We start from the raw sequence: 144,179 nt of genomic DNA, 5'->3' as shown, positions 1-144,179 counted from the left end.
GAGCAAATTTGTTTGCCAAAAATGCTTGCTAACAATCCTGAATTCAGTTTCAATTTTTTTAAAATCAATATCTTAGCCAAAAACAGAAAATTAAGTTGTTGACAATTATATGTGACAAGTTTGGTATGAGGAAGGGAGTGGGCCAGTTTTCATCAGAGAAACAAAAAATGTTGACTGACTTTCTTATAGCCCTGTTACTGCTAAATAGAGCGCTCCAACAACTGTAATATGCTCATCTCCTTACTAGTGTACAGAGCAGGGGTCGGCAACCTACGGCACATGTGCCAAAGGTTGCACACGAGCTGATTTTTGATGGCATGTAGCGGTGGGCTGAGCGGCTCAGCCCGCCACTGCTCTGGGGTTCTGGCTGCTGCCCCATTGCCACCCAGGGTCCCGGCTGCCGGCCCCACTCAGCTCCTGCTGCTTGGCTGGGGACCCCCAAGGAACCCCAGGCTGGCAGCAGGCTGAGCAGGCCGATGGCTGAGACCCCAGCTGAGCCACTCAACCCGCTGTCAGCCTGGGGGTCCATTCACTCAGCTGGCAGCGGGCTGAGCGGGACTAAATTCAATGAAATAGGAAAACCAGAGCAATTAATGACAAAGTGCAAGAACCTACAGCAGTGGTCCCCAACATTTTTTGTCTGGCAGGTGCCAGATGAAGGACCATGGTGGCGGACAAGCATCCGCCAAAATGCCGCCAAAATTTGGCGGCATTTCGGCGGCGACGCCTCTGGATGACTCTGCTTGTCAGCGGCAAGCAGTGTCATCCGGAGGCGTCGGTGTCAAAATGCTGCCAAATTTCAGCAACATTTCGGCAGATGCTCATCCTCTGGCCAGTATGCAGGTGCATTGACAGGCTTCTGTGGGCCCCATGGCGCCCACAGGCACCACATTGGGGACCCCGACCTAGAGAGCCTCGTGAAGCGCGGTGATCATTTTGATTTAAATGGACTTGAACTGTACGAAGAATTGAGTTGTTGCCACATGCAAAATCGATGGACATTGTACAGTTTATTCATACCAGCAAACTTGTTGACATATATCCTAATGTGTACATTGCCACTCGTATTCTACTGACAATTCCTGTAACAGTAGCATCAGGAGAACGGAGTTTCTCAAAACTAAAGCTCATTAAAAACTATCTCCGCTCTACAATGAGTCAGGAACGCTTAACTGGTCTTGCTATTCTTGCAATCGAACAAGACACGAATTTGTCTGTGTCATACGATGACATTATTACTGATTTTGCAGCCAAAAAAGCCAGAAAGATTGCTTTTAATTAAAAACAAATCTTTGTTTCAATACCTCTTCATATAAATTTCCAATAAAATTTTGATAAATTAAAAAAATATATTATTTGCATCATTCTGTCATATCAGAATTTTTTCTATAGTGCTGCTTCTTTAGTGCTAGTCCATCAGCATTACAGTGTGCTTAATTAAGTTAAACTGGTTTTAATAACGTGAATGTGGCAGGTTTTCCAATACTGTAAGCTTATGTTTGTGTTGCTAAGAGCAAGACAGGCACAGGGGCACCAGTTTAATAATCCTGCCTAGGGCACCATAAATCCTAAGGACGGCCCTGTATCGATGGGCAGAAGTCTGAAGTCAGAACCAGGTTACATGGTGTGAGACAAGGCAGGGGCCAAGGCAGGAGCAGACTGGAACAAGGCTAGGAACAAGGGGGTGCAGGAGTTATCAGACACACAGGCAAATGCTTTGACCAGTTGCTGAACTGCTGCTGCTACTGGCCTTAAGAACTGGTCTGCTGACTCTTCCAACCAATCAGGTGGTGTAGCCAATTAGTACAAGCCAGCTGCACTTGGTAGGTTGGCCAGAGACTTGCTCTGCTGCAGGCCCTGATTGCTGATGCTCTCTGTGTAAGTAATCTTTGAATACCCAAGTGTTCTTTATTCCTGTGCTGACAGGCCTAAAGCAGCCCTGTCTTTGAAAGAAAAAATGCAGGTGTTCTGTGCACAGTGCCGGAGCCTGCAGCATTGTCAGCTTCAGCAAGGTAACAGTTCCTTTGATCTTCCTGCTGGCAGTATGCACCTACCACTTCTCCTTCTGTGGAGACTGGCTTCAGATTAATGCACCCCTGAGAAAGGTTCGCTGGACAGCTTTCTTGTAGTGTTTTTGAGGCACTCTGACAGCCAACCATTCTTCATGGCAGTCAGCCATTTCCCTCATCCATTCCTGGTTTAGTCAGACTCAGTTTTCACTGACTAAATTGGAAAGCCCCTCCTTTTCCCAGTGCTATAAACTGGACTTTGCATCCTCCTGATCCCCAAAAACAGGTTGTTATTTTAGTGCCAAGTCAGAAACCTCATAATTGTGTCAAGTTTAAACAAATCTACTAGTCCAGGCTGATGCCATTTACCCACTGGAGACTCTCCCTCAGTCTCCTACAGCCTCACTACTTGTGCAATCCCTGGCAGACTATGGGTTGTCTGAAGCCTGAAGAGATATAACCCTCTTTTCCAAGAGGCTCTCTTTGTAATTCAGCTAATGAAATATACAAAATATACTCAAGTTCAGGCCCCCTGCTATTTTCAGCTGCTATGAAAGGGGCTGTTTGTTTGACAGGTTCAGTTCCAAACAAAAATGCCAGATTCACACATACAGTCTGTACCAATGTGAGATAATATTCTAGAGTCACAGAGTCTGAATGGGGAAGGCCTAGCCTCCTGATAGTATGATGTGGGGTGGCCAGTAATCCTGCAGTCTTCATAACCAAGACCCCAAGCAGCCACTTTTGTTTTTATCCTAGAGGACTACAACTTGCTTGTTCTTCACATTATTAATTCCAACAGTTTTTATTAACCCATGCTCTCTATGGCTACCAAGGAGTTCCACACAACATGCCAGGTTGGCATCTGTGTTTGAGCCCATAGTTTTTTTAAAAAAGTCTCTCCATTTGTGCGTGTTTGCACACAATACCTACGAACACTAACAGAAGCTACTGACGGTGCTTACGTCAGACAGATAATATAGTGTAGAGTATATGACCTTTTTGCTGGGGAGGATGGGAAAGACTCTGATAACCTAGGAGGAGGCAAAGCCGTTTAGATACAGGTGTCATTACAAGTAATGGAAAAAAAACAACCAAAAAAACAACAGAGCAGCTGATATTCCTAAATGATTACTTTTATGTTACAATGAAAGATAATTCAAGGTTATAAACTATCATCTTAAGCGAAAACTATGTTATAAGCAGTATGATGGTGCCCTCAAGTGGATGCAGAATGTTAAGATACTTGATGTACTCCATTGTTAAAGTGCTGGATGGCTTTTAACTTCAATATTAAAATGAGTGTAAGTGTAATTCATACCCACTTTAAGGCCTGTTTACACTGCCATAGTAGTAATTGGGCTTTAGTGTGAATGAGAATCAGGCCCAAAGAGTGTATAATTAAAAAAAAAATTAATTAGGGAAGGAGTGAAAAGTAGAAATTGAGAGCCACTTTCATCCGTTTACCAATATAATTCTTTCTTTCCCACCCCTAGATGTTCCTTTTCTTCTCTAGCCAACTTGCTTACATTAAAGCATTTCCCCCTGCAGCTATAACAGGCTTTTTTTATAGAATTATAACTAGATTTAGAAAAGCTGATTGTGGTGTTGCACTCCTGCTGATCCAACCAGGCAAGAAGGAATCAGGTGGCTGCAGAGCCCAGCTGCAACTCAAAAGCCTTAGACATTGTTTTCCTTTCTAGAACTGGCACCTTTTCTCCTGTCTTTAAAACACCCACTTGACACCTAAGTGACTGGGCCCTATCCCTTGGTGATATGCCACCCAATCACTTCCTTGTGTCATTAGCTGTGAAATTCCCAGTCTTACTTCCATAAATTTGCAGGCATGAACTGAAACACCCTGCCTTTCAAACAGAGTGTTGTGATGGGCAAGTGTTCCTCTTCTCCAAAAGCCTCCACATGTGTTCCACAACATTCAGCCTGGTCACCTATCCTACTCAAGTATATGAAGCCACTTGGGGAGCTGCTAAGACAACGCAGGCCAAAATCTCAGCAAAATCACACGATATCCATCTCTCTCTCTTTTTAATGACTGATGTCAACACTGCCATCTTCTAGCTCCCTGGCAGAGAACAGCACCTAAAGCTGAATGCAGACAAGAAAGAGGGGATACTTATGAGAAGAGAGAAGTACAGTAAAAGCTGTGTTATCTGGAACTTTACTAACTGGAAAGCTCTATAAACCAGCATTTCTGATCTTCATGGAAAGTCCGGTTTATAGTCTGGTTGGTGCAGGGCCAGCAGGCTCCCTACCTGGCTCCGCATGGCTCCCCAGAAGAGGCGACATGTCCCTGCTGCATCTAGGCATAGGAATGGCCACAGGGACTCCATGTGCTGCTCCCACCCCACCCGAAGTGCTGGCTCCGCAGCTTCCATTGGCCAGGAACTGTGGCCAACGGGATCTGCGGGGATGGCGCCTGCAGGCGGAGGCAGCATGCAGAGCCACTTAGCCATGCCTCTGCCTAGGAGCAGCAGAGACATGTTGCCACTTGCGGAGAGCTGCCCGAGGTGAGCACTGCCTGGATCTGGCAACCTGAAACCCCTCCCGTGTCCCAACTTCTGGCCCTGAGCCCTCTCCCACACCCAAACTCCCTCCCAGAGCCCGCGCTCCGCACCCCTTCCTGCAGCCCAAGCCCCAGCCCTGAGCCCCTCCCACACCCAAACTCCCTCCCGTCTTAGTGAACCAGAATTTTTGACTTACCGACACGCACATTTCCCCAACATGCTGGATAACAAAACTTCTACTGTACTTTGAAAAACGTGCCCTTTTTTATAACATCCCCTCTACAGAGGGCTCCAGCCAACTGTTCATAAAAATTGATTCACACATTCAGGGTTTGGTTTGGTTGTTGACTCCTCAATACTTCTGGACATTCAAATAGTCACAGTTGCAACAAACACCCAGTTCTGCCTGCAGTTGGTCAGAAGCCTGTGCCCCAACCTATAGGACACAGATGTGGTCGCAGCAATCCATTCATCTCTGATTGCCAGACCTCACTACTGCAACTTATTGCATCTAGGAATGAAACCTCTCCCCCAAAGCTCCAGTTCATACACAATACATCAAAGTGTCCCCTTAGCAACACATCGCCATGACCACATCGTTCCAGTCCTCTGCTGTCTGCACTAGATCCCCACTGAAAGCAGAGTCCTGTTCAAGCCCTAGCTACCTGAGAGGTTTCCTCTCTTTCAATGACCACAACCTCCCAAAACAGCTACATTCCACTGCAAACAATGAAAATGTCTCTAGAGGGAGACTCATGAGCCCAGGAGACAGAACTTACATGGGAGCCAGACAGAACTCGCTCCTGCAAGAGGCAAGAGTGATGTCAGGCCCCAGGTGTTCAAAAATAAATATAAACATTATTTCTCTGACTTAGCTTCTCAATAGCTCTTCACACGCATAGACATTTTTTTTTAAATCCCTTAAAAATAATGTCTGCTGTGTCTTTTTTCAACCTGGTTTAATACACATGTGGAGAGAGCTTAATTGAACTATTTGTTTCTTTACTTACTTAAGAGGAACTCAAGTAGAGTTTATGGCTCTCAGCACAGAGCACTCACTATCCAGAATTACTTAGTAGTTATGTAGCATTATTCTTCAAAGCACTTTAGAGCTTTAACAAACCTCAGTAAATTAACTTCAGCTTAGTTTTATTTCTTGCCTTTGGCTCCAGAGAAAACAGGCGAAGAGGAAATTCTCATTGTTATTGTATGCAGTTCCAAAAGACCTCAAGGGTGAAACTAAAATCAATATTAACCTGTGCGAGAAAGTACCGCAATGTAAAAGTCACTCTGCTGACTGTTAAAATTATAAAAGCCTCAACTTCAGAAGAACCAAATTACACCACTTTCAAGGAGAAAAGTGTGAACATATTTTGGGCAAACAAAATGCATAAGACCCCATCTGAGTGCACCCATGTTTTTTGTAACCAGATTGTGACATGCTCCTCTGGTCTGATAAACACAGTTGATTTGTATTCACACATAGTAACTATGTTCACAGCTCACTTATATATCAACCATGTCTGTGCATCAACATCCAACCTCTGTGTATATCAGTGCTTTCTAGGAAAATATGGTTTATCCCACTGGGCATCATTATGAAGTGAACATGTGCACACATGGCAAAATGTGAGGCAATGAACTCTGGGATGTCCAGCTGTACAGAGAACTCTGAAGAGGGAAGAATAGTCAAACCATTTACACTGGCATGGTTAGGGGGCTTCTTTATACAGCAAAATTGGTTACTGAATACAGCCATGGGCCAACAGAGGTGGTGCAGGAGTAAATCAGTGTTATCCGTCATTATTACTAGTAGAGTATTAGCTCAGTGTTATACATATTTTCCAGCCAAGCTTAATACCAGCTAAATCACTGCCTGGTTACAAACTCAGTTAAAAGTTATAGTGAAGATGAGGCCTGAACGTGAACTTTTATACACTAAAGCAAATTTGAAAAAGGAATGAGTCATGCCACAGGCTTGGAGATTGAAATTCTCTAACAGCTCTAACACAGGCAGCACCAATGCATTCATTCCTGTACAAAAATGCACTTTGACCCTGTTCTGGAGATCACTTCCCGAGCAAAAAGTTAGTAAACTCTCTATATCTGTTCGGTGCTGTACCTCTGCTGAGACTACTAGTTAACGGTAATGGTTTTGCAGTGGATATCATGCGAGCCAAATGCCCAGTCCCTGTACCACACCCCTGTTTCCCACAAACTTTCATAAGAGTTTCCCTCTACCTCCTCCTTTCTTCCTCCCTACCCTCCAGGTGTGGGATGGTGGTAGCAGAACCCAGACTGTGACCAAGCTTCTCGAAATTCAAAGGCTACACCTGTTTTGCATAGTAATTCACATTGTACACCTGGGTAAATTAGAAACAAGCAAATGTTCTCCTTTCATCTCCCCTTTTCTGCCAAAGAACCACAGTAGGCAGGGACATGAATACATAAAGTCCTGTGAAGCAGTTCAACTCTAATGTCTGCACCATTCTGTTTGGGCAGTATTGTTATGAAGGGGGCGGTAGGTATGAGTACCACTGCCTTCTGCTGGATAGAATAAGCACTGCTCAGCTGTAGACTAGAGGTCCTCCACAGATAACATCCAATAGACATTTCTGTTTAGCTGAAAGTATATGACAAGGGGTGTAATTTTGGAACAGGATGAGATTTTTTCCTGCCACTGTGAAGTTGAAAGTACTTCTGGCATGTAGCACAGTGACAACAAAGAGAAGAGATATGAAGTCCCAGCTCTCATCTCTCAGCTGTTCCTAGGCCAGCATGTATTTTTTCTAGTATTGTCTCCTATACTGCCTGAACATTTTGATCATCACCTGGTTGGCATGCTAACCCAGTACAAGTTGTCTGCCATGTATTTCAACATTGCTGGATGTACCCTCTTGAAGCTTCTGCGTTTATCCATTTTTTAATTCATTTCTCTCTTCTCTTCCATTTTCTCCCTTTCTTATGTTCTCTCAAATCTTCTCTCCTCTCTGCCTCTCCTGCATCCTTTTCCTCCTTCTCTCTTCTGCTTAGGGTCCCTAACCCAGGTCCTCTCATCTATCTTTCCCTTTGTCCCACACAAATCACTCTCCTTGTACTCTTCTCATCACATCTCATTTCTCATTCCCAGGTATGTCACGTCACCCTTTCACAACTGGTTTGTTTCCTGATCAGAAGAATGGTGTCTGACCCATTCTCGCTACCCCATCTTCCTCCAAGATACACATCAGTACAGCACATTACTTGGGCAATAGATACTTTATTATTTTAAAGAATAAAACAGCATCAAAACCACCCTCTTGGACATGAGGAAGCAAGGAGGGATGACATGTTTTTGAAAAATTTGAGACAGCAAATTTGAATGGCTAAGATGACTGTTTACACTGCTCTACAGCCAAAATGCTTCTGAAATAAATGTAGTCCAACTTTAGTAATTCTGGGTCACTGAGAACAAAAATGATGCTTAAAATTGCTGATTGGCTCTAGTTTTCAAGATATGCTATTGGGTCAGTATATACGACCCTTGACTTGAGAATGGCGGAGGATAAGGGAAGGGATCTCAGTTGAAACCAGAAATGACTAAAATACATCTTTGACTGGATCTATGAATAAATCTGTAAAAGCAGCAAAGAATCCTGTGGCACCTTATAGACTAACAGACGTTTTAGAGCATGAGCTTTCGTGGGTGAATACCCACTTCCTCAGATGCATGCATCTGAGGAAGTGGGTATTCACCCACGAAAGCTCATGCTCTAAAACGTCTGTTAGTCTATAAGGTGCCACAGGATTCTTTGCTGCTTTTACAGATCCAGACTAACACGGCTACCCTCTGATACATGAATAAATCTATGACTGGGTTTGGACAGTACTTGCTTTTGAGGCAAAACAATGAATGATGCAATCTGAAGCTGGTCTTGCGTCATACATGAGGTGAATTGCATCATGTTATTCCTAGAAGTCATGGATGATGCAATCATAACAAAGCTTACATCACTCTGCTGAACAACTTGCCCTATATCAGCTCTAGAAATCATACAGTGTTGTGCTCTCTTATTTGTCAATGTTTGATTTTGCAAAGGGACACATTTCTGTTTAGCCAAAGTGAGCAGAGATGCCTCGTACTTGTGTGAACAGTGCAGATAACTTCTGCTATGTTTGTGGTGAAGTGACTTTTGCATCACAAAAGCGTAGTATAACCACTATGGTTAAGAAAGCCTATCACCTTTATTTTGGCTGCAAAATTGGAGATCAGGACAAGAGGTGGGTCCCACACATATGCTGCAAGACTTGTGCAACAAATCTTGGCCAGTGGTTGAACAGGAAAAGGAAATCTATGCCTTTTGCAGTGCCAATGATTTGGAGAGAGCCAACAGATCATACCAGCAATTGTTACTTCTGCATGGTGCCTCCAGCTGGGAAAGGTGTGTCCAAGAAGAAAAAGTGGACTGTGCATTATCCAAACATTCCATCAGCTATACGCCCAGTACCCCACGGAGAAGGACTGCCGGTTCCTGATGCACCAGAATCATTCTCACTTGAGTCAGACGAGGAAGAGGATGAAACTTCTGGTCCTGAACCATCAATGTCACAGGACCCACATTTTCTCCCATCCTCCTCCTCTGAACCACACCTCATAACACAAGGTGAACTGAATGACCTTGTCAGGGATTTGGAAGTACTCAAGAGTAAGGCAGAGCTGTTGGGCTCCAGACTACAGCAGTGGAATCTCCTGGCAGGCTATCAGGGCAAATGGAGCCCATCAAAGCTTGCAGACTATTGCTGGACAGTGACAAGAGATGCTCCATTTAATGAATACAAGAGACAAGCCAAGAAGCGCCGAGTAGACACTGAATAGGACTAAACTATGTACATAATAATTTTTTGCCTTTTGTTTCATAATAAATTTTATTTATATAACCCTTTTGCTGATTTTTAAAGTGTTACAAACAGGACAGGTGAAATCTTATCATGTAAAGCAACCATAAACACATGAAAACACCTAGGTTTACAATTTATGATTAAAACGCTGCTATCTACACAATATACATAGACATAAAATGTAAAAACTTAAATATCTTAGAAACAGTAGCCAATCAGTTGTTTTAATTGTCATATTTGAATTCAGCACATCAAAATACATAATAAATATCACATTTTATCTCTGAAGCAGACAACTTCTCAAAAATTGTAGACTAGTGTTATTTAATATTTACATTACAGCAACAACCAAAGACCCCCACCTGAGATCAAGGCCTCACTACATTAGGCACTGTACAAATACTGTAGACGCTGTGGTGGGAAACAGTTCTTTCTCCAAAAAGCTTACACTCTGAGTAGACAAGACAAAGGAGGTGAGGAGTAACAGAAATGCAAGAGGGGAGGTAAATTATCCAAGGTCACAAAGCAGGTGAGTAACAGTGCCACAAACACAACTCAGGTTTCCTTACTCTTATGTGGTCACTTGTTTCGCTGCAATTATTTTTTATCATAGTTTTCAACAAATACAAGAGCGTATGATAGGTAAGTACAACTAGGCGAATCAGGATATATGAAATTTACGTAGGTACCTTCGTTTTCAGGAAGGAGAGGGTTATTTAATTTTTCCCAGGAATTTATCAGTGTTTATTATTACCACAACAAAACAACTGGTGAAAAATCAGTGCAAAAAACTATTAATAATTTGTCTGGGTAAATATCAGGGTTTATTTTGATGGACGGAAAGACAGAGGGAAAAGTGTTCAGTATAGATTAATGCTTTGAATTGCGTTCATCAATGTGGTTTGCTGCAGAACTATAACAGCACTCAAAACACAATGCCACCTCTGAATTTAAGAAAACAATACATCTCTAGTCTCCAAATAAAACTTTTCATTTGAATTAACAGTTTACTACTGTCAGCTTAGAACTATTAGCCTACAGATATTTACATTTAATAATTGGGTCACACCATTTCCAATGCGTACACTCAACTTCATCCTTTTCTTCTGTTTTCGTTTTTTTAAAAACTTTCGAATACTTCCTTGTGTTCTGAAACATATTCTGATACAGATTTTCATTTTCTTCCCATTTTAGTGGGTCAGATCTTTAAACTGTTATCTGCTAAGAGCTTGAAACGTGCATGTGATGGGCATGAGATTCATCAGTACGTTCAGATACGCGTTCACTTCAGAGCTTGTGTTCATGCTTATTTGTTTATTGTATCTTCTAGACTAATACATAGCCTTACGTCAACAGGCAGCTTTGTATATACACACAGACTAATGTATCATCATAATACATATATCTCATGCAATGTGTTGTATGTTCTTAATAAAACAAGTTCTTTTTTTATATATTTGAATGACACAGAAGTAGGGTGAAAATTGGAAAAAATGAATAATACTTTTTGTAAAACCTGGGAATTTTTTGGTAAAAATTGGTTCAAACTGAAAATGAAGGGGCTTAAGTTTAAGTAAGTAACAAGCAACCATGAAAAGTCTTTGTGCTTTTACTCAGCCACATCATTCACGCATCTCAAAACAAGCATGGAGAGGCACAAGAGCTCTTTTTGTTAATGCGAGAGGTGAGCCAAGTGAGCTGATTAATATTTAAACATTGACCTTTTCAATGTATTTATCAACTATTCAGACTTTTGGCACAGCAATCCCTCTTTCAATTGCAAGAACCGCCCAGATTTTTAGCAATCCATCTGATTCAAGCTGGCGTGTACTGATTGCACCATTCTGTGGCTATGACCGTGGAATGAGGAATTGAGGTGAAGTGTCAGATTTTATCTTAGTTCTTATTTCAAAAATTCTCAGGCAAACATACAGGGGAAATAGGATAAAGTGTCTCCTGCTTTATTGTTTATATTTGTGTTACTGTTCTATATTCTTGGTACATTTTCACTACATGTGAGAAGAGCTGCTCACGGCCCTATTGCATCTTCTCCAACATTTATCTAATGCCCAGCTTCCAACTTTATTCAGTTCAGATGGAGTAAGATAAGAAGAAGTATATGCAATCTGGAATTATCAATTGAGTGAGCTGTGCATAGATATTTCGCAAATATGCCTAAAAATAGCCAGGTTTTGTGCAGAACAAGATGCACTCTTGTCAGGACCTCATGATTATTTAATTGAGGGTGGATTGGAAGGGATGCAAGTATTCATTTGCAATGAATTTCCTCATTATTAGTCACTTGCATTCAAGCAAAACAAGAGAAGCTATTTATCAGCAGTGAAAGAGGTCTAAACTGCAAGTGTTAATAAAAAGAAGTGCCTGTTTTAGCCTTATCTTTAGGTTAGTTCACATGTCTGAGGCCCCAGTTTTGCGACACCTAGGCACATCTGTGAACCATACACGTTGAGTTCACTGGGACAACTCACCTGGGTTGAGATATACACGTGTGGGTTTGTAGTCTTGGCAAGTAAGTGCCTGAGAGATGGCACAAATTTCTTCATTGATCTGATTTTGAGTTTATCAGGCTGCACAGTTGGCATCATTATTACCCATCTTAGTCTCCATTGACCTGGTGTATGAGGAAGCTATGCTTAGAAAATGGGAATATAGTTTAGATTTTCTTCCAGCATCATTAGTTCCATAGTTAGCAGATGTTGCCAAAGATTTTTTTAACAAAGAAAAGCATAGAGCTGCAGGAGGTAAAGATAGAAGTATGGTAAGGAAAGGCCTCCTCTCACCATCTTCTGGACTATTTTTATGGACTCCAGACTTTTCTTATTTTTGATCCTGAGAGACATTCTGACCAGACCAGCCCAGAGGAGGGCCCCGCTGACATCACCACCCTGGCTCCAGCTGAATCTCAACCACCACATCAGATGAAACAGGATTGGACTTTAACAGCAGCCACAACAGCAGAAGCTCCAGCCCTTTTCCACTAACTCCTCTTGTCCCCCAAAGAACAGTTAACCATTGGCTAACTTAGGTAAGGAGCATCCTAGCTTCTGTGAATCCCATTCTGAGGCACCTGTCTCTCCCCATTCATTGTATAGGGAACCTAGGTGCCTAACCCAGGCTTTGTGCATTCCAGTGATTTTCTAGGCTCCTAAAAAGGTAGCTGTGGAAATACTCAGCATCACCACGCTTAATTTCCTTTGTGAATCTAGCCCTTAACTTTTGCCTCCAGTTCCATAAGTTCAAAATGGGAACATCAGTTCTTAACCTACCTCCTCCAGTTTTTGTGAAGCTTAATAAAATCTCAGTTAAAGGTAACAAGATCCTTGCATGAAAAACTCTATGGAAGTACCCAATATCCAATATGTAACATTAGACATTTACCACTATATACATGGTGTATTCAATGACAAAAGTAAGCCATTACCTGTTTGAAAGAGTATGGAAGGACTGGTTTTTACAACCGTGGTTTAATTTATCTGACCATTTGGGTAATTCTATGTGCCAGCTAGGTAACTGCACTTGTAAAGAGGCCAATTTTGCCTCTAACTGGCCAACTGTATGCACAAAGTTCCCATTTTTAGACACAATCAAAAACAACCCAGGCCCTCAGTTGCCCAGGATAAAAGTAAATCAGTTTTACTGGAGAAGTGGATAATAGCCAGTAGGAAAAATGTCAGACAAATTACATGAAGGGTTTTGTTTTTATAAATTCATCTGAGTCTTTTGATTGAATAAGGAAAGACGTTTTCTAATATAGAATTTTTGTAGAGATTTTAATGTCTGAATGTATGAGGATTAAGAGACAGAAAACTGAGACGATTCTTCTAAACTGTATGGAGGGCCAGGTAGGGAAGGCTGTGCCTCTCCAAACAGCCTGGCCCCTGCCCCCTATCCGTCTCCTCCCACTTCCCGCCCCCTGACTGCGCCCCTCATAACCCCCAACCTATCCAACTGCCCCTGCTCCTTGTCCTCTAACCAACCCCTCCCGGGACCCCCCGCACCATTTACATGTCGATTTGGGTAATTCTGTGTGCCAGCTAGGTAACTGCACTTGTAAAGTGACCAGTTTTGCCACCCCTTTTCGAACCCTCCTGTTCCCCATCTCCTGACCCCTATCCACACCTCCGCCCCCTGATGGGCCCCCTGGCACCCCACGCCTATCCAATCACCCCTGTTCCCCATCCCCTGACCCCTATCCACACCCCCTCCCCCTAACAGGCCTCCTGGGACCCCACACCTATCCAATCACCCCTGTTCCCCATCTCCTGACCCCTATCCACACCCCTGCCCCCTGAAACTCCCACGCTTATCAAATAAAGTTATGCTCTTTGGTGTGAAAGGTAGGCAACATTTGACTTAGACTCAGATTTTAAAGCCAACAGGGGCCACCATGATCATCTAGTCCAGGCCTGCACAACATGCAGCCCGCGGAGGCTCACTGTGCGGCCCACGGCGTGGAATCAAAGAGCTCTGGGCTGCCCGCAGCCGCAGGGAGCCCAGAACCCTTTAAATCCCAGCCATGGCCAGGATTCAAAAGGCTCTGAGCTGCCAGCAGTGGCAGGGAGCCCAGAGCCCTTTAAATCTCAGCCATGGCCGGGATTCAAAAGGCTCTGAGCTGCCAGCAGCAGCGGGGAGCCCCGAGCTCTTTAAATCTCAGCCGTGGCCGGGATTCAAAAGGCTCTGAGCTGCCCGCAGTGGCGGGGAGCCCAGAGCCCTTTAAATCTCAGCCGCGGCCAGGATTCATAGGGTTCTGGGCTGCCCACAGAGATTCCCGGTGTTGGCTGAGATTTAAAGGGCTCAGGGCTCCCTGTCGCCATGGACAGCCCAGATCCCTTTGAATCCTGGCCGCGGTTCCAGCGGATGGGCTGGGGCTGGTATTTAAAGGGCTCGGGCTCCCCTCAGCAGCAGGAGCTCTGGGCCCTTTAAATCCCTGCCCTAGCCCCGCAAAGATCCAGGTTCCCCCAGCTGCCAGAGCCCCGGACCCTTTAATTTGCCCCTGACAGCTCCCAGCCACCTCTTCAGCTAGGAGCCCCTGGTTGATTTAAAATCAAGTATCACCCCCCCACCCACAACCGTCATTTTTGGCCCACAGCTGTTTTGGTGGGGCGGCGCTGGGGAAGGAGGGTTTGTTTCTGCAGGGCTAGGCAGTGCTGGGGCGGAGTGTTTCTGCAGGCTGGGAGGTCCTGGGGGGAGGTGTTTCCGCAGGGCCGGGGGGTTTCGGCCCTCAGCTGTTTTCTTTGGAGTAATGTGGCCCTCGCCGCTTTACGAGTTGTGCAGGCCTGATCTAGTCTGACCTCCTGCACATCACAGTGCCACAGACCCTAACTCACCCACTCCTGTAATAGACCCAAAACCTCTGGCTGAGTTACTGAAGTTTTCAAATCATGATTTAAAGACTTCAAATTACAGAGCATCCACCACTTACACTAGTTTAAACCTACAAGTGACCCATGCTGCAGAGGAAGGCAACCCTTCTCCCCACCCCCAAGTCTCTGTCAGTTTGATCTGGGAGAAAATTCCTTCCTGACTCCAAATATTATGATCAGTTGGACCCTGAGCATGTTGGTGAGACCCACCAGCCAGACACCTGGGAAAGAATTCTCTGTAGTAACTCAGAGTCTCTGCATCTAGTGCCCCCATCACTGGCCACTGGGGATATCTGCTTCTAGCAGTCGCAGATCAGCTACATGCCATTGTAGACAGTCCCGTCATACCAACTCGTCCATAAACTTATCAAGCTCAGTCTTGAAGCCAGTTAAGTTTTTTCCCCCCACTATCTCCCTTGGAAGGCTGTTCCAAAACTTCTTTCCTCTGATGGTTAGAGACTTCTGTCTAATTTCAAGCCTAAACTTGTTGATGGACATTTATATTCTTTGCTCATGTGTCAACACTGGTGCTTTACCTAAATAACTCCTCTCCCTCCCTGGTATTTATCTCTGATATATTTATAGAGAGCAATCATCTCTCCTCAGCTTTCTTTTGGTTAGGCTAAACAAGCCAAGCTCCTTGAGTCTCCTGTCATAAGGTAGGTTTTCCGTTCCTCAGATCTTCCTAATAACCCTATTTTGTGCCTGTTCCAGTTTGAATTAATCTTTCTTAAAATGGGAAACCAGAATTTCACACAGTATTCCAGATGAGGTCTTACCAGCGCCTTGTATAATAGTACTAACAACACTTCCCTATCTCTACTGGGAATTCCTCACCTGGTGAATCCTAGGACTGCATTAGCCTTTTTCATGGCCACATCACATTGGTGGCTATGTCATCCTGTAATCAACCAATACACCCAGGTCTTTCTCCTTCTCTGTCACTTCCAACTGATATGTACCCAGTTTATAGCAAAAATGATTAATTCTCCATTGATAGCATGCAAGTCAAAACCATGATTTTTGATACTCCACTGCATTGTGTTAGTTATTATAAGGGACTTTAGCAGAATGTGACCCTGAATCTCTTATTTGTGTTGAGTAGTACCTTCCTGCACAAGTATTGCAACTGATTGCAGTGGGGGCAGGCAGGCAGAGTCTAGTCCTGAATTAAAAATAACTAGTAAACCAGATATTATTGAGCTTTGCCTTCCATTTACTTAGTTTATTGTAAACGTAGATCTTCACTACCCTGATATTAACTGAAGTAGCATTAAGCCATCTGTCATTAGATCCAGCGTGGGAATTAATAGACACGGTGACATCAAAAACAAGTTATATTCTTGCCTAGCCATTCCCAGTTATTTTCTTTCCCAGGCTTACAGAGAGTTACAGTCTTGGATGAAATTTATTGTAGCCTTGAAGGCTGAGAACGGGGGAGGTTGTGGTGCTTTATGGGTAGTTTGCAACCTTAAGAAAGGGCTGTTACCTGGTAGTTATGCTTCCCCACATTAACAGATTGAGATTTTTCCGACTTTTATAATAATGCAAATTTAGATTATCTAAGGATATTGGGCACTGTGCGTCTTTCACACTAGCAAAAACTGGTTAAAATTCAGACCTCCATTATACTGTCCTTTTTTTTTTTTTTTAACGCTTTCAGTCTGAAGTGTCCTATGCTTAGTCACAGGCCAGCAGTTTATGCCTGTTCCTATTGAAAGCTAATTGGTATATTTATTTTTTAATTATGGGAGGCCATTTTTGCTTACCGTTAATTCAAAAGTGGCAGAACAGAAGAACACCAAAAAATGGAAGCTGGTTAGGACTCTGAGACAAAATGAGCTGGTTAAGCATGAGAGATAAAAAGAACTATTTCAGGTAAAAACTTATTAAAAGAAGCTGCTTCCAAAGAAGGTCAGTGGGCATCTGTTACAATCTTAGCACTGTCTAGTGAAACTTTTCCTTCTCTATAACACTGGAAAGATCATAGGGATAATTACATGGTCTACATCAGTGGTCTCCAAACTTTTTTGATCGCGCATTCCTATCAGTAAAAAAATTCTGAGCATGCACCCCCTGCCGCGCTGGTACTACCATTTTTGCCAAAGCAAAAAAAAAAAAGAGTACTCTTTCTGCTGCGCACCCCCAAGGATCCTCTTGCGCACCCCCTTTGGAGATGTCTGGCTTAAAAGGGGTAGCCTGCTGCTGAGACAACTTGCACAAGGGAGATTTTCAATGAGACATTTTTAATAAGTACTACCAAATAAAACCAAAACCCTCATTCGTCGTCAATAGAAAACTGTTTCTTGTGTTGATCCCACAAAGAAAGATAATGTGTGTAATGGGGGGCACTTACCTCTTGGATGCTTCCTAGCAGCTGGGAGTGGTAATGCAGTGCTTTTCTTGCTCCTGGCGCCCCCTGTAGATTGTTGATCTTGTTTGGTGGATGTTCAGGTAATTGATAGCAACCTTCCAAAGAGGATGGAGGTAGGTTGTTCTCAGTGGTGGCAGATGACAGAACAAGAAGCAACGGTCTCAAGTTGCAGTGGGGGAGGTCTAGGTTGGATATTAGGAAATATTATTTCACTAGGAGAGTGATGAAGCACTGGAATGGGTGTTGGTGGAATCTCCATCCTTAGATGTTTTTAAGGCCCGGCTTGACAAAGCCCTGGTTGGGATGATTTAGTTAGTTTTGGTCCTGCTTTGAGCAGGGGGTTGGACTAGATGACCTCCTGAGGTCTCTTCCAACCCTAATATTCTTTGATTCTATGATTCAGTGGCTTAGCTTTCTGGCTGAGTCTCATAGTTAAAAATGAACTCCCTTCCTGGGTAGTGAAGAGTTCAGCAAACTTGTCTGCCTGCCCTCACCAGGGCCTTCAGCCCAGGCTCTGGGCCCTTTAAATGCAGCCCTTCACTTGGGCTTCTAAACAAGCCTTGTCCCCTTCTTGGGGTTTAGGACACTTTGCCAGTGGTTGGTGGGGGAACCCATTACTTTACGTTCCAAGCCAGCAACCCTATCCACAGCACCCACATACTGCTTACTCATCTCCATCGCTACTATTTCCCTGGGCCTCGTCCTACCATATCCTTTTATCCTCAAGGCCAGTGTTCTCAGGTTCTTCTCTCTTGGCAATCCCAACTAGGTAAACTAAGCCAGGAATGATCTCTGGCTGATTGTCGAGCTCCTTTTCCTTCCTCTGGTCCCAGCCAGGAACTGACCTGCTAAGAACCTGCAGCTACTTTCATCTGAGCCTGCTGGCTCTGACTGGCTGCTTCCACACAGCCTCTCTAGGCAGACCTGGAGGCCCCACCTTTGCTGCTGCTTTACTGGGATGAGGTGTAGTAGGACCATAGGGCTTCCATCCTATCACATTGTGCCAATATTAAAAAAGGGAAAATGGGATGGCCTGGATAATTATAGACCTGTTAGTCTGACATCAATCTCAGACAAAATAATGGAGCAGCTGATATACAACCCCATTAATAAAGAATTAAAGGAGGGTAATATTGTGACACTACACCCTATATTCTTCACAGTAACATTATTATGAGCATGGCATAATTATGAGGTATTTTATGCAAGATAAGGCATGTGAGATATCATTGAAAAGGTTTCAGAGTAGCAGCCATCTTAGTCTGTATCCACAAAAAGAATAGGAGTACTTGTGGCACCTTAGAGACTAACAAATTTAATTGAGCATAAGCTTTCATGGGCTACAGCTCACTTCTTCAGATGCATAGACTGGAACATATAGTAAAGATATATATATATATATATATATATATACACACACACATACAGAACATGAAAAGGTTGAAGTAGCCATATCAACTTTAATGTAGATATTCCTGGGCAAAGCCCACTAGGCAAAAGGCTCTCAGTCTAAATGATTGATTCCCCGCCCAAAGAAGACTCCTGAAAAAAACTAGGAGTGAACTGAGGGAAAGTGCTGGACCTAGGCTGAAGGAATGTTTAGCCTGTGAAAGGAACATCTGGGGGTTTTAAACTATAAGCAAATGCAGTTGGCTCCTTAAGAATCTCTGCAGCCTGCTGGAATGATCATTTAGGGTGAGAATTTGCTACTTATATCCAACCTCTTTAGTATATTAAGCTTTGATTGTGCTTTTGTTTATTTGCTAGGTAACCTGCTTTGATCTGTTTGCTGTCCCTTATAATCACTTAAAATCTATCTTTTGTAGTTAATAAACTTGTTTTTGCTTTGTCAAAACAAGTGTGTGGGAGTCGTAACTTGGGGCAGAAAGCTTTTGTATATCCTTCTCCACATTGAGGGAGGGTGCAAATTTTATGAACTTACGCTGTACAGTTCTCTGTGCAGTGCAAGATGGTATAATTTGGGGTTTATACCCCGGGGGTGGGGGGAAGGGTGCTTTAGGGACTGGGAGGTGCCCTAGCTGTGCCTTCCCATGCAGCGGCTGGTTAAAGAACCCATGTGTACGTAACTGCAGCTGGGTGTGTCCCTACCTGTGTGTGTGCTGGAGCCTGGAAGAGGGCTTCAGAGGCTGGTCACAGCAGTACAGTGTAAAGGGGGCCCAGGGTGGTGGGTCAGGGGAATTCTATGATACCCCAGTTTCAGGTGGCACACCAGGGGGAACTGGTCACAAGTATAATTAATGTCAATTAACATGGGTTTATGGAAAATAGATCCTGCCAAACTAACTTTTTTGGTGATATTACAAATTTAGTTGATAAAAAGTAATAATGTTGCTGTAATATACTTTGATTTGGTACAGTACGACATTTTAAATAAAAACTTCAATGGTATAAAAACTAACATGGCACACACAAAATTAAATAGATTAAAAACCTGGCTAAACAATAGGTTCTCAAATGTAATTGTAATGGGGAATGTTCACCAAACAGGTATGTTTCTAGTGGTGTCTAACAAGCATAGGTTCTTGGCTCTATATTATTGAACATTTTTATCCAGGACTTGGAAGAAAATAGAAAATAATCATGGATAGAGTTTGCAGACGACACTAAAATTGGGGGAACGAAGAGGTCAGGTCATTGATACTGAGTGATCTGGATCGCATGGGAAACTGCGCACAATCAAAAAGAGTAGTTTTAATATGACTAAATGTAAATGTAGACATTTAGGAACACAGAACATGAGCCATACTTACATAGGATGGGGGACTCTATCCTGGGAAGCAGTGACTCTTAAAAAGATTTGAGGGATAATCAGCATGAGCTCCCAGTGCGACACTGGGGATAAAAGAACTAATGCAATCATTGGATGCATAAACAAAGGAATCTGAAGTAGAAGCAGAGAAGTTATTTTACCTCGGTATTTGTCGATGGTGTGACTGCAGCTGGAATACTGTGTCCAATTAGAAAACATATCTTAATTTGATAGACTCAATCTCTTTAGTTTAACAAAGAGAAGGTCAAGGGGTGACTAGATTACAGCCTGTAAATACCTACAAATATTGATAATGGATTCATTAATCTAGCAGTCAAAGGTATATAACACGATCCAGTGGCTGAAAGTTGAAGCTAGATAAATTCAGTCTGGAAATAAGGTGTAAAGTTTTAATAGTAAGGGTAATTAACCATTGGAGCAATTTGCCAAGAGTCTCCACCACTGGCAATTTTTATACTAAGATTGGATGCTTTTCTTTAAAAAATGCTCTAGAAATTATTTTGGGGAAGTTCTTGTCCCCTGTTGTACAGGAGGTTAGATTAGATCAGATCACAATGGCCCTTGCAGCCTTGGAATCTACGAATTTTATGCTGACTAATTTATGCTTCTTTTTGCAATTTCTTTGATGTTAAACAATAAAAAAGCCTACTTATGTTCCATCACCCAGGTACAGTCACCACAGTGTAAGACATATGCTTCTTTCCTGTTAAACCAGTATTACAGAATAACCATTTCCAGCCAGCCAGAAGCAAAGAGGTGTGAACAGAACTCCATCTAAATAAAGACAAGCTTTAAAGTTCATACGTTGTTTATTCAAGTAATAATATTGAAGTCAAGGCAGATTTTTCCCTTTAACAATAAAAGCAGAAAAAGAAAATGAAGGGGGAAAAACCCCCACAATCAATGCAACCATAAGATTTTGAACTTAAAACAAAGGATTAGGAAGAGCTTTGATGCCTCATCACTAGATCACTCATATTTCATACACACTAGGTATACGTTCAGTAGATACACAAACTCACCACAGAATGGGCTTCACTGAAGACTACTGACAATGCTAAGCATCTCTGGTGCAAACAATTCAAGACAAGCCCTGTCTCATCTTAAGATGAGTTTGTACAAAATTCAAGTACATAGATAAAAATCAGATGTGCTGTCTCTCTCGTTGTTTCTTTCCTATGAATCAAGATTAAGAATAGCCCTGTGACATAGAACTGCAGGGTGAATGTTCCACCAGGCACTTACTAGGAGATATCCAACTGAGAAATCACAAAGGTTTCTTATAGTCTATTCAATAACTAGAGCAGTGGTTCTCAAACTTTAATAGCGTGTGAACCCCTTTCACTAACACATAAGGTCTTGTGAACCCCCTCCTAAAAATGAATATTTCCAGGGTTTTTCTCCTTTACCTAAGTATAAATTATAAAAGCAGTGATCTTGGAAATATAAAATTTGTTATTATGATATACTTATTACACACTGTTTAGTATTAATAATTATTTATCATTACAGTATTTTTATTACATTATGAAAACGGCAACACTCTTCCAAGATCTCACTTTCATAGCTTGTATCACTTTGAATAAGCCTGTTCTAAGACAAGGCTCCTATGTTTCATCAAGGAGTATCAGATGTGAAACAGCAGGAAGGGATTTAAGAAGCCAACTCAAAGAGTTCCTCTACACAAGCATTCAGGTCTTGAGCAGTCCAGGCAAACACTGCACGTTACAACAAAGCTTAAACTTGTTCTTCATAATAATTTTAAAAACAATACTAGCTGCCTATTTAATTTTAAAAACAGCAAAAAATATTCACCTCCCTTTCCATTTCTTATAAGGAGTCTTGAAGTTTAAATCTCCTCAGTGTGACAGATATGCTTGCTTTGATCTGCTTAGCTCTTGGAAGTCCAGGGGCTCCAGGCTGCTGGCCCTGTGCTGCCCAGGGTACCTAGGGACAGCTCTGTCCGCCATTAGGAAATTTTTTCCCAAGAAACCCCAGTAATATTTCGCGAACCCCAGTTTGGGAACCATTGAACTAGAGGACTAGATAAAGTCTAGACAGAGGACAGATTCTGTCTGTCACTGTGCAGGTAACACAATCTCAACATAATAAGGGGATGGGAATCAACTGATGTTTAGATAGGAAATGCTATTCTAGGCAAAAACTAAAAACTGCTCTTATAATAGTAATAATTAATTAAAAAGTAAACATCCTGGGATCTCAGATCAAGTGAACCATCTATATTATGATTCCAGTCAGGAAATCACAAATAGAATGCTTCTACATTAGGCTATCATCCTAACTTGGTTGGTGTGTTATCACACAGTCTTGCAGGGAGTGCTTACGGTGCATGGCTCACTGAACACTTACGACAATAACTCAAATGCAGAGGGAAAGAGTATTTTGGTCTCTTTAAGAGTCAAAAATGAATTATTTACAGATTTCCCCCAGCTGCATGGAATCAGTCAACACTCCTTTGGTGGTATGCAAGCCTGTTCCCCCTTATGTTCACTGACACCAAATACAGTAGGACCAACCTAGGACCACCTGGGGCTTTACTCAGCAAATCAGAATAATTTTGAACATGGGCAGGGATTTCTCACTTACTCCTCCTACGAAAGTGTAGCTTCATTGGGAGTGAAATCCTCATGTGCCTCTGTTCTGGTCACAGACTGCCTGGAGTGCTCCAAAGGCTTTGATGTGGAGCCAGCCTGTAGAGAAGGGGAGGGGTGGAAAGACTCCTTCCTGCTTTTCAGACTTAGCCCCTTTTCCTGGAAGAGTGAGGGTCTGTGACCAATGATTCTCTGAGGCACAAATCTCATTCCACTGCTGTGTGAAGTCAGAGGTCCTTTGCCTGGCAGAGGGAGAGATTATGAGCTGAAAGCCAGACAGGCAATTCTCATTACACTACAACCCAAGGCAGGGCTGTGCAGAAGTAATAGGCTTCTCTGCAGGCCCAGACGTGCTGAAGGGTGGGATGAGTGAACCTGCTACAGAGCACTGTGAGCTCCTCTGTGCAAGAAAAAAGCCCCAGCAAACACTCCCTGGGAGAGAGGGGAGGCAAAACAGAGAGTTTAGCTCCTATTTGCTCATCACTTCTCCCTTCATATTAACTGCTACCTTGCAAAGGGGACACTTGCTCTTGCCACTTTAGGGACCCAGAGGCTCTAGAGTTTGAGGCGCAGTACTTACCTCATATGCATCGTGAGAATCTCTCCATTCGTCATGGAAGAAGGGGGAGCTCTGTAGGCACCCTGCTTCTCTTCCTAGGGAGCGGAGGATTATGGCAGGGAGGGGAGAATGGAAGACACCTTTGAGTCTTTTCAGGGATTTTGTCTCCAGTGCAGGTATGTTGTGGGATTTACCTATGAGGTGGCCAGTTAGTGCCCTCCCCAACCTTCAGTTCCCTTCCTGAAACACTCAGAAGCTCCAGAGTGGCTTTTCTGTATTGGAGTTGCAACTGCTTGGGAAGGGAAAAGACCTGACTATGCCAGTCAGACTCTGAGTCCCATGACCTGGCAGCATGAGGGTCAGCTAGCTGTGAAGAGGTCAGGCAGAAGAGTCCCGGAAGGGAGACTCTGTAGGTGGTTGACACTACCATGCTCCCAAACACACGATCCATGGGAGGAGGAAGAGGAAGAAAGACTGTAAGTCATTAATGCACAACAACAAAATACAAATTAAAGTTATAAAACAAAAATGGTCAGGAGAAAGTGAATCATCAAGTTGTTCCACTGCTGGAGATTAAAAAAAAAAAAGTGGTGGCCTGTGCTGAAGCCAACAATAACAGTAGGCAACAACACTGGCCCACATCCAATGAAAGAGAAGAGAAACTGTGCAACTTGAAGTGCTGCTGTGACTAGCAACTTCTCCTTTCTATTTAAGTTTCAGTTTGTCCTGGGACGTTTTCTGATATGCAGCTCTGGTATTTCCACACAACACCAATAAATCAGTTGAGAGGGCCACAATGAAACATCTCAAATTAGTGCTCCTTCTCAATATAGATATGGTTAGGGGATTGCCTGTCAGTGCCTGGCTCTAGTGCACAGAGGGCTGGCTAGCACCAGTGCCTGAAAGCATAGTGAGCATGTTGAGCTTTTCAACCTGTCTCCTAAACCTTGAAAAGACAGGGGAGTGAACTTTATAAGTCTCCATCTCAGGAGATTTAAAGCTTCCAGAATCTGATGGCAGTGAACTTGAATACAGGGGTTTACCAATCACCAAGGCCCAGCTAAATCCTTTGTGGCAAGACAGTTGGAATAAACATTTTAGGGAAAACAGATTAAAGTTTCCAGTTTTTCTTTTCATAAGACAAAAACGGTCATAGTGGGTCAGACCAAAGGTCCATCCAGCCCAGTATCCTGTCTTCTGACAGTGGCCAGGGCCAGGTGCTTCAGAAGGAATGAACAGAACAAATACTCATCAAGCGATCCATCCCATTGCCCATTACAAGCTTCTGGCAAACACAGGCTAGGCAGGAACAACATCCCTGCCCATCCTAGTTAATAACCATTGATAGACCTATCCTCCATGAACTTATGTCATAAACACACAGTAAAGTGTTAAGAAGTTCACCTAGCCTAGCTGATACCTGACCAGAGGAACCAATAGGGGGACAAAATGTTTCACCCAGGAAGGAGGGAAGAGTCTTTTGTTCAGTTAGTCCATTAAGTTCTGTGCTGGAGTGAAAAGATCAAGGAATCACCCAGGGTAGTGAGTATTAGAAAAGGAATGAATTAGCTTGTTTATTTCCTTTTGTGACTTTGTCTTTTTGCATTAGAGGGATAATCAAATTGGGTTTTCTTTTGTGTAACTAAAGTTTTGCCCAGGGGAACATCCTTTGTGTTTTGAATCTGTTGTCTGTGAGAGTAGCTTGTATGCTAATCTCTCAGAGGTATTTCTTTTACACTTTTTCCTTAACTAAAAGTCTTCTTTTTAAGAACCTGATTGATTTTTAACTTGTTTTAAGATCCAAGGGGTTTGGATCAGTGTTCACCAGGAAATTGGCGAAGTCTCTCAAGGTTACCCAGGGAAGGGTTACAGTACTTGGGAGGGAGAGATTTTAGGGGGGGAAGACAGTTTCCCAAATGACTCATAAACAGCTGTTTTAAACAATTTGGGCGGTGGCAGCAAACAGATCTAAGCTGGTAATTAAGCTTATGGGTTCTCATGAAGGTCCCCACACATCCGTACCCTAAAGTTTAGAGTGGGAGTGAAACCTATGACAACTTATCTAGTTTTTTTTTGAACCCTGTTATAGTCTTGGCCTTCACAACATCCTTTGGCAAGGAGTTTCACAGATTGACTGTGTGTTGGGTGAAGAAATACTTCCTTTTGTTTTAAACTTGCTGCCTATTAATTTCATTTGGTGACTCCTAGTTCTTGTGTTATGAGAAGGAGTAAATAACCCTTCCTTCCTTCCTCCACACCGGTCATGATTTTACAGACCTCTATCATATCCCCCCCTTAGTATTCTCTTTTCCAAGCTGAAAAGTCCCAGTCTTATAAATTTCTCCACATATGGAAGCTGTTCCAAATCCCTAATCATTTTTGTTGCCCTTTTCTGTATCTTTTCCAATATATCTTTTTTGAGATGGGACAACCAGATCTGCATGCAGTATTCAAGATGCGGGTCTACCACGCATAAATAAGACAGAATATATCATATTGCCTCTGTATTATCTCTCCCTTTCTTAATGATTCCCAACACTGTTAGCTTTTTTGATTGCCGCTGCATATTAAGTAGATGTTTTTGGAGAACTGTCCACTATGACTCCAAGATCTCTTTCTTGAGTGGTAACAGCTAATTTAGACCCCATCATTTTGTATGTATATTTGGGAATATGTTTTCTCATGTTCATTATTTTGCATATATCAGCATTGAATTTCATCTGCCATTTTGTTGCCCAGTCACCCAGTTTTGTGAGATCCCTTTGTAACTCTTCGCGGTCTGCTTTGGATTTAACTATCTTGAGTAGTTTTGTATCATATACAATTTTTGCCACCTCACTATTTACCTTATTTCCAGATCATTTATGAATATGTTGAACAGGACTGGTCTCAGTACAGACCCCTGGGAGATACCACTATTTACCTTTCTCCATTCTGAAAATGGCCATTTATTCCTACTTTTTGTTTCCTATCTTTTAACCACTTACTGATTGATGAGATGACCTTCCCTCTTATCCCAAGACAGCTTACTTTGCTTAAGAGCCTTTGGTGAAGGATCTTGTCAAAGGCTTTCTGAAAATCTAAGTACACTATATCCACTGGATCACCATTGTCCACATGCTTGTTTACCCGCCTCAAAGAATTCTAATAGATTGGTGAGGCATGATTTCCCTTTACAAAAATCATGTTGACTCTTTCCCCAACAAATCATGTTCATCTATGTGTTTGACAATTCTGTTCTTTACTATAGTTTCGATCAAATTGCCCAGTACTGAAGTTAGGCTTACCAGCCTGAAATTGCTGGGATGGCCTCTGGGGCCTTTTTTAAAAATTGGCATCACATTAGCTGTTCTCCAGTCATCTGGTACAGAAGCTGATTTAAATGATAGGTTACATGCCACAGTTAGTACTTTTGCAATTTCACATTTCATGGTATTCACCTTCAGAACTCTAGGGTGAATATCATCTGGTCCTGGTGACTTATTACGGTTTAACTTATCAATTTGTTCCCAAACCTCCTCTAATGACACCTCAATCTGGGACAGTTCCTCAGATTCATCACCTAAATAGAAAGGCTCAGGTTAGGGAATCTCCCTCACATCCTCAACCGTGAAGACTGATGCAAAGAATTAATTTAGTTTCTCCACAATAATCTTATCCTCCTTGAGTGCTCCTTTAGCATCTTGATTGTCCCATGGCCCACTGGCTGTTTAGTAGGCTTCCTGCTTCTGATGTACTTAAAATGTTTTTTGCAGTTACTTTTTGTCTTTGGCTAGCTATTCCTCAAATTCTTTTTGGCCTTATATTTTACACTTCATTTGCCAGATCTTATGCTTCTTTCTATTTTCCTTAATAGGATTTAACTTCCACTTCTTAAAGGATGCCTTTTTGCCTCCTACTGCTTCTTTTACTTTGTTGTTTAGCAAAGGTGGCACTTTTTTGGTCCTCTATGTATTTTTTTAATTTGGGGTATACATTTAATTTGAGCCTCTATTATGATGTCTTTTAAAAGTTTCCATGCAGCTCGCATGGATTTCACTTTTGGCACTGTACCTTTTAATTTCTGTTTAGCTAACTTAACTCATTTTTTATAGTTCCCCTTTCTGAAATTAAATATTACCTTGGTGATTAAATGCTACCATGAAATTTCAAATCTATGCCTATACTAAAATGAAATATAAATGAAAAGGAGGAATAACCTTGGGCTTTGTGAGGCATCTTATTTGGTTTCCACAGCACAGTCACCCAGTCTGTAATTAAAAATTAAATTTAAGTGGATAAACAGAATGAATGATACTACTTGTTTTCCTGAGACTTCTCTGAGAAATGTAACTAATTTTAGCTACTGATGCAGAAGCAGTCAGGGAAAGTGCCTCCGAACATTCTCTTTCACTGACTAGGGGATAGTACAGCCCGCAGTAGGGGAGGTAATCACTATAGGACTTCCAGTCATTTGTACACTGGGAAACCTGACTCAAGAGTGGGATTGGTACCTTTGGAGAAAAGGACACTAAAAGAGGACATGATGAATCACGTACATTGTTTTAACAAAAATGATTGTGCAAGAAGTTAAACTTCCAGTTTGCCAACTAGCTTTTAACAACACAATTTTAAGGTTGCCAAAACAACCTTCAAAATGATTTACCTTTAAAGCAAAAGGTAAATGGCTACTTGCTAATCTGATTACTCTTGCTAATTTATTTAAGCATAACTAAAATTCAATAAGTATTTAAAACTGAAACACGCTTCTAAATTAATGTTTAGAACAGTACTTCTTAAAATCAGTGTAACAGAATAAAAGTATAAAAAAATCTTGGCATAAGCTTCCTCTTTATACACTATACTGCAGCTTCTTGTAATAGGTCTACCAACTTTAAAGCATCTTACATGAAGTTCAGAACAGTACTTTAACTGAAAAGGTTTTTAAAACTAGTATTAAATTTTAGCTCTTTTCTGAACACCACAAAAACTAGTTACTGTATATACTTGTTCATAAGCTGAATTTTTTTAGTAAAAAGAAGCACCAGAGAAGGGGGTCAGCTTATGAATGGGTATAGAGAGGGAGAGGTGGGACACAGCCCCTCTCTCCAACAGAAGGAACAAAGAGAGGCAGCACAGCCAGAAGGGAAGAGGTGGGGCCAGAGACTCTCTGCTTCTGGCCACGCTGCTCTCCCCTCAGCCTCTGAAGCAGCTACAGCTCCCGGGCTGGCAGCCTGCAGCTGTGCCGCTCAGCCCTGCCCCCCAGAGCACGCTGTGGCCATGCTGCCCAGCCCAGCCTGCTGGAACATGCTGCAGCCACGCTGCCCGGTCTGGCCTGCCGGAGCAGGCTGTGGCCGCGCTGGCAAGCCTGCTGGAACAGCTCCAGCCAGGCCAGAGACATCCTCCCTGGCCCTCTCCAGATAAGGTGGGAAGGGATGGGATGTGGAGACTGTGGGGGTCCTGGGCTAGGGGTGGGGTCATGTGGGGGGTGGTCACAGGGGTTACTCCCTTGACCCCCAGCTTCTCCCCCCCAAAAAAAATTTCCCCACCAGTTGCTGTCCCAGCCCATCAGGGTAAGCAGCTGGCGTGCCAAGACACATTGTTTACTGATTTACCTCCGTGCCTGTGGACGTTCGAGGTAAACAAACCATCTTGGCCCGCCAGCGGCTTATCCTTGCTGACCCCTGAATTATGGGATCGGCTTATGAATGGGTCATAAAAATTTTCCATTTTTATTTATCCTTCTTGAGGGGGTCAGCTTATAAATGAACTGGCTTATGATCTAGTATATATGGTAAGTATTTTTCTAAGAATATTTTGCACCTTGAAAAAAACTTGCAAATAGAAAACTGAATTTACAAGGAACAATTTTTTATACAGTGTTAACCACTTTATTACATTGTTCTTCAGAGTTTTATCAATACTTCCAGTGCATCATTCATCATCCAATGACAACTGAAAAACTCAAAGGCAGGATGTTAGATTTACATTTATCAACAAACAATGCTGTGTTTTAGCACTTTAACATTAACAATATTACAGAAGTGTTTCTTTTCCAAAAGTTTAAGACAATCCACTGGACGTAATGAAAGTCACAGATATTGACTATGTTTGACGGTAAAGAACGAAACTGTAGAATATATTTTCCAAGTGGTACTTGCAAGGACTCTGTCAGGTACTTTAGATCCACAGTTTGGGTTTTATAGAAATCTAAAAATCCCTTCCATCTTTTTTTTTTGAAGTTTCCTCAAAGTTGTTTTTTATTTAGACATTCCCACACAAGTATTTGCAATCCAAATACTATAGTCTTGTGCCAGTACCAGGACCATAAAGTGTGATGGACTAGCTCATTTTCACTATTTAACTAGTGACATTCAAATTATAAACAGACAGCAGATGGTAAAGAGTATATTTGATTTTTTAAATTCTGTATTAATAATCTATGGCATTACTTGCAAAAGAGATAATGACCTTTACTTTAAAAATAGGATCTTTATGCTGTCAGTGTCCTTTTTTTAAAAGAGCAGATCAATATATATTTTTATCAAAATTATTTTACACATTTCTAGTAAATCATGCATTACTGCACATCATTTCTTTGTCCGTGCTTGATTGCCAGGTTTTGTAAATGCAGATACATCAAGACTTTCACCACTGTTGCACTGTTCGTATAAAGTCTGAAATTTAAAAAGATAAAGGAAAAGAAATAGTCATTCCAAGAATTACTTATTCAAATGATGTCTGTTTGTAAAATAATGGTATAATTTACAAAAAATTGTTTCGACAGACAGTAATGAGTACCATCTAAACCCAGAACTAAAATTTCAGATATATGCAAATATGAGGCAATTAAGAAGACAGGGTAAAGCAGTACTAGCATTAAATGCAGTTTAGCATCCAGATGGTGAAAAACATATAAAGCAAGACCACTAAGAAAAAAATATGAACATGCAAGTAGGTAGAGTTCCATAGAGGAAATGGAAAAAAATTATTTGGCCCTTGAGACATCTCAGGTGGGTGTCCATATTGACATAGCCACATCACAGAATACAATTAGTGCAGTAAGAGAAATTTGTTTGTCAAATGGCTGCCATCCATATGGACAAAATAGGTCTGACTACTAGAGATCATATCCAGGCAAGGAAGACCTATGGAGAAGCTAAGATATGTAATGACTCTGTTCTGGTCTAGCTGCCACAGAAGTGCATGAGGAATAGAATGAAACTGTTACTTGCACAGTAACTCTGGTTCTTTGAGATATGTTGTCCATATTTTATTTTTATACTTTACGCCCATACCGTTCATGCATGTTTGCCCAGTGTACTCAAGTGTACCTGTTGGGCTGTACCCGCTGAAGCAACATATCCTCACAGACCTCTAACTGATGGCATTAAGGGCAGCGCTGCCCTAATTACCATTTAGTTGTTCTGCCATATGGAATCCTGATATTAACAGACTCCAAATAATTAGGATAGAAAGCATGGCATGGAACATACATACAAACACTACATCTTAATCACAATTATTATACAGGTACGTAACTTTGAGTGATTGTTCATCTATATATTCCACTGATGGTAACTTCCAAGCAGTGACCCTCGCTGGCGGTGCGTACCAGGAATCTAGTGAACACAGAACTGTCCTGCCAAGTTTGTGTCATCTCTGGATCCTCTTACTATGGCATAATGTTGTGTCAACAAGTAGCTGGAAAAAGTCATTTTACACAGCTTCATAATTGGTAGATTTCTGAAAGAGGCTATAGAAATAGACTGAGTCGTTGTGGAATGTCCAGTTACTCTTGAAGGTGGGTGTTTGTTAGGAGTTGGCTGATTGGATCTCCTCTTGTACTGGACTGTATTAGCAATTCTTTGTGATGAAACAGCCTCATCTTTAACTCCCTCTGCTTATGTTCTCTGCATGGTTGGTATATTGAAGCAAGCCAGGTTTGAAAGGGACGGAGGCGTAGCCTCGCGTGCTTGGTCACAAAGGTGCAGGAGGCCATGTGACCTACTAGGCTGAGGCAGGTGTGCACTGACGTTGTCAGGAAGGTTTGAAGACCTCGAATAATTGAAGCCATTGCTTGAAAACGTGACTGCGGGAGGCAGGGTCTGGCCAGACTCGAGTCCAGAACTGCTCCGATGAAGTCTATTCTCTGCGTGGGTGTTGAGTCGACTCCTCTGTGTTGATCATCAGGCGTAGGCTCCCGAAGAGGTCTTTGATGATGCGCATGTGTTGTGACACTTGTAACTGGGAAGTCCCTCGAATGAGCCAATCGTCGAGATACGGGTAGACATGTATCAGACGACACCGGAGGGAGGCAGCGACTACAGCCATGCATTTTGTGAACACACGCGGAGCCATAGAAAGGCCAAATAGAAGTACAATGAACTGAAAGTGTTGATGGTTGACCACAAAACGGAAGTACCATCTGTGCGGTGGGTAAACTGCGATGTGGAAATATGCGTCCTTCATATCGAGGGCGGCATACCAGTCTCCCGGATCCAGGGACAGGATAATGGTCCCCAGGGTTACCATGCGGAACTTCAGCTTTATCATGAATTTGTTGAGTTCTCACAGGTCTAGGATCAGTTGTAGACCTCCCTTTGCCTTGGGGACTAGGAAGTAGCAGGAATAAAACCCCTTGCCCCTCATGTCTTTTGGCACCTCCTCTATGACTCCCATGGCTAGAAGTGACTGGACGTCTTGTAAGAGGAATTGCTCGTAAGAGGGGTCCCTGAAGAGGGACAGGGAGGGAGGGTGGGAAGTCGGGGTTGAAACAAACTAGAGGTGGTAATCCCACTTCCACCGTGCGCAGGACCCAATGATCTGAAGTTAGCTGGGAACGGACAGGGAGGAATTGGGAGAGGCAGTTGAAAAAGGGAGAAAGATCCAGTAGAGCAACTGGTGGGCCGCCCTCGGGCGTCCCATCAAAAGTTCTGCTTGGGCCCCGCTGGTGGTTTAGGGGGCACCTGATTTTGACCTCCTTGAGAGCCAGACTGCCTCCAACGATTCCCTCTCCCACACCTTCTGCTAAAGTCCTGATGCGGCCTAGGCGGGGCGTAAGGGCAGTGTGGCTGGGGCCGGAAGGTCCTGCGTTGGGTCACTGGCATGGGCATACCCAGCGAATGTATTATAACGCGATTGTCCTTCAGACTTTGCAGTCTGGAGTCAGTCTTATCTGAGAACAGGCTCTGGCCTTCGAAGGGAAAATCCTGAATAGTTTGTTGTAATTCAGGGGGAAGGCCTGACACCTGGAGCCAGGAGATATGCCTCTTCGTCACTCCTGACGCCAGAGTTCTGGCTGCAGAGTCCGCTGCATCCAGAGAGGCTTGGAGGAAGGTTCTTACTACCTTTTTACCCTCCTCAAGTAGGGCAGTAAATTCTTGATGGGACTCCTGGGGAAGGAGCTCCATAAACTTCCCCAAGGACACTCCCATGTTAAAAGTTATATCTACTTAGGAGGGCTTGTTGGTTTGCCACCCTAAGTTGGAGGCTCCCAGCCGAGTATATTTTGCGGCCTAGGAAGTCCTTGCGCCTAGCCTCCTTTGACTTAGGAGCTGGACTTGCTAGCCATGATGCTCTCTTTCATTCACCAGTTGCACCATTAAAGAGCAAGGAGGTGGGGTGAATGTAGAGATATTCATACCCCTTTGAGGGGACCATATATTTTCTCTCTACTCCCCTTGCTGTAGGTGGAATCGAGGCTGGGGATTGCCAAATGGTGTCCGCATTAGCCTGTATCGTGTGGATAAAAGGAAGAGCCACTCTAGTAGGTGCATCAGCCGATAGCATGTCCACGACAGGATCCTCTATTTCAGGGACCTCCTCCACCTGTAAGTTCATATTCTGAGCCACTCGTCTCAAAAGGTCTTGATGGGCCCTGAGAACAATTGGTGGAGGATGTTCCCTCTACCGCCTCATCAGCGAGGAGGAGGAGAGGCCCGGGACCAGGAGGTTCTGTGGGGGCTCCTGTACTTAAGGAGCACCATCTGCGTCTGGTGGAACCTGGGTTTCTGCAGACGGTATCGGAGCCTCATCCGTGCCTGTGGGGAGGGCGGCTTACTGTCGCCTCTGGTACCCGGTGTTCTGAGGGGGCCGACTGTGGAGCCACTGATGGAGCACCTTGGGCTTGGTGGTATGCCCACAATGTCCAGAAGGACCAGTGATGAGGCCCTTGCTCGTGGCTCTGGCTCTCTGGAAATATATGGCTGGGGACGTCAGAGTCATGCTCCTGAGGACAGGATGCTATACCAGCCTGCGATGACACCAATGTGTGTCCTGATGGCCACGGCGGACCCGATAGACCCTGGAAGGGAGCCACTGTTCTGGAAGCTCAATCCCGGAGCAGTACCAGGAGCTATAATGGTACCGCGAGCGAGACCGGGACTTTCTACCGTAGCGGTGCCGGGAGGTCAACCAGGATCTCGAGTCCCTTCCTCTGGAGTGACTGTGGGATACATGGTGCCGAGAGCGGTGCCGTGAGTCAGATCGGTACCGGGAGTATCTGGCCGCCGAACGAGATGTCTAACAGTGCTGCGAGTGCGACCGGTACCACAATGGAGAGCGGTGCCGGGACTGCGAGTGGTGCCAGGAGCGGGAACGACGTGATCGAGAGCGTCTGTGAGACTGTGATCTTGAACGACGTCTCTCTGTTGGACCAGCAGAAGGTGACCTTACTAGGGCCGGTTTCCCGATGGATTGTATGACCCTTAGCAGCGGTGCCAGGGGTTGAGACCGTGTCGACTCCGTTATGGTGATAAGCTCCCTTGCCGTGGAGAAGGTCTCCGGTGTAGAAGGGAGGGCAAGCTCAACCACAGGATGAGCCAGGGAGCTGTCAGGCACTGGACTCAATGGCCCTTGTGGGACCGGAATCGATGGTGCCGTGCTCGGTGGAGCCGCAATTGGTGGTGCCACAGTCGACGGTGCCACAGCAGATGACGGTGCCGGACGAACCATCTTCAAAGAGCGCTCCTCTGCGAAACTGAAGCAGCTGGAGCGCTATGTCGCTTCCTGGGTCTCGTGGACAGGGAGCGATGCCGAGCAGATGTTGGTGCCGCAGCTCCTTCTCGGTACTGGAGTGGTCCAGGGCCAAAGGGGTGCTCCTTACAGAAGCAGTCTGTTGGGCGCTCGGTACTGACGCTGCAGGACTAAGTGCCGACTCCATGAGGAACTGTTTCAATCGAAAGTCCCGCTCCTTCTTCGTCCTTGGTTTAAACGACTTGCAGATGTGGCACTTATCGGTAAGGTGAGACTCCCCAAGGCACTTGAGGCAGGAGTCGTGGGGATCCCCTATTGGCATTGGATTTTTGGCACGCCAAGCACGGTTTGAATCCCGGTGCCTTGGGCATGGGCCCGTACCGGGATGGAGGCAAGGGGCTAATCTCCAATTCCCCCTTAAACTATATACACTAACTATAAATACACTATATACACTAACTATAAATACAACAACTAATACTAACTATTACGACAAGAACTCGAACTATACACACAATAAATAGTAAAGAACTATGAGTAGCTAGGGATGTGGAGATCAGCAAAGCCACGCTCCACAGTTCCAATGACCGTCACGGGCGGTAAGAAGGAACTGAAGGGCTGTTGGGTCGACAGGGGTATATATCCGGAGCCATAACAGCGCCACTCCAGGGGGCGACCCAGCCAACCCACCGAGTGTTGCTAGGGTAAAAATCTTCCAATGAACGTGCACGCGGCACACGCACACCTAATTGGAATCGATATGAGCAAGCACTCGAAGAACTCTGAGATTTCCTAAGTGCTCAGTCCTTTCTTAATAAAAACAAACTGCTCCATGTACAACTAAGAAATGCAATTTTTCTTCACCTCTGAGGTGCATTATTTGGGTCAAATGAAATTTAAAACTGTTTTAGGTAAGAACCTGAGGTGTGGTTTCAGGATATCTAATCATTAGGGAAAATCATGTATGGTGGGTCTGCCATTAGAGCCTGTAAATCTCTCATTCTTCTGGTCGACATTACTACCACCAAAGAAGGATGTTTTTGATAGAGAGATGAAACAGAGTATGGAACGAGGGGCTGAAAGGGTAAAACCAGAGGACATAGTAGAATCAAATTTTAATGGCACATATTCCTTTTCTCAAGTGAAGACTTATCAGACATTTTAGAAACCTTGATACCTTTGGGTGAGAAAAAGTAGAAAACCGCTTTATGATGGACAAAAAGCTGTCTCAAAGAGCTCAAAGACAGGTGAGAGTTCTTGAGCTGTAGAAGGAAATCTAGGACTGAGATGTGAGACTGATGGAGACAAATAATGTTGATGGCACCTATATTAAGAATCTCTTCCATTTGGAGAGGTAAGTGGATCCTGTGTAGTCTTTCTGATAAAATCAGCTATTCAGCATCTTTGCTGTCTGATGGAGTGTCGTGGGATCTGGATACAGGATCTGTCCTTAACTCAGATATTACCTCCAAGAGCAGATGTAAGGTTATTTGGTGGCTGAACTAAACCTTTGGAGATTTGCATACTAAATTGCATTGTCCATCCAAGTGGGGGGATATCATAATTAAACGTGGCTGTATTCTGCTTGATTTTCCTTAGAATTCTTGGTATCATGGCAATTGGGAGATACACACATAATAGTATCCAAGGGCCATGGGATTAGAACTGGATTTTGGGCCATTCCTCCGGAGCAGAATCAATGACATCTCATGTTTTCCCTAGTGCAGTGGTTCCCAAACTGGGGTTCATGAACCCCTAGGGGTTCGTGAAATGTTTCAAAGGGTTATGGGGAAAAAATTCCCTAATGGCCGACAGAACTGTCCCTAGGGACCCTGGGCAGCACAGGGCCAGCAGCTTGGAGCCCCTGGACTTCCAAGAATTAACCAGATCAAAGCAAGCATATCTATCACACTGAGGGGATTTAAACTTCAAGACTCCTTATAAGAAATGGAAAGAGAGGTATTTTTTGCTGTTTTTAAAATTAAATAGGCAGCTATTACTGTTTTTAAAATTATTATGAAAAGCAAGTTTAAGCTTTGCTGTAACGTGTTGTTTGCCTGGACTGCTCAAGACCTGAATGCTTGTGTAAGAGGAACTTTGAGTTGGCTTCTTAGATACCTTCATGCTGTTTCACATCTGATACTTCTTGATGAAACATAGGAGCCTTGTCTTAGAACAGGCTTACTCAAAGTGATACAAGCTATGAAAGTGAGATCTTGGAAGAGCGTTGCTGTTTTCATAATGTAATAAAAATAGTGTAATGATAAATAATAATTTATAATAGTGTGTAATAAGCATGTCATAAAAACAAATTTTATATTTCCAGGATCACTGCTTTCATAATTTATACTCAGGTAAAAGAGAAAATCCCTGGAAATATTCATTTTTAGGAGGGGGTTCGCAAGACTTGACATTCTGGTGAAAGGGGTGTACAAGTTGTTTAAGTTTGGGAACCATTGCCCTAATGGAACAGATCTACAGAGGGAAAACCCCATCTTGAGAAAATGAAGTGAATCATCTTTTATCTGAACTCCCTGCTGAGGTTATCCACTAGTAAATTGTGAATCTCTGGAAGGAGACTGGCTGCTAAAAATATTTAAAAAAAATATAGAGATATACCTATCTCATAGAACTGGAAGGGACCCTGAAAGGTTATAGAGTTCAGCTCCCTGCCTTCACTAGCAGGACCAAGTACTGATTTTGCCCCAGATCCCTAAGTGGCCCCCTCAAGGACTGAACTCACAACCTTGGGTTTAGCAGGCCAATGCTCAAACCACTGAGCTATCCCTCCCCCTCACGATGTGGAGGAATGCAGCAAGTCCAAAAGTTATACTGCCTTCCAACACAGTAGGGCGGATCTGGCTCATCCCTGCTTGTTTAGGTAAAATGTAACAGTTGTGTTGGTCATTACTTAAAACAGAGAGGCCTTTGATCTTTGCCAGAAAGACTTCACAAATTTGATGGATAGCTCTCAACTCCAGTATGTTTATGTGAAATGATGTTTCTTGAGGTGACCAAATGCCCTGAGTTCACAAATTGTCTATATGGCCTATTCATTCTAGGGAAGATGTACCCATCACACGGAGCTTAGAAGGAAGGGGACTCCTTTTTGCAGGCTCTCTTTGGATCTATCTACTATTTCAGAGATAGTAAAACTATCAGTGGAACATGCCCCCAAAATTCCTGCACCCACACAGTGCAAAGGAAGGTAAAAACTCCCCAGGTTCACTGCCAATCTGACCTGGCAGAAGATTCCTTCTCAACCCCATGTATGGCAATCAGTTAGATCCTGAGCATGTGAGCAAAACCAAGCCACTAAAGCACAAGAGAGAAAGAGAATACTCAGTGCCATCTCAGAGCTCTGGTCTTCCACATCCAATGTCCCATCTCCACCTGTGGCCATCCCTGATGCTTCAGGAAAAGGAAATGAAAAAAACACCTCTAAATACACTGGGGGGAAAAATCCCTCTGTGACACTTGCAGGTGACCCGCTGAAACCCTGAAGCATAGGCTTTTAGGGAACATAAGAGATAATGAAGTGAATCCCATAGCTGTTGAGGTGCCGGGGCTGCCCGCGGCCTCATAGGTGCTCTCTCTGGATGAGCTTGATGGGGAACTCCTGTTTCTCTGAGTGTCCTGTTTCGGGGGTGATCATGTCCCACTTCCTTGAAGCTTTGGAAGGCTGAGCATTGCCATTGTTAGAAGCTTTACTGCTCTGTGACTGTTGATGTTTTCTCCTGAAGAGGCTAATGTGACTTTTCCATTAAAATCATTTTAAGGCGGAAATCCCTCGCCTTTAATTTGCTACAGTGAGCACATTTCTGGGGGATATGAGTTTCCCCCAGGCAACAGACACAAGATGCGTGGCTGTCAGAGACCGGTATCGCCTTGTGGCAAGAGTCGCATCTCTTAAAACCAGGTGAGCCTGACATTACGTCCATTAATTTTTCCCAATTGGGAAGGGAAATGAAAAAAAATATCTAGAAACTGGTTAATGGAAATGCTTTCTCTACTACTAAGCTAAGGAACCAAAAGGATGTAATTTTTTTTTTTTTAAATAACTGGCTAAGTAAAGTCTAATTAAAACTACCTAAGAGATATAACACTAAAAACAGTATTTTTGTAACAAGTTACACTCTTGGCACTGAATGAGTCGAGGCTGATGTTGGTATTGAGGTTGATGGCAATCAAAGGATCTGTACCGTATGATAGGATATTGCCAAAGACTGTAGCGGGGCCATAGGCATAGTTGTAATCTGCACAGATGTTATTGATACCAGTGAGTTCAGTGCATAAACTTCTGAAAAGAAACATCTTAAGGTGAAATTCTCCTGCTCAATATATCTTCAGATTTACAAACAGCATGTCAGTAATGTACCCTTCACCCAGACAAGTTAAGCATCTTGTATGACCATTTATTAGCATTACTGCCTCACATGATGTACAATTCTTAAATCCTGGGGACTTGTGCTCAGTCATGATGAGACTGCAGCAGGATAAAGAACATTACAGGAAAGAAAAGGAAAGTTTCCAAACCAAGAAATGGAAATGCTATAAAACATTTCTATACTAAATCCAATTTAGGTACTAATCAACTAATTATTTACAAGACTTTACACATAAAAAGAGACTATATGATGTACAAAGAACCCTTCTGTGAAACCTCTGACTAGAAGCTATGGGTTGTGAGAAGGAACTATGGGGTGGTTGGGGCATCCCACTTTTAGAGCCATGAGGACATTCAGAGAGCATGTGCTGCCCCAACATACATTGCTGATCAAAAGACTCCAGCCTGAGTGTACTGGGCATGTGCTCCAGCAGTGGTATTTACACAGACAATTACATGAAGAAATGATAGTGGTCACAGTGCTGCTCAGTTTGAACTATACTAAACAGCTTCCTGTCCAAAAGGGGGGTGGAGGATGTTGTCAGAAAGGGCCGTGTTAGCTTCAAAGGCAGGCCAAAGGATGTAGAATTGAAAGCCATTGCCAAATCTGTCTTCTAGTGGATCCTGGAAGTCAGACTTTCAGTTTATAGAGCCTAAGGTGGCTCTTGGACAGGGTGAATGAAAATTTGGGAGTAGCACATCAGATTTCTACTGTCTTCCCAATAGGAGGATGGATAGTCTGTATCAGCTCTGTGGGGCTGCCTTGGCAGACAACAGGGAGCTCTGTCTCATGAACATTTCTGTTCAGTGGATATTTTAAAGGTTTGTAAGAAACAAGTAAAACTCACCCACCCTTTAGAGGGTTTTTGCAATATGGGAAAGTGCAGTACAGCTGGCTAGTTTGGATCTACTTCCAGCCCACCTTCTCAGGCTGACTAACTGAATTGGGGAGTGGGTGGGACTGAGAGAAGGATTAGGCTCCCCCTGGCCCATAGGGCACTGGAAAAAGTCCCTCAAGACAAAGGAATCGATGGCCTGCTGAGAAATAGAAGATTTCTTTAGTAGATTTTATATTTTTGGCAGGCAGATGAGAAGATACTTTGTGGAAAAAGAGAAGTGTAGGAAGGCCAGGGCTCATAATTGAAGTGATTCTCTATTGGGAGCGAAGGAGGTTCCCCCAGCCAACCTCCCAGAGATAGAGTGTATCCTCTACCTCTACCGTTGTCTGGCAAGCCACAGACTGGATCTAAGCCCTCCTGGAGATCCTCTCGGATCCTTCTCGGGAAGTTGGGAGCAGTTAGCTATCTCACTGGGATGGAGTGCTAATAAAGGATAGAACAGTTGCCCAGTTCAAAGGCACTCCCAACCCTGTTCAAGACTGGCTGTAGAGTGGGGCAGACTGGCAGAAAGGACCTTCTGTCTAACACTGCAGGGAGAGGCAAATGAGGTACATTTTAAGCTGCTCTTCCCTATCTTTTTCTAGAATGTCATCTGGGGCTCTTCTGAGACCTGGAAGAAAGATGACACCTTGGCAGAGGGGTACTAGCTGCTTCCATAGATAGAGAGGAATAATTGGGAAAGCATGCCTCAACACCAAGAGAAGGAAAAACAGCAGAAATAAAACCCTGCATCTGAACTGGCTGCCTGATGGACATGAAAATCTGTTCATTCATCCATATTGATTGCAGGAAAGTGCTGCAGTACTAGCCCACTTCACAGCAGCTTGTTACTTTTGGTCAGGGCAGAAGAAGATGACATGGGCTGTGTCACAGAGGAGAGAGAGAGAAAGGAAAACAGTAGTCAGCACAGGAAAACTAGGGAGAAACATCTATTGTGCAAGGCAAGGAGACGAGAAAAAATCCTGTTACAACCACCACTCTAACTCCCACTCCACTCAAGGATCATGAGAAATGGTAATTTACTAATCTGCAAATTTCATGACAATATTGCACAGGTCCTTTATATCGGGTGATAAAGTTTTGAAATACTTACTCCTATTAGCTTTGTGATGCACACACTTATTTTAACTAAACTGATTATATTTTAAAGAAATGTGAACATTATATTGGTATAAAAACTGTACTCACTTTAGCAGCTCTAGAAATAGAGTTAGGAGAGTTCAGACCAATAAGTTGGCCAAGGATGCGCTTCATTTCTTCTGTTGTTCCTTTTGTATTCAGACCACCTACGGCGATTCAAATATAGCTATGTTGAAACCTGCATGCTAAGTGTAATTTACAAAATGTATACAATCAGTCTTTTATTTTGAATATATAAGAATTTCAGAATTAAGATACTGGAGCCCTTGCCAACACATACACAAGTGTACCAGAAACACTTATGAACAACATCAATAACTGGAGAACGCACACAATAAAAGGCATTCCTCTTTAAAATCAAAATAAATTTAGAAAAATCTAGAAAATGTACACTAATTTATTGTGATATAACTTTAATATAAAATGTAAAAATTACCTGTCTGTGGATAGGTTTGAATGTGCACATATGGATGAGTCAACAATTCAGAAATTGATATTCTTTGTTTAGGGTTCCTTATTAAACAGCGCTACAAAACAAAAAGATTGAAAAAGTAGGTTGAGTGGTGAATAGTTGAAGTTTTGTTTTCTACAATTAAATATACATGCTTAATTTCCTGATTCACTACAGTTATGCTGGCATCCATGCAAAAATCTGTAACTTATAAAACTTGTTTTGGTAGGATATCATCAAACATGCTGTATCTGTTGAACTGGAAGGAAGCTGTAACACATGTATGGATCCTCAGTTCTTAAAACCAAGATGCCTAGAAATTCCCTCTTCACAGAAGAGAAACTGAAATACTCCTGTAATATCACTCCTTTGTTGGCATGAGGAGTAAGAGGCTCTCTGGTTGTAAATGCCAAAGTAGTGTGACACAGTTTAGTTAGGGATAGAACTGGGAAAAAATAGTTTGAGCAAATATTTTCTTTTATTTATTTATTTTATTTATTTATGGGGAATGCAGATTCTGATCAACTAAACATTTCACAAATTTATGTAGAAAAAAATTCTACCTGAAATGATGTTTCATAATTTCCTTCAATTTTATTAAAAAATAACAAAATCAAAACAAAACATTTAATTCAACTAGAAATATTTTCCTAACTATCAGAAATCCCAGCTACATCTAGATCAGAGTTGTAACTTTCATGGCACAGGGTTAACAAACATACACCCCCCACATCCCATATTATCAATACTTAATCCTAAACTACATGGGCGGCGACTCCCTTGGCACTAGTGAATCAGGATACAGCTATCCTCTAGTTATGTTTCAAATGAAGACACAACTTACCTGAGAAGTTACAATTTACAGAAGAGGTATACTAACAATGGAGCCTTTGACTTGGTTCTGTTTGGACAGATCATGTTGGAATACACCTTTTTTACTTTTAAATTCAGAATTGGAAGTTTTTAAAAAACCTATCTTCGAATAGGAATTCTAATTATGCAGTCACATTAATTTGTATTTAATGAATGTAATTTGAATGTGCAGATTTAGTCACATTTGTGCAGAAATTAGATGCCAAGAAATTTAATTAACAGAGTTAAGGTTGCCCAGTAGGCTCCCAAAACGTGGAGAGTGACTAAATTTAAACCTCTGAAAACCAGAATATACTGTGTACACTACCCCCACAATGTAACCTTAATTCTGTCCCCAGGAATTGGCAAAAGTCGCAGAGAATAATTCAATAGCACGGTGTACCATAATAGGTAGACATGAGAAAGTTCTAACAACATGCCACCGTGTGTTGTGCTCCATAGCCTTGAATTCCAGCATTTATCTGGATGTGCTCCAACTGCCTTCACTGTGTTAGGTGTAGCTATATTGAATGGTGGAGAAATTGGTTGGAGCAGCTTGGCAGAGCTGTTATTACAATGTGATAAGAGGCACATGTGTGTTTTTAAAAGTTCAAGTATGCCTCATTTTAATGCTGAGTTTTGTAGACTATGTCCACAGAGGAGCACAATGGTGTCTTCTTGCCTTGGGGAATCCCAGCACTCAGGTGGCATATATGACAGGAGCCTTCAAGGAGTGAGGGATAAGTGAAAACAATGTCTCAGAAGAAATCCTCAGGGCAAGTGTGGTAACATTTAGCAAGATTGGGATGGTTTGGGTGTAGGCCAAGTATAGTTAGCTCCTGTTCGCTATGCCTGACCTAACCATGAGCACTGCTTTTCCAAGAAGACTTAGACTTTGTCCTACAGTGCTCAGGTACTCTGTTCCCAAAGTGTTCTGTAACATCTGTAAGGGTCGAGTGATAGTATGTGTTATTGGCATAATGGAGCATCATTCAGAGGAAAAAGTTAAGGTTGGGTTGGGTGGCTAGTGTGTACTTTACTTATATTTCCTTGTTTTCAGATGTTTAAATTTAGACAGATACTCTCCATATTCTGGAAGGACACTAGGCACCTTAACCCCATGTTAATGACTTTTCTGGGCATTTTTTTTTTCCCAGTGAAGGAAACTAAAATCTCAGCTCCCTGATTTACCACAGCCCAGCTCTGCCCTTCCACTGCCTTTGGCTCATAGGCAATGATTATCCCAGACAAAGAATGACTGCATGTTAGTCCCTTCATAACTTATGCATCATCTCCTCTCCCTTCTCTCTGCCTGTCCAGCACAGCCTGGCTCTCCCTGTCCAGCCATCTTTCCCACAGAGAGGCAGGTGTCAGTATGGAACACACAGGTTGAGGATCTGGAGAGAGGCTGCAGGAACAAGCATGGAATCAGTTGTGCAGACAAGGGGGGGAGGAGCATGAGAGAAAGCATGGTCCAGTGCATAGGACCTGGGACTCCAGGGTTCCATTCCCTGCTCTGTGATAGACTTGCTTAAGGTCACATAGGAAGTCTAAGTCTCTGTACCATAATTTCCCCATCTGTGGAAATGAGGATAATGGTATGTAAGAACATGAGAACAGCCATACTTGGTCAGACCAAAGATCCATCTAGCCCAGTACCCTGTCTTCCCACAGTGGCCAATGCCAAGTGCCCCAGAGGGAATGAATAGAACAGGTAATCATCAAGTGATCCATCCCGTCACCCATTCCCAGCTTCTGGCAGACAGAGGCTAGGGATACCATCCCTGCCCATGCTCAGTAATAGCCATTTATGGACCTATCCTCCATGAAAGTATCTAGTTATTTTTTTAACCCTGTGATAGTCTTAGCCTTGACAACATCCTCTGGCAAGGAGTTCCACAGGCTGACTGTGCATTGTGTGTGGGGGGAAAAACAGTTACTTACCTTTTGTAACTGTTGTTCTTAGAGATGTGTTGCTCATTTCCATTCCTAGTAGGTGTGCGCATGCCATGTACTCAGTCGTCGGAAGGTTTTTCCCCTAGCGGTACCCATTTGGTCGGCAGTGGAGCCCCCTGGAGTTGCGCCTTCATGGCGGTGCTTATAGGTCCCCACCGACCCACCACCTCTTCAGTTCTTTTTTGCAAGGAAACTCTGATAGAGAGGAAGGCAGGTGGGTCTTGGAACAGACTGAGCAACACACCTCAAAGAACAACAGTTACGAAATGTAGGTAACTTTTTTCTTCATGTGCTTGCTCGTGTTGATTCCAAATAGGCGACTCCCAAGCCTTGCTAGGAAGCGGGGTTGGAGTTCATGGAATCACTGGCTGAAGCACTGCTCAGCCAAATGCTGCATTGTCCCTGGCATGCTGGGTAATGGCATAATCAGAGGTGAACATGTGGATAGACAACCACGTTGCCAGCCTGCAGATCTCCTGGATTGGGACCTGGGCCAGGAATGCTGCTGAGGAGGCCCACGCACTTATAGAATGTGCCGTTAGTGCAGGGGCAGGTATCTTTCCCAAACCGTAACATGCCTGAATACAGGACGTGATCCACAATTAAATTCTTTGAGAAGACACCAGGAGGCTCCTCATCTTGCCTGCTACTTTGAACAACTGATTTGACTTATGAAATGCATGCTCTATATAAAAGGCCAACACTCGAACATCCAAGGAGTGGAGTCTTTCTTCCCGACTGTTAGCGTGTGGCTTAGCGTAAAAGGCTGGCAGAAAAATGTCCCGATTGGCATGAAATTGAGAGATGACCTTTGGGGGAAAGGCTGGGTGAGGTCTAAGCTGCACCTTGTCGTTACAAAAAATAGTGTAAGGAGGGTCAAAGGTTAAGGCCTTAAGTTAGGACATTTTCCTAGCTGATGTTATTGTGACCAGGAATGACACTTTCCATGACAGGTAGAGTAGAGAGCAAGTTGCTAGGGGCTCAAAATGGGACCCCTTAGTCTTGAAAGAACTATATTAAGGTGGGTATATTCTGTCAAGACCTTTAAGAAACCGGCTGACCATCAGGTTGGAGAAGATTGAACGGCCAGCTACACCTGGGTGGAACGCTGAAATGGTGACTAGGTGAACCCTTATAAACGAGACCGACAGGCCCTGCTTTTTTAAGTGCAGCAGATAGTCTAAAATGAGAGGTAAAATGAGAGGCCTGTGTCAGAGGACTGTGACCTTGCAACCACCAGACTGAGAATCTCTTCCACTTGGCCATGGAGAACCTCCCTAACAGACTCGGAGCACATTAGTTCTACTAGGTTTAGCCATGAAGCTTCACAGCTGTAAGATGGAAAGACTCTAGGCTGGGATGCTGGAGACTGCCATGGTCTTGAGTGATCAGGTCCGGAAGCAAAGGCAATGTGATTGGGTTGTCCCACCAATAGCTCCAGGAGCATGGCATACCAGTGCTGGTGAGGCCAGGCTGCTGCTATCAGTATGACTGCAGCCCGCTCCCTGTGGATCTTGAGCAGAACCTTGTGGATGAGCAGGAAAGCGAGAACACATATAACAGGTGGCCCGTCCAAAGGAACATGTCTGCGAGGGAGCCTGGGCTGTGGTTCTGGAAGGAACAGAACTCTAGACACTTTCTGTTGCTTTTTGTGGTGAACAGGTTGATCTGGGAAACTCCCCACCTTTGGAAAATGCTGTTCATCATGTACAGACGAATGGACCACACGTGGTTGCAGAAGGATCTGCTGAGATAGTCGGCCAAGTCGTTCTGAGAAGCCAGAAGGTAGGATGCTTCCAGGTGAATTGAGTGGGCTATGCACAAGTGCCACAGCTTGAGAGCTTCCAGACACAGGGGAGAGGAACAAGCTATGACTTGCTTATTTATATAAAACATTGTGGTCGTGTTGTCCATCATCACCACCGCGCGCATTTCCCTTGCAAGTAGGCCTGGAAGGGCTGGCATGCAGGCGGACCGCTCTCAGCTTCTTGATGTTGATGTGAAGCGGGAGCTCATCTTGTGCCTGAAAACCTTGGGTCCTGAATTCTCCAGATGAGCTCCCCATCCCAACGCTGTCACATCTGTAACCGGGGACAGCAAGGGCTGCAGTTTGGAGAAGGGGACCCCCGCGCATACTGCCTGTGGGTCGAGCCACCACTGGAGAGACCCGAGAACTGGCGGTGGGAGTGTAATCACTTTGTCCAGACTGTCACGTCCAGGCCTGGAGAGGTCTGAGCCTCAGCCTTGCATGCTGTACCACATATGTACAAGTTGCCACAGAGTTTCAAGCAATTCCTCGCTGTGGTGACAGGGTTTTGCTTGAAGCCCTGTATGATGTCTTGCATTGTCTGAAAAAGAGACGGTCAAATATAAAGGGAAGGGTAACAACCTTCCTGTATACAGTACTATAAAATCTCTCCTGGCCAGAGGCACCAAATCCTCTTACCTGTAAACGGTTAAGAAGCTCAAGTACCTGGCTGGCACCTGACCCAAAGGACCAATAAGGGAACAAAATACTTTCAAATCTGGGGGCGGGGGAGAGGAGGCTTTTGTTCCGTCTGTTCCGTGCGGCATTGGACGGAGCAAGATCAAAGAAGCAAGCAATCCAACTCCTATAGAGTTAGTAAGTATTTAGCAAAGAAATGCATTAGATTTACTTTTATTTTGGCTTGTGAATTTTCTCTGCTCTGAGAGGGAAGGTATTTCTGGTTTTCTTTTTGTAACTTTGAAGTTTTGCCCAGAGGGAAACACTGCGTTTTCAATCTGATTGCCTATGAGATTATCTTCCATTCTAATCTTACACAGGTACTCCTTTCACCTTTTTTCTTTAGTTAAAATTCTTCTTCTAAGAACCTGATTGATTTTTCACTGTTTTAAGTTCCAAGGCTTTGGGTCTGTGTTCACCTGTACCAATTGGTGAGGATATATTCTCAAGCCTCCCCAGGAAACGGAGACTGTTCTCAAGCCTGCCCAGGTAAAGGGGTGTAGGGTCTTGGGAGGATATTTGGTGAAGGTAGGGTGCCAGCTGGCCCTCCCTAAATGTTTGTTTAAATCACTTGGTGGTGGCAGCATTACTTAATCCAAGGTACAAGGAAGGATTTGTGCCTTGGGGAGTTTTTAACTTAAGCTGGTAGAAATAAGCTTAGGGGGTCTTTCATGCAGGTCCCCACGTCTGTACCCTAGAGTTCAGAGTGGGGAGAGAACCCTGACAGAGACTCTGTCAGGAAGGCTCTGGCCTGACCAAAGACCAATAAACCCTATTCTCTGAATAGGGGAAAAGAGTTGATTTGTGTACATTCAGAAGGAGACCCAGCCTGTCAAAGGTGGATCTCATCAGGTTGATGTGTTGCTCCACTTGTGCCCTGGAGTGGCCCCTGACCAGCCAGTCATTGAGGAAGACCTGCACCTGCCTTCTTCTCAGGAAGGCAGCTATGACTGCCATACACTTGGTAAAAACTCAAGGGGCTGCTGATAGTCCGAAGGGGAGGACCGTAAACTGGTAATAGTTGTGGTTCACTACGAACCTGAGAAAATGTCTTTGGGCTGGAATTATTGATATGTGGAAGTACATTTCCTTGAGGTTGAGGGTGACATACCAGTCTCCTGGATCCAGAGATGGGATGATGGCATCCAGAGATGGGATGATGGCAGTGGAACCTCAACTTCTTCATGATCTGTTGAGGCCTCGCAGGTCAAGGATGGGTCTGAGATCCTTTGGCTTTGGGGATTAGGAAATATCAGGAGCAGAATCCCTTGCCCCTTAGCTCCTGAGGATCTTCCTCCACTGCTCCCACAGCGAGACACGTCTGATCCTCCTGCAAGAGGAGATACTCGTGAGAAAGGTCCCTGAAGAGGGACAGGGAAGAGGTGGTGGGAAGGAGAGGAGGAGCAGAATTGGAGAGAATATACCACTTCCACAGTGCGAAGGACCCAGCGATCTAAAGTGGAACCATGCATGATAGAAATGGGACAGAAGATTCAGAAAACATGCTGAAGGATCCATGAGTGGACTGGGGTTTTGCCGCCAGGCGCCCCTTCAAAAGACTTGGTTAGAGCCTGATGACTGACTCACCAAGCCTGGCCTTTACTGGGTGGTGGATGGGGAGGTATATGTTTGCCATTCTTGCGCTGCTTCTTGGAAAAGTCTTTCCTAGGCTGGGGAGGGTAGAAGCGCTGAGAGGGCTGGGGCTTAAAATGGTTTTGCTGGGTGGTGGGGGTATGAAGACCCACTTATTTTAATGTTGCCCGTGAATCCTTGGAGTCTGTCTGCTCCACGAATAGTCTCATGCCATCAAAGGGCAAGTCCTGAATTGTTTGCTGGTCCTCTGGTGGAAGGCCTGGCGCCTGGAGTTGTGAACTCCTCTTCATGGCTATGGCAGAGGACACTGTTCGTGTGGTCGAATCTGCCGCGTCCACTGAGGCCTGTAAAGAGGTCTGTGCCACTGCCTTGCCATCCTCTACTCTGGCAGCAAACTCCACTCTAGAGTCTGATGGGACCAATTCCTTAAATTTCATTATGGAGTTCAATTAATTGAAATTATATCTACGAAGGATTGCTTGCTGGTTAACAATCGGAAGCTGGAGCCCCCCAGTGGAGTACACCTTCTGGCCAAAAAGGTCCAGTTTCTTCGAGTCCTTGGATTTTGGGGTTGGGCCCTGCTGCCCCTGCCCTTCTCTCTCTCATTCACCACTGCCACGACAAGTTAATCTGGCTGCGGATGAGTAAATAAGTATTCGTATCCCTTAGAGGGGACAAAATACTTCCTCTCCACCCACTTAGCTGTAGGGGAAATGGAGGCAGGAGTCTGCCACAAGGTTTTTGTAGTGGCTTGAGAAGCAATGCCACCTTGAATGGCCACTCAGAGGTTAACATGTCTACCATGGGGTCCTCAGACTCAACCACCTCCTTGGCCTGTAGCCCCATGTTATTGGCCACCCTGGCTAACAACTCCTGGTGTGCTCTGTTATCAACGGGGGCAGCCCAAAGACCACGCCACTGCCTCATCTGGCGAGTATGACGACAAAGCCCTAGGCAGCACTGGGCTCTCCTGTCCCTGCCGCTCCCTAGACAGGCCCTGTTCGGTGCTGTGCTGTTCAGCGCTGACCGCAGCCTTGGTGGTGGAGCTGGGACCTGGATGGGGCTCTGTGCCATGGACCAAAGCCGTCTCGGTGCCCCGAGGTGTGGGATAATCCCAGGATGTTAGGGGGACATGTACCTCTGGAGAGCGTGTACTGGGCTTGGTGGTTTGCCCACAGGGTCTAGAATGGCCATTGCATAAGCCCCTGCCATGGCATCATCCCACCTCCTGCCTGTAGTAGTGCCGCTACAATCGGTACTGGCTGTACCAGGAATAGTAAGACTCCGCCTGTGAGTCCAATGACAGGGACCTTGAGTGCGGACACCACGGAGGTGCCGACTGGAATGGTGCCAGAGCGCGGTGCTGCGGAGAAGGTGAATGGTGCCACATCATTGCGGGCTTGCCTCTGGGCAGTGCTGGAGGTCTGTCTGGGCTGACGGGGGGACTGCGGAGCCATCATGGCAATCAATTCCCTGGCCGCATCAACTATGTCCAGGGTGGAAGGGAGCTCCACCTGGTACACTGTAGCAGGAGAAACCACCGGCACCAACTCGACTGACTCCTTTGTGAGTGCGCTCCTTCTGTCTTCTTGTGCCACTTATGTAATACCTCCATGGGCTTTGGAGCCAAGGAGTGTCGATGTCGAGGGTCTCTATGCCTAGAGTCCTTCCTCAGTGCCATTTCTTGAACAGAGGCTGAAGCACTTTGCATGGAGGTGCTCGATGCCCAGTCCTGTCAGCCTGGAGCTGGCTGGGGATGGAGGGTTGCCTTCATAAGGAGTTGTTTAAACCTGAAGTCCCTTTCTTTCTTCGTTCTCGGGTGGAACCCTTTACAGATGTTGTAGCGATCTGTTTGATGTGCCTACTCCACACAAAATATCAGGGTTGGAAGAGACCTCAAAAGGTCATCTAGTCCAACTCCCTGTTCAAAGCAGGACCAATCCCCAGACCAATTTTTGCCCCAGGTCCCTAAATGGCCCCCTCAAGGATTGAACTCACAACCCTGGGTTTAGCAGGCCAATGTTCAAACCACTGAGCTATTCCTCCCTCCACTGAGCTAATCCTCCCCACTCTTTCAACTACTTTCCACATCCATTTGCAACACAGGAAACAGAGGGGTGAAATAGCCCATTTTTTTCAATGGGATGTTCTCACCTGAATGAAACACCCCATGGAGATGAATACAGTCGGAAACAATACCTCTGAGATGTGATAATTGCTCCTTTCTTCTCTGTGGGTATTCTCACTCACATCCCCACTAACACTACTACCCTGTACCCTCATGAAACATAGCAAGGTTCAAGACAATCCAAATAAGCATGTGGATTTTAGAGCCTTTAGAAAAGCTGACCATTAAACAGAAAGTGCTGCCAACCCCAACTTTTGGAGAACTGGTGTTATGCTATAATATACATTTTGAAGATCAAACACAACATACTTATTATTAAAAAGAGATCATGTAATACAACTGATTGTGATCCAGCTTTACCTTATGCAACATAAATTGTTAGTATTTCCATTAAGTTTCTCAGTTCATGCTTCACAAACATGCCCCATCAACCCATCAAAGGGTAAACTGCCTTCGCTAGGTCAAGAGCAGTATCTGGATTCTGAATCTATATTCCCTGCTAGGTAGCACTGTCAGCAACTCAACTGGACTTTGTTTTAGCTTTCTAGAGACATTAAATTTTGGCTTGGTTCCAATTTTTGGGGAGTAGGGGGAAAGGCATTTTTTCTGGGCAGAGCATATGTTACACTTGTATTGTGACTCAGCCAAATCAACCAGGTCATACTGCCTAATCTATATAGTTACTTATCACATTTGCAAATTGAGCTGAAAAATCATGCTTGAGCTAGAGGAAGCCATACAGTTAGCCTTCGCACTAACTAATCTTCATTTTGGTGGTCATATCCATCAGAATTTATGCCCATCTGGGAACCAAATTAGAAAATGTTTCAGAAGAAGTCAAGTCACATCTACTCAGATTACAACAGTCTAGTAAAGGAACAACCGTCACTTGAAGGTAAATTCAACTTTTAAAAAAAAACTAAAAATATTAAAGAAAGTTACCTTTAACACATCCTGGAGATCTTTTTCTGCAATATCAGGGAACTCTATTTCATAACTAGGATCAATTATAGCATGAAGTTTGGTGATCTGATTTGTTATGTGCTGAAACGGAGTTCTCCCATAAGTCATACAATATAAAATGCATCCCAATGACCAAACATCACTTTTGGGACTTATCTAAAAACAAAGTAATTATCTGAATAATAATAATAATAATAATAATAATAATAATAATCATAATCATAATCATAATAATAATCATTACTTTAGTTTAAAAGGGAATGATCTCTTTTCTCATAGTTACCAAACATCATTAACTTTGTGTAATATAATTTCACTTAAGCAAGAAGATACAATGGGGTGTGTGTTACACAGTCTGATGATTCGCCTTAGTGATTATGCACAAACGCCAAAGGCTGAGTGCCATTAACTGCCAACATATGTCATTATTAGACCATAAACACATATCTTGGAGTGTCATGTTACAATATTAACTTCAAAATAAATATATTCTAAAGAATTATTTTTATGAGGACTAGATTGTCTTTCCTAAGTGTAACCCAACTTAAAAATCTAAATAGTGATAAAATTAAAACAAAATATTTGATTTTAAAGTTGAACTTGATATTGCTTTTGACAGTTTCTTAAAACAGTTATTTTCTCTTGGCATCTCTTCATGAAGATGGTGGTGAAGAAAAAAAAGCAAAGAAAACTCCCTCTCTTGCACAATAACCAACTGCATTATCTGGGATGATGATGATGTAGGGTTTTGGGGGTTGTTTGTTTGTTTGAGGTTTTGTTTTTGGTGGTACATGATTCCAGAACTGACTCCATATCAATTAGTCTTTGGGGAGTAGGGGGAGGAGACACAGTTCAGCCTCAATTGAGATATATTACCCTGACAACAATACAGAAGTTCTTTCCTTCAGTGTTTTCCTCACTAACCCCATCACCCGTGTATGATCAAATCATAAATGGGAAAAGACTACTGATTCCAAAGCCAGAGGATCTGATAACCACCAACATGGATCTCTTAGAAGGAAAGGTAAGTTAGTGGCTGTTTAATAAAAGTTACAACCCAGTGAGTAGAGCTGTCTTTATTTTTTAAAATGAAGACATTTCACTAGGCATCTGTGTTTTCTACAGAACTTACTTTTTGTCTACAGAAGTCAGAGGACGACACTGGCACAACCACCATGCCATATTACTTACCCGACAAGCATTGGGCTTTGGTCAAAAATTAGAAATATTAGATTACTAAGCCAGGACCCTTCATGCAGGATCTTATGAATGAAGCCTTTGATTAATATATGGGGTGAAAGCTTCACCCTCTGTCAGGCAAGATGAGAGGGCCAGAGCAGCACAAAAACATCCTTAAAGAACAGTATTTGGTTGGGGGCGGATTCCTTCGGCACCGGCACTGCAGAACACAGCCTGTAAGCCTGTCTTTGAGGACCCCACACAAGCCCTGGTATAAGAGGCAAATGGGAGGGAGGAAGGGATGTACATGTCAGGGCAGGGACCACAGCCTGCAGCACTCTGGCCTGTAGGGCAGCCCCGGAAGGCTGTCATACTTTAGACAGGTTACCAGGATAGTTTAACTTGTGCTAGGGGACTGCTCCATTGCCTAGAACTGGGAAGGTGCAAAAATGGCTTAAACCCATCTTTATCTGCTTTTCCCATTGGGCTGAGAGTTCTTTGCTGCACCTCTCAGAGGTGCAGCCCAGAATCTCACCCAGTAAGTTTAATGCTAACCTAGATGTGGTGGGCAATGTACTTTGGTATATGGCTCAGATGGTCATGCAAGATGCTCATTTCAGTAACCTCTTTGTGCAAAGATGTTACAGACCATTACTGAGCTAAGTTACATTAGCTATTTTTAAAATGCTAACAAGAACGGTAGATGAAAAAATCCCACATCTTCATTTCACCATTCTGCCAAAATTGTTAAGATCAGAAGTGAAACCTTAGCACAACCTTTTACCCATATTATAATATCAACATACAAAAATGTCATATGTAGATAATGAGGGAAAGTGAATCCTCCTGTAGATCTGAAACATCCTAACTTAACACTATTTGAAAGGGTTATTTAAATTTGTGCACTAAATATTACTATAGCTATAATTGAGCAGCCTCAAATCAAATACAACCAAATCAAATTTATCCTAAAATTGAGATTAAGTATTAAAAGTTTCAACCTGAAAAGGTATAATTTTGGCAAAATTGTAATTTTTTGGAAGTAAAGACTGTGTAAAACATTTTCTTCACTAGAAGCAGTATGCTGATGACATCCAGTTATATATCTCATTCTCAACTGATGCCACCACCATTAACATGTCAGAATGCCTACAAGAAATTAGCTCTAGGATAAAGAGCAGCTGGCTCAAACTGAACTGAGGTAAGACCAAAGTGATGCTGGTTGAAGAGAGAACACTTTGAAGAAATGGCCCAGTTTATTGTCCCCACCTTCCACAAGAGGCATACAGCCCCATTCATCACAGCTGTGCAATGACTTGGCATTGTGCCTGACTTCTCACTATACTTGAATAACCAAGTAATAGTTTCCAAAAATACCTTTCACCTCCAGCTTGCTAGGAAACTTCACCCCTCCCTCACAGATGATGACATGGCCATGATAATACATGCATCTGTCACCTCCAAAATGGATTACTGCAACTCATTGTATCTGAAGATGACTCACAGGTCCAGATGGCACAGAATGAGGTTGCCTACTTTCTCCATAGCTCTAGACACTGAACACATTAGACCTATGCTAACGTCCCTCCAAGTCAGCTCAAGCTCCAGTCAGCTCCAGATGCTGGTTTGAAGCTTGGGTCCTAATTTTCAAAGTAATTAGTGGATCAAGCCCCAGCTACATGAAAGACTAAATTTTGATTTATGAACCACTGTAATAGCTATGATCCTTTAAAACAACAGAGATCACAAAGCATGTGAGAGCTGGGGACAGCTCATTCTTGGTCAAGTGGATCCAGCTAGGAAACAAATTGCTGGAGGACCATCTTTAGGAAACATTGCAAAACTCTCTCTGAGAAAGCCTTTCACCATAAGTGACTCTCACAACATGAAAACAAAAAAGCCTTCCTCAAGCAGGGGTAGAAGTGCTAGAGACTCCATGATGTCCGCAAGGGACTTTGAGCCCCTTTCATGTAAAATCAATATGAACAGCAGATACTACAGTGATAGGCAGTAGTATAAAGCCATAAGATAAAAGTTTGCAAAAAAAAGATTTTCTTTCTGTCTGGGCTTGAAGAATTTTACTTCATCCTTAACGGCCAGAACATAAAATTACTAGTCAGAGTGAAAATCTCCCATGAAGCTCCATTTACATTTTTAAAGGAATGCCCAATTTCTCGTGCACAGTATTTAACTAGAACATTGACAGCCAGCTTTCTTTTAAAAAAGGATTAATATAGCTTATTCTACAAGAGTCTCCTAATATCCTAATTTCCTTTCCTTCTAGCTTCAATCTACTTTTTCCGGTCTTTCCTTTTGATCAGAGATCATAATTTCTCAATTCCCCATCTCTTTCCTTATTTAGCACCTCAATCATACTCTCCCATTTCTTGCCACTCGAGACTGCCCTACTCCCCTTCACCTCCAAGGTCAAAGCAAGCATATACCTGGCCTGTGATTCTACCCAGTTGCTTTGATGAAATAGTTTTCCTCCATGTTCTGGTTATAATGGAAGTTTTTATATTGTAAGCTTTTGTTTCCTCAAAATGTCTGGAATATTTCCCCCTTTATAACTGATATATATAGAGAGAGAAAATAAGTTACCTTTGATCTTGATTTCCCATTTTCTCCATAGGAAGACATATCTTTGATTGCCTCTGGTGGCATGTAATTAATTGTGCCAACCTAGTAATAAAACATACATATTTTTAAATTAACCAAGTGTTTAATGGAATCTAATTAACTTGCAACATTTCTTTTGATAGTTTGTGATCTAATAAAAGCCTTGAGAAGCAATATTCTAGACTGAGAATCTGGGTGAGTATTTCTGCCATGCTCCGTCTTTCGTGGTCTATACTTTAAAGTTAACAATATGCATGCAATAAGCACAGAAATTCACTATAAATAATAATGAGTAGCTTAAGCTTTATTAGCTCATGCCTTATCTACAGAAACATAAAAAGTACTCTAGCACAAAAATCTAATGTTTGTTGTTTTCTTTAGGTTGGTAAATCACTTAACGTAACAGACGCAGAAATTACATTTTATAAAACACAGTACTCCATCTACTAAAAATTTCACCTGTGAATCTTTAACAATGCTTGTCACATCTGGCTGCATTTGGTTCGCAATGCCAAAATCAATTAGTTTTAGCATTCCATCAACTATCAGAAAGTTTGCTGGTTTCAGATCACTGTGCACAATGCCTGCAAGGTAAGAAAACTCCAAGATTAATGCAACTAAGACATGAATTTTAAACTACCAAGTATGTATGATTTTTTGGCCCTCCCCACAATTATATCAATTAAACTTTTGAGCAGGAACCAACGTATTCTTTGGATACAAAATTCACCCCTTGCTGCTGAATTGTGCTTTAGAATCTCAGATTTAATTTAAAAAAATAAAATTAGATGTTTTCAGTCCTTAACAATTACAGTAAAATCATGAAAATGTGAACTACCTGAGTCTGCAGATAGTCTGATTTGCACCATTACTCTCAATCAGGGCCCCACAGGCATTATGATTTCAAGGTCACAGAACTGGGCATTTTCCAAAATGCTGCAGAATTCAATACTTTGGCTGCAGCCAAGTGACTGACATTTTGTTTAGCATTTCTTTGCCTTGGTGGGACCTGCTTGCAGCTGCCCCTTTAACTCCAGTTTTACTAATAAGGAAAATCTGAGACAACTGGGGTGCATACACCCTGAACTGTTCCATGGAGATAGAACTAGAGTCTAGTTTACAGCCAGAAGGTGGTAAATCTAGAAATCCTAAGTGTAGTCTGATGAGCTGGGCTGCCTCAAAAATAGAAAAGCAGAAAAGGTCCAGGATACCAGAAACAAGCTAGGGACAAGTTCTCCCCTTTCTCGATACACATGGAGGAAGGGGGACAAGAGATTTGCTGTGTGCCACTTGGACATCATCATCCAAGGCTAATGGAGACAGGCCATTTGGACAAAACAGCAAACCAAACCAAAACCCCAACCCTTTGTTGAATAGGGCATCAACTAGTTTTATGTTCTAGGAGTCAGTTATGTGTTTTGTTTTCTTTTTTTTTTTTTTTTGGGGTGGGGGGGGCTGTTGATGATGAGATAGATGCCAGGTCCAGGCACCTGGGGAGGGAGAAAACACTGCAGCAGGTTGCCCCAAAGATTTTTTTGACCTAGTATACACCAAGAAGTGTGGGACTACTGCACCTCTTGCCCGAGTATCAGAAGGCCGGCCAGAGGGGGGTACCAAGGGCCCCCCGTGTGCCTTTCCCCGGGGTCAGGATCCCCTTTAAGCGTATTGGCCTAGAGTTGGTGGGACTCCTGGAGAAGAGCAACACAGGCCACAAGTATATCCTCGTTGTGGTTGACTATGTGATGTGATACCCAGAGGCTGTCTCTCGTTGGTCTACCACCCCCAAATGGATGGATTAGTGGAGCGATTTAACAGGACCCTGAAGTCGATGCTGAGAACGTTCGTGGAGGACAAGCACTGGGACAAGTTGTTCCCCACTCTCCTCTTCACCGTGCAAGAGGTTCCACAGGCCTCCACCAGGATTTCCCCATTTAAATTCCTCTATGTTAGGCAGCCTAAGGGAATCCTAGAGCTCCTGAGAGAGATGTGGGAAGGTCTGTCCAGTAAATTCCCAGGTTGCGGGAACGGGTCCAAGAGCTGGGTACCTTGGCACAGGAGAACCTGATACGGGCCCAACACAATCAAGAGAACCAGTACAACAGGGGAATGAAGATGAGAATCTTTGAGTTCGGAGACTGGGTCCTGTTGTTGTTATCCTCCTTGGAGTCTAAGCTGCTGGCCGAGTAGCAGGGCCCCTTTGAGGTGACCAGATGGTAGGGCCCATCCTGGATGCCAGGGTGTTAGAGAGGTGCACGGGTCTACCACATGAACCTCCTCGAGGCCTGGAAGGAACATAAGGACCCGACGATTGCCCCATACCCACCAAAGCCTGAGTTGGGGCCACTGGCATACAAACTCGTGGAGCCAGGACCAGTGGAAGTTGGCCAGGGGCTCACTACCCATCACCAGGAACAGCCGTTAGTATCTGCCTTCCCCACCATCTTGTCAGCCTGCCCAAGGAAAAAAACCATGTGATCAGCGATCACAATGCTACCATCCCCGGACGGAAGGTGAGAGATAACTACTGCCCACTCCCCAAGAAGATGTGGGGGGTTATGCAGAAGGAACTAGAGATGATTCTAGCCCTGGAAATGATTGAAGAGTCCTGGCGGAGCCCCAAAGTACTGGTCCCCAAGCCTGATGAAGCCATCAGGTTCTGCATTGACTTCAGAAAGGTGAATGCCATCTCCTGGTGTGATGCATACCCCACGCCCCAGGTGCATAAACTGCTCGAGCGGCTAGGTGACATGGAATTTATCTCCATCTTAGACTTAACCAAGGGATAATGGCAGATCCCCTTGACATCAGCTTCCCGGGAGAATATGGCCTTTCCTACACCCTTTGGCCTCTACCAATTTATCATGATGCCTTTTGCTTTGCATGAGGCTGCAGCAACCTTCCAGGGGCTCATGAACCAAATACTGAGTCCCCATAATTCATACACCATTGCATACATCAACAATATCATCATCTATAGCGTCAGCTGGAAGCAACATCTCCAACACCTCGACAGCATGCTGCAAGCCCTGGGAGACATGGGCCTCGCCGCAAACCCGGACAAGTGTCACTTGGGCCAGCGAGAGGTGACTTACCTGGGCTACACCGTGGGTAGGGAAAAACTACGCCCCTTAGTGGACAAGGTGCAGGCCTTACGGGGCTACCCTACCCCCATGACAAAGAGGCAAGTATGGGAATTCTTAGGGTTGGCAGGGTATTACTGCCGGTTTGTGCCCAACTTTGCCATTCTCGCCGCCCCTCTGATGGACATGACAAAGAGCTCCCAGCCACGAAAAGTCCAGCAGTCAAAAGACTTTGAGGCCGTCTTCCAGACCCTACGAGAGTGGCTGACTCAGGAGCCGCTACTGGACCAGCCTGACTTCACAAAACCCTTCACCTTCCAGACGGACACTTCAGAGGTAGGGCTGAGAGCAGTGCTGTTGCAAGAGCTGGGGGGGCGGGGCGGAGGAACACCCCATCCTGTACCCCTGGGAGACTTGCTACTCCACAACAGAATGGGAGGCGCTGGCCATTAAATGGGCGGTCAATGCATTAAGGTATTACCTCTTGGGGAACCCCTTTTCTTTGGTAACTGATCACGCACCCCTCCGATGGATTAATAGTATGAAGGAAACGAACGTATAAATCGTGTGCTGGTACCTATCACTCCAGCCCTACTGCTTCCATGTGCTGCACTGGCCAGGGAAGGCCCGTGACACAGACTTCTTCTCCTGGGTGGGAGAAGGAGAAGGGGAAGAGGCACCATCCCTGGACGCCATCTTAAGGGGGAGAGTGTATCAGCCCCACACTGCTACAGCAGGGGTTAACCCTTCTCTCTTAGCTGAGGATGACACATGCTCCAGCTGGAATCAGGATATAAAAGCTAGCAGAGCATCCCAGTCTGGGATGACCGACAGTGGGGAAGGTGGTGTGTCACCAGTTCCTGAGGAAGGACCACCTGCACTCCAAGATGCAGAGGTCAGCCAGTAGGAGACAGACCTTGACACACCGGCACAGGACATTGTGGAGAGGGGAGAGACCAGAGAATCCCAGAGATGGAGGACTCCAGAGACTCGGGTAGGAAGTGACCCAGGGAGGCTTTGCGGGAAATGGTGACAGACCAAAGCTCAGTGTGTTTCGGGGTCATACCCCTACCGAGCTAGTGGTGGGCAAACCCATCACCAACAGCGCCCTAGGTCGGGACCTGGTGGAGAGGGTAGGCCTGGTCCCCTTACCCTGGCCACTACCCACCCCGGGATGATGGCCCAGCTTGCCAGTAATACTGACTCTGGCCATTGGGCCACACTACCCTGACAACAGGGGCTATAGTATTGACCCTGGCCATTGGGCCACGCTGCCTTGACAGCAGAGGCTACAGTATTGCCTCTGGCTGCACTGCCCTGACAGCAATAGCTGTGGTATTGATTTTGGCCAACAGGCTGCATTGCCCTGCTATCAAGGGTCACATTAAGGACCGAGGTCCCCGAGACCCGGGGCACCCCTTCAAACTTGATTGCAGGGCTGTGACACACCCATCCCATGCCCCTATGGGGTGACAGGGTGTATCAGCCCCATGACACCATCTCACACAGTAGTCAGTATCAGATTTCTTAGAAGGTGCAAGAATACTGACGTGGGATAATCCACCTCTCCCAGCTTAATCCTTAATAATTAGAGATTGGTTTAAACCTCGAAGCATGAGACTCTCTGTTCAATGCTCTTCTTTTAACGTTAACTCTAGATATTCTTGTTATTCGTGTAGTCATCCAATTTCCCTTTGAATCTTGCCAAGTTCTTGGTCTCAATGACATCCTGTGGCCTCCAGTTTAGTTACATGTGAATGAAATAAGCATTTTACTTCATTAGTTTTGAATTTGCCATCTTCCATTTTTGTTGAATGTTCCCTTATTTTGTAGTATGAAAAATGACAGATGCTCCTGATCTGTCTTATTCACCTCATTTACAATATAAATAATTCCTATCTCGTCCTTTCAGTCTGGTGCACATAGACAGAGGGCATATCAGGCATATGGGTCAGCAAGAAAAAAGGCATAAAGAGAAAAGGAAACTGAAGCAATGTTAGTTATCAGATTTAAGGAGGCAGGATGAGAATGTGAGAGGAAAACAAACAGAAGAATAAAGGGCAGAGTTATATAAAGCTTTAAAAGGTGAGGACAAGCAGCTTGAATCTGATATAAAATATCAGCATAAGATACAGGGAAGAATGATGTGATCCAGTCAGTGGATGAGAAATTTTTTTTTCCTGTTGCAAGGGAATGAAAGGGCGTTACTTCGGAAATAAGGGAAGATGTCACAGCAGTCAAATTGAGAGTTAACTAAAAGGCATGAACACCACATAAACAAAGAAAAAAGGCTAAGTCTGCTTCTACTCCAAGCCTTATATCTGTGTCCTGGTTACCACTGAACAGAGTGTTGACACTATTTTGCAAGTGTTTTAGTCAAGACAATATGGATCAAATTTGGTAAGTTGTGGAGGAAAGTATTATTGTGGTACTTCATTTCTGGAGGGAAATATGGCCTCTGGACTATATCAAAATTGCTCTGAAATACACAAAATGAACAAAAACTCAAGGACTCTGCTATAAAGCCGCCCATCCAAAAAGGCTCCCAGTTTCTACCAGCACAAAGAGCGGCTAGCCCTTCAAACTCTGTAAAATCCATTTGATCTCTAACACATGTACTACATTAATATCTAGAAATATTTAGCAATACCATGTTCGTGGATTGTGTGAACGGCTTCCAACATATTTTTCCAGTAGCTCTTTCGTTCCCATGGATTAATACTCTTTTTCTTTTTAAGCCAGCTATTGAGATCAATATTTCCACATTCCATTACCATGTAGATATGCTGTTCAGTGATTTCACTAAAATAAATAATAAGTGCTATCATCATACTGAAATTAAATTTTAGAGAGTAACTGCTTTGAGGAATATTTTGAAAACTTATTTTAAAATGTTTACTTACTAATCATAAAGTCGGATGATCTTATCACTATGTTGCTGTAGCTTATTCAAATGAGCAATTTCATTCTTATAACTCTCAACAGTCAGTTGATCTGCTTCTTCAAGATTCACATATTTGACAGCATACAGCTGCTTCTTTTCATTCAATACCTGAAACACCTGCAAAACAGCAGAGAAACCAAAGTGCCCTTTTTATGCATTCCCAATGTTTCTTCACTTTGTGGTATGTTTCATCACCACATCTAGAAATGGGCAAACAGCATTTTTTTGGGAAGAAAACAACATTTCATTTTAGTTTACAGAGGAAATACTATAAGGTTCCCTATTTGACCCCAGAATACTTCATTTAGGCCTGGGCTACACTAGCAGGGGGTTCAAACTAAGATAGCTGAAGTCAAGGTATCTTAGTTTGACTTACCTGGCTATCCTCACGGCAGCGAGTCGACTGCCACGGCTCCCCCGTCGACTCGCCTTACTCCTCCTGCCGAGGTGGAGTACGGGCGTCGATTAGCAGATCAATGTCTCGCATCCAGACAAGATGCAATAAATCGATCCCTGATACATCGAACACTACCCGCCAATCCGGCAGGTAGTATAGATGTACCCTTAGAAGAACAACCTCAAGGGATTCAGAAGGTAGTTCAGATTCTACACCCAGGCAGTTCTTGGGCTCTCAACTGAACCCACTTGCACAATGAAAACTGAAAGTTAAGATGTGGACTTAGTTGGGGTTGGTCCTGCTTTGAGCAGGGGGTTGTACTAGATGGCCTCCTGAGGTCTCTTCCAACCCATATCCTCCATGATTCTATGAAAGCCTATCAAGAGCTGGGCTAGGATCACTGAAGAGACATCAGATAGTCAGACACTCTCAGTAAATAAATTCAAATGACCAATGGACAGAACTGTGCCTTAAAGTTACTGCCTAATTATTTTGTATGACGTTTAACACCTTCCAGAGAGAACAGCAGTTTCTGACTTTTTGCTGCGTTTTCCATTTCATGTCTACCATAACCACCTCTGTTGCTTTCTCCCCATATATTTCTCCCAACTTATCCAAGTTTCCAGGTCCCAGCCTGTCATAAACGGATAGTTAAGAGTTAATAGAACAGAAGTACTTCATATCTCTTTTGCCTGTAAAGGGTTAACAAGATCAGTGAGCCTGGCTGTCACCTGACCAGAGGACCAATCAGGGGACAGGATACTTTCAAATCTTGAGAGAGGGAAGCCTTTGTGCATGCTGTTAGTTTTTGGTTGCTGTTCTCTCTGGGTTCTAAGAGTAACCAGACGTGCAACCAGGTTTCTCTCCAATCTCCCTGATACAGATACTTATAGATTCAAGATAGTAAGTACTAGGTGATAAGGCAAGTTAGGCTTATGTTTGTTTTCTTTATTTGCAAATGTGTATTTGGCTGGGAGGAGTTCAAATTTGTATTTTGCTGAAAGGATTTTAATTTGTACTTGTATACTTAGGCTGGGAGAGTATTCCCAGTGTCTATAGCTGAAAGACCCTGTAACATATTCCATATTAAATTTACAAAGATAATTTTTACTGTTTTTTTTCTTTCTTTAATTAAAAGCTTCTCTTGTTTAAGAACCTGATTGTTTTTTTATTCTAGTGAGATCCCAGGGGACTGGGCCTGGATTCACCAGGGAATTGGTGGGGAGAAAGGAGGGAAGGGGGAGGGGAAGGTTAATTTTCTCTCTGTGTTAGGATTACTTTCTCTCTCAGGGAGAGTCTGGGAGGGGGAGAGAGAAGGAGGGGGGAAAGGTGAATTTTCCTCTCTGTTTTAAGATTCAAGGAGTTTGAATCACAGTAATCTTCCAGGGTAACCCAGGGAGGGGAAGCCTGGGAGAGGCAACGGTGAGGGAAAGGGTTTACTTTCCTTGTGTTAAGATCCAGAGGGACTGGGTCTTGGGGGTCCCCGGGCAAGGTTTTGGGGGGACCAGAGTGTACCAGGCACTGGAATTCCTGGTTGGTGGCAGCGCTACAAGTACTAAGCTGGTAATTGAGCTTAGAGGAATTCATGCTGGTACCTCATCTTTTGGACGCTAAGGTTCAGAGTGGGGAATTATACCATGACAGACCCTGGAATAAAACTGTAGCCTATGCAAGTTCAAAACCAAATTTCCATCTCCACCAACACTTCAAGTCCCAGTTTTCACTCTGTGACCCCTTGTCAACCGCCAATATCAACACTGCAGCCTCCTCTCCAGTTTGGCTCCTGTCTCTTGAGAATGAACCTATGGATATCCAAACACAAAACTAAAACTGCCTGCCAATTAAAAAAAAGTATAGAAAAAATTCTGTTAAAAAAAAAGTAGTTGACAAGAAGGGCTATAAACATAAATCAAATCCAAAACTGCTTTGAAATCACAATTGTTAAGATTATATGCAATCTGGATACTGTATATGATTTTGTGTGCAGAAATTGTTTCTTTACTGGCATCCAAATACATCAGCAAGGTTTTTTGTGTGTTTATTTTTAAGACAGCATCCCTGCATTTCCCCTGTAGCACTTTTATAAGGAAGAAACCTACTGAGAACACTTAGGTGTGGTAATTACAACATGAGTGTGCATTCATGTTCAAATTCCAAGGTTAAATGCAAATTCTGGGGTGGGAGGGATGCCAACTTCTTAGGTCCACCAGACAACTGATTTGTTTAAATTCATGCAGAGGTTTCAGCTTTAAAAAAGTTGATTCACATTCCTGTTGAGGAGTAACTGTCTGCCAATGATGAAACATTATGAATAGGGCTGGTGCAAGGATCAGCAACCTTTGGCACGCGGCCTACCAGGGTAAGCTCCATGGTAGGCCAAGCCGGTTTGTTTACCTGCCACATCTGCAGGTTCAGCCAAATTGTGGCTCCCACTGACCATGGTTCGCCGCTCCAGGCCAATGGGGGCTGCAGGAAGCGGCACAGGGGTGGTGGGCTGTGTGCCAAAGGTTGCCAATCCCTGATTTGGTGGATTGAGTTCAGGGCCCTTTGACCTGCCTGCAACTGAAACAGTCTATTGGATTTACAAAATGGTTTAGCTCTATTCAGATAGACGGATAATATCCTCCTGACATCTAGGAGTATGGAGAACAGGTTAGAAGTATGCGATTTTGGAATGAAAACTTGCAGGTATATGATCTGATTCAGTTGAAATTCGGAAGTCGCTTTAGAAAAAAACCTGGGTTGTAAGGACACCTTATTCTTGTAGAACATTGTGAAAGGAAGGGGGATCTGCCATTACAATGCCACTAGAAACACTGTTTTCCTAGATAAATTAAGGAAGGAACAGGTGGCCATTGATTCAAGGGGGGGGGGTGAGGGGTTGTGAGGCTTTTGAGACCCAAGTTCAGATCCCAGATGGGAGCAGAAACTTATCTCTGGGAAGAGATTCTCGAGGCCTTTCATGAACCTTGTGGTTATGGAGTGAGCAAACAAAGAAAGCCTCTTGATAGTAGTATGAAAGGCTGTTAGGGCTGCCAGATAAACCTTGATGGAATTACGGGACGGTCCTGATTTCATAAGCTGTAGCAGGTACTCCAGAACAAGCAGAAGCTGGGCAGTTTCTGGATCAGCATTGTGGAGTTCACACCGGTGGCCAAATCTTGTCCACTTTTTGAAGGTAAATAGTTCCAGTGGAAAATTTTCTACTATTTAATAGAATGTGTTGTAACTCAGCAGAGCAAGATGACTCTAGCTCCACAAACCATTGAGGTACCAGATCTTGGAGGTCAAGAATGCCAAAGTTGGGATGTGTAAGACTACAGGCATCCTGGGAGAGGAGCTAAGGAACGACTGGGAGATTTGTTGGAGGAAAAAAAGCTAGATGCAACATATAAGGGAATCATACTTTCCTTAACCATATCGGGGTAATTAGAATGATACTGGAGTTGTCCTACTTAATCTTTTTTATCTTCATCCAAGGTTGGAGGAAGGCATCCCCCAGGGAATTGCAAACTAATGCCCCTCTCTCCCTTGAGTAAAATGGCATTTTTTTGTTTGCAGGTCTACTTCTGGAAACTCTGAACTCCAAAAGATTCCGACCAGAACCTGGGGATCGAAATCCCAATCAGTCTTAGGAGAAGCACACACAGTTTGTTGGTTGTGACATTCTGTATTCCAGGTAGATACACTGAGATTCTTATGTGATACTTTATGAATCAATTCCACAATTTTATTGCCCCAGCACTGAGAAAATGGATCTTGCCCTTCCTTGGCAACTGATACAAAACATGAAAGCCATGCTGTCTGTCATGACTTTGATGGATCTGGGTTTGACAAAAAGGAAACGAAGACCTGCATTTCTGACCGCTCTGAGCTCTAGAAAGCTGATATCGAGGGTAGTCTCTTGGGGTGAGCACCTGCTCTGTGCTGTCAGAGCACCGAGATGCAACCCCCATCCTAACAAAAAAGGCATCTGTGGTCATGGTTACTGTTGGTACTTGTTGGAAGAAGGGGACCTCTGTCCCCACATTATGCTTAATCTTCCACCAGTCTTGGGAATGTTTTACTGTTGGGGAACAGACACTTGCTTATCTACACTGTATCTGTTTAGAGATTAAACTATTCTGAGCCACCCCTGGAAACAGTGGAGGTGTAACCTGGCTTGCTCTGTTACAACAGTGCAAGCTGCTATGTGATCCAGAAGCTGAAGGTAGTTTTTGACTGAGGTCTGAGAGCTGTCCTGAATCATTTTTAACAAGTCTTGATAATGTCCAGAACCAGTCCATGGGGAAAGATACCCTTGATGTCAGGGAATCCAAGAAGGCCTCTATGAATTGTACATTCTGAACAGGAGTTAGTATGGATTTTTTTATGTTCAGCTGAAGGTTCAGATCCAAAGACAGAGAAAGTGTAGATCTTGTGGCAGATAACACCTTTTGGTATGATTGATCCGAGCTGCCAACCGTCAAGGTAGGGGAATACCACAAAAGCCGAACAATGCAGGTAAACAGCCACTACCGACAAGACCTTCTAGAACAGTGTTTCTCAATGACTGATCCGTGGACAGGCATGGTTCATGGCAGCCTCCTTGCCACTTCCTGAGATTTTCCCAACACAGAATATTAATATTTAAAATGTAAAGGGATTTTTGTGCTTGCATTTCACATCACTATATTCAATTATTTCTGAACATTAACAAATAAACAAACTGACTACGTTGCCATCGGTTGCCATTGTGCTGATATGCAAAGCACATTTGCATGCATTTGTTGAAAAGAAGTAGTTAGCAGTGAGTGAAAGTTAAGCTCTAGTAAAAAACTTTTATGTAGCTAAACCAATGTCATTGTCAAAGCAGTTACCTCTGGATTGATTTTTTGGGACTAACAAAAGTTCAGAAAGACAGAGATGTGAGTGACTCCAAACACGATAAGGAAGAAAGGTAAGAAAAGAATAGGAAATGTTCAGCCTTCAATCAAAAATATGATTAGACTTACATTAGTATGGATTTGTTGCAAATGAGGATGTAGAACAGCTGAAAATTCTGTGTTGTGTGTGGCACAACTCTGAGCAAATGATGCTATGAAACCTTCAGAAATGATTTGACACATTAAGAAAGACCGTTACCTGTTTCGTAACCAATGTTCTTCAAGATGTGTTGCTCATTGTACGTATGTGCTCGCCACATGCACCGGTGCTGGAAGTTTCTCCCTCAGAGGTATCCATAGGGGACTGACTCTGCACCCTCTGGAGTGGTGCCCCTATGGTGTGGTATAAGGGGCACTGCTGGCTCTCCCCACCCTCAGTTCCTTCTTGCCAAAAACTCCAATAGTGGGGAAGGAGCATGGGTCATGGAATGCACATGAGCAACACATCCCGAAGAACACCAGTTACGAAACAGGTAAAGGTCTTTTCCTCTTTGAGTGCTTGCTCATATCCATTCCATTGTAGGTGACTCCCAGGCGGTGCCACCAGAGGCGGGTCGGAGTTCATGGATGTGTCAATTGCAAAACAGCTCTGCCGAATCCAGTGTCATCTCTGTCCTGCTTGGTAATGGCATAATATGTTATGAACGTGTGTACTGATGACCATGTAGAGGCCCTGCAGATATCCTGGATGGACACGTACTAGGAAGGCCGCCAAGGACGCTTGTGCCCTAGTCGAGTGGGCCTTTATTATAGGTGTGGTTTGGCCCATGCCAACTCATGACAGGTTTGGATGCACAATGTGATTCAGTTAGAGATCCTCTGCAAGGACACTGGTAGGCCTTTAATCCTATCCACTGTCACAATAAAGAGTTGGGTCGACTTGCAGAAGGCTCCAAGTAGAAGGCCAGGGTGCACCAGACACCCATGGTGTGCAGCCGCCTCTCCTCTGCAGTTGAGTGCAGCTTTGGCCAGAGAACCCAGAGAAAGATATCCTGGTTAACATGAAAGTAAGACACCACCTTAGTCCAAAACGCTGGGTGGGGTAGCAGATGGAATTCTTCCAATGGAAACAACAGGCAGTAAAGGGGCAAAAGAAAGTATTGCACACTGCAGTAACGTTAAATGAAGATTTGTTAAAAACATACCTGCTGTCCCTACATATAGTTAAATGCAAGTCACCCTTTATAGGTGGTGAAGAGATAAACGTGCATTCAGTAATAGATGTCTGTCACAGAGTCTTGGGTGACGCAGCTGCCAAAAAAACAAGTTGCATTCCACTGTCAAATGATAATGTCTGACATCAAATCACTGATACTGCAGAAGATATCAAAGCTCAGTTGACAGAAAGGGTGCGAGAGTCAAGCTGGTTTGCAATTCAGTTGGAGGAGTCAATGGACATTTCTAATGCAGCATTTCTTATTGTTTATGTGTGTTATGCCTATGAAGGTATGTTTCATGTGAAGAACCCTGCTGTGAAGAACTGCAACAAAACACAAGAGATGCAGAAATGTTCTGGGTCCTAAATGTGTATGTGACAGGACACAGACTTGAGTGGGGCCACTGTGTTGAAATTTGCACAGATGGAGCAGCCAAAATGATAGACAGACATTCAGGGGTAGTAGCAAGAGTAATGGACGTTGCACCAGTTGCTTAAGCAACACACTGCTTTATTCATCAAGGTCTTGGCAGTCAAGAAATGTCTCTAGAGCTTAATGATGTCCTCGGTATAGTTGTTAAAATTGTGAATTTTGTGGAAGCAAATTGACTAGTTCTCGCATCTTCGCTACAATGTGTGAAGAAATGGGGTCTGAACACTATCACTTACTATTACACGCTGAAGTGTGGTGGTTATCCCATGGCAAAATATTTATCCGAGTGTATGAAACATGAACTTCAAGCCTTTCTGTCTCAAAAGATATCTCCTCTGACAGCATACTTTCAGGATTTACAATGGCTCACCAAACTTGCATATTTGGCAGATATATTAGATCACTTTAATCAGTTCAATCTCTCTATGTGGGGAAGTATATCTAGTGTCTTTGTATTGGCTGCCAAGACCACAACCTTTAAAAAAATAAAGCTCCAAGTCTGGAAAGAGAGAGTCGGGCACGACTGTTATGATATGTTCCCATCTCTTGCATTTCTGGCTCTTGATGACAGTAAAGATGTGGATCTGCTTCTCCTATGTAAAATAATGGTATCCCTTCTAAAAATCAGTTCTCCAAAAGTTCGAGAACCATTTCCTATCATACTCTGATCCAACGAAGGGAAAGCAATGGGTTCATGAGCAATTCTCCTGTCTAAAAACTGAGACCTCTCTGTCATCATCCTTGGAAGACAAGTTGCTGGAACTGTCAAGTGATGAGGGTCTGAAGTTACAGTTTCATGAAGTTACTCTACCTGTTTTCTGGATCACAGTCAGAAGTGAATTACCACAACTCAGTGAACTCTCTGTCAAAACTTTGCTCCTGTTCCATTCCACAAACCTCTGTGAAATTGGATTTTCAGCAATGACTACAATGAAAACAAAAAACTGCAATCAGCTGAGCATTAGAAAGATGCTCCGAGTGTCCTTGTCAAACATTCATCCCAGGATTGAAAGACTTGGGTCCACAATACAGGCACAAGCATCTAATTAACAATATGGTGAGTGAATCCATCTGATTTTTTATTATTATTATTGTTTTAAAACTGAATCAATTAAACTATCTGTATAAAATGAGGTGTACAATTTTAGACAATTACTGGTACCCTTCATTTGAAATAATGTTTAAAAATCAAGTTAACATTTTCCTATCACATAACTGATTGAACTCGACTTTATTTTACCAAACAAACAGACCTGGAGTTTTGGCCCTGTGTTGGTAAGAAAGAAAGAAAAATGTTTTACATGCAGATAGTATAAAAAAAGAAAGCCCTGGCAATACTGAAAAAAGAGAAAGAAATACCAGTGAAACACTGTTCATTTTTTAACCCCTCTCAAGCAGTCCATGACAGTTGAGGATGACAGCAAGCCTAATGAGCAAAAAGTGGTCCTGAAATCTTTAAGGGTATGTAATGACTTGTCAAGACTCTCTGCAAACAACTTCAGTTCATCAAATGGGAAATCCTCTACCGTATTCTGGACTTCTTTGTGGAAGCCAGATAACGGTAGCCAGGAAGTCCCCGATATCAAAAAGGTCAAGAAAAACTGTTCTACAACATTCTTGGAGCCGAGGAGAGGCGGAAGGGGAGCACCAGATACTGAAAAAGATCCTGGCCTACCACAAATAAGAAGAATCTCTTGTGAGGTATGTGTATAACTATATGGAAGTACATATCCTAGAGGTTGAAGGCAGAAAACCAATCCCTTGAATCTAGAGATGCAATTATAGCTTCCAGGGTCACCATCCTGAATTTCGTGGATCTTACGAATTTGTTTAGGAGTCTCAGATCTAAGATTGGTCTCCACTTACTGCTCTTCTTTGGTACGAGGAAACTGTTCAAATAGAAATCTTTTCCCCTGTGTTGAGTGGTGTTGAGCTGGTTCTATTGCTCCTAAACAAAGAAGAGTGTTTATTTTCTGCCTTACTAGGAACTTATGAAAGGGGTCCCTGAAGAGGGCCAGGAAAGGGGAATGAGGAGGAGAGAGGGAGGGAAAGTCAGTGGTGTAGCCCAATATTGCTTCCAGCACCCATTTGTTCAAGACGATATATTCCTATGCATGCTGTAAATTGGAGAGTCAGTTTCCAGCTGGGTGAAGGTGGGCAAAACAATGAAGCTGGCAGGTTAATGAGGGGAATTTGAACCCTCGACTGCCCTGTCAAAAGTGTTATTTCGATAACGACACCTGTTGTAAAGCCACATCAGATGGGTTTATAGGATCTTTTTCTCTTGAACTTGTGCCTCCTTCCTGGGAAATTCCGTGGGTCTCTGGAATCCGGAGAATTGCATAGGGCAGGATCTTTCAGTCATTTGCAATATGACGACCTTTTATTTGTTTGCAAGAATGTAGATGCCTAATGAGCGAAAAGTGGTCCTTGAATCTTTAAGGGTATGTAATGACTTGTCAAGGCTCTCTGCAAACAACTTCAGTTCATCAAATGGGAAATCCTCTACCGTATTCTGGACTTCTTTGTGGAAGCCAGATAACGGTAGCCAGGAAGTCCTATGCACCATCACAACTGTGGAAATGAAACGGGCTGCAGTATCTGCAGCACTGAGAGCTGCCTGCAACAATCTTCTTGCCACTAACTGAGCCTCAGCAATAGTGGCCTGGAATTGTTCCCTTTTATCTGGAGGAAGGTTTTCAACATACAATTCAAACTTTGTGTAGTTGGTGAGGTTTTACTTAGCCATCAACACTTGATAATTCATAATCTCTGCTGCAGGAGGTGGATTTTTAATGGAGTTGTTTGCCTTCCTTGTTCACTGTGTCAATAACCAGAGAATTGGGAAGTGGGTGAGAGAAGAAGAATTCAGAGTCCTTGATGGGGACATAATATTTTTTGCCAGCCCTTTACAACTGGGTGTCATTGTAGCCAAGGGTTTGCTAAATGGTTCCAGCAGAGATCATTAATAGGGAGGGCAACTCTAGATGGTATCACAGAGTACAGAATGTCCAACAGCTTGTGTTGGGATTCGTTGACCTCCTCAGGGGGTATCTGCAGAGAGTCTGCCACCTGCTTAACGAGGTCCTGGAACTGCTGAAAATCATCAAACATTGATGGTCGAGGAAGAGGCATAAGGGTCTCATTCAGCAAAGATGATGAGACTGTGGTTTGAGGCATGGCTTCTGTGTCTACTCTGGTCTCCTGTTCCTTGAGAGGAGAAGCTTGGATCGCTTTATTATCCTGATGGGATAGGCTCGGGGCCCTAGAAAATGGCAGATAAGCTGGCCAGGGATCCCAATATGGCCAGAGATCCAAACGGGGAGGGAATGGTATCCAAGGTTGCTCCCATCAGAAGTCATGAGGCCCCAGAACATCTTCCTTACCCTTTCAGGAGAGAGTGTTAGCGTAAGGGTGCCTCTGAGAATCCTGCAATGAAATGGAAGAAGTGGAGGGAAGTTCATAGTCACCATTCTCTTCTTCTAATGGAGGAGCTCCCACAGAAAAGGGAGGCGATGGTACTGGGGTTGTAAAAGGAACTGGAGACCAAAGGTTCTTAGCATTGAAAGGTGCTTGGTAACTGCCAGCAGCAGAGATGTTGGTTCAGCAGTCTCTGTTAAGTCTTTTTGGTACCTAAAATCCTGGGGTACTGAATGTTGCTGCAGCACTGATAGATGTTGCAGTAACAATGGGATAATTGCATTGAGCGGGGCTGTGGTATTGAGTGTTCGTCCTTTTCTGACTGTATCAGAGGCCTAGGGTGTATTGTAGATGGCACTGAAGAGGCTGGAGGCATACACAGTACCATGACGGAGACTAGAGTCAGGTGCAATGGTACTGGTCTTCTGTGCTTGGTGACACCCCAGACACCAGCACCAGATTCTTCCCACAGCCCTATTTACCTTAAGCACTGTGGTGTTTTCTCTTCTCACCTGCACCAAAGAAGCCTCTTGCCACTATTGGACCGAGCCTTGAGGAAGGCCTCTCCAAGGTTATACATTTGTTTAGACACAGAGGTCTTTTTGAGGGAGAATCCCTGGAAGGGGAATTAGAGCTCCTCCTCTTAGAGGATCTGGAGGAGAACTCTGAGGACTTCTCCCTTCTAGGAGAATGTGGCACTGGTTGGCAACAGCAACCCAGTTCAGTGCCACTATCCCACTTGGTATCGCAACATATATTGGTGCTGAAGCATCGTTCGGTATTACACCACCAGTTGGTATCACATGACTTTACATACATGATAAATGAAGGAGGGGGTAGCCCCCATTTATGAACACCCAGCCAGCCAGGTAGCTGTAAAATCCCTCTTGATGTCTGTTCTCTGCTTGCTTTACCTGTAAAGGGTTAACAAGTCCACAGGTAAAACAAAAGGAGTGGGCACCTGACCAAAAGAGCCAGTGGGAAGGCTAGAACTTTTAAACTTGGGAAAGAAACTTTCCCTTTGTCTGTTGTTCTTTGGGCTGCAGGGACACGGAGCAGTAATGCTGTAACTAGCTTTAAACAAGGTATGATTATGGATTATCAATTCATACCTCGAACCTACTTATCTGGAGCCTCAGATATGTAAGTAAAATTAGAGAATGTCTAAAAAGATGCTGTTAGGGTTATTTCTTTTATTTTTTATTTTGGCTTGTGGATCTGCTCTCTGCTAACCCCAGATGCTTTTGTTTGCTTGTCACTTTTAAGATGACTCCCCAAGAAAGCTATTTGGGTGCTTGATTTTTGGAATTGCTCTTTTAAAATCTAGCAAAAGCTTACGTTCCAGATGTACTTTTTCCCTTCTTGTTTTTAATAAAATTTACCTTTTTAAGAACAGGATTGGATTTTTGGTGTTTTAAGAGGTTTGTGCATGTTTGATTTGCTGATAGCCACAGCTAATTTCCTTTTTTTCTTTCTCAGCTCTTCCCGGAGGGGGGAGGAGAGCGAAAGGGCTTGAGGGTACCCCACAGAGAAGAACTCCCACATGCTCCTTCCTCAATTCAAAGGGTTTTTTTTACATTTGGGTGGTGGCAGCGTTTACCAAGCCAAGTTGTAACCTTGGGAGTTTAATACAAGCCTGGAATGGCAGATATTCATTTTTAGCATCCTTACAGGTCCCCACCTTCTGCACTCGGAATGACAGAGCGGGGATTCAGCCTTGACAACATCTGAGAGAGACTTAACAGTTATTGTTGAACCAGAGTTTCCATTGCTGGCAGGTGGAAGGGATGCTAGAAACTCTCAAAGACAAAATGTCTTAGAAGGTAAAAATTGATATCACCGGTATGTCTAAGGAGCCTTGAAAATTTAACTCCTAAAAACTAGATAAACAGCTCTCAGGCATTTATACATGATAAAGCTAGGTGGGCAGGGGGAAAGGAATCCTATTTTTAAATGTTTGTTGACTCTAGCCTAAAATTTTCAGAAGCACTTAAAGGAGTTAATGGGAGTTGGGCACCTGACTATAGTCATAATTTGTTCAGAGCTTTGTCACATTCACTATACAGTAAAAAAGGATGCACCTCTTCTATTTCTATCTGTTTCTTTTTCTTCTCCATCCTCCTCTCTCTATTTCCTGTCTCAGAGAATCTCCTGTCTTCTTTTCTCCACATTTCTTTCCCTCTAGCATCTTCCAGGTCTCAACCCAATGTGCTTCACTCCCATCTACTATTCCTATTTCATCCACTAAAGTGATCAGTGATTAAAGTCACTAATGTTCACATTAACAAGACATCACTGGGCTTGAAAACTGATACTGCAATTAGATTAATGGGGCCATGGGTGTTCACACCTGTCACTGTTAAAGGCTGTCTGCAGACTCAGGCAGACATTATTACAGTGGTTAAATTCTGGTCACATTTGGAATGTTCCCTGCAGCTATGAGGGCTAGAAACTAAGGGCTTGTCTACATCACAAAGTTGCAGCGCTGGTGAGGGGGTTACAGCGCTGCAACTTAGGAGGTGTACACATCTGCAGGGCATCACCAGCGCTGCAACTCCCTGTTTGCAGCGCTGGCCGTACTCCCGTTTTGTCTCGGGTGTAGAGGATCCAGCGCTGGTAATCAAGTGTAGACACTTACCAGCGCTTTTCTTGACCTCCGTGGAATAAGTAGGTATCCCAGCATACCTGAGGAAGCCTCTGGTAATCAAGCAGGTCTCCTTCCCCGGTTTGCTCTCGCGTTCCCCGAACCCCCGAGCAAGCAGGTCTCCTTCCCTGCGGTTTGCTCTCGCGTTCCCCGAATCCCCGAGCAAGCAGGTCTCCTTCCCTGCGGTTTGCAGGGGGGTTCGGGGAACGCGAGAGCAAACCGCGGCGAAGCTGGTCTCCTTCCCCGGTTTGCTCTCGCGTTCCCCGAACCCCCCTTGAAGCCACCCAACAGCGCTGCAGTGTGGCCACATCTAACACCACTTGCAGCGCTGGTTGCTGTAAGTGTGGCCACTCTGCAGCGCTGGCCCTATACAGCTGTACTAATACAGCTGTAACAACCAGCGCTGCAAAATTGTAGATGTAGACATACCCTAAGCTTTCACTTAGTAAAAAGTAAGATTCTGAAGAATCTGAATGTGTTATGCAGGTCACCTAATACATCATCCAGGTTGTCTCTAGCAAATGACCTATCTGTGTGACACTCATGATCTACATATTTGAACAGAAGTAGTCAGATTACAAATAATGGACTCCATTAGTCTTAAAGGTTAAAAAAAAATCTCCTACCTTACTTGAGCCACCGCTGCCTATTTGTTTTAATATGGTGTACACTCTTCCCTTAATGGCCAGGCATTCATTTGAAGGTATAGAAGCTGAAACCTGCATTCAGAAAAATTAAAATGAAAATAGCTATTTGTGCAGGTGCTGTGATACTTGCTAGAAGCTTGCTCATTAAATACTGTAAACATTCCAACTGCACTGCAAACATTCCAGGCCCTGAACAGTACTGGGGGGGGGGAACCAAGCTAATTTAATTAATCAGTGTTTATACATCAGGGAACAAAACTAAGATTTCATGGGCAATCTTACTTCTGGCATTTTGTAAGATAGTACTTGATGAGACAGCTTTAAGAACAGTTGTAATTATTTTTTTGACAGCTACAACCATGTTATACACACACTTTCTTGACCAGATCAGAGATGTGTCATTGAGACGTTCTAAAATTTGCCTTTGGATTACAAAAATATGCACTAGTTTAAAATTATATCTTAAGTTTTATTTCATTTAAAGAGGAAATAGTATGGCATTTGTTTTATGAAAACAAATATGTGCAGCAGTTTGAATTTCAGCCATTGGTAGATTTCAGATCTAGATACTGAGAAACCTTCTTGACTAAATTAAGGTTATGCAAATTTAGCAATTATCAGAATTGGCAGACAACTCTTGTTAGTCAGATCAATATTTTCGGGCAGCAACATTTACTTATGAGATAAACACTTATTCCCCCAATGGAGATTTTGAAATCTTGATGAAGATTATCACAATATTGCTAAGTAACAATACAATTACAAAAATCTTTGTGGCTTTCCCTATCAAAGCACTTAATTCAGGGCTTGAAAAATCCACCCAACACTTAATATCTTGAGGATGGAAATATGTATTTATGTAATGATACTTCCTATGTATCCAAAGCCAACCTTTGCATTAAAAGAATAAAAAATATTTTACCGTGTTCAGTTTATATTTTGCCAATTCACTTTTGTTCAGTAAGTTTAAAAAAGCTTACTACGTCCATTACTTCTGTATACTTTCTTTCCCTTCTTGGCTTCATTCCACTTTTACTTAATATAATAGATCATGGTGCATCTTTTCCTGCACTCTTATTGGAGTCCTAAAGTTTCCTTTTTCCTCCTTCCACTACATTATACTCCTCTTTTCCCTCTTTGTATTGTGCACTTCACATCCATCTCTCATTTTCTGTCTCTCCCTCTCCCCTACTTCTCTTTTCTAACTTGTCCCATCAATTTTCCCCCTTCCCCTTGCACAGGGTTTGAAAAAAAAGAGGAAAAAATTCTTAGGCACCTAACAGAGGATTAAAATTAAGAAGATGGGCCCCTCTGCCCAGGCGTAATGCACTAGTGAGAAGCCCAGCCCCATAAGTAGTGGGATTCCTACCAGGAGCCTGTCCCTGGGTTCTAAGTTATTCCATTTTTCAGATAGTCACCTGCTAATATATTTCTGAAACTGCTCCCTCAAATCACATTGTCTACTAGCAAGGAGGAGGACCATAATCTCTTTATTTCCCTTTTCCCTCTGCCTCCCTAAGCTTGCTGGATGCTGTGAAGGTGGAAGTTTCTGCCTTCTATCCTTCTGCTAGCCTCTTTTTGGAGCCTTCTCAGCAGTGAATAGCTCCAGTACTTCCCAAACCTGAGCAGAGTGAAACACACCTTATTCTTGCCAGTTTTGTCTCTGTCCAAAGGGGTCTAAAACAACAGCAGGAAAAATCGACAATAGATAGTTCTACTTTAATTCAGTTGCATATTGCAGCAGAGAGATACAAGAGTGAACTGTTGGCAAATTCGTGAAGACATCACTGCTCTTGCACTAATTTACATTTGGAAGACTACTTTCACAACTGTAAAGGATTAAAAAGTCCTCCACGCCACCTTTAAAATGAAGTTTAGATTTCACAGATATTGACTGAATTCTCCCAAGAAATCTTTTTTTATATGGCTTAAGGGATTTTTCAAGCCCTGACCTAATATAGTAAACATAAATTTCAGTGAAATGACAGAGAGGTAGAAACAGTTATTCTTTTCTGATTACGGCAATATGAACTCTACCATATTCCTGCTCCAGATAGGTGATCTGCAACAGCCTTAGACATAAATGTAAAGGTGAACTAAATCTATACAAAACACACACCTACTTCTCCCTTATTGAATCAAGAGAAATATGGGGCTGGAAAATCTTGGAAAGAGCTAAAATATTTTTTAGATGAAAGGAGATACAATTCAGGTTACCTGTAAGCCAATTTGGCTTTGAAATGGAGTTGCTGGTGTATGTGGCTGGAAATATGGAACTAGATTATATGGAGTGGACACTTGACACGCTGGTGGGAAATCATTCTTTACAACTGGAGTTCTGAAACTGTGGGAAATATCTGTCATCATCAAATAGAGGTTTGTTTCTAATCAGTATTACTACAAAAATAAAATAATACTACTACTACCACCTAGCTATTTATAATGTTTTTCATAAGTAGACTCAAAGTACTTTAGAAGAAGAGGTATCATTTACATTTTATAGATGGGGAAAGTGAGGTACAGGTTAAGTGACTTGCCCACAATCACCCAGCAGCAGAACTAGGAATAAGAACCCAGGTGTCCTAATTCCCAGTCCAATGCCCTATCCGCTAGGTCACAATGCCTAGTATGAAAATAGGTCTGTTACAAGTTGAAATCTGTAGTACTTCCTAAAATCATAACAGTTTATCCAGTCTGTCACTGAATGCCTTTGTCACTACTTTATTCATGCTCCTATTCATTAGTACAGTTTACTATATATAGGCTCTCAAACTTGAGATGAAAAAGTACCTCTCAAATGTGAAGTATCTAAGTAAACACAAATAATATTTAATCTTCAGAAATATTTCATAAACGTTAACTAATTGATCAAAACACCTCTCTGAGGTATTATCCTCCTGTCCAAAAAAACTGGGAGGATGAACATACAAAATAGTTAGAAAACCTAACCATGTTCAGAGGCAGTGTGTGTGTCAGAACTATACCTGGAATTCTTTAGTTTCAAGCTCACAATCTTTTACTCAAATTTACAATTTTAGGATGAAGACACTGGTCAAGATTTAAAACATAAAAATGTGAAGAAATGAGTGCCTAAAGATGGGCACCAAGGTCCATATTATGGTACCAATGTATAGACTTAGCAGGTTTTTAAAAGTCTTGGTCACTCTGTGTATGTTGATATATCTAGATAAGAAACACATTAGAACAACATTAAGATTGCAGAATGAAACACTCAAAAGTTAGGAAATGCCAGAATTAAGGCTCACTGTACAGTCTTCAGTTTGGCTATCTTATGTATATATGTTATGATTCAGTCTTTAATTACATCCTGACATACAATTTTTTCCACTGGACCCTTGCCTCATTCAGTGCAAAGAATTCTGCCCACCGAACATGTAGTCAGACAGTATTTCTTTTAATCATCTTCATTCAGTGTGGACCCGTTCATCATTTACTGCAAGCCATCCAAATTCTTCACTGAATACAGAATTATTCATTTCCTTATGAGTTTTTCTATGATGCTTTCACTAAAGTATCCAAGTGCTCCACAAACATCAATGAATCTTCATAACATCCCAGTAAGGTATATTATCCCTGCTTTACAGATAGGGAACTGATCATCTCTGTGTAAGACCAAAACTGGGAAAAGTGTTCATTAATTTTAGATGACCAACTTGACACAGCTTGGACTGAGTTTTTTGTTGTTTGTTTAAAATTACATAGAGGTTTTTTTAATAGTACTTAGTACGTTCAAAGCACAGCTCCTTTTGACTGCAATGCTCAGCTCTTCTGAAAATTCAGCACCAAGAAAATAAGGAAGACAACTAGTGGCCAATTGCGAAAAGTCTGGTTTAAATGACTTGCCCAGCATCACACACAAACCTGGTGGGAGAAGCGAAAATGGAACCCAGGATGGCATTCAACTACCTCACTCATGAGACAACCCACTCTCTTCCTGAAGTCCTCTACTTCACTCATATCTTCCAACTTCCACAACAAACAAGGCAGGGGTGTTATAAAAAGCCTCATTCACTACACAATTCGGATCCCTTCCCAGAGCACAGTCCATGAGTATGGAATCACATAATTAAAGAGCATCAATGCATTTTCACAAGGTGCCTAATTAAAGGTTGCATGGGTGACCTTTAATTCTGACATTTCCTTACTTTTGAGAGCTTAACTTTTCACCTTTATGTTCTTTTTAGCACTTTTCTGCACATAAAATGCTGCAGCAGCACAGCTGCACCACTGTAGCACTTCACTGAAGACATTACTTATGCCAACGGATATCTCCCTTTGACATAGGTACTCCACCTACTCAACAGGCAGTAGTTAGGTTGATGGGAGAATTCTCCTGTTGACCTAGTGCTGTCTACACAGGGGGTTAGGTCAGCTTAACTGCATTGCCATAGGGTGTGGATTTTTCACAACCAAACAACATAGTTATACTGACCTAATTCCCTAATGTAGATCAGACCTCTGTGTAGTTTTTTTGTTTTAAGTTTCTGAAAAAATTCTATCATGTGGAATCATAGATTCACGCATGGGCTCCTCATCTGAGCTAGCACAACACAGAATCCACAGCACAGATCTCTAACACTTGAACTAACAGTAATTGGTAGCAGTAATAGGCTTTTTAGAGGAATGAGAGATACTTTGCCAGTGGGTTTCACACCTATATGCTTAACTGCAGAGGAATGCCAAGACTCAGAAATCCTGGGATCTAGTCCACATTTTGGATGGGAGAGTGCTCTAGTCATCGTAAACCCTTCTGCCCTTGTTCTCCTATGGCTCCTTTCTCTCTCCTCCTATCCCCCACTCCAGCTCCTACCACTTCCTTCCCAATACATTAACACACTCTTCAAAGGTACCATTCCAGAAAGGAAACAAGTTCAACCACTCCAGAATCTACAATACTGGTTTCTCAAATTTATGCAGATTAATTGTTCAAGTCAATATGGGTCTTTGAATCCCTAATTTTGGGATTGATTAAAAGATAAAGTGTCCTTTATTAGTGACTAGATATCAACATTTAAGTGTTTGTAACACAGACCCATTGTTTAGATTTAGTATTGAAGCCCTGATTTTGGAACTTGACGCCAACAAATTCCTTAAATTCTAAAATCATTCTGATTTCTTAGAGTGATGCGCTGTTCCTGATATCATGCATAAAAATGCATAGAAATCTTTTCTAGACTCTCTTACTCCTGGGGGATTTCTGTGCCACTGCGCACATGCAGAACTCATGTGCGGCACAGACATTCTGCTCGAGAAGTGCTGCACTTCTGCCTTTCACCCACCAGAGGTTACTGTGGCACCAGACGGCTGCATTCAAACAGCACCTTTCCCATGGAGCCAGTTAGGGCAGACAGGAGCACATGAGACTACTGGGGACTACAGACTGGGGTTCAGAAGGGCTACTGGGGCAGAACAGACTGGGGTACAGGCTCAGGAACTAGAGGGGTGACAGCACTGAGCCAGGGGCTGAGTGGGAGGGGTGCCAGAGGGTCACAGGAAGATGGGAGGCAGGGACACATGAGGATGGTGGAAGGGGCTGAAGGACACATGGGGAAAGGAGCTGCAGGACATACAGGAAAAGGGGCAGATGTGCCTAACTGAATGGGAGATCCTGGCTGAATCCAAGCATCTGCATGAGGGAGAATTCCCAACTCCCTAACAATCCCCCCGCTTCCCCCAAAAAACAACCCCTATTCCATACTTCTCCCACCCATAGACAACAACCCTCTAGTTTCACTCCCAGGTTCCTTCTCCCTCTCCCTCAGCTCGTCCATTACCCCAACTCTCCAAAGCCTTTTCACTGCTTCAGAGGGATGGGAAATACATTTTTGTATTGTAGTTTAAATGAATTACTCAAAGTTCTGTATTAATATGCCTATTAAGGAATCTGCCAGATAAAACCATTACCTGAATCTTTTTTTTTCCCCCTGTCCTTATTGTTACAGATATACTTGCTCATAGACTTTAAGGTCAGAAGGGACTATTATGACAATCTAGTCTGACCTCCTGCACAACGCAGGCCATACAATCTCACCCATCCACTTCTATAACAAACCCCTAACCTATGTCTGAGTTATTGAAGTCCTCAAATTGTGGTTTGAAGACCTCAAGCTGCAGAGAATCTTCCTGATTGGTAATGTATTTCAAAATACCTAAGTAATTGAAACTGGCATGATTATATTGTGTTATTTTGACAAATAAAATATGCAGAATTTGGTCAAAATTTTAAAATATTGTGCATAGAATTTTTTTTTTTTTTGGAGCAGAATTATCCCAGGAGTAGCATCTAAACATTAGGTTTGCAATTTAGAGGCCCTAAACTATGTTATCTTAATAAAAGTATTACAAAGTTACTGTGGTAAGTCCATTTAAACACACACACACACACCTTACCAGGCCATATAATCACTCAGCGTGTTGTTGCTTGGTGTTCCACAAAAATACACTGGATCTTTTCTTTTAGGAGCAGCTTCTACTGGCGATGATCTTTTTGAAATGGGAAGGATAGGCTGTTCAAAACTTGATCGCTTTCCCTAACAGTAAAGTAGGCTGTTAGTTCAGAAATTCTCACATAGCGTAAGAGCACATTAGTCTCAATTTAGTGAGCATGAGCTTTTATGAAGCACTGTAGATTTCTGCATCCATAGCAATACGTAAGAAAACAAGAGAAAGTGACTAGACAAAACCACCACATTTTACATTCCTATACAAGAAAAGAATGAAGTCACCTCTGAGTAGCTCTTGTGTCTCTCTTCTGGAATCTCCCATTTCTTTGCAGATGTAACACAATTTAGTTTTAACTGCTCCACTTGTTTTCTGTAACTTCCAAGAGAACTGGACTGTTCCTCATGACTTTCCAGATACCTCAGCTCTGGTATCCTTTGCTCCTGATGCTGCACATTTGTTTCTGAAATAAGTCATTTTTTCTTCTATTATTAAAGGAGACAGATTTTAAATAAACCAAATTATGTGCATCTCATTTTCTGGATGCTGAATTTGACTTAGAGGTCTGATTCACAAAAGGGGTAAGTGCTCACAAATAAAGTTAGTAGGAGCTGTGTTTTGATCAGATAACGTGCTCTATAATGGCAAGTATTCTAAAAAATCAGATCCTAAACAGCTCACATTGGGCACCCAAAATTAGTGGACACTTTCAACTTTAGTGTTTGTGCTGCAGTTCCCCATTAGTAAAATGGGGATAATACCCCCTTATCTCACACGGATGTGCTGAAACCAAGTGTTTCTGAAACATTCAGATACTATAGCGATGAGGGACACATTAAAAATCCATGCAGAAGTTCATAATTCTGTCTTCAGAGAAGGGTTTGAATAGCGCACAGTAAATAAGGCCTGGGACCACCCATTGAATAATGGAGGAGAAAACAAAATATTGACTCGCTTATTGGGTGTCATGCATTCTGCACCCTGAATGAAGCAAGGGAACCCTATAGAAAAACTGTGTATGATTAAGCCTACATTTTAGTCACGGGTATTTTTAGAAGTAGTCATGGACAGCTCACAGGCAGTAAACAAATATTCACAGCCCGTGACCTGTCCATGACTTGTACTATATACTCCTGACTAAATCTTGGGAGGGGGTGGCCTGGGGGTGCCGCAGATGCTCGGATGGGGAGTAGCCTGGGACCCCTGCTAGTGCTAGGGGGAGATGGGAGTTAGTGGGGCTGGCAGGCTCCCTACCCAGCTCCATGCCTTTCCAGAAACAGCGACATCCCTCAGCTTCTCGGTGGAGGCCTCCCCCTAGGAGCTGAGAGATGTCACCGCTTCTGGGGAGTGCCACCCCTGAGGTAAGTGCTGCCCACAGCCCTCACCCCCTCCCACACCCCAGTCCTGAGCTCCCCACCCAAAATCCTGCTACTGTTGAGGGGAGGGGGAAACTGCCCCAGCAGTGGCCGGTGCGGCTGGTTGCTGTAGAAGTCACAGAGGTCATGGAATCCATGACTTCCATTACAAACTCAAAGCCTTATGTATGATTGTGTAATTAAAGATTGTATGATAATGCATATGAACATGGGGGGGGGCATATTATAGTTGCACAGACATCCTCAATTCATGCATTTCTTAAATTTTGAATGATTGATTTTGCAATCTTAATGTTCTTTTCATGTATGTATTATATAAATAACTAATGCTAAAAAGTATTTTACCTTTTGACGGTTTCTGCAACTAACTCTAATCAGCCTTAGAGTACATAAACCAGTCACACTTATTTTCAGAGAACAGAAATGGGTGAGTTGTTCAGTTGAAAAATGTTTTACTGAATATGAACTACTTTTTGTAATAGATTTTTTACTACAGACAGCGGGTGTTTTCATGACTGATCAAATTCTGCTGCTGGAAATAATCAGAAGCTAGCAAGAGGATTATTAAGCACTTTGTTAAAATTTGTGTGTGCATTTTGTACCCAATGAAAAAAGTAAATAGGAGCAAAACAGGTGGTTGCAAGTATCCTTTTAAAATATTAGGTTTTTTTCAAAGTTGCTCTTCATTGTTAGACCTTGATACTTCAGTTTCCCAGAAATTGTCTCCTTTAAACACTATAAAAAGAACAGGTAAAAAGAAGGTGGTTTAAGTCACAAGCTCTCTATCACCGAGTTTTAAGAGTAGAGTAATATCTTGTCAACTGCTTGGAATCTTCATGTAGAACTTTAGAATATTTCCAGGATTTATCAAAAATATTACAATTATCTATAATAAATTAGCAAAAGTTCTAAACTATATGAAATACTGCAGACAGGAATCTAAGGCACTCAGCTGGTGCTGAAGCTTTTTTTTTCCCCCCTTTCTTTTTTTAAATAGCTGGTGCTCAGACACAAATAGATACTGATCCCAACAGTGACGGCAACTGCTCTCACTGAAAATTTAAATATAGGTCAGAATTAGCATCTGAGGTTTCACCATCACAATTTTTACTACGAATAGGCGTCTACATTTGTTTTGCCTCTTAAACAGAATAAAGAATTAGACTCCTAATCAATACCACTACTCATACTCTCTCTCTCTCACACAGATAGACACACACACGTTTACAGGCAGCATTTTATTTTAGTAGTGGTATTTGGACTATGCAGGCAGGATGACAATGGTAAACTGCATAATCTTGCGGCAAATACAGGGTTAAGTCTCTTTCCGTCTGCCCCAGAGACTACAGAAGAACCACTTTTCAACTGAAGAAATGAGTGGGAAAAAGGAGGGGGAAAAACAGCAAACTGTCCAATTAAAGAGCAGTGTTGGCTGCAAATAAGAGTTATTCTATTCTGTTTGACCAAAGGTATGAATACTAGAATACAGGACCAGAGTGGGGAGTTGAGGTAGTTTTAAAACATGTGGCAGTGGAATTTTGAATTTAACTCCCAACATCTGAGACTGATTAGTCTCTTGCCTTCCCTGTCCCTATACACAATTAAATAAGATTTGTAATTAGCCAGATCCAACAATGCCTAAGTGTTCATCTGATTTTTTGTTTGTAGGAACTGAAAGTGTGAATTGACTCAGTGCCATTTTGTCAAGGGCAAGATAAATTAGAGTTGCCTGAAGGAATCTTATGGATTTTCAGCTATCTGAGAGCAAAAGGGAAGAAACAGTCTTTAGTCTCTGGAAGTTAGCTGATGTAACAAAAGAATTCTTCTGATCTATTTCATTTATAAATCTATAAAGAAAGAAATTGTGGCAGAAATGAGACATTCTTCAGGGGAAAGAAAATAGACAAGTGTTTTCACATTCCATATTATGTAGATTTAGAAAATAGCAAACACCTCAAGGCAGGGAACATAAAATGGTGTACAAGACCTTGAAGCATTTATTAAACCCCCCTGAATCCACTACATACTACCTCACCTGACAAGATCATCGCCAATGTTTTTTAAAATATTAAAAGGCATGTTATGGACTCTTTATTTAAGGAGACAAAGAGAGGACAATTTCATTTCATGGCTCTCAAAGGGATCAAAGAGCAAGCTTGTTTCACATTTGAAACGCAAGACTGAAAAGTAGGAATGTAGGGTAACATTTTATAAGAACCTGACTGAAAGTCAGTGAGACTTTGGTTCCCAAGTGCCTCAGTCATTCTTGAAAATGGTAGTTGGGAACTTTAAAAAAATGTACCCTTGGTCAATATATTATTTTTAGCCAGAGCTACTTTTAGTTACTATTGATGAAGGCTAAATTCATGCTGGTAACCTAGATAAGAGTTATGCATCCATTTCTAGTCTAGTAATTCATCTAGTCTGATGATAGGAAATAGTATCCTCCAACTTTGTCGTATTGTTTAGCTGAGGAGCTGGAACTTTGCCTTTTGGGGGGAGGAGGGGAAGAGGGGGAAGCAAGTATGATATTCAAATTGCCAAAAGTCTTGCTCTCCAAAGGTCAGGATTCATGTAATTTTCAACACCCTGCCTACTCACAAAGAGCTATCAAGGACAGAGTAGACAAACATTACACCTCTACCTCAATATAACGCTGTCCTCAGAATCCAAAAATCTTACCGAGTTATTGGTGAAACCACGTTATATCAAACCTGCTTTGATCCATCGGCGTGCACAGCTCCGTCCCCCCAGAGCACTGCGTTACCACATTATATCAAATTCGTGTTATATCGGGTCCCGTTATATCGGGGTAGAGGTGTATATACAGGCACATCTGTTACAATTCCAGCACTCAGTGGTGAGAAGTTATCGAGCTTCAGTTTTAAACATATTTACAGTCCTTTCTTGGAAAGTTAACTTTGCCCAACCTCACCCCACAAAAAAGTCTTCCCTAATCACAAAAGTAGTAAGTATTGGCTAGTTATAAGGTTCCCTTTAGCAGACATTCTAAACAGAACAGCCCACTTAAAATGCTTGTTCCATTTTGGATTGGTAAAAATTTAGTCTTATTAGGACAATTACCTTCTTTTCTTTTTGTTGCAAGCCTTGAATCTGTTTTATTTTTTAGGGTGACAGTTGATTCAGTTGCAGTTTCTAAACTCTCTTCATCTGATATCTGTGATTGCACAGAGCTTTCATCTTGTAAGGACTAAAGAAAACAATATATATTTTTAAAAGCATAAAGAAAAAGAACTCAAACACAGTATCTAAAAGTCATTTCCTTGGGATAATAGGGAGCCACTGATATATCCCATACCAAATAAACACATTAGTAGTTCTAAACTTTAAATATATGAACACAGAGAAGTTTACACCTGCGTAATCATTCCAATTCTTCTTCTTCTCTAAATTTTCCTATTTCTGGTATGGTTTTTTTTCTTTTTTAAATAAAAGTGAAGCAACAAACAAAATAGTTTTAGTATTCTTAATCCAATTGTAAGTTGTTTTATGCCAACAACAAATCTGCATATCTTGAGCACTCTTTTTTGTTAATAAATCCTGATATTCAAATTATCTTCTTGACTACCACCTCACATTGCATTATTTATGACAAGAGACTTTTCTTCATTTGTCTATCTCATCATTCCTTACTAGCTTGAAAAACCAGTTACTATAGGATAAGTAACTGTACTTTCTTCAAATGATTATTCACAGATTCCACTCTGGGTGTGTAGCAAACAGTCATCCCAGCACTAAGAGGAGTGAGAACAGATGCCTACCTATCACAGTTTCTATCCAATCTAGAAGCCTGTGAACAGCGAGATGTGAAAATGTGGCCTGACCTACACATCCCCACTTAGCATATCTGAGATGGGGACGTTAGCTAACTGGGCCACCAAGACGGCTGAGGTTGCTTGGGCATGGTTAGAGCTTACTCTACATGTCCTTATGGGTCTTTCTTGGCCAGGCCATAACAAATCTTAACACAGTCCAAGATGCATTTAGAGAGTTTGTGCCAACACTGCTTGTCCCTTAGCCCTTTCAGCAAACATCACAAAGAACATGACACTATATCTGAATGATTTAGTCTTGTCCAAATAAAAACAATGATCTTATGACATCCAGCATATGCAGTCTCGTTTCATTCAGGGAAAACCAGGAGATGAATAGATCTGTTAATATGGCATCAGAACATCTTCGGCAGGACAATGGGTTGAGACCTGAGGGCAACTGTTCTTGAGGAAAGCTGTATATGGCAAGCCCACCCTGCATCTGCGCAGTTTTCTCTAGTCATTGTTATGACTGACAAGTGATAGAGGAAGAGGTTACTCACCTTGTGCAGTAACTGAGGTTCTTAGAGATGCGTGTCCCTGTGAGTACTCCACTTGAGGTGCTCATGAGCCCCTGTGCTCGTAGTCAGAGACTTTTAGTACTAGTGCCAGTTGGGCTGCACGTGCGTAGTCCCTGCCTTGTGCTGCTGCAGGCAGTTAACCTATGCGACCAACTTCCACTCAGTTCCTTCTCTACTGCAGAGACTAATAAAGAAACTCCGAAGTAGAGGGGAGCAGGGAGGGTAGTGGAGCACCCATAGGGACACACATCTCGAAGAACCTCAGTTACTGCACAAGGTGAGTAACCTCTTCTTCTTCGAGTGCTGTCCCTGTGGGTGCTCCACTTTAGGTGACTTCACAGCAATGACCGCCGATGGAAGGAAGGGCTTCAGAGTTGAAGTCATGACCTCCGATAGTACAGAGCATCCGAAGGAGGTATCAGATGTTTCCTGTTGCTCTAAGGAATAGTGCTGTCTAAAGGTATGGACTGCGACCCAGGCAGCAACTCTACAAATGCTCACAATAGGTAAATTGTGCAGGGAAGCCATGGAGGCTGATAAGGCTCTAGTGGGATGTGAACAAATCCCCATGAGGGATTGGCAGTCACACTGATGATAGAGATTTGTGCCGTTTTGGATCTACGTGGAAAGTCTTTGTTTAGAGATGGTGCTCCTTTTGGAGCATGCAGTGATGGATAGAAACAGTCTGGGTGATTTATGGGATGGTTTAGTCCTGCCTATGTAAGAAGCCAATGCCCTCCAAACAACAAATTATGGAGCGTGTAATGTGTTCTATCTGTGTGGGGTTTAGTGGTGTGGTCTGAGGGAGACTTTATCCTCAAAGACCACGTATGGAGGTTCTGCCACGAAAGCCCTAAGTGCTCCCATACGTGTGACAGATGTCATTGCCACAAGAAATGCTACTTTCATAGAATGGTGTAGCAGTGATTATGTCATCCTGGGTTCCCATGGGGAAGAGGTGATGATTCGAAGGACCAGGTTCAGGTCCCTTGGTGTAGTAGGCTCACGTAGTTCAGAGTAGGCATTATTGAGCCCTCTGAGGAAACACTGGGTCAGTAGATGGGTAAAGATGGGATGGCAATCACCTTGGGATGAAATGTTGTGATGGTAGGTAGACGGACTTATTGAGCTCATGGATAGGTCTGACTGTTTGAGTTCTAATAGGTAACGCAGTATAGAGGGTAATGTCCCTGGATGGAAGCCATCCGTTTTAGTTGGCACCAGGCCTTAATTTGTCTCCCTTTCAGGGTGTATGGGCAACAGTTCATTTCTGTTCAACTGAGCCCTCTTCTGAACAGGTCAACTCAGGTTCCATGAGCAATGGAGGAGCCATGATCTGAGATAGAGTTTCTGTGGATGCAGGACACAGTCTGAGTCCTGAGACAGAAGTGGGAGTGTGATTCATGGATGCATGGTCATGCTGAGGGAGTAATACCATCATGGTTTGGCGAGACCATGATAGTAGAATTACTTTGGCTCATCCAGCCTGATCTTGTGGATCACTCGGTTCAAGAGAGGAATAGGAGGGAACACATAGAGAAGGGGAGCATTGCACTCGAGGAGGAATGCATCGCCTAATGACTGCACATCGATACCTGCACCAGAACAAGCACATCGATACCTGCACCGGAACAAAAGCAAGAGTGTTCGGTATTTTGTGCAGTTAATAAAAGGTCTACTGAGGGGAACCCCCAGTCCTGAAATACATGCAGGAGTACAGTGTTGTCGAGCTCCCTTCGTGGTCCTGAAAAATTTGTCTGCTGAGGTGGTGTGGATATTGTGTCTGATGCACCATCGTCAGGGTTTTATGACTTGCACACAAAGGTACTGTTAGTGTGCTCCCCCTGGTCGGTATATATAATACATACAAGCTAAGGCTTCAAATAGCCTTGTCCTTGATGAGTTGCAGGAATTGGGAGCAAGCCCTGTGGACAGCTTGAAGTTCCAATAGGTTTATATGTCGAACGGATTCCACAGGAGACCAGCAGCCCTATATAGAATGTGGGCGCAGGTGTGCTCCGCATCCCAGGACTGAGGCATTTGTGGTCTGAATGAAGGGTGCCTCCATGCATACGTTAGTCAGTTTTGCCCACCAGAGGAGGGAGTCCTTTATTTTGCCCGATATCGTGAGGCGTTTGTTTATGCTGTGCCTGTGTGGAACAAAAGTTTATACGCAGCCTTCCTTGTAGACAACGGATGTTTAATCTAGTGTATCTGACAGCAAATGTTGTGGCTGTCATGTGGCCAAGGAGTTGGGGTAAGTCCTGGCAGATACCTGTGGGCTATTTCACACAGCAGGTATGAGGCTGGTGAGATTGAAAGAATATTATCAAGGCTATAGCCTCACTACAGAGACAGAGTTGAGGTGGGCCCCAATGAAGTCCAGTTCTTGCACTGTTGTTAGAGTGGGCAGGTCGGTATTTATTAGGAAGCCAAGATTTGTGAAGAGGGTTACCATCTCTTTGGTGGCTTGCAATGCTGTTTGCTGGGTTAATACTTTTAGCAGGCAGTTCCTTATAGCATATAGTGTGACCATTTTTAATCATGTTTCTGATTAACTTGTTGAATTATCTGAGGTCGAGCATTGTTCTCCATCCATCAGAGTTCTTGTTAGGAGAAGTTGATGGTTGGTATGTAACTTAAGTAGATTGTTGTCCACTCAGGGCCTGTGTCTGCAACCCCAATGAGTCAAATCAACACTGCTGTTGTGAATAAATTGGCCAGTGGTATCATTGGGATGTAAGGTATCTGAGGGGTAGCCGTGTTAGTCTGGATCTGTAAAAGCAGCAAAGTGAATACCCACTTAGTCGGATGCAACCGTATTCATCCATGAAAGCTCATGCTCCAATACGTCTGTTAGTCTACAAGGTGCCACAGCACTATTTGCTGCTTTTATTGGGATGTAAAGTAATTCCTCTGTTTCCTCTTCGGTTAGGGGTTATAGGTTCCCAAGGATCGGAGAGCTGCTTGTGAGTCTCTGAGTGAGTGGAGTGAGTTGTCTGCCTTTCTGGTGAATAATTTGGGCTGGCAAGTCTTCCATCATGAATTGCACCTCTTCAGGGAGGCCAGAAAGATAGAGCCATGAACTTCTCTTTACAACCACCATCGACACAGATGTTGCAGCCCTGTCCTCAGAATCAAATGCTGTGAATTGTTCTCCCTTGTCCTTGGCAATACAATTAAATCAATTCAAACATTCTTGTGCAGTTTGTATAGTTGTATTTTGTTAGTAATGTTGCATAGTTGGCTATGCGGCGGTGAGGGGCAGCCAAGGCGTAAGCCTTATTGCCAAAGCTGATCAAGTCTTTTCCAGTCCTTACCATGAGTTGTGTTTCAGGACTGCTGTTGCATGCCATGTTGCTGGACTGCATCTATCACTAAGAAATTATGCGCTGGATGCGAAGTCGACGCCCTTTGTTGGTACACACCTCCTGTTGGACCTTCCACCAGCTGGAGGCGCAGCTGCAGAGGTCTACAGAATGACCCTTACAGGGTCCATCAGTGCCTCATTCATATGAAGGGAATTTTTTTTTTAAACAAAGCAGATGTATGCAAAAAAATTCACTAGCCCATGCTGTATCACAGGGACCTCCTCAAGGAAGATGTCCAGAGAAGGCCACCCTCTCAAATAAGCCATGGAATAGTTTGAAATCATCCCCTAGATTAGGAGGAGGAGGCATAAAGGTGTACGCTGTGGACAATGATAGCAAATGGGTAGGTGATGTCCCCTGCAGGGGTGGAGATTCTTCCTCCTCTTCCCCTGGTACCACTGAGGGTTTTGGTACAGAAGCTGTGGGGAATTACTGTGTGCTGGGTCTGGCTGTGGAAGGCAGTCCCCCCTTGTGTGGGGCATATGACCCAAGGAGTCCAGCATGCCCACTGGGATAAGAGCAGCATAGAGGGTCCCCATACCACTTAAGTACCTGGGGACAGCATAATATGCCCTAGGAGAGACTCTTGGGTTGACTGACTCCTGATGGATAGGAGCCAATGGGGGAATAACTCCCTGTTCTTCCTGATCTTTCTCCTTCAAATAAGGAGCGAGACAGCAAGTGATGTTGGGGATGGAAGGAGAATTGGTGCCGAGGGTATCATTCTCATATCGGTACTGCAAATAAAGGGATCAAGGGCAGAGCCGAACACCAGAACCCTCTGTCTGAGGAACTGCTGCTGTGCTGGTTTGACTGGCCCCTGGGGCTGCGTCCTTGTCAGTGCCAGGGCTGCGGAGGGGAAGGCAGTGCTGCTGGTTGCACCTCTGTGTGTGTTGGGTGCACATTTGAAGAAGCCGCCTTTTATAGTGGCACCGCACCACCGTTTGTAGACAGCAGTGCAGAGGAACAGGGTTTTGGTTTCTCCTTAGTGCTTGTGTCAGAGCCGGCTCTTGTAGAGTCTCTGGCTCTAGCGATGCCAGGATATTCCGCTACTTTGGCTCCCAGTGCTGACAGCACAGCCGGTGCTGGTATTGGATGCCCGCTCACAGAATGAATATAAAATGCGGTGCGGAGGCACAGGGTTTTGATTTCCCCATAGTGCCTGTGGTGGAGTCAGCTCTTGTAGTTTCTGGCTCTAACGGTGCCAGCGGTGCCGGGATTCTCCACTACTTTGGCTCCTGTTGCTAACAGCACAGCCGGTGCCGGTATTAGATGCCTGCCCGTGGAATGAACGTACATCACGGTGCAGAGGCATGGGTTTTGATTTCCCCATAGTGCCTGTATTGAAGCCGGCTCTTGCAGAGTCTCTGGCTCTAGCAGTGCCGGGGTTTTCCACCACCTCAGCTCCCAGCACTGACCACACAGCCGGTGCCAGCACTAGATGCCTGCCCGTCGAGCAGCTGTGGCCTGGAGGCACAGGACTTCGAAGCCTCTGTCTGCAGCGGTGCCAGAGCTCTAAGGCACCGGAGCTCCTGGCGCTGACATCACAGTCAGTGCTATTATTATCTGTGGGACGGCTGTGGGTTTGGTTGGTTGGTTTTTATTCCGGCAGTGGGGACCCAGGTGCTTTCCCGAGTGATATCTAGTGGGGCACTCCAATGTGGGGTTGGAGAAAGCACTCCTGTTCGAAGCTGTGGCTGGTAAAGGGGGCGGGGGAAGGGGCCAAGCCTCATGCCTCGATGCAGGTCCTAGAGACCTCTCCACTCCCTACCTTTCTATGAGCCTGAGGCAATGCAACACTTTGTTAGTTCCTGCATAGGAGGCACTAACACACAGGCAGCAAACACACCAAGCGTGGCTGTCAGGGACAGACACTCCAAGCCTAGAGGAAAGGTGCTGAAAGCCCGGGAAACTGGGCATTCCCGTTAGGGGGATGGGAGGAGACTACACACATGCAACAGACCAGCACTGCTACTAAACGTCTCCGACTACAAGCGCAGGGGAGCACAAACACCTGAAGTGGAGCACCCACAGAGACAGCACTCGAAGAAGCAGCACATAGCTCGTTTACAGTGGGGGGTTCCCCCTCAGGCTTGACATCACTAGGTTAAGGTCTCATGATAGAGGGGGGTTCCTAACTGAGGGGAAGACATTAATGATCCACTTAAATAATCTTGATACCTCAGGGTGCAAGAAGACTGTCCAGCACTGGACCAGAGGGTGATTAGCAGATGTTACTGCCTAAAGCACCCATATTGAGCTGAGTGAGGTCAGAGGGTTTTAGAGAAAGCAGACAGTCTGATATCTATCTTCTTCTCTGAAGTAAGATGCCCTAATGTCAGCTAGCTAGCATCCAGGCAATCAGGAGACATTATACTGGGTCCAGGTGCAGAACTCGCTGTTGCACTGAGAGAACAGGTCCGGCTGAGCTGGTAAAGTGATGGGTCATCAAATGGATACACTCACTAGGGATACCAATACTGCCTGCCCCAAGTCAGTTCTATCATGACGACTCAGTCCACATCCTGTTTCAACTTGTTCAGGATCCCTGGTATTCCAGGGATGGGAGTAAAGTGCATATTAGGTTCAGAGCCCAACCTAACTAGGCTAGCGCCCCCTCTGAAACAAAACTCTGGGTATTTGTTGTTGTGACTCACGGTGAAGCTGCCCAGAAACGGGAGAGGCAGTTACCAAACAGGGAGTTAATTGAAGGTGACCAACCAGTGATTCTAAATATGCAACTCCTGGTCTGCATATCAAAATTGATGTTTCTCTGTAGGGCTCCAGAAGGGAAAGCAGTTAAAGAGGAAGTGGAGTTGTCTGAGGTGGAAATGTGACCTCTTCCTCAGGGATTCCAAATAAGTAGTACTGATGCAGTCTGAGTCTGTTGCTGTTGATTCAAGAACTTCCTCTTAGGGGCTAGGACAGCAGTTCTCAAACTGAGTCGGGACCCCAAGTGGGTTGGGATCCCGTTTTAATGGAGTTGCCAGGGCTGGCATTAGACTTGATGGGCCTTGGGAATGAAGCCAAAGTTCAAGCCCCACTGCCCAAGGCCGAAGCCCGAGGCCTTCAGCCCAGGGTGGTGGGACTCACATTACAGGCCTCTCAGCATGGGCTGAAGCCCTTGGGCTTCAGCTTTTCTGAACATACACCCTGCTTGGGGTAGCGGGGCTCAGGCTTTGGCCTCCCTGCCCAGGATGGCGGGGCCTGGGTGGCCTCAAGCTTCAGTGGACTCAGGCCTCGGTCCCCACTCCTAGGGTCATGTAGTAATTTTTATTTTCAGAAGCAGGTGATGGTGCAATGAAGTGAGAACCCCTGGGCTAGGCTGTAAAAGCCCAGGGATTTCTATGTGGCCCTAGATTCCTTTAGAGTATGCAAGGTATTGTCAGTGGCACTGTTCAAAAGTTTATTGTCCTTGAAAGTGAAGTCTATGGCTGTCTGGACCTCCTGAAGGATGCCTGCAACTACTGCACGACCCAAAAAGAAGCAACACAGTATTCTGGGGAGGATCTCTCACTATGAGGTTCTAACAGGGAGTAGGAGGAGGCATATTCCTCTTCCGGAAGTGGAGCTGACTTTTCCAGTGTGCTTCATTTCTGCACATGTACTGGAGATAGTTTAGTGGACACCTCTCACAATCTGTCAGAGGGATGAACTCAGTAGGGGGGGCTGATCTCAAGGTGCAGTGTATTGTGATGCAATGGGTGAAGGATGATGATGAACCTCCATCATCAATTTCCATTGCCAAGGTAGAGATGAACAGTTCTGATGCAGGTATGGTGCAGAGAGCGCGAGAGCTTCAGCGGCTCTGAGGTGCCCGGTATGGGGACAATCAGTGCTATGGATATTGTTTCCCTGTTTGTGCTGATGGCAGTAAGAGTCTTAAGCTTAACAACTGCTGGTGCCATCATAGAAGGTTCAGTATGGGACTTGGTCTTAAAAATCTCTTGGTGGTAGTGTCTTAGGAGAAGCCTTCCATCCCCATTCCATTCCTTGGAGCAGTACTCCATACATTCTCTTCCTGGGGTCATCCCCAGTGCAGCTGATGCAGAGTGCAGATTAGAGGGAGCATGGGAGCTCAGCATGGCATAACTGTTAGAGTGCTGGACACATGCAGCTGGCTTGATATCAGGGTTGTCTCTAATGGTTTTCCCACAAGAGAGGCCACTTGTATAGAATGATGTGAGGAAGAGCTTCAGCTTTGATTTCCTTGTTTTCTAGGTCTTCTTTGAAAAGGACCTGCATGGAACAGTATGATGGAACATGATCCGGACCATGGCACTGGGCACAGCTGTCAGTAACAGGCATCGTAGGACAGGCAAATTTTGAAGCCCAAGGATTTAGGCCCTACCATCTTATGGAAGTGTACAGGGGTTTGGGCATTCTAGGAACAGAGGAAGATCCCAAGGAGAGTAGAAAACCTATCCCTACTTTTAGCTAAGCTAAAAAATAGTATAAAACAATACAGAAAATTTAACTAAAATAAATTTTAACTACAAAAATTGAAGTGTACCTAATAAACCACTTAAGAAATGCAAACAAAATGGGTTCCATCTTGTGCCACGGGTGGTACAAAGGAACAGAGTGAGCTGTGGCTGCCCTGCCCTTTATACCCGCTGCTACAGAAAGCAAGAGAGAGCACAGGTGCAGCCCCAGACACTGCTATTCAAAACAATCAGATCTTGCGTGCTTGAGGCACATGCACACTAACAGTGGAACATGTAGACGAGCACTTGAACAAACTAATTTTTTCAATGTACCAGGATTCAGAGGGGTAGCCATGTTAGTCTGTATCAGTAAAAACAACGAGGAGTTCTTGTGACACCTTACCAACTAACAAATGTATTTGGGCATAACCTTTCATGGGCTATAATCCACTTCATCAGATGCATGGAGTGGAAAATACATTAAGCAGGTATCAATATACAGCACATGAAAAGATAGGAGTTGCCTTAACAAGTGGGGGGGGTCAGTGCTAATGAGGCCAATTCAATTAGGGTGGATGTGGCCCATTCCCAACAGTTGACAAGAAGGTGAGGGTATCAACAGAGGGGAAATTATTTTTTGGAGTGACTCAGCCATTCCTCAGGCTTAATTTGATGTGTCAAGTTTGCAAATTATTTCCAGTTCTGCAGTTTCTCGCTGAAGTCTGGTTTTGAAGTTTTTGGAATTAATTTTCAAACCTGACACTGCTTTCATTCCCCATCCCCCCCACACACACCTAAAACATCTTTAGCTATCTACAGTTTCTTATTTGAAACAGAAAAATAAAGTTACCTTTAAGTCTCCCAGTTCATATGAATCATCCTCATTAAGTTTTGGTGCATGCAATAAAAAAGGCGCAATCAAATTTGCGCATTTAGAGCCAGATATCTGCCTGTTTATATAAAAGACAACGTTAACAGTAAAAGAAACCTCAAAACTTCAAAATTTAAGGACAAATGTTCACTTGTTTTGAGCTAGTCATGCAAATGCTGGACAGAAGTCACAAAATAATAGGAGCAGTGAGAACGTTCCGATAGCATAGTAATGAGTACAATATAAAAATCTAAACAGATGACACATTATCCCATGATATGGCAGAAGCCCCTCCATATGATGAATTCTACTTGGTTTGCTTACCTAGTAAATGGGTACATATGTAGGTTTGGAATAATGAGGTTTTTGCTTGCCCTCGCCCCTCCTTTTTTTAAAACATTTTTGAATAATAATTGATGTGTTTCTTAAGCTTTTTTAGATTTGTATCGATTTAATTTTTCACAGTTACAGGAAATTACAAGAGGGGATCAAACAATTATTTAATGATAGGCACAAATTCAAAACGTTAAAGCTTTATAACCATTAAAACAACAATTGTCAACATACACAAAGTAAATATCCTTAAACTCTAAGTTCTCAAGCAGCATTTTTCTTACTTTACCTATCTGTACATTTCTATAATTATCTATGGAAATATCTTTTCCTTAGTTTGCATGCACATGGTGAAACTGATGTTTATTAACTTTTACCAATAAAAATTTAATCCTTCCAAGCCTACCTATACTCCTGTACAAAGATTTGACTGGAGTGGTCATTTGAAAAAGTTAGTGCATCATGTATTCTTACCTACGGTAATACAATAGGTGTGTGGGTTTTTTGGTTTTTTTCCAATAATCATCGTTGGCAGTTATGACCAACTAACTTGTCCATGTCCTGAAAAGAGCTGTCAGTTCTACTGCCCCACAATATCTTTAAATTAGAGTAGACAGATTAAAATCTTGTTGCAAAACAATAGATTTTAATGTAACTAACTGTACCTCTTTGTAACACTAGTTGTAAGTGGAGCATCCTTCTTCTTCACACTATCTACAGCATCAGTTACTAATTTAACAGGAACTCTCCCAAATGGGCACACCTAAACATTTAAACAAATTGAAAGTGATCAAATCTGAAAAACAGGGGCTGGGGGGAGGGGAGGGGAGCGGAGCGGAGGGAGAGAAGTAAGCATTCGAAAAGCTTCCACCTGGTTAGATTTGTTTAATTGCTTTAAGGGATTGCGCCCAATCCGGACTGCATCAAACTCCTGTGGAGAGTTGTTGTTCTCCCTAAAAAATGAGAATACACACTGCAGTTATCTCAGCAGTAAAAAAAAAACAAAAACAAAAAACAAAAAAATAAAACAATCTTGAATAAAATATAAGAACTTAAATTGTTACCCAAGAGAAGATCTGAGGGCATTAGCAGAAATTTCACCAGAATCACTTTTTTTCCTACTCCGGAGATTTCCAGCCATGTTTTGTGGTCCGGATTCTTGTGTGCTTGATACTATAAATAAGTTAACAAGTATTTTGAATTATTCAGTGACTACCAATGAAATATATAACATATTTCAAAATATTAAACCGCCCTAAAGCTTGCATTAACTGTAGGATTTTAATGCACATCAATGAATAAGTTAACTCTTTTTTTCCTTCAGCAACTACTAGCCTCTCTGTAACTCTGTTCAAGATATGTTGCACATGTCCATTCTGTTGTCCGTGTGTGCGCGCACGTGCGCCTCAAGCACAGTTGCTGGAACTTTCCCCCTCAGTGGTATCTATCGGGTCCACTCTGGCACCCTCTTGTGCAGTGCACTCATAGTGCCAGTATAAAAGGCCTGGCCGACCTGCATCCTCTCAGTTCTTTCTTTCTGGCCAACTCGAAAGAGGAGTAGCAGTGCGAGTGGTGGAATGGACATGTTCAACAGATCTCAAAGAACAACAGTTACAGATAGGTTAGCAACCGTTTTTATTTTGACTCCCAAGCAGTAGCATAGGAAGGGGGTCAGAGTTCATGGACATGATGATTGCAAAACAGCTTGACCAAAACTGGCGTCGTCCCTGGCTTGTAATGGCCTAGTTGGCAGAAAACTTATACGCTGACAACTTATACGCTGACATGCAGATTTCCTGTATGGAGACCTGGGCCAGAAATGCTGCTGATTACGCTTGAGACTCCGTGGAATGGGCAGGCAGTATAGCTGGCAGTGGAACACCCACCTGTTCGAAGCATGTGCAAATGCACTAAATGATCCAGGAGGAGATTCTCTGAGCTGAGATGGAGAGGCCTTTTGTTCTATCAACTATTGCTATGAAGAGTTGAGTGGATCTACGGAATGGTTTGGTCCTCTAAATATAGCATGCTAGGGAACATCTGACAACCAGAGAAGAAGATGCTGCTCTGAACCTACTATAACAGCATCTACATGTATGTGTGCTTAAGATCTAATAAAAAGTAGTTTTAGGTAAAAGCACTCTGGTTTGTATCACTCATATATCAGAGGGAAGAACTGTGTTCCCCACTGATTTATTCCTGGCACCTCCTGGAGAAAAACAGTTAAGTTATCACTGCTTTGGGTTCTGAAAACTCTGTGCTCCTCACCGAACAGTGTGCTCCCCATTGAAGCAGAGGCTCTGACCAAGGTCTCAAGGACACCTCCATGAGTAAAAACTTCAACCTGGCTCCACAATCCATTTCTGTGCTGGGCTTAAAATCTGAACATATAGCAACAAGGAATTCCATCTTGGCCTTCTTAACTAGAACTAAGGGCACTATGTCACTACATTTTTTAAAATGTTAGAATAAAAGGACTATCTAGGTATTTACATGGCCCTCACCAACAAACAGCATTCAAGAACCACAATCATTTATGAGTCTGACGAAATGGGTATTCAACCACGAAAGCTTATGCTCCAATACATCTGTTAGTGTTAAAGGTGCCACAGGACTCGCTGTTGCTTTTTACAGATCCAGATTAACATGGCTACCCCTCTTATACTTGACAATTATTTATGGATTTTATCCTCAACACATCTGTGAGATATGGAACTATTTTTCCTATTTGCAGATGAGGAATGGAGGCACTGGGTAACTTAAGTCAATTGCCCAAGGTCTGTGACCCAATGAAGAACTGAACACAGGTCTCAAATCTCAGTCTAGTGCTTTATTCTCTAGAAGATCCTTCCAACTATATTAGTACTGTTATTGCATCATTCAAAAAACAAAATAAATAAATATTTAAGCTCAACAGAAACTTTAGAATATTGAAGTGACTAACCTGTGAAGTTCTCTTTTTCTTCATCTGAAAGCAACTGCCTTTTCTGCAAGTGTAGGTTTTGTAGAGCAATTTCCAACATTTCTGGTGGAACCGCACAGCATTCCACAGCTTTTTGAAGAAGCTGTTTACACTTCTTTACATTTCCTAGTAAGCAGTAAGGGACAGAGAATTCATTAAAAGCCAAGCTTCCCCCTCCCCCACTTCTTCCCCCAGCATGCTGCCTTCCTGTGCCGCCTCCTCTCCTTCCCTGTGCCGATCAGCTGATCGCCATTGGTGGGGGGGGGGGCGGGGAGCAGAGCCGCAGCATGCTCGCTGCTCCGGGGAAGGAGGCAGAGAAGGGGAGGGGGCGGGCAGACAGGGCCCTGGGGAAAGGGGTGGAATCGGGCGTATCCCCTCCAGCCCCCTGGTGTGAGCCACTCATGGCAGGGGGCTGGGAGCACCCCCACGAGCTGAGCATCCCAGCCCTCTGCCCTGACCCCTGCACTCCCCACAACCCCAGCCCTGACTTCTGCACCCCTCACCCATACCCAGCCATCCCACACCCTGAATCCTGCACCCCCTCACACAGCTTCAGCCCCCGTTCTGACTCCTTCACCCCCCCAACATACCCAGCCCCCCCTCACCTCATGCCCCGACTCTTGCACACACACACCCTTGCACATCTCCACCCTCGCCCTGAGCACCAGACAGGAGCTCCTGCACCCCCTCCCCCCACATTCCCACCTGCACCCCTAGCCTGGGGTGCTGGCCGACAGCCCTGCTCAGCCCGCTGCCAGTCTGGGTTCTCAGCTGCCGCCCCTTGCCAGCCGGGGTTCCGCAGGCCCCGCTCAGCCTGCTGCCGGCCTAGGTGAACGGAATCCAGGCCGGCAGCAGGCCGAGTAGGCCAGCGGAGTAAGAGCAGCATTTTAATTTAATTTTAAATTAAGCTTCTTAAACATTTTGAAAACCTTGTTTACTTTACATACAACAATAGTTTAGGTATATAATACAGACTTGTAGAGACCTTCTAAAAAATGTTAAAATGTATTACTGGCACACGAAACCTTAAGTTAAAGTGCATATGTGAAGACTTGGTACACCACTTCTGAAAGGTTGCCGACCTCTGGTCTCTTGCATCTCCAGAACTCATTCCAGTAAGTGTCTGGAGCACTCCTAAGCCCACACAAAGCAGCTGGAGGAGAGATGGTGGTGCTGCCCCTTTTATAAACTTTCAGGCCAGTGGTTATGGCACTTACCCAGGCTATGGAAGACAGGTCCATTTCAATATGTATTGGTGAAAGGGGACTGGAATCTGGGTCTGCCATCTCCAAGATGAGTGCCCTAACCACCAGGCTAGTCTCTCTCCCCCTTTCTGGCCCAAAAACAGTGGAACAACTCCTATAAGAGGGTGATAGAGACCTGTCCCAGAATACCCCAAGCCCTAGAGGTTAGGGCAAATCATCTGGGAGGTGGGAAACAAATTCATATCCATTCTTCACATCAAGCAGAGGGGGAAATGGAACAAGGTCTCCCAAATCCAGGGTGAACATTCTAACCACTGGGCTGAAAGTTATAATAAAGGGACATTACCGCCACCTTGTTTTTTGAGAAAGAGGGCTTTGACATCTAACCCCAGGGAAAAGTTCAGGCTGAATTTCTAGTGGAGTTAAGTGCTTACGTGCTGGTTGGGGGAAGTGCATAGGTCCCTTTGAGGAAGATGGGCTAAGGCCACCCTCCTCTCCTTGGCATTTCCTACTAGCTAACTTGGATTGCTGCCTGCTCAGCTTGCTGGCTTTTGTGGATCCCATTCTTAGGCACCTAACTCTTTCCATGAATTGTATAGAATGCCTCGGTGCCTCACTCAGAGCTGTGGATTCCACTGGGTCTCAAGGCACCTAAAAATCAGATGTTATAGCCCACAATTAGTGATAATTGGTAAAAATGTGATTCAAGTGACTTGTCCAGTGGCACAAAGGAACTCTGTGGCAGACAGGGATAGAATCCATTTCTCCAGGATGACATCCAATTACCTTAACCGAGAGACCATTTTTTCTCTTTCAACAATCCCCTACCTCATTCACTACACATTTTCCAGCTTCTTCAACTAATAAGGCAGGGGTCCTACAGACAACAACCTCATTCATTATACAACCCTGATTAATGCCCACATTAATTTCTGAGCATTGAATAACATGGGATCCTGTGGGGGTCGGAGGGCACAACTATGTGACCATGCTTTTAAAAATCTTTCATAACACATAGACACAAGGGTGTTAAATTAAGGCTGTATGGGCAATCTTAATTCAGTCCTTTTCTACTATTGAATGCTTGGCTTTGCAATCTTACTATTCAGAGCTGGGTATTTTTGGAAGTAGTTAGTATTCATGATAGGAAACAACTATAGCATTTACAAATATTCAGTAAGTCTCTGTAAATGAAGACAAAGGAGGAGGAGCAGCCGTTGGGGCAACTAATTAAGTCAGTCAGTGACCAGGTATAATCATTTATCACATTCCCTCACAGCCTCCAGTGTCTAAAAAGAAGAATCTAGTTCTCTGTAAGCAGGTATACATAATTAGAAAGTCTAGTGGCCTCCTCTAGGGGCCACTGTGGCATTAAAAAAAGGTAACAAGAGTCACTGCCAATTACTGGAGGCAATTTCTCTAGGAGGAGAGGAACATATAGAGGAGCATAAAACAAAGCAGTTGGGCAATATGTCTTAATAACAAGGGAACTAAGTTACAGGGAAGCATGGGCTAGAGATCAGAATAAGGGAACAGAACAGACAAGGAGGGGTATCTGTGAAACTGAAGACACTGATTAACTTCCTCCAAGAAAGGTTACACTTATTACATTAAGTGTTGCTAAAATACTTAACTTTTCCATTTAATTAAGTTCTGTAATTACTTCAGGAATTTTGTTTGATCATAACACAGGTGTTTCATAAGCCACTCTTTATTAAGACATGCTCCATAGTATGATAAAGTTTGAGAACTCCTGCTATTGTCTACCTACTGCAGTTTCTAACAGAGTTGTGACTATAGACCCCAACTATACAGAGTATGCAGGAGCATCGCACTGAGCACAGACCAGCAATACCAGTAAGTACAGATGTCATGAGTTGAGACTGAATACAAACCTGACGAGATAATCTCTTCTCATAATACAATTTTTATCCACTCCGGATATCAAAAAAAAATAGATATTTAAATATATTTTCCTTTTATAAAATAAACCTGAATAAAATTAAATTTGAAATTATGACAACCTATGTTAAGCCCTAATCTATTAAAATCACTTAAAAAAATTAAAAAGTACACTGCATCACTGAGCCTTTCAAAAACGTTATTGGGTTAAAAGGTGCTGCTGTTTTAATTATATACAGAATTGAGGGAAATTTCAACTAGTTAGGTCAACACAAGCTTCATAAATATTTTATAATGTCACATGCTGCATTAAGTATCTGTATTATTTTCCATCTTTACAACAGAGAGAATGCTCCAGACATTTTTCCAAGTGTAAGTACTCCCAGTTATTGTATAGACAAGCTTTAGCTTTAATTACTTTAGGTTTCAGTTTAGCTAGCAAGTACTGAAAGAAGTTACTCACTTTGTGCAGTAGCGATGATTCTTCGAGCTGTTCCCTCCTATGGGTGCTCCACTGTGGGCATGTCTGCATCCCTGCGCTGCTGATCGGAGGACTTTAGAAGTAGCGTCCATTCAGCCTACGCATGTGCTGCCCCTCGTGGTCTGCTCAGCGTGCACGGGTGAACTCTCCTCAGTTCCTTCTCTACAGCAGAGTCAATGACAATAACTCCAAAGTGGAGGTGAGGAGAGTAGGTCATGGAATACTCATGGGGGAGGACGGGGGCATCTCAAAGAACCATCGTTGCTGCACAAAGGGTGTCACTTCTTTTTCATTGAGTAGCATGCCAATAGATGCTCCACTGTAGGTGACTCATAAGCAGTGCCCCCCACTGGAGGCTGGGGCTTCAGAGTTAAGTCTGTTATAGCATTGTGACACTGAATCTGGCGTCTACAGCAGAGTCCCCAGAATTGCATAGTGTTCTGCAAAGGCATGTGCAGATGCCCAGGTAGCTGCTCTGCAGATTTCTGATATAGAGATATCCTTAGAGAAGGTGACGGAAGAGGAGACCAATCTCGCAGAGTGCATGCATATTGAAGATAGGGGTGCTACATTACACGTCTGGTAACAGAGTTTGATACAGTTCAAGACCTATTTGGAGAGTTTTGAGCTGAAATCACTGTACCTTTTGACCTATCTGCAATGGAGAGGAAGAGTCTCTAAGATTTTCTAAAAGCTCTTGTCCTGTCCAAATAGAAGTCCACGGCTCTCCTCACATCAAGCATATGTAGAACGGCTTCCCTATTATGCTGATGAGATTTGGGAGAAAAGATTGGAAGCTGAATAAGTTGGTTGATATGAAATGTGCAAGTCACCTTCGGAGTGAACTTTGGATGTGGTCTAAGTGTAACTTTGTCAGGGAAGAACACTGTGAAGGGAGGATGTGCCATCTCCCCTATCCTTCTCACCGAGGTGATGGCAATCAGAAATGCCGCCTTCCTGGAAAGCTGAATTAAAGAACAAGTGGTCGGGGTGATTGCGATGATGGGATGGATTGAACCCTCAGCAAGTTTGCGGATGACACTAAGCTGGGGGGAGAGGTAGATATGCTGGAGGGTAGAGATAGGGTCCAGAGTGACACAGACAAATTGGATGATTGAGCCAAAAGAAATCTGATGAGGTTCAACAAGGAAAAGTGCAGAGTCTTGCACTTAGGAAAGAAGAATCCCATGCACTGCTACAGGCTGGGGACCAACTGGCTAAAGAGCAGTTCTGCAGAAAAGGAACTGGGGATTACAGGGGATGAGAAGCTGGATATGAGCCAACAGTGTGCCCTTGTTGCCAAAAAGGCTAACGGCATATTGGGCTGCACTAGTAGGAGCACTGCCAGCAGATCAAGGGAAGTGATTATTCCCCTCTATTCGGCACTGGTGAGGCCACATCTTGAGTACTGTATCCAGTTTTGGCTCCCCACTAAAGAAAGGATGTGAACAAATTGGAGAGAGTCCAGTAGAGGGCAGTGAAAATGATTAGAGGTCTGGGGCACATGACTGACGAGGAGAGGTGGAGGGAACTGGGCTTATTCAGTTTGCAGAAGAAAAGAATCAGGCGGGATTTGATAGCAGCCTTCAACTACCTGAAGGGGGGTTCCAAACAGAATGAAGCTCGGCTGTTCTCAGTGGTGGCAGAAGACAGGACAAGAAGCAATGGTCTTAAGTTGCAGTGCGGGAGGTCTAGGTTGGATATTAGGAAACACTATTTCACTAGGAGGGTGGTGAAGCACTGGAATGGGTTACCTAGGGAGGTGGTGGAATCTCTTTCCTTAGAGGTTTTTTAAGGCCCAGCTTGACAAAGCCCTGGCTGGGATGATTTAGTTGAGGTTGGTCCTAATTTAAGCAGAGGGTTGGACTAGATGACCTCCTGAGGTCTCTTCCAACTTTAATTTTCTATGATTCTATGGGTTCAAAAGGCAGTCTAGTCAGACCTTTTAACACTAGATTGAGATCCCATTGTGGGGTAGGAAGTCTGGGCTGGGGAAAGAGGTTCACTATGCCCTTGAGAAATCTCTGTAGCCTGGTGGGAGAAATTTGAGTATCCTTCCACCTACCGGCGAAAGATCGCAATTACTGCTACATTAACCTTCAGTGAGCTAATAGACTCCCAAGTTCTTAAAAGTCAACAGATATTCCAGGACTACAGGTACAGTGGCTATGTCTGGGGTGATGCCATCAGGCTGGCACCAGATTTGAAATGTTTTCCACTTTTGTAAGTAGGTACAACGAGTAGCTACTGCCTTACTGTGTAATAACACCTGCTGTACCTCCTCAGAGCAAGATGTCCCTACATGCTGGAACCATGAGGGAGTCAGACTTTGAGCCACAGTATTTGCAGGTTGGGATGGAGCGTCTGTCTCTGATTCTGCGATAGAAGGTAGGGAGTGACTGCCAGAATCACCGGTGGACCCAGTGTCAGCTGTGACAACTAAGGATACCATGTCTGTCTGGGCCAAATGGGAGCAATTAGTATGATCTTTTCTTTTTCTCTTTTTACTTTCAATAGGACTTTCAGTAATAGAGGGAATGGAGGAAAGGTGTAAAGAAAGCCCTTGCCCCATGAAAGGAAGAGAGCATCTCCCATGGAGTGTCGTCCAATCCCCACTCTGGTGCAGTACCATGGACATTTCTTGTTCTGGAAAGCAGTGAAGAGGTCTATTGTCGGTGTCCCCCATTATTAGAACACATTAGGGAGTCTCACAGAATCTCTCTCTCATTCGTGGTCGTGTGTGAATTTGCGGCTGAGACCGTCTGCTGTTATGTTGTGTACTCCCAGTAGGTAGGCTGCTGATATTGTGAAATTGGGGGAAATGCACTATAGTTCCATAGCTTCAACGATTCTATGCACAGGGAGGGTGACCTAGCACCTCCCTGTAGGTTTATGTAATACATGTAGATCATATTGTCTATCATGACTTTTGCATGTTTGCCTTCAATCAGCGGGAGGAAGCGAGCGTATGTGTTTCTGATCACTGTGAGTTCAAGCACAATCTCATTATCATTGCCAGATGAGAAATGGCCTTGAGGGGTAACTTCCTCCTCAACTTCAGCCTCCTGTTCCTCTCTTGTCTTTTCAGGGGGTTCAGAAGCCCTCAAAGCAGCAACTGAAGGACAGTGTCTCTTTGGTTGCTGGTAGGCCACACTAGAACGATGGGAGGCCTGTTGTATTTGAGCCTGACAGGAACCCCAGTATGGCCATTGACATAGAAAGGGATCCAGTGGTTGATACCAGGGCTGTCCAAATCAGAGAGGTTGTGGATCAGGACGACAATATGACTGAGGTCCATAGTGAAATTAGGCACCTTTTGTAAGGTGAGAAGAGAGGCAGGAAACCACGTTCTCTTGCTCACTTTCTGATGTGGAAGATGAAAAGGGTGGTGTGAGACAAGAAGTCATCAGCAAGTCAAGGTTCTGGGTGAACTCTCTTCCAGGGCCTTGGTACTGAGCAGAGGCAAAACTGGTGCATCAGACACCAAAAGATCTGTCATGCACCAGAAGTCTAGTGGTGATGAAGGGAACAGTAACAGTGGTGGTTTTAGGTGCCGAGAGGCCTGTACTGACATGGTTGGTGATGTGGACCTGATAAGTATGGTCTGTCGCTGCCTGGAGTACCACAGGTGATACTGATGTCCATGGTCGTACTGAAGGAGCCTTGACGAAACTGATGCTTCCTTGTCTGTTCCCATGGGGTCCATAGGCAACCTGACGCACACTGTCAGGAGGGTACAGTGAGACCACTGGATACCGGATTTATGGTGGTGATGGTAACGATGATACTGATCGAGTGGGGGAGATAGTTTTCAGCTTGATCTGGGCTTGCTATGGGAATTCAAGGACCTTTTCTTAGAGGCCTCACATAAGTGGCTTACAGGCATCTCCTGGAGCTCACCTCCCTTGGAAGTAGAGGGTTGTGCTGAGGTTTCCTGACGCTGCTCAGGTGGCTGAAGGGCTGACTCCATAAGTAGGAGTTTTCTTCAGTTGCGGACACAAACCACACTTCTGTGGGGTATTTCTCTCTTCCAGACAGCAAACGCATTGAGTGTGTCAATCTGTCACTGGGATAGATTCCTTGCAACTGAGGCATTTCTTGAAGCCTGGGGAGCCAGGATATGCTTCCATGCTGATGACAAGTTCTACTCGATAACAATCCAAAGCACTGCAGTCTGATGCACATTCATTTTCATCATCTGAGTCAGATGCCACCAACAGAAGGTTGATTTTCTGTTTCCGTGATTCAGGTTCTGTAGTTTCTGCATCATGTTGCTCTTTTAAGACTTCTGAAAGCATGTTCCACATCTCTTCCCTCTCAGATTTTGGAAGGCACTTCAGATTCTTAAACCTTGGGTCAAGTGCTGCAGCTGTCTTTAGAAATCTCACTTTGTGTTTTGTCAAATATGCAGTGAAAGTGTTCTTAAATCAAACAACGTGTGCTGGGTCATCATCCGAGATTGATATAACATGAAATACATGGCAGAATGCGAGTAAAATACAACCAGGAGACATACAATTCTCCCCCAAGAAGTTTAGTCATAAATGTAAACAACTTTTTTTTTTTTTTTTTTTTTTAAAACAAGCATCAGCATGGAAGCATGTCCTCTGGAAAGGTGGCTGAAGCATGAAGGAGCATACAAGTGTTTAGCATCGCTGGCATGTAAATACCTTGCAACAAAAGTGCTATGTGAACACCTGTTCTCTCTTTTAGATGACATTATAAATAAGAAGTGGGCAGTATTATCTCCCATAAATATAAACAAACTTGTTTGTCTTAGCAATTGGCTGAACAAGAGGTAGGACTGAACAGACTGGTAGGCGCTAAAGTTTTACATTGTTTTGTTTTTGAGCGTAGTAATATAACCAAAAAAACCCCCAAAATTTGTAAATTGCACTTTCATGATAAAGAGATTGCACTACAATACTTGTAAGAGATGAATTGAAAAATACGATTTCTTTTGTTTATTTTTTTAAAAGTATATTATTTTTATTACAAATATTTGCAAAGTGAGCATTGGACACTTTGTATTCTGTATTGTAATTGAAATCAATATATTAGAAAATATAAAAAACATCCAAAAATCTTTATAATAAATTTCAGTTGGTATTCTATGGTTTAACAGTATGATTAATAGCGATTAATTTTTTTAATTGTGATAACTTATGTAATTAACTCAAAAAAGAGTAAACTGCAATTAGTTGACAGCCCTAATAAAAATTAAGAATCTGAATACATGTATGTTAAGCTATATCATTGCTTAAATGAATGTTTACATAGTGTCATCCTGGTTAGCAATGAGTCCCAAGTTTAGTATAAAGTTTATATTAATTTCAAATCAACATGTTTGAATACCAACAAATGAGAATGAATCTTTAAGAAAGGAGTGCAGTGCAAAACAAGATTAAAATCTATGATTAAATCAAGGTTTCCTGCTTGATTATTTAAATCAAGATATTTAAATCAAACCACCATGCCCTGGATGGTTGAGACAATACAGCAAAAAGAAAAAGCAGCATCTTGAGAATGAAGTCATTAGATTACCTGTAAATAAAGTTATAAGATTGACAAGTCAGTCACAAGGAACTAGTTTATTTTTTTTTTTAAATGTGATTCAATTAAATACACATTCATAGGTTTTTAGGTCATTTGTGCAATAGAATACTTCTAATCTGTTGTACTTAAAAGTTCTGACTTTGAAAAAGGAAACTGTCATCCTAGAATTCTGAATGTATTGCTTCACTTACTTCCCAGATGAAATTTATTTAGTTCAGAAATAAAATAAGAAAGCAGCCTTTCCTGAATGCCAGTCCAGAAAACTCAACGTCAATCTGAAAGTTTTTTCTGACTCATAGGATCACCAAATGTGTGCAGAATCTTTATTTGGAATTTATCTAACAGTTTTATTCATAGTGACCAAACCAGAAAATAATTTGGCTTAGTTTTACCTGTGCTAAAAGCGCAGGAGTAGTTGTAAAACCCAACAGACCACGTTTATCACTAAAAGGGCTAGGGGACTGCTACCTCCCTATATCGTCATATAAAAAGGCAGAACATAGCTTTTTTCTCTTCCAGCCTCCTGTGGCCCACAGATTGGACTGGGTAGACTGAAGGAAGAGAGTGCACTACCATGAAGGGCAGCACAAATCCACCTTGAAGTACCCTGTGGCACCATGGAACTGCACCAACCCTCTCTCAGGGCTATGGCTGAATGCCATAAAAGCCTAGTTTAGCCCAGAGTGAGATTATGAATCAGAATACTCTTAGCGAGCCAGAGCAGTTGAGTGATGTTTTTATCTTTAAAGAAAGTCACTTTTCAGACTAAGACTGCATTTTCAGCAGGAAAATGGATGCTGTAAAGTAAAACACTCTTGTATGAAAACATCCCATAGCCAAATGATATAATCAAACAACAGGTGGAGCTGGTAGATATAAAGGTCAATTTAATCCCAAATAATCCTTGACACCATTTTTAATTTCTGTAATTCGCTCAGATTCTATGATGAGTGAAATATAAGTGATGAGAGAAATATAAACAACAGTAGCTTTGACATTAATATCTTACCTATTGCAGAGCCATTTGTACTCATTTATGTGTGCAGTAGTTCTACATATATTGCCAGTGTTCCCAAAATAAGGTACACCTCTACCCCAATATAATGCTGTTCTCAGGAGCCAAAAAATCTTACCATGTTATAGGTGAAACCATGTTATATCGAACGTGCTTTGATCCCCCCACCCCACCCCCGGAGCACTGCTTTACCATGTTATATCCAAATTCATGTTATATCGGGTTGCGTTATATCGGGGTTGAGGTGAATAAGGTCTTCAGTTTGGTTTATTTATTATATAGCACCATTAGTGTGCATGGCACTTTGACAAATCACTCTGCCTTGAATATTTTATAGTCCAATTTAAACAGAAAAGTAAAGTGAGTAAGTTATATCATTACACAAATGCACATTTTTTTCTTAGATGCAGGTGGCAACGTTAGTAAGACAGAGAGTCTTCTGTCAAATATTACAAATGGTAGCCAGTCTGGAGTGAGGCGTTCCACACTAAGCCTTCTCACTATTGAGAATCTCCAAAGCTTAAGAAAACTTATGGCTATTTTAGCACTTTGCCAAAATGTATCTGCCTGATGAGACACAGTAGATTATATTACCATGTTGCAGAACAAGAACAATAAATTGCTGTGATGCACACTGCTAGACAACCATTATATGTGCATTTATATATATGCGCATATAATGGTTGTCTAGCAATGACAGGAAAAGGAGATGAAAGGAGAAAAATTTAATAGAGCCTACCCAGAAGCAGGAAGATAATTCCTTCCCTAAAAACAGTAGCCTATCTACCTTAAGGGCTTCTGAGGCAGGATTCACCTAAAAACTGATGAAAGTCTGCATCAGCTCTTGGTTGTCTGGTACAGTCAGTACTCTTTGTACAAGTTGTAAACAGAAAGGGTTATGGGCAGAGTGCTTTGATTTAAATCAGTAATTTTAATCTTGATTTAAATCTGCAAGCAAGAAACTTTGGATTTAATCATTGATTTTCATCTTGTTTAGTTTAGCATTTGTATTCTTTCTTGTCTTATAGAAAGGTTTGTTCTCACGGGTTGGTAAAACATCTTGACTTGCAACTAAAAATAACTTCTTCTCTGTAGGAAAGACACCACCTACATTTCCACTAGAGCCTTCTGGGCTAAAAGAGGAAGTCTGCTCAAGAGAAGGAGAAAAGTAAAGCAGTGTAGAGGACACCTTCCTCATCCCATCCACTGGAGCATCTTTAACCTATGGTTTCAGATCCAAGTAGCCCCTGGGAGGGTGGCAATTGAAATTGGAGGAAGCAAATGTGGATATCAGTGATAAAGTCAGAGAGAATAATAAGACGACTTCTTGGAGGGAGTAAGCCTTTGGATGTATTAGAATCCAATTTCACTAGCCCATCTAGAAATTTAGGTGGCCTGAAACCTGGGTATTTGAGACATGCAAGATTTCTTCCCAGATGAGCAGGGGGAATCCTTTATGAGCAGTTTCCTCTTGGTTCTGAAAATTCAGGTACACCACCACAGCTCTATTTTCCAACATGGTTTGGACATGGCTGCACAAGGTTATGCTGGTCCAGCCATAGCTATCAGAAAAAAACTTGTCTCCTCGGGTCCCCCCCAATTCACAATTGTGGAAAAAGAAACAGAAGAGTCAGAACTATTTTAACTGCAGTCACCTGGACTGTAGAAGAGTTAGCTTGCAGAAGAACATGGGTGGAATTGGGTCCAATCAGACTTATACTTCACTGGGTATTTGCTAAAGGAGAATGAACAAATTGAGGACTTAGCTTTGCATCATTTGAAAAGCTGGAGTGGAGAGGTTTAAGACCTCTTTGAGAACTGAAACTAGGCCGCCACTAACGAACCTTGTAAGGAAGAACAAGGAGGCAGATCTTATATTAAATTTCTCCTCCCAGTTAGATCCTGTAGGCTCTATAAAACCTTGAGTGAAAAACTTCAGGATGACAGTAACTACAATGATGGAAAATCCTGTCTCATTTTACAGAGGCTGTTGACTGCTAAGAAACTGAGAACAGTCTATATTTCCATCAGTCACTAATAGCTGACCTGGAGATGACCAAACATAGCTGCTCACACAGTTTGATGGCTCTGTTTTTCAGATGAGAATCTCAAAATGGACACCCTTCTAGAGGAAGGTAGATGACTTCAATTTAGAAAACATGAGCAAGTTCCATCTTGGTCATGGAAAGAGAGATTCTGGTAGATTTTATGGAGCTATCCAAGCAGTGGTATGCACACAAGAACAAGGAAGCACAGCCTGCCATGGCCATTTCTGAAATAAGGAGACTGACCAAGACGTTGCAAAAAAAATCTCCCTCTAAGATAGCTAACCTGCCTCTTCCTGGATTTTTTTTTATTTCAGTTGAGAGTTGTTTAGAAGTTTGTCAGAGATATTAATTATGAGTTAAAAACTACAGGGCGTGAGGGGAGATGATTGACCTAAAATACTTTTTGGATAGGCTACCCTGTGCTTGATTGAAAGATGGGAGGCACTTCTTTGTACTTGTGGAAAAAGCTTCACAGAAAACTTAAGTCTTTACACACATTAAACATTTCCATAGAAAAGTTTTCTGCGGACAAGATTTATCTCTCAGACTTCTAGGCAGAGAAGCAGTATTAAGAGTCTCTCCTATCTCATATGAAGTGTGACAAAGTTCCTCCTCTACCTTGGTGGGTCCTGCGCTAATTGGCAGATTTGCTCACCTCAGTGATCTTCCCCACAGTCTGGGTCAACTTCTCCTGTGTCAGATCAGGAGTTGGGAGGTTTGGGGGGAACTCGGGCCTGCCCTCTACTCCACATTCCAGCCCAGGGCCCTATGGATTGCAGCTGTCTATAGTGCCTCCTGTAACAGCTGCATGACAGCTACAACTCCCTGGGCTACTTCCCCATGGCCTCCTCCAAACATCTTCTTTATCCTCACCACAGGACCTTCCTCCTGGTGTCTGATAACTCTTGCACTCCTTAGTCCTCCAGCAGCACAGCCTCTCACTCTCAGCTCCTTGTGCCTCTTGCTCCCAGCTTCTCACACACACTTCCTCTCCTCTGGCTCCTCCTCGCCTGTCTGGAGTGAGCTCCTTTTTAAACCCAGGTGCCCTGATTAGCCTGCCTTGATTGGCTGCAGGTGATCTAATCAGCCTGTCTGCCTAAATTGGTTCTAGCAGGTTCCTGATTACTCTAGTGCAGCTCCTGCTCTGGTCACTCAGGGAACAGAAAACTACTCATCCAGTGACCAGTATATTTGCCCTCTACCAGACTCCTGTACCCCACTGGTCTGGGTCTGTCACATATCCCCCCTCCCTGCTCAACACCAAGGGGTTGGGCAGCTTGGGAAGCCAGACAGTGCACACATGACAAGCCATCGGCATTGCCGTGACGGCTCCCTGCTCTGTGTTGCACACGGAACTGGAAAGATTGGAGGGATAAGAACCACCTGGTCACCCTTGTGTTCTTCTCCTTATTCTGCTGCATCCGTCGAAGAGGGGCATGGTCGGTCACGAGGACAAATCTGCACCCGAGCAAGTAGTAGCGCAATGCTTCCATGGCCCATTTTATGGCGAGGCACTCTTTCTCCACCACTGCATATTTTTGTTCCCTCAGAAGGAGTTCCTACTGAGGTAGAGAAATGGGTGTTCCTCCTCCCCGACCATCTGTGATAGAATGGCCCCCAACCCTACTTCCTATGCATCTGTCTGCAGAATAAATTCCTTGGTGAAATCAGGGGCTATCAGTACTGGGTTACTGCAGAGGGCAGTTCGTAGGTCTGTGAATGCTTCCTCTGCTGTGTCAGACCATCTCACCAGATCATGTCCACGGGCTTTCACTAGGTCCGTCAGGGGGCTTGCCCTTGTGGCAAAGTGGGGGATAAATCGTCGGTAATACCCCACTGCACCTAGGAATGCCTGGACTTGTTTCCTGCGATGTGACCGGGCCAATTTTGGATGGCCTCCAACTTGTTCACTTGGGGTTTTACCAGATGTTTTCCCACAATGTAGCCAAGATATTTGGCCTCTGTAAACCCTACTGCGCACTTGGCAAGGTTTGCTGTAAGGCCAGCTCATCTGAAGGCATCAAGGACTGCCTCCACCTTCTCTAGGTGGTTTCCCAGTCTGCAGTATGAATGACCACATCGTCCAAGTAGGCAGCAGCATAACTGTTATGCGGGCGTAATAGCTTGTCCATGAAGCGCTGAAAAGTAGTTGGGGCCCCATGTTGTCCAAAAGGGAGGACAGTATATCGAAAAAAAGACTCTCTGGTGTAGAAAACGCAATCTTTTCTTTTGCGTCTTCCGCAAGGGGAATCTGCCAGTACCCCTTTGTCAAGTCTAGAATAGTCAAATACCAGGCATTACCGAGACGGTCCACTAGCTCATCTATGCGAGGTATGGGGTACACATCAATCTGGGATACTTCGTTTAGTCGCCGAAAGTCGTTGCAAAATCTTGTGGTGCCATCAGGTTTGGGCACCAGTACAACTGGGCTGGACCATTGACTGTGGGATTCTTCAATGATCCCCAACTCCAGCTATTTTTTTACTTCTGCTTTTATTTCCTCCCTTTTGGGCACTGGCACCTGATAGGGTCTCATTGTTATTCTGGCCCCAGGGTTTGTGACTGTCCAAAACAGATGGTTATGGGTTAATGTCTCTTTTACCTGTAAAGGGCTAAGAAGCTCAGAAAACCTGGCTGACACCTGACCAGAGGACCAATCGGGGGACAAGATACTTTCAAATCTCGGTGAAGGGAAGTCTTTGTTTGTGCTTTTTGTTTTGGGGGTTGTTCGCTCTTGAGACAAAGAGGGACCAAACGTACAACCAGACTCTCCAAATCTTTATGAATCAGTCTTTCATGTTTCAAGCTTGTAAGTAGCCAGGCAAGGCGGATTAGTCTTATGGTTTGTTTTCTTTCAACTTGTGAATGCTTTTCCTTTTGCTGGAAGGATTTTTACCTCTGTTTGCTGTAACTTTGAATCTAAGGCTGGGAGGGGGTGGAGGTCCCTCCAGTCTATATGAATCTGAATACCTTGTAAGCATTTTCCATCCTGATTTTACAGAGATAATTTTTACTTTTTCTTTCTTTAATTAAAAGCTTTCTTTTTTAAGAATCTGATTGATTTTTTCCTTGTTTTAAAATCCAAGCGATTGAGTCAGAACTCACCAGGGATTGGTGGGGGAAAAGGGGTGGGGGGGAGATCAATTCCTCTTTGTTTTAAGATCCAAGGAGTTTGGATCAGTGTAGCCTTTCAGGGTAACCCAGGGAGGGGAAAGTCTGGGGGGAAAAAGAGTGGAAGGTTAATTTCTCCTTGTTTTAAGACCCAAGAGGTTTGGGACTTGGGTTCCCCAGGGAAGGTTTTGAGGGAACAGAAGGTGTGCCAGACACAGACTTCTGGCTGGTGGCAGTGTACCAGATTTAAGCTATGAATTAAGCTTAAAAGTGATCACGCAGGTCCCCACTTTTTGGACGCTAAAGTCTGAAGTGGGGAAAAAACCCTTGACAGTGATGATGTGGTGATATGTCTCGGTTGTTCGACCTGGTTTTGTTGAAAACACATCTTGGTTCCGGAAGATCATCTCAGACACCTCATTCTTCTGGTCTGATGTTAAATCAGGAGACACTCTCACCTGTTTGGCAGGCTTGTTTTCCTGGGTTAGGTCTTTTTGGACAGTTATGCATGCCTCTTGTGCACCCAGGGTTTCAGAAGGTTGACGTGATAAATCTGTTCTTGTTTTCAGCGTCCTGGCTGCCGCACCTTCTAGGTTACTTCCCCCACAGCTTCAAACCACCTCATCGGGTCCCTGCCATTGGACCAGAAGCTTGCTTTCTGCTGTGGGTACCAACACCATAACCCAATCTCCTGGCTGAAACTGTCGGACTTTTGCCTGGCAATTGTAATGGGTTCTCTGGGCCTCCTGTGCCTTTTCCAAATGATCCTGTACAATAGGGGTGACCCGGGCTATCCGGTCTTGCATCTGTATTACACGTTCTATTATATTTCTCCCCTCACTGGGTTCCTCTTCCCAGATCTCTTTGGCGATATATAGTAAGCCATGGGGGTGACACCCACATAATAACTCGAAGGGGAAAAACCCAGTTGAGGCCTGAGGTACCTCCCGGATAGCGAACATAAGATAGAGCAGTAGAGTGTCCCAATCTTTCTCATCCCGACTTACCACCTTCCGTATCATAGTCTTGAGGGTTCGGTTAAACCTTTCTACCAATCCATCAGTTTGTGGATGGTAGACTGAAGTTCTCAGGGTATGTATATGGAGCAGCGTACAGAGGTCCTTTATTAGCTTTGACATAAATGGGGTTCCTTGGTCTGTTAAAATCTCCTTTGGTAGCCCCACTCGGGCAAAGATCCCCACCAGCAAGAGGCTGTGTTCCGCAGGGGGACAGCTTCTGGGTAGCGAGGAGCACAGTCCAAAACAACAAGTATATATTGGTGGCCCCAAGCCGTCTTCTCCAGGGGTCCCACTAGGTCCATGGCTATTCACTCAAAGGGGACTTCTATGATGGGAAGGGGTACTAAAGGTGCCCTCAGGTGGGGACGGGGACTGTGCAGCTGACACTCCGGGCAGGACGCAGAGTACTTCCGCACTTCTTCATGTACTCTGGGCCAGAAGAACCGTCGTAGGACTTGTGCCAGGGTCTTCTCTACCCCAATATGCCCCACAAAAAGATGACTATGAGCAAGACTTAATACAGCGTTCCGGTGTTTTTGAGGTACTACGATCTGCTGTACCTTCTGCTCCTGTACTGGTGCAACCCGGTATAAGAGATTCTTCTTCATTATGAACTAGGGTCCTGGTCCCTGAGTTTTCCCTTCCACGGGGATCACATCTATTTCAGTCACCTCCTTCCTAATGTTGTCGTACCTTGGGTCTTCAGCCTGGTCCCGTCCAAAACTTCCTCTCCCAGAGTTAACCTGCCCAAGATCTAGGGGCTCAGTCTCTGTTGCCTCTACTGGTTCAGAAGCGTTAGGGTGGTCAGACTCGGGTGCTTCTCCCTCCTAGGTGCCCTCCTTTTCAGCTGCTCGGGTCCGCCTACCTACAAGAGCGATCCTTGGGCTTTGAGTCAGTATTCGGGTTCCCAAGGCCTTAGCTGCCCTCCTTTCCCTTTTTGACTTTCTACCCTGTCCAGGAATGGAAAATAAATCTGGGGATATCTCAGAGAAGACTGAGGGTTGACAGTCTACTGTGCATGCCTCACTAACTTCAGGGTCTCCTTTTCCTCCAATATTTCTACTGGGAGTAAGTCTCCAAACCCTGGGAAGTCCCTCCCTATGAGTACCGGGTATGGGAGTTTAGGGACTACACCTGCTGCTACCTCAGTAGTGTTCCCCTGAATCTCGAGTTTTACTGGAATGGCAGGGTAATAACCAACTGTCCCATGGACGCATGTTATCCTTATACGCTTAGCCTGCAGCAGCTGATTACACTTGACGAGCTTCCCCGAGACAAGCGTGATAGCACTCCTCGAATCAACAACCAGTGCCGTGGTCTCTACCCCGTTTAGTTTCACTGGTCTGGTGTACGTATGTGGGGTTAGTGAGACCCCCACAAGGTGGATTAGGAAGCATGGGTCTGCCCAGTTCCCCAGGTTACACTGCGTAGGCTCCTCAGCATTGCAACACTGTGCAGCTATATGTCCCCACTCCCCACAGGCATAACATCTGTATGGAACCCTAGGTATTCCCAGGTCTCTTGGCTTGGGCTACCTAACATCATGACCCTCTTCTCCCTCCATGCTATGACTCTTTGTGGCCTTTGGTGGGCCCTCAACCCTTCTCTTTTTCCACCTTGGCCCTCCTGGTAGCCCAGTCACCTGAGCTCTAGGGCTTGGTGCTGCTAGTTTAACTCAAGGCGCCTCTTCCTTAACTGGTCGGGTCAGCTCCCTCGCTGTCCTTCGCCTCTCTACCAGTGCAACAACCTCATAATAGGTGGAGGGTTCGTTGTGGCTTACCCTGGCATGAAGGTCTGGCGGTAGTCCCCTCATGTATCATTCGATGACCAGAACCTCCAGTATCTCTTCCAGATTCCAGGACTCTGTTCGCAACCACTTTCGTGCGAGATGGATGAAGTCATACAATTGGGACCGCCTGGTACCTCCACTCGTGATACCGCTGGGCCCGCACTGCAGTCGTTACTCCAGATCTGGCCAGGATCTCTGCTTTCAGCTGGGGGCAGTCTGCTGCAGCCTCTCTGGGCAGATCATAGTAAGCCTTCTGGGCCTCCCCACACAGGAATGGGGCAAGGATGCCAGACCACTGATCTCGAGGCCAGGCCTCCTGTAAGGCTATCCTCTCAAAGGCCAGAAGGTGTGCCTCTACATCATGCTCCCGTATCATTTTCTGCAGCCAATGGCTGGCCCATATGATCTGCGCCCTATCATGGCCACGGGTTCAGCTCTGTAAGGTTCTTTACCTGGTTTACCAGTTCCCGCAACATACCTTGGTCTTGAGAAACCTGGTCCATCAGCAGGTGATTAGTCTCTTGCTGCAGCCGCACTGCCTCCTGTTGGGCAGCTGCCTGGACACAGGTAGCCTCCTGCTGGGCCGCTGTAGCTTGTATGAATGCTCGCATTATGTCATCCATTGCGGTGAAAAAAAAAAACGCACCCTCTACTATTTTTTTTTAAATCACCCTCCTTGTGCCGTGCTGTGCATACCAGATACCACTCCTGACACCAGTTGTGAAAAAGTTCCTCCTCTACCTTGGTGGGTCCTGTGCTTATTGGCAGATTTGCTCACCTCAGTGATCTTCCCCACAGTCTGGGTCCACTCCTCCTGTGTCGGATCAGGAGTTGGGAGGTTTGGGGGGAACTCGGGCCCACCCTCTACTCCACGTTCCAGCCCAGGGCCCTATGGATTGCAGCTGTCTATTGTGCCTCCTGTAACAGCTGCATGACAGCTACAACTCCCCTGGGCTACTTCCCCATGGCCTCCTCCAAACACCTTCTTTATCCTCACCACAGGACCTTCCTCCTGGTGTCTGATAATGCTTGTATTCCTTAGTCCTCCATCAGCACAGCCTCTCACTCTCAGCTCCTTGTGCCTCTTGCTCCCATCTCCTCACACATACGTTCTCTCCTCTGGCTCCTACTCGCCTGACTGGAGTGAGCTCCTTTTTAAACCCAGGTGCCCTGATTAGCCTGCCTTGATTGGCTGCAGGTGATCTAATCAGCCTGTCTGCCTTAATTGGTTCTAGCAGGTTCCTGATTACTCTAGTGCAGCCCCTGCTCTAGTCAACTCAGGGAACAGAAAACTACTCATCCAGTGACCAGTATATTTGCCCTCTACCAGATTCCTGTACCTCGTTTGTCTGGGTCTGTCACAGAAGCTATACTAAAATATGTTGGAAGATCTGCTTTTTTTAATGATATGGATTATGTAGGCTTCAGTAATCAGTCCTAAATATACCATATTCAACAGAACACATTTTCTATAACAAATCTGAGACCCATATTCTACTAAAAGAAAAAAAAACCTCTTTTCTGAAGGGAAGAAACCAATATTCTATTTTCTTAATATATTAACAATTACTTATTTTTTATACAAATATAAAATAATGAGGCAAAAGCTTCCAATATTAGACCAACTTCCACATACCTTGTGACAGTTCGAATTGTGCCAAAGCTACGTGCACGAAAGCAAATTTCTTGCAGTTCAGTCTGGCAAGATGAAACTGGTCACGTGCCTCCTCTGGGTCTTGAAAACTGTAAAATAGAACACACAGATACTTATGCAGAGAGGAAAAGCAGGAAATGAAAGAGTAAAGGAAATTTAAGGGCAGGGATCCATATATTTAGTGATGGACAAGGAATCTACTGCAAAATTCACCTTTGTCACAGTACTGCCCTCCATTAGCTAAACAAAAATCTTTCTACTCCTCACAACTGTTAAAAAATAAATTAAACAAATGTACACTGTTTCCTTGAGTCTGCAGGAAGACAAAGAATAACAGAGGTGTTAACTGCCCTAGTCAATACCAGTGAGGGTATTCTCAAACCTGAGGAGGAGAATTTTAACTACCAATACTTTTTTTCTTGAAGATAATTTTAGCTGAAAAAAATTAGCAATATACTTAAACCACACACAAACCTCCAACATGCGTATAAGGTGCTAAAACCCAAGTGTTCAAGCCTCCAGCTTTCCCCTAATTTATGTTTTTGCCACTATAAAAATCTGCAGTGTACCAAAAATATTAGAATGAGGTGATAATGTGAAAAAAATTAATACAACATCAAGACACAGGAGCTACTATATTAATTGAATTCTGAAATGAATCTGTCACAGAATTTCCAGTCTGCCACATCAAACTGTTGCAGAATCCAGGGATTTTGCCACAGAAACAAGGTACAACTTCCCAAAGCTTGTGGCAGTGCTGAAGTTGGTGCCTCAACTAATAGTCTCACCTGTGCTGGCCTCGATGTTACCTCAGCAGGTACCAAGTCAATGACTAGGCTTCTTGTAGAAGTCCACCCATTAGTAACAACAAGCTGCGAGTCTCCACACACACTCTAACCTTGCTACACAATGGTTCCCTAAACACTTACTGAAGCTTTACAGTGTCTCAAATGTCCTTTAGAAGAGGAACCCTTTTTTGCTTTTGAAGTCAGATTTCATCCTGAGACTGACTTGTGGGTCTTACAAGGTGTTCTCGGAGAAGGAAAACACTTCTTCTCCAGTCCCAGAATCTCTGACCACACACAACAGGGAAGTCAGAAAGGGCCATAGGCGAACCACTTGAGGCCAAGAGAAAAGTGCTGAGTCCAGACAACCCAGGTCCAAGGAGGGATGCATGGCACACTTGGGCAGAACCAAGCTCCTGGTACCAAGGAAAAATAAGCTTGGAAAAGTAAATATAAAAAACCTTTACAAAAACTGAAATAAAATATTGCCAAGGGGAAAAAAAAACACCATGTATAACCTAAACTATTATTTACAATATGAAGAAAAAGCTTTCCCGAGATAAAAAGGAAACCTTGAGCAACAGTCCACAGACAGCTCCACAGGTAGTAAGAAGGAACTGAAGAGAGCGTGGGGGCAACTCCACTCTTTACACACTCAGCTTGATGTATGAAGAAGTGAATAGCACATGCGCTGCCCTGACAGGTACCACTAAGGAAACTCTGGGTAGACATACTAGTACACTAGACACACACAGAATGGACATGTGCAGTCTCTCAAAGAAAAACCAGCCCTTTCCACTCCTGTTTCACTGAGAATAAGTTAAGGGGATGTTCATTAGTTTCATTTTATTGGGTAATGTTATATTTTGGTAATTGTCTTGTTTTTCTTACTGATATGACAGAAACAGACAACAGTGCCTATCATTCTGGAATAGTCAAGGGAGCAGGCATGGATAAACCCAAACAATGTTTTTTCTGAAAGATCCATTAATATTAAATAGATAAGTTGCTCCACTGAGAAGTAAGTTGTGTACCACAACACAAAAGTTATAGCAAGTAGGTTCTAAAATTCCAAAGAGGGAAAAAACATGTTTTTTGAGGTGAACAGGTTAAAATACAACTAAGCATTATTACCAACAATACAGAGTTGAGGTGAAACTTGTTAAAATTACAAGTTGCCTATTTTTTGGTACTTCCACACAATATTTAAGTTTTTACAAAATTGGGGTGAAAGGGAAGGAAAGAATGGGAGACCTCCTCATATCATTTTCAACCTTCCTCACACATACAATCCAAGTAAAAGAAAATTATTTTTAAACAAGTGTTACTGAAAGTAACGTAACTGACTAATATTTTGGTGAGATGTGGTGTGTTCCCCCCCACACACACATCCCTATGTGTTAAAAATAAGCTGCTCAATCACACTCATCAGCATATAAGAAAATATTCCAGCTGATGTCACAATAAGTAGCAGAGGGGTAGCCGTGTTAGTCTGGATGTGTAAAAGCAGCAAAGAGTCCTGTGGCACCTTATATAGTAACAGACGTTTTGGAGCATGAGCTTTCGTGCATGCATCCGACGAAGTGGGTATTCACCCATGAAAGCTCATGCTCCAAAACGTCTGTTAGTCTATAAGGTGCCACAGGACTCTTTGCTGCTTTTACAATAAGTAGGTTTACATTAGTCACTTATCCTGCACAAGCAGTTAGTTTCTGTTGGTCCTAGGTGCCCTCTAAATACACCTCTACTTCGATATAACGCAACCCGATAACATGAATTTGGATATAACGCGGTAAAGCAGCGGTTGGGGGGGGTGCGGAGAGGCAGGGTAGCACGCTTCAGCGGATCAAAGCAAGTTCAATATAATGTGGTTTCACCTATAACGCGGTAAGATTTTTTGGCTCCTGAGGACAGTGTTATATCCGGGTAGAGGTGTACAAGTTAAACATGAATATTAATAGGAGTATTTATTTGTCCTAAGGGCAAAAGAGACTTTTGTTAATAGTGTCTATTTTGCCATTAGTAAAATTCAGATGTCCTCTTTTGGAGTTTTCTTATTGTAAATTGGTGATTAGTACTTACGCTTTCAACTCAGCAAATCTCACTAGGATCCGAGCATAGTTCTCATTTTGGCTGTGTTTTTCCGCAGGTAGTGCAGCAACTGCTTGACTGTAACGGCCAATCAATCTATTCAATAGACTAATATCAGTCTGAGGTATACCCTTTTTTTCCAGTTTAAGCAAGAAACTCAGCCAGTCTTCTGGATTATTTGCAGTCATCATAATTTGATTAACAGTGCCAGAGTTATCTAAGAGAAAAAAGCAACAACCACCAAATACATTCTTAGATTTATGGTTACAAAGTAACACACACACACACACACACACACACACACACACACACACACACAAAGAAGGGGGGGATTTCAATATTTGCAAAAAATTCTAAATATGAGTAATCTACAAACAAGTGCAGTTACTGAAAGAAAGGATCTAAACAGCATTATTAAGAGGAACTGAAATTTGTCACTTGTTTTGGGCATCACTTCTTAGTCTTAAAAAGACTGTAAAAAGAAAATGCTGAAATAGATTAAACTGTTTTTGCTTAATAGTTCTCAGACTAGTTGACTTTATCATCAATTGCAGTAAGAGTGAAAATGCAGAACAACAAAAAAAACATACCTGTTGTATCAGCTGAGACTTTAGTAAAATTAAGCTCATCAGTAATATTGTCTTCATTTTTATATTTATTTTTCAGGTCTCTGACTCGATTCATGATTGAAGCAATTGTCAGTCCTCTTTCGCTTAAATCCTCCTCCATCTCTAGACACACAGATAAAAGACAAGGTAACTACTGCAAAGTTCTGTTGCAGTCAAGGTTCAAGTGAAAGATTCTGTAGCAGATACCCATTAGAGAAGCCCGAGAGGCGTCCTCACGTACATTTTGAAGATTAAGACCATTCCATATCTATGTATGAGATACTTATTTCAGCAAAAGCTAAGAACTTCTGTTATCAAGGCAATTTTAATATAATTTTGAAACAAATTATTTTTACTAGTTTGTTAATGGTATCCAGAACTTAGCACTACTTTTTCCCTATGCATACACAAACATGTATTTAAGAGCATTCTTTGAATGCAGGGTGTGCATTGCTTAGCACTTTGAAATTTTTCAGGGCAATTTATTCCTTGATGGATTTGACTCAATAGTACATTTTAATTGAATGTTACCATCAAAAAAAAGTGCAATTAAAAAAAAGATCTGATGCCCTTAAGTGAAATAAACACATATACAAATATTTTTTTGTAGTCACACAAACACATATTTCAAAGTATTTGGTTGTTATAGTTCCTGCAGACACCTGGCTTTACAGTGCTGTAAGTTTCCATGGTGCTTTATAAGATATTACAAGATAGATCCCTCTCCCAAAGTTGCAATTTAAATAAGACATTATACAGACAATAAAGACAAACAGGTATATGTCTTGATGAAACAGGGAGGAAAAATGAAGGCTCAGCACATGAAGACCACACTGTTTGTAATATGAATTGAATACGCCTTTTGTTTAATCCAGGTTGGTTGATTTGTTTGCTCTGAGGAGGAATACAGCCCACCATGGAAAGCAACAGTTGATGCCACAAGAGAAGATTAGCAGCGAAAGGCTAACCAGAAAACAGACAAGTTGTACAGATGGAAAAAACTGAGGAAGAGCAATTCATGCAAGATCACACAAAATCTATGGCAATGAGAGCAAGGACAAAGGCCAGATCTCAAGTCCCAATCTTTTGTTTTAACCATAAGACCACCCCCTCCCTCTGAATAGCTCTATTTCTTCAACTGTAAAATGTGTATAACACTTAAGTAACAGGGGTATTAAGAGGCTTAGATTTATTTTGTTTTTAGACAATGTAAGTGCCACCTATTATGTAACTGCAAAAGACGAAGGATATTATGGATAAGTGGCATCTTATTTACTCTTTCCTAAGCTTCTTTCTTCAAGGGCAATATGTCACAGAACGAGTCACACCACTTTTGCAAAGATACAATAGAATCACATAGGTGGGTGCCAGTTTGTTTGTCAAGCAACTAATCAGCAATGTTTTAGGTTTAAGGATATGACCACATGTTACAAGAATCCCATTTGTTAAAACTGTGCAAAGCTACTTGCCAATAGACTTTCAGAGCCATACATTTGCAACTTTGGTGCTGTCAATTCACTTTACCATCTATCCCACCCTCCACGTAGAAGATATGCAAATTCTAAGACTTTTTAAATATTAGTGTGCCGAGATACGTTCACGCATCCACATACTCAAAATTCAAACCCTTTATGTGGGGTACCAACAATAGAGACTTTTTTGTTTAAGTATGTTTGGTAATGTTAGTCTCAAATTTGCTGTAACATAAATTTGATTTACATTGTTTTTATTTATTCCGTGCTATTAGAATAAAGTTTAAAATAAGCTAATAATGATTCCATTTTCATTACATTTATTCAGGTCTGACAATGGATGGGGAATTAATCTGCCATTCTGCATTAGTCCTTTGGAAAGACTTGCTCTGATTGTCCATTGCCTTGAATGACATTGTTGGCATCACTGACATTGCTGGCATCACTGAAACTTGGTGGGATAATACACATGATTGGAATGTTGTGGATGGGTATAGTTTGCTCAGGAAGGATAGACAGGGGAAAAAGGGAGGAGGTGTTGCCTTATATATTAAAAATGTACACACTTGGACTGAGGTGGAGATGGACATAGGAGACGGAAGTGTTGAGAGTCTCTGGGTTAGGATAAAAGGGGTAAAAAACAAGGGTGATGTCGTGCTAGGAGTCTACTACAGGCCACCTAACCAGGTGGAAGAGATGGATGAGGCTTTTTTTAAACAACTAACAAAATCATCCAAAGACCCAAGATTTGGTGGTGATGGAGGACTTCAACTATCCAGACATATGTTGGGAAAATAACACTGCGGGAGACAGACTAACTATCCAATAAGTTCCTGGACTGCGTTGCAGACAACTTTTTGTTTCAGAAGGTTGAAAAAGCTACTAGGGGAGAAGCTGTTCTAGACTTGATTTTAACAAATAGGGAGAAACTCGTTGAGAATTTGAAAGTAGAAGGAAGCTTGGGTGAAATTGATCATGAAATCATAGAGTTTGCAATTCTAAGAAAGGGTAGAAGAGAGTACTGCAAAATAGAGAGAATGGATTTCAGGAAGGCAGATTTTGGTAAGCTCAGAGAGCTGATAGGTAAGGTCCCGTGGGAATCAAGACTGAGGGGAAAAACAACTGAGGAGAGTTGGCAGTTTTTTGAAAAGGACACTATTAAGGGCTCAAAAGCAAGCTATTCTGATTGGTAGGAAAGATAGAAAATGTGGCAAAAGACCACCTTGGCTTAACCACGAGATCTTGCATGACCTACAAAATAAAAAGGAGTCATAAAAAATGGAAACTAGGTCAGATTACAAAGGATGAATATAGGCAAACAACACAGGAATGCAGGGGCAAGTTTAGAAAGGCAAAGGCACAACATGAGCTCAAACTAGCTATGGGAATAAAGAGAAACAAGAAGACTTTTTATCAATACATTAGAAGCAAGAGGAAGACCAAGGACAGGGTAGGCCCACTGCTCAGTGAGGGAGAAACAGTAACAGGAAACTTGGAAATGGCAGAGATGCTTAATGACTTCTTTGTTTCGGTCTTCACTGAGAAGTCTGAAGGAATGTCTAACATAGTGAATGCTTATGGGAAGGGGGTAGGTTTAGAAGATAAAATAAAAAGAGAGCAAGTTAAAAATCACTTAGAAAAGTTAGATGCCTGCAAGTCACCAGGGCCTGATGAAATGCATCCTAGAATACTCAAGGAGTTAATAGAAGAGGTATCTGAGCCTCTAGCTATTATCTTTGGAAAGTCATGGGAGATGGCAGAGATTCCAGAAGACTAGAAAAGGGCAAACATAGTGCCCATCTATAAAAAGGGAAATAAAAACAACCCAGGAAACTACAGACCAGTTAGTTTAACTTCTGTGCCAGGGACGATAATGGAGCAAGTGATTAAAGAAATCATCTGCAAACACTTGGAAGGTGGTAAGGTGATAGGGAATAGCCAGCATGGATTTGTAAAGAACAAATCGTGTCAAATCAATCTGATAGCTTTCTTTGATAGGATAACGAGCCTTGTGGATAAGGGAGAAGCGGTGGATGTGGTATACCTAGACTTTAGTAAGGCATTTGATACGCTCTCACATGATATCCTTATCGATAAACTAGGCAAATACAATTTAGATGGGGCTACTATAAGGTGGGTGCATAACTGGCTGGATAACCGTACTCAGAGAGTAGTTATTAATGGCTCCCTATCCTGCTGGAAAGGTATAACAAGTGGGGTTCCGCAGGGGTCTGTTTTGGGACTGGCTCTGTTCAATATCTTCATCAACGACTTAGATGTTGGCATAGAAAGTATGCTTATTAAGTTTGCGGACGATACCAAACTGGGAGGGATTGCAACTGCTTTGGAGGACAGGGTCAAAATTCAAAATGATCTGGACAAATTGGAGAAATGGTCTGAGGTAAACAGGATGAAGTTCAATAAAGACAAATGCAAAGTGCTCCACTTAGGATGGAACAATCAGTTTCACACATACAGAATGGGAAGAGACTGTCTAGGAAGGAGTATGGCAGAAAGAGATCTAGGGGTCAGAGTGGACCACAAGCTTAATATGAGTCAACAGTGTGATACTGTTGCAAAAAAAGCAAACGTGTTTCTGGGATGCATTAACAGGTGTGTTGTAAACAAGACACGAGAAGTCATTCTTCCGCTCTACTCTGCGCTGGTTAGGCCTCAACTGGAGTATTGTGTCCAGTTCTGGGCATCGCATTTCAAGAAAGATGTGGAGAAATTGGAGAGGGTCCAGAGAAGAGCAAAAAGAATTATTAAAGGTCTTGAGAACATGACCTATGAAGAAAGGCTGAAAGAATTGGGTTTATTTAGTTTGGAAAAGAGAAGACTGAGACGGGACATGATAGCAGTTTTCAGGTATCTAAAAGGATGTCATCAGGAGGATGGAGAAAACTTGTTCACCTTAGCCTCTAAGGATAGAACAAGAAGCAATGGGCTTAAACTGCAGCAAGGGAGATTTAGGTTGGACATTAGGAAAAAGTTCCTAACTGTCAGGGTGGTTGAACACTGGAATAAATTGCCTAAGGAGGTTGTGGAATCTCCATCTCTGGAGATATTTAAGAGTAGATTAGATAAATGTCTATCAGGGATGGTCTAGACAGTATTTGGGTTCTGCCATGAGGGCAGGGGACTGGACTCGATGACCTCTCGAGGTCCCTTCCAGTCCTAGAGTCTATGAATCTATGAATTTTATCTAATTATTTACATTTGTGTAAAGTAAATGTGTAGGTTTTAAAAAAACAGAACAAAACAGACACACTTTGCACAGACGTGATTACATAAGGTGCAAAACAGTGGAATTCCATCCTCACATGTATTCATTTGACTAGCAGTACAAGTGTTCTGCAAGTTGACAGTAGTTTTTCTAATTTTAGTATATTCCTTATGTAATTTCCAAAATTATTACATTCTGATTGTTAATCTTCTCCATTGTCCCTTTTTAAAAATAGTCTCATGATTTCTAAATTTAGAAAATGTGTATAAATGGTTAAGTGCTGCATAAGATTATAAATGTTAAAAACCATGATCCCTGCCCAGTAAGTCGTTTTTGAGATGTTGCAAATGTAAGGAGATTGTTGGCCCCTTACTGAAACTTAATGGAGTTTTTTGGTTGGCCATTTCCCAGTACCAGGGTTACATTCTACAAGTGAGCTGGAGCTTCCTGATCCAGAGCAGGGCTGAGCTAAGGGGAGAGCAGGAGCTCAAGCTGAGCTGAAAGCAGAGACAGAGCAACCAAGACCAGAGAGAAGCAGCCCAGAGAGCAGAGCTGAGACAGAGTGGAGCTGGAGCAGAAGTCCAGAACCAAGTGCGGCGAGCAGCTGGGAAGAACGAGGGGGACCCTGCGCAGCAAGGCCCAGCGCAGGGAGATGCCACCTGCCAAGAAGCCTTGTAGATCGAACTTGGAGGGAGGTCATAACCCTGATAGGAGGGCGGATACCGGGAGGAAAGGTCCTGCTACCTACAGCCTGAGGGTGTGCAGCCACCGCCAGAGCAAGTGTCCGACACAGAGCATCCCTGCAGCACAGCCAGAGCCTAGGAAGGAGGCCTGGGACTTGCAGGGGAAGTTCACAGTCTGTTCCACATTCCAGAGACTGCTGGTTGTGATGTCCCTGTACTCAAGGGATGGGATTACTTGTTTTCCTTTAAACTTTCCCATTTTTTCCTTATTTTTTTAATTAATAGCTGTTGAATACATTGTATTTGCTTTGAATTATATGTAATGATCAGTGAGTCAGGGAAGCATCCAGTGTGAAGAAAGTAGCCCAAAGTGGGGACACCCTAGCCTGTCTTAAGTGATCATGACAAGACTGGAGTCGAGCCCCCCAGGAATCCTGGGTCCAGCCTTGTCGGGGTTATAAGGACTCTGCTGCATAGGAGAGAAGAAGAGGAGTCCTTGAAGTCAGGCAGGCCTCTGGGTAAAGGGAACTGGAGTGAGGACTCAGATCCTTCCACTAGCCAAGTCCACTGAGATAATATATAAGCCAGGAAAGTTCCCAACAATAGCAGGACCATTTCCCCGCTTACACATATAACCCCTATGTACTTGATACCTTCGCGTAGCGATCTCTGGTCTTGTGTTCTGTCTCTCTTTTTATCTAGGTTCTCCAGCCTTAGTTATCCCAAGTCCCAATTTTCAAAGGTGCTGAGCATCCACAACTTCAGCTGAAGTCTTTGAGAGCTGCAAGCACTCAGCACCTTTGAAAAAGAAATCAGGCTTTTAGTCTTATTTTCCTCCTACCTTCTTCCCACAAGGAGCCCTAAGCATTCAAATCCTGATCTAGACACTCCTCAAATTCCTTTGTGCTGACTGCTACAGTGTCTTCTTTCAATTATCAAGGCAGCAAATGCTACAGAATCTGAAAGCTCAAAGTTCTTCGTGGATCTTTGTTCTACCTAGAAATGAAGGAGACAAAAGCAGGGAAAATCAAAAGGGTTACTGGCTAGGATGATTGGGAATCTTGGGACATAGTTGTAAAGCTTTCTTGTATAGGGTGAGGTTAAAAGAAACTCAGACATATGTACTCTATACCCCTTCACAGCCACAACTATTACTGCAGCAAAGAGTTCTGTGGCACCTTATAGACTAACAAACATATTGGAGCATGAGCTTTCACGGGAGAATAGCCACTTCGTCGGATGCATCTGATGAAGTGGGCATTCACCGACGAAAGCCCATGCTCCAATACGTTTGTTAGTCTATAAGGTACCACAGAACTCATTGCCGCTTTTACAGATCCAAACTAACACGGCTACCTCTCTGATATTTGACAACTATTAATGGGGATTCACAGAATAAGATAAACAAGTTGGATTACTACATTTAAAAATACTCATAAAAACAACAGAAGAAACCTAGTCACTTAGTTTAGCTGCACAAAGCTAAAATATGTGAAACATAGAACTGAGGATAAATCAAAGGCTTGTGATCCACAGAGAAAGCAGTGTTGCAATATCACAGGAAAGAGGGATTCAGAATTTGGTATAGAGACGAAAGAAAACTGCTAAAATACAATACTTTATACAGACAGCATTCTTACAGTAACTAGTCTGTGTACGAGGACAAAGAATGCCAATCAGCACACACACAAAAGTTTCAGAGGGACATGATCAATTCAAGGAGGGTATGTCTACACCAGGGGTCAGCAATCTTTCAGAAGTGTGTGCCGAGTCTTCATTTATTCACTCTAATTTAAGATTTTGCATGCCAGTTATACATTTTCACGTTTTTAGTAGGTCTCTTTCTATAAGTCTATAACATGTAACTAAACTATTGTTGTATGTAAAGTAAATAAGGTATTTAAAATGTTTAAGAAGCTTCATTTAAAATTAAATTAAAATCAGAGCCCCCTGGACCAGTGGCCAGAACTCGAGCAGCATAAGTGCCACTGAAAATCAGCTCGCGGGCCGCCTTAGGCATGTGTGCCATAGGTTGCTTACCCCGGTCTACACTGTCACAGTTACAGTGCCAAAAGGTATAGTGCCATTCAGAGAGTGCTGAAGGGAAACCGCTGTTGTGTGTTCACACTGTCAGCTGCCTGCACAATAACATGTTCACACTTGTGGCACTTGCAGTGGTATTCGAAGTAGTGCACTCTGAGCAGCTATCCCAGAGAGCATCTCTTCCGCTGCTAAGAGTTGTGGGAAGGAGGAGAGGGTCCCCGGGCATCCTGGGTCCTGTCCCAATGACCCCTGATGCACTGCTTCACATCCCAGCAATCCCTGTGCTTCGATCCGCATTTGGGACCATCTTTCAATGGTTTGCATATTGCGTTCTCTGCAGGACTGGATCCCACACTGTTGACCAATATGCTCCTCGCTCTCACTAATACATCATGAGTGGCAGTGGAGTTATTAAACAACAAAGGCAAGAGAAGTTTGACATTGATCTTGCCATGCATAGTAGCTATGACATGAGATTGCTTGTGGCATTCACGGAGGTGCTGACCACAGTGGAACGCCGCTTTTGGGCTCGGGAAACAAGCACTGAGTGGGAGGATCATATCATCATGCACATCTGGGGTGACGAGCAGTGGCTGCAGAACTTCCGCACAAGGAAAGCCACATTCATGGGACTGTGTGATGAGCTCGCCCCAGCCCTGCGGCGCGACACAAGAATGAGAGTCACCCTGCCATTGAAGAAGCGTTTGGTGATTACACTGTGGAAGCTGGCTACTCCAGACCACTAGCCAGTTCAGAGTGGGAAAGTCAACCATTGGACTTGTGTTGACGGCAGTGTGCAGGGCCAATAATCGCATCCTGCTCCAAAAGACCGTTACTCTCGGCAATGTGGGTGACACTGTGGATGGCTTTACACAAATGGGCTTCCCTAACTGTGGAGGGGAGATAGATGGGATGCATATTCCAATTCTGGCACCAGACCACCTAGCCACCGAGTACATTCATCGGAAGGGGTATTTCTCTATGGCTCTCCAGGCACTTGTTGATCACCGTGGACGTTTCACAGACATTAATGCACGCTGGTCCGGAAAGGTGCATGATGCACGCATCTTTCGGAACACTAGCCTGTTCAGGAAGCTGCAAGCAGACTTTCTTCCCAGATCAGAAGAGCATCATAGTGGAAGTCAAAATGCCCACTGTGATCCTGGGAGACCCTGACGACTCCTTAATGCCGTGGCTTATGAAGCCATACATGGGGTACCTTGACAGCAGCTTTTAGCCATTTAAAGGCCCGCTGGGGATGCCTATATGGGAGGCTAGACCTGGCTGATGACAATATTCCTATACTTATAGTCGTGTCCTGTACGTTCCATATTTGTGAAGAAAAAGAGAAAGCTTCATTCAGGGCTGGACCTCTAAGGCTCGGCGTCTGGAGGCTGAATTTGAACAGCCAGAGACCACGGCTATTAGTGGGGGGCAGCACAGGGCCATAAGGGTCAAGGATGCCTTGAGGCTGCAATTTGAAGTTGAAAGCTACTAATATTTGTTGTTCTGCTCGGGAGCGCAGTGCTTGTAATGCTAAGAGGTGATTGGTGCAGACCAGTGGTCCCCAACGTGGTGCCCGTGGGCACCATGGCACCCGCCTACTGCCTAGTAGGGGAGAGAAGCCGTAGCCCCACGCCTGCCAGGGACAGAGAACTCCAGGGCTGCAGGGTGCGGACGCCGGTGTTCTTGGTCCCTGGCAGGCATGGGGCTGCGGCTTCTCTCTGGCTTCTCCAGGGCTGCAGACTGCAAGAGCTGGTGTTCTCTGTCCCTGGCAGGCATGGGGCTGCAGCTTAATCTGGAGAGAAGCTGCAGCCCCATGCCTGCCGGGTACAGAGAAATCCTGGGCTGCAGACTGCGGGCGTTCTCGGTCCCTGGCAGGGGTGGGGCCGCTGTTTAAGCTGGAGAAAAGCCACGGCCCTGTGCCTGCTGGGGACAGAGAACTCCGGGGCTGCAGGCTGCGAGTGCCAGTGTTCTCTGTCTCTGGCAGGAGCGAGGCCCACCTACTGCCCAGCAGGGGAGAGAAGCTGGGCCCTGCGCCCACTGGAGACAGAGTACTCCGGAGCTGCAGACTGTGGGCGCCAGTCTTCTCTGTCCTCCCGGCTTCTCTCCAGCTTCTCTCTGCACTGCCCAGAACTGGCGCCAAAAAACAACAAAAAAAAAAACCACTTTGACTCTGCAGAATGGACAGAATGCCACCCCGTAGCATGTGCTTCCCCCAGGCACGTGCTTGTTCCACTGGTGCCTGGAGCCGGCCCTATATGTGAGTAATTGTTGGCTCCCACCAGACTCTTCTGAAAACATGAATGTGCTACTGGCCACAAAAAGGTTGGGGACCACTGGTGCAGACGATGCACTACAAAGGTTTAAGAAAATTGCCTGTTGCTTTGCAGAGCTCTGTTGGCTTTCAATTAATAAAATAAAGATTGCTTTCAAACCAAAATAATTCTTTTATTAAAAAACAACAATCGGAGGAGAGAGAAGGAAACAAAAAACCACATCAGCACTGTGGAGGATGGGGGAAGGGAAGGTCCCAGGAGGAGATGGGTTCCTGGGATGATTAAAGATTTGTGTATGTCTAAGGTATCATATCCAACCTTCTCCTTTGGAGTACAGTGCAGCAGGTACTGTACTTCAGCAGGGCAGAAGGGTTGCAGAAAGCAGGCTTGTGTCTGTATGTTTCACATAGTATCACATGCCTAGTCTGAGCCGTGGAATAGGTTATTGATTGACTCCCTCACTTCATGGGACTCTGCCTCAGAGCTCTCCAAGAAACTCTCACAGAGATACTGGGCAATCCGCTGCTGCAGGTTCCTAAGTAGGCTAGTGTTCTGAAAGATGCGTGCATCAGAGGGATGGGTGCTGAGTGCAGTGGGTACTGGGAGACTGCAGTGCTGGACTGTGACGGGGAAGGAGTGGAATGCAGCAGGTACAGACTGGAGCCAGGAGGTTGTTAGGAGTGTGTTGGTGGTGTCTGGGGGTCGCATGGGAAAGAGTTTTGCAACAGCAGCTGCAGGGGAAGGCACGTGCGGAGCTGCTTAGTCTGCAGTGCTAGTAGCGCCTGGAGCGTGTCCACTTGGCGCTCCATAACGTTTCAGAGCTGCTCTGTGGTTTCATTCTGGTGTGCCATGTTCTCCATTCGGTCCCTCTTCTCACTGTCCTGACATTCCTTCAATTGTTGTTTTTCAGCCGCGCAGTGCATCATGACATCACGCAGAGTCCGCTTTAGTTCTTTGTGGCCTAATTCCACGCAGCCATTCAGCTAACGAGAACAAAGGGGGAGGCTGGGCTCCGAAGGTCATATCTGTGAAGCCAAAATGCAACATTTTACAGCAGTATTGTTTGCAAAACACAGACCACTGATTCAGTGACTTAAAACACATGCACTATTCACATACCTGTCATTAACTGGCTGACCCCAAGCAAGCACACATAAGCCACAAGATCCCCAAAATAGTGAATAATCACAGGGGCAGAGAAATCAGTGTTCCAGGACCGTACTGTACATTGGGCACGTGGTTCTTGGGAAGAGCCAGCACTGTGGGGCAGGGGGCCTTATAATCATTCCTGCCCCCACATTTTCCACAGGCTGTGTTCATTATGGAAGATTCTCACTGCTGAGGATGCAGGGAATCAACGGAGAGTCTTCTCCAAGACTGCAGCTTCCGCCCTGGCCCTTATGCAGCTCGCCTGTGTGCAACAATGGTCCTCCCACCCCGCAACCCCCTGTGATAGCAGAGTGGTGCAGGAAAGTTACTCTTAATGGGGTAAGAAACAAAGCAGCTCAGCCAAAGAACCTGCAGCAGCAGATTGCCCAGTATCTCCATGAGAGTTACCTGGAGAACTCTGAGGCAGAGTCCCATGAAGTGAGGGAGTCAGTCAACAACCTGTTCCACTGCTCAGACTACGCATGTGATACTACATGCATCATACAGACACAAGCCTGCTTTCTGCAACCCTCCTGCCCCCAACAACTTGCTTCACAGATTCCCAAAATCAAAACCACTTACCAGGGGCCTCCTCTCCTGTTTGCGCTTCACCAAGCTCTGACAGCTGTGACTGGCTAGCCTCCTCCGGTGTAGAGAAGGGCTCCTGGCTGCATGCATCTCTGACCTCCAAATCAACTCTGCCACTGGGTCCCCCTCCCCCTCCAAGATTTCCTCCGTCTGGCTCGCTCCACTCTCGACTGGCACGTGAGCCACTGAAGTATCCACAGTGGCCTTCGCAGTGGAGGTGGGGTCACCACAGAGTATCACGTCCTATTCTTTGTAGAACCCGTAGCTCGTGGGCGCAGCACCAGAGCAGCGGTTTGCCTCCTGCGCCTTGTAGTAGGTGTTCCGCAGCTCCTTCACTTTGACCCTGCACTGCAGTGTGTCCTGGTCATGGCCCCTTTCTGTTATGCATTGTGAAATCTATCCGTAGGTATCATAACTCCCACAGCTGGGACTGGACAGCCTCCTCTCCCCAAATGCTGATGAGGTCCCGCAACTCAGTATTGCTCCAAGCGGGGGATCGCCTGGTACATGGAGCAGGCAGGGTCACCTGGAAAGATGCACTGAGACCACTGCATGCATTACCAAGCAAACAGGAAGGGGACTTTCAAAATTCCAAGTAATTTAAGTGGTGGGGCTCACGGTTGGTCACCTGAAGGCAGGAGAGTAGAGTTCAAACCGATGACCAGATAGGTGAGCACAGGCATTGTGAGACAGCTCCCAGAGGCCAATTGCAGTGCGGTAATCAATCAGAATGTCTACACTGGCACCGCGGCACTGCAACCCCGGTTCACAAAGCTGTACGCCTCTCGTCAGGGTAGTTTTTTTAAAACCCTGCAATTGTGCAGTTTCTGCGCACCAAGTGGCTTGGCAGTGCGTACACCTTGGGAGTTACAACGCAGAACGCTGCTTTACTGTGCAGAAACTTGCCAGTGTACACAAACCCGGAGCCATGTTTCCATCAGAAGGCATTGTACCTACAACAGTTAAAAGTAACCCCCTAAAATACTATACCATGGGGGGACCCGCTTATTTTCCAGTTTTGTTTACTTTGAGTATTGTTTACTTTGATAGTTTAATTTTAAAAGGACCAAGTTTCTCCTAAACCTGTTTTCCCATATTGTTCAGTTTAGTTACCTTGATGGACCAAAGTTACAATATTTTCTAGAACTAGGGGCAGGGTCCTAATGATTGGCCACAGATTTTGCCCTGTGGCACAGAGACCAGGAAATGTTAAAAAAAAGCACTGCCTCCAACATTGTCATAAGATGGGGTAATGTTGTAGCCACTAGCCCTCTTCCTTCTCAGAGAAGTTGCCGCTTGATAAACCATGAAGAAAATGCTGGCAAACATTCCAATATCAAGACAGATAATTAGAACCTTTCACCCCAGATAACCGTCCCACCAAGATCAGAACCCAAATGCTTCTTTGCACCACCATCTATCTATCTATGTTGGCTTCTTCTACTCATATCCTTGAAAAATGAAATCACACAGAGCTGAGAAAGTTCTGTGGAAAGGGTCTCCAGTTTCCACAACACACCATGCTGAATTAGCTGACAAAATGAATAGCCTATAAAAGGGTTTTTTAAATTTAAATTTAAAGGGTCATGAGTTATTCAATTTACTGTTTACTAAACAAACAAAAAAACCTACACAACTTGTTTGAGAGTTCTTGTGAATCTGACACCACTATTTTCAGTCTGATACAGAATGTCTCAAAATATACAGGGCCCTATTTCAGTAAAAATATATATCCTCAAGTGGTTTTAACTAGTTAAGAAATAACCTCTTTCAAAAACCAAAATCATTTTTAGAATTGCAATTCAGTCTGTATTATGGTACAGTAACTCCTCATTAAACTTTGTCCCGGTTAACATTGTTTCGTTGCTGATCTATTAGGGAGTAAGTGCACTTAAAGTTGTGCAATGCTCCCTTATATCGTTTAGCAGCTGCCTGCTTTGTCCACTGCTTGCAGGATTCTCTGAAAGAGCAGCCCCACCTTGTGGGGATTAAAATGGGGGGGGGGGGCCTGCAGCCCCCCTCTCCCCCTCATCAGCTCTCCTAAACTCCCTGTAAAGTATGTGGCTCCTCAGCTGTCCAGCAGCAGTTCAAGTGGCCCTCCCCCGCTGCCCCTACTCTGCCTTCTGCCTTGGAGCTTCTCCCAGGAGCTTCCTGCTTGCTGGGGGAGATGGGTGCTGATATCAGGATGTCCCCCTGCTCCTGCCCCCCCCCACCCACTCTCCACAAAGTGGAGGAGGGGACAGGGCTCAGGGACAGAAAGGAGGGAGCGTGCTGGAAGCTGTTGCTTCCTGTCTGAATTGGCTGATCTGTTTAAAAGGGCAATGTGCTTGAAGTGGGGCACGGCTCTCTCTCACTCATGCACGCACCCCCCAGAACTCTGGAAAGTCAGCACCTGTGCAGCCATGCATGCGCTATCAGGAGAAGGGAGTGGTGTGCTCCAGCTGGATAGCGTGGGCTCATCATCATGTTCAGTTTTTGCAGGGAAGTGTTTGCAGCTACTGCCCTGCATCTATTGTGTTTTCTCCCTCAGTCCATGCTGCCTTGTAGCATGAGGCTACATTAACAGCAGCATATTAACCCCTGAGGGCTCAGCCGAATGCTAGTTCATCATTTAGCATCAAGGCAGTCCCTGGGAAATATTCCACTCTCTTACTCCACCCCTCAGCCAAGCTTCACAATTATTCATTGTTGAGTACAATATTAAACTGTGTGTTTAAAACTTAAACTGTATATGTACATAATGTCTTTTGTCTGGCAAAAAAATTTTCCCTGGAACATAACCCCACTATTTTTTAATTCTTATGGAGAAATTGGATTCGCTTAACATCATTTCACATAAAGTCGCATTTTTCAGGAACATAACTACAATGTTAAGTGAGGAGTTACTGTACACACACTCTTTCATTCACCTCCCATCTCCTTTCTATGGCCACTGCTACATCTTGTGTCAAATTACATTTGAGTGTTTCAGGGCAAGGGCTGTTCTACTGTGCTCTTGTACAGTAATTAGCATAATGGCACCCTGATCCTGACTGATTGTCAAAAGTACTACTGTAAAACAAAGTAATAAGACAGCAACAACTGCACACTAAATAGAAAGTAAGGCAAGAGGGAAAAGGAGAAGCTTTCGAAGGTCATGAGCCACATGCACACTATCAACTTAAGAACATGAAGCAACAAGAACGGTGGGCACCCCTGTTTGTTAAATATTTGTTTTGTTTAAGATGTACCTATCCCAAGTTCTAGGTACCTATCCCAAGTTCTAGGTACCTATCCCAAGTTCTAGGTACAGTTAATTACTAATCAAGATTAAAAGATAAACTTTCATACAGTAACTTGCCAATTCAAATCTGCCCAACTCCCAAAATATAGAACACAAGGAAAACCTCCACATCTGACTACTCAATAGCAACTCACCTTCATCCCAGATGGATGGGAAAATAAGGGTACATCCAGACAACCGGCCGGATCGGCAGGTAGTGATCGATCTATCAGGGATTGATATATCGCGTCTCGTCTAGGCCTAAGCGGACCTTTCAAAATCTCAAAGGGATAAAATCCAGGCTTAACCAGGTGGTGAGAGTGGAAAGCAAGTTCCAGAGTTGAAAATCCTTCATAGAGAATACCCTGCCACCAGCCTCCATCCACTTAAATCCAGAGGGCTGTTAGTTGCAATTGGGAGGGACCATTTTGCTGTGGCATTAGCAAAGTTAGACATTGTCTCAAAGAAAGGGCCGTTATGCCTAGGTTAAGCTCCCAACACCTGTAAAAGGCCAGCATCTATGATAACCTCTTACAGGCAAACTCCCCATAACTTGTCTTCACGTGGCAGAGATATTTTCACAAACAGTGGGAGATGGAAGGGTTGTGAACAGAGAGTATCTGGCAGTGTTCCCTCTAATTTTTCCCACCTATGTGCAGAATGAATTTTGTTATGTGCACCAATATGGAGGTGATGTGTGACACATTGCCTTCATATTGGTGCACATAACAAAATTCATGTGGTGAGGCCAAGGGGTTCGGAGTGTGGGAGGGGGCTCAGGGCCAGAGCAGAGGGTTGGGGTGCAGGGGTGTGGACTCTGGGATGTGGCTCAGGATGAGGGACTCGGGGCTGGGGTGCAGGCTCTGGGGTGGGGCCAGGGATGAGGGGCTAAGGTTTGGGGCAGAGGGCTGAGGTTGCAGGCCCTGGGGTAGGTCAGGGATGAGGGGTTTGGGGTGCAAGAGGGTGCTCTGGGGCTTTCCTCTTCCCAGCCCTGGTTAGTGAGCAGCCCAGCTCTAATGAGCCCCAGGAGCTTCTCGCTGTTGGGTAGGTGACTGCAACCTCCCTCCCCCCCCCCCCCCCCCCCAAAAGCCAGCAGCTTGACGGGTAACTCCCTGGTTGCACTGAATCACTTTCCCCTTTGCATGCCTGGCCAAGAAGGTGTGTTAAAGCAAAGCAGGCAACGGCTCCGCTCTACAGCCCGGCCAGCTCACAGCTGCCCTCATGGTCACCCCAATGCGTGTTTCAACTCACAAGAAGCAATTAGCTCCCCCACCCAAATGCGCCCAACAGAGGCCAGGAAAGGCATGGGAACCCGCTGCCTTCTGCCCGCTGGGACCAACCACGCCCAGAAAGACTAAGCTGCTTTCACCGGCTCTGCTGCCCGCCAGCACAAGGGTGAACAATATCTCCAATCTCTGAGACCACCACTAGCCCCAGTCCCCTCCTGCAGCCTCTGGGCACAAGACCAGCAGCCCCCTCCTGCAGCCCACAGGCAGATCATCAGTCCCAGCCCTCTCCTGCAGCCTATGTGCACAAAATCACTGGCCCCACCCCCAGGCATGAGATCACCAGCCCCTGGGACAAGATCACCGGCCCCAGTCCCCTCCTGCAGCTTCTGGGCTGAGAGGACAGGCGTCTCTCCCAGTCACAGCAGCTCCAGGGCTCAGACCACAGAATAGGCACCCCTCCCCCCGGCAGGTCCAGACTTCTGCTGGGTTTGGGCCAGGATAGGAGTGTCCCAGCTGTGGCAGGTCCGGGCTGGGGTTCGGGCTAGGTGCGGACAGGGGAGGGGCGCACAACCCCCAGCTGTGGCAGGTCCCCAGGCGAGTTCCCTGAGCACCTGCGCAGCGCTAAATAGGCTGCTGCGTGGCCCTGCAGCCACACAGCTTACAGGGAACTTGGGTATCTGGTACCTTTAAAATAACTGAACAGCTTAGGGCATGTGAAGTTCTTTAGCCCAGGAAGGCATCCTACCTTGGAGAAGGTGGGAAGAAAATGGGTATGTGTGACACTGCACCCCATATTCTTCACAGTGATATTATAAGATTATGACATAATCATAATGTATTTTATGCAAGATAAGTCATGTGAGATGTCATTGGAAAGATTATGATTTGCTGAATATGATTATCTTATTTGTATGCATGTATCATTTTTGTACCTGACGTTATGAATATTGATTATGTAGCTGTTTTCAAATGTAGTTAGGCCTGGGTAACGCTCACTAGACAAGATGCTTTCAGTCTAGACAGCTGGTAGGGAAGGGCCATTAGGGAAAACAATAGGCCTTAGGAGAAGCTTATCTTCCACCTGGGGAGCCCTCCTGAGAAAGTTACAGACAGCCTGTAAAAAATGACTGCTATGACTCTACAAAGACATGTGACGTGACCACATGTCTCTAGACTCCATTTTGGGATGTCAGTGTTTTTCCACAGATCCATCTGGGAACCAAGCTTTGAAACAAAGGGTTCCCACTATATGCAAAAGCTATATAAGGCAGGGAGTGACATCATCTGGTGTTCTTCGCTTCCTACCCAAGAAGGCTCCTGGAAACACTTGAGGAACAAAGACTGAACTGGGGAAGTGCTGGACCCAGGCTAAAGGGATTATTAGCCTGTGAATGGAACATCTGGGGATTCCAAACTGTATGCAAGTGCAGCTTACCCCTTAAGAATCTGCAGCCTGCTTGTATCATCTCTTTGGATACGAATAGCAGATTCTCACCATATCTATTCAGTATATTAAGTTTAGTTTGCATTTTTTGTTTATTTGCTAGGTAATCTGCTTTGATCTGTTTGCTATCCCTTATAATCAGTTAAAATCTAATTTTTGTAGTTAATAAACTTGTTTTTGCTTTATCTAAACCAGTCTGAGGGAATCATAATGCAGGGACAAAAGGTTGTTGCATATTTCTCTCCACCTAGAGGGAGCAGGCTAATGTTAGGAACTCATGCTGTAGAGTTCCTTGTGCAGGACAAGATGGTATAATTTTGGGTTTATTCTCCAGAGGCTGTGCGTGGCCGAGGAGCTAGTAGTTGCCCTAGCTGTAGCCTTCTCATGCAGGGGCTGGTCAGAGCACCTGCACAGAACTGCAGCTGGATGTGTATGTATGCTGGTGAAAGTGCAGGCTGGAGCCTGGAGGGCTTTGCAACTTGTCACAGCAGTACAGTGTATGAGGGAGCCCAGGCTGGTGGGTTAGGAGGGCTCAGTGGGACCTCAGTTCCCATGACATCCCGGGGGAAACCCATCACAGCATGTACTTAGTCTAACTGAGTAAAGGCCCTCTCATTATGGTGTAAATCAGGGACATCAACTGATAAAAATAAAACCTATTGTGTGAAAGATTTGTTTTAGTTTTTTGGTGGTGAATTATGAAAGGGCAATAGTAGATACCAGTTATAAGGAAGAGTGACACTGGCCTGTATTGCTTTTCCTTCAGGGACTATAGTGGGAGAATGTTTCAGCCGTATGACAGTAGATCACCTGCCTCAAGCCTGGCAGCCCCAAGCCAATAGGATTTCTGGTTGCCAGCATCTGAACTGTCCTCTAGAGCAGTGATTCTGGGCCCCAGGGGGGCATGAGCAGGTTTCAGGGCATCCACTAGGCAGGGCCAGCATTAGATTCGCTGGGGCCTAGGGTAGAAAGCCAAAGCCTCACATCAGGCTGAAGCCTGGGGCCTTCAGCACTTCCACCTGCAGCAGAAGCTGAAGTCTGAACAATGTAGCATTGCGAGGGGGCCCTGTGGCATGGGAAATTGCCCTGCTTGGTACCCCCAATGCCAGACCTGGCTTTTATATGCACAAAAACAATTGTTGTGACACAGGTGAGCCCTGGAGTTTTTATAGCATGTTGCGGGGGAGGCTCAGAAAGAAAAAGGTTGAGAACCCCTGCTCCAGAGCAGCATTTCTCAACCTATTTACCGTTCATTATAGGCCACATATGCAGCTCTCTAGTAGGGATGCAAAATAGTCAACAGTTAACCAGTAAGCATGAGTCTTACCAGTTAACCACCGTAACCATTAACCCCAGCCATGCTGCCCAGGGCAATGCCAGTCCCAGGCCGGCCAGCCAGAGAGGCCCTAGCCCCAGAGATGAACCAATATAATTTTAATAGTTAAAGAAGTGAATGGTTTAAAAAAATATTTACATCTCTACTCTCTATGGGTTATGCGCGACACATCCACACTATATATGCTACCTCTAAGCCTCTGAAGACATCACATGGGCTGCAGCTGTGGGCTGATTGTGGGCCACTTGTAATCCAAGTTGAGAACCACTGCTCTAGAGCCAGGGCAGGTCTACACTACAAACTCGCATCAGCATAGCTACCCTGATAGAGCTGCTCTACTGTAGCGCTTTTGATGAAGACCTTCTAAGCCAACAGGAGAGAGCTCTCCTGTCACCTTAACAACTCCACCTCTGTGAGAGGCCGTAGTTATGTCGGAGGGAGAAGCTCTCCTGCCAATATAGCAGGGGGGTTTACATGGGGGGTTGGTGGGGGACGGGATGACTGTTGGTATAAATATATTGCTCATGGGTGTGGATTTTTCCACACCCCTGTGTGAGGTTGTGATACCAAAGTAAGTGTGAAGTATAGATCTGGCCTCAGGGGGACTAACAGTCAGAGTGGAGAGTCAAATGAAAAAGAGTGAGCTACAAAGCTAAAGAAGGCCCATATCATCAAAACTGCAACACTGAATGCATCCAATTTGACTGGTAAAGATCTCCCTATTCCATGACAACAGGAAACATGATGGAGGGAGAACACAGCAAAGGGCTTAGATTACAAACTCTTCTACACGTGCTAAAGGGAGCATATCAGAGTCAGGGTGGTAGTGAGAAAAGAGCTGAGGAGGGAGGTCTTCAAAATTATTAAAGTGACTCCAAGTTAAAGTGTCTGTCATGTTTGCAATATCACTATATGCATCTCAACAAGGCTCTGATTAAAAGCTCCCATCAAGACTTGCAGGCATCAGCAGATACAGCAAAATGAAGCATATTATACCACATTTGTATCAAAAACTGTGTATTTCTAGGCACAATATAACAGCATTACCCAGAACAGGATAGATACGGCCCTAAACAGTTTGGGCTCAGGATAGCCATAGGACCGTTTCATTTGTCATGAATTGCTACTACAGCTGAGGTCCTTTTGTTCTGCATTTGTACAGCATATAGCACAACGCTCTGTCCCTAGGATTCCTATGTGCTACACAACACAAATAAAAAAAGAGCAGGACTCCGATTTGTACAGTGGGATGGGAGGCCTGGATACAGGCCGGAGAGACCCAAGGACTAGCCCTACATCACAGACTTCTTGTATCAGAGAAGCCACCAGCTGCAGCCCTGATATAACGGTTGTAAGTTACAAGCCACCCAGCCTGGGCTCTGTCCCCCGGGGATGCTCATGCAGAGCCGAAGGAGAGGCCGCTACGTCTCAAGCTGGTGACAGCGGGCAGCTGAAGAGCAGCGCTACGGGTCTGGGGCGTTAAAGACGCCGCTCGCCACGTTGGCTGACAAGGTGCTGTGCGGGTGGCTCGCAGTCAGCCCCCGCCAACGGGCAGGAGAGCCAGGGCGGGGAACGGGCCTCACTCCGGACCCCCCAGACACTCACGTCCCTCGGCAGTCACTGCCACCCCCAGCCCGCCGGACCCCGCCCCCGAGGGCAGCAAGAGCCGTTGGGGGAGCTGCACTCACCGCCAGGCGGGCTGCTGCGAGGCCGGAGGTTATGAGCGGGGGCCCTGAGCCCGAGGAATCTACGCGCGGCCGCCCTCTCTGTTTGAATATCGTCACCGCCCAACAAGTCGGCCCCCGGTTGGCGGGTTCGGCTCCAGCGTGCAGCTAGAATGTAGTTCCGATTGGCGGAGAGGCTCTTTGAGCCGCTCTTCGTCCCACCCCCTACCAGGGAGAAGAAGGTCCGGCGGAAAAGTTGGACCCGTTACCAATCAACCGGCGGGGGAGAACCAGTCTCCTTCCGCCAAGCCACACAGCGTCCCTGCGCTGCCTCTTCTCACTCCGCTTCAGCCAGGCCTGTGGCGCGGGTGCTGCCACCTGCGCGCCTCAGGGCAGCCGCGCACCGATTCTGCCTATTGAAGTGCTGCTTCCAGTCCGGCCAGCGCCTCCCTGCCTGCCGCAGGCTAAGGCACTTGGACCCTTGCGGGTAGGCAGCCTGAGTCACAGAAACAGCCACATGACTCCATCCCCCTCACCACCTGAAAGGTGAATTAAATAGATAGAATCATAGAATGTCAGGGTTGGAAGGGCGCTTATGAGGTCATCTAGTCCAACCCTCTACTCAAAGCAGGACCAATCCCAGACAGATTTTTGCCCCAGATCCCTGAGCGGCCCCTTCAAGGATTGAATTCACAACCCTGGGTTTAGCAGGCCAACCCTCAAACCACTAAAGGGGATATGATGCAAGGTAGGTTGTTCACCAGAAGTAGCTCATCACGCCACAGTAAATGCCCTTGAGGCAATAATCATAATCTTAGAATATCACTACGAGGTCATCTAGTCCAACCCCCTGCTCAAAGCAGAACCAATTCCCAACTAAATCATCCCAGCCAGGGCTTTGTCAAGCCACGTCTTAAAACCCTCTAAGGATGGAGATTCCCCCTCTCCCAGGTAAATCATTCCATTGCTTTACCACCCTCCTAGTGAAAAAGGTTTTCCTAATATGAAACCTAAATCTCCCCCACTGCAACTTAAGACCATTACTCCTTTTTCTGTCATTGGGTACCACTGAGAACAGTCTAGATCGGGTCAGCAACCTTTCAGAAGTGGTGTGCCGCGTCTTCATTTATTCACTCTAATTTAAGGTTTTGCATGCCAGTCAGACATTCGAATGTTTTCAGAAGGTCTCATTCTATAAGTCTATAATATATAACTAAACTATTGTTGTATGTAAAGTAAATAAGGTTTTTAAAATGTTTAAGAAGCTTCATTTAAAATTAAATTAAAATGCAGAGCCCCCTGGACCAGTGGCCAGGACCCGGGTAGTATGAGTGCCACTGAAAATCAGCTCATGTGCCGCCTTCGGCACACGTGCCACAGGTTGCCTACCCCTGGTCTAGATCCATCCTCTTTGGAACCCCCTTTCGGGTAGTTGAAAGCAGCAATCAAATACCCCCTCATTCTTCTCTTCTGCAGACTAAACAATCCCAGTTCCCTCAGCCTCTCCTCATAAGTCATGTGCTACAGCCCCCTAATCATTTTTGTTGCCCTACGCTGGACTCTTTCAAATTTTTCTACATCCTTCTTGTAGTGTGGGGCCCAAAACTGGACACAGTACTCCAGATGAGGCCTCACCAATGTCGAATAGAGGGGAATGATCACATCCCTTGATCTGTTGGCAGTGCCCCTACTTATACAGCCCAAAATGATGTTAGCCTTCTTGGCAACAAAGACACACTGTTGACTCATACCCAGCTTCTCATCCACTGTAACCCCTAGATCCTTTACTGCAGAACTGTTTCCTAGCCATTCGGTCTCTAGTCTGTAACAGTGAATGGGATTCTTCCATCCTAAGTGCAGGACTCTGCACTTGTCCTTGCTGAACCTCATCAGGTTTCTTTTGGCCCAATCTTCTAATTTGTCTGAGTCCCTCTGTATCCTATCCCTACCCTCCAGCGTATCTACCACTCCTCCCAGTTAGTGTCTTCTGCAAACTTG

General features: G+C 43.9%; 1 protein-coding gene across 1 annotated transcript; it reads right to left on the bottom strand.

The window, feature by feature from the left end:
* Positions 1–28,994: 28,994 nt before the first annotated feature.
* Positions 28,995–142,378, bottom strand: TTK (TTK protein kinase). The gene is made up of 22 exons (XM_030555803.1): positions 142,206–142,378; positions 121,789–121,929; positions 121,190–121,415; positions 118,305–118,411; positions 98,525–98,668; positions 96,645–96,753; positions 96,452–96,533; positions 96,246–96,343; positions 95,227–95,326; positions 85,309–85,435; positions 81,133–81,311; positions 80,798–80,937; positions 76,604–76,730; positions 74,366–74,458; positions 60,724–60,881; positions 60,471–60,622; positions 55,200–55,324; positions 54,723–54,803; positions 50,922–51,098; positions 40,951–41,041; positions 40,563–40,660; positions 28,995–29,788 (listed from the first exon to the last, which is right to left on the bottom strand). Exons 2-22 carry the CDS (start codon positions 121,925–121,927, stop codon positions 29,702–29,704), a joined length of 2,640 nt encoding a protein of 879 aa, XP_030411663.1. The 5' UTR covers positions 121,928–121,929; positions 142,206–142,378; the 3' UTR covers positions 28,995–29,701.
* Between the last annotated feature and the right edge of the window lie 1,801 nt (positions 142,379–144,179).

The sequence above is a fragment of the Gopherus evgoodei genome, chromosome 3 (genome assembly GCF_007399415.2).
Source record: "Gopherus evgoodei ecotype Sinaloan lineage chromosome 3, rGopEvg1_v1.p, whole genome shotgun sequence".
NCBI lineage: Eukaryota > Metazoa > Chordata > Testudines > Testudinidae > Gopherus > Gopherus evgoodei.
Note: the sequence above shows the minus strand (reverse complement) of the source record. Positions and strands in the feature narration are given on the sequence as shown.

Excerpts from the sequence above, each read along its gene's own strand:
- TTK (XM_030555803.1), bottom strand. The coding sequence starts at position 121,927 with ATGGAGGAGGATTTAAGCGAAAGAGGACTGACAATTGCTTCAATCATG. Across the intron at positions 98,669-118,304 it reads ACAATTCGAACTGTCACAAG|GAAATGTAAAGAAGTGTAAA; the intron begins GTATGTGGAAGT and ends ACTGCTTACTAG. Across the intron at positions 60,623-60,723 it reads ATCATCCGACTTTATGATTA|TGAAATCACTGAACAGCATA; the intron begins GTAAGTAAACAT and ends TATTTATTTTAG.